Genomic DNA, 144,179 nt, shown 5'->3' with positions numbered 1-144,179 from the left:
CCACCCTTACATTTTTGTCATGGCAGCATCTCTGTGCTATGTGTATAGCAACAATAGAGAAATGGGGACGCCAACAATCTCAAGCTGACAAAGAATTACTGAAGTTTTTACTTTTCTGCAGAAAAACTCCTGGCAAACAGAAGGTCCGTTTTCTAGTGTCTGTACAGCCAGCTCCTGTACGGTAATGATTCAGTCTGCCTGAGTTTGTTTTTATAGCCATAACAAATTAATAATGATCACTCCTCCTGGGAAGAGTATGGGAAGCATGAGAATCGAATATGTTATTATTAATTAAAGCACTTTTGAGACTTCAAAGTAATAAATACGTGTTTAATTGTGGTTTGGTTTGTATCTATTTGGGTTTTGTCTAAGAGCTATCACCAAGAGAAAATCTATAAGATTTTTTCTTTTTGTTTCTTTGTTTGTTTTTTTGGTTTTGTTTTTGTTTTTATAAGACAGGGTTTCTCTGTGTAGCCTTGGCTGTCCTGAACTCACTTTGTAGACCAGGCTGGCCTCGAACTCACAGCGATCCGCCTGCCTCTGCCTCCTGAGTGCTGGGATTAAAGGTGTGTGCCACCACACCCAGCAACATTTGTTCTCATAGCCAATATCCTCGTTAATTCACTTCAGCAAGTGTTTCTTGAGAACTTATTTCTGTGCCAGGCATCAGGCCAAGTCTGGGGATCAAACTGGAAGCAAGATGGGTGGCTTTGCTCTCAGGAACATCAGAGTCGAAAACTAGGGGCTTTTCTGAATCTGTCATATGGCCCCAAGCATGAGCACTAAGAGAAATGAATAACCTGGCGTCCTCCTCAGACCCCTTAAATGTGACCTCTCTGGGTGATCTGTGTACATCCGAAGTTGAGAATCTCTGCTCTGGGGTATTGATCTGGTGGCTCTCCAATAAAACCCAACAAGGTTTTGCTTCAAATACAAATGATCTGGAAAAGAGGCAACCCTTCCTTCCCTTTGTTTTCCTTCTGCTCTTGCCAGTACAACTCGACACCATGTTGTTGCTATTTCCCACCACAGTGTTGCTATTTCCTCAGACTTAGAAGATCCTCCCCTGGGAGCTTCCTATGACTCAGCCAGGAAAGGAGACTTGTCAGACTCTGTGCGTTGCAGTAATTGTGATTTTTCACAAGGCCACTCTCCTAAGTTATCTAAGCAGTAACAGCTCCTAGTAGTGGAATGTGGATCCCTGCTGTTAAGGCCAAAGTCTGCCATTTCTAGATAGTATTTGAGCTAGGTGTAAGATGAAGGACTCCATTTCTCATCTGGGTTCCCTCTCAGCCAGATCTAGAGAACCCCAGATATTCTAAAGACCATCACGTAGCCTTTGGGGAGATTACAAGCAGAACTCCTTCCTGATAAGAAACCAGTTCAGTGTGCATCTGGGGATTCCTGGAAACACCCACCCTATGCTAATGAAATGTCTTGGTGTCTTGGCTTTTGACCAGTGACCACTAACCCTACCTGGAGTTCTTCCCCAACCCATAGGATAATTAAGTACTGCTTTCCCCCTCTTATGATAGGGCTGTGTAGTTACACGTAGATGAAGTATCCCTGGTGCCCCTACCCCCATCAAACACATTCACCCTCAAAACCCCTCCCACTGCCCAAGGTTTACAAATCCCTGTTTCACACAAAATAAAGGGACCAGCATCATCTGTTTCATCAAAGATCATCTGAGTCTCGTCATTTATTCTGGGGAAGGACAGGTTCCCCTTCTCCCCAAAGAACTCACTGTTACAGCTGCTCAGAGCTCCCACCACTCACAGGCGTTTCCGCGTGGATTGCTGCCACCATCTTTCTAGCATCTCTCTGCCCTATACAGTGCCTGTCTGTAAGGACCAAGTGGCTGGCTATTTCTGAACCAGCCATTTTGTCCACCCAAACAAAACAGGGCTCCCACCTCTGGCTACCGAGTGACCCAAGTCAGGCCAGGCCCTCCTTGCTGCCTGGCTCAGGTTTCAGAGCTCTGAGCTCCTCTGACCCTGTGTTTCACCCTTTTCCATCCCTGGAGCATGCACTTCCTGTTTTGTGCTCCTGAGCTTCCCAGGAGAGTACCCAACAAAACCCAGGCTCCCGCCAGACCTAGAGCAACAGTAGCACCTCTGGAAGGCTGAGCTGCCTGCAAGTTGTGCATGGAGCTTCATTGAAGCAGCTTTCTGGTTTCTGGGAGGTGTCACGCACTCTAGGGTGAGCCTTTTGGTGATGCAGCTGTCATTGAGTCGTCCATGTTCCTGTAACTGACTTCAGTGAACACTTAGGTTCACTAAGTTAGATTTTGGTGGGATCATTTACTGGGACTTTGTGGGATCAGAAGTCTTTGTTCACATCACACAGAAAAAGCCACACACCAGCCACTATCATAAAAAGACTGTGTTCTGTTGTCACTTGTCTACTGGGTCACAGTGAAGGAAGAGACCATCACCAGAACAAGTACTTGCTTGAAGTTCACCCCATTAACCACAGCTCTCATCTTCAAGGGAATAAGACAGTTTATTCTGAAGCCATTTTGAGTGACCATGGCCTGTGAATTCAGATTTGGGTCCATGTTCCAGCATGGAAGTTTCATGAATATATATATAGTTTTACAGAACAAAGAAAGGCATACATCAAGGCAGTTTTTAAAATATATTGGTGAGTACAGCAGAAAGACACTTATAGAGAGATGGGGAGAGCTTTCTAAGGGACCAAGACTATCTGATGACATTCTTAGCTTTTGGATTGGTAGTCTGCTAAGTTAATAGATAATTGGTGCCAGTGGTCTGCTAAGTTAATAGATTCCAAAATATTTTAATTAATCGCAACTTCCAACACAGAGGTGGGCAAGGAATGACTGTTCCAGAGAACACTAGCCCAAGATAAGGTAACTAGCCTTTAGACCTGCAGCATCCCAGCCTCTCCACAGTACTGATGTTCCAACTAGCCAATCAGTGTCTGGAGACTCAACTCCTTACCGTGAGTTCTTGGTCACACGTCCCAGCAGCGTGTTTCCCAGGATGCTTCCTGCAGTGGCTAAAGCTGGTGTCACAGACGCAGGCTCCCACTAGTGGGCTTTCTTTGAGTTTCCTTTTCTCAAAGTATCTGGCAGAATGGCCAGCCTCCTAGCTGCTGATAAGAAAAAAAATAGACTTTACACTTGAACCAATGTAATAAAACCATCCAGTTGTAGTTTGGCGACTGTTCTCATCTGCCTGGGCTATGATTCATAATGCCATAGACAGGATGGCTTAAAATCATTCTCATGGACTTGGAGGCCAGAAGTCCAAAATCAGCATGTCAAAATCAATCATGTCTTGGGGGTGACCACCTTCTAATTTGTGCCCATAACGGCCTCCTTAGTGTATTCCATGGAGGGACATATATTGGTCTTTTATTACAAGGACACCAGTCCCATTACATTAGAGCCTAACCCTTATGACCTCATTAAACATTATTTCTTTCTAGATACTATTACATTAGATATTAAGACTTCAGTGTGATAATGAAGGTGGGACACACTCCAATCTTTAGCAGTACCTTTCTATGGAAGTTATCTGAAGTCTGAGCTTTTGTACTTCCTGGATTGGATCCAGGGCCTTGACGTCACCAGTTCTACCAAGTAATGAACTTTGCTTCTAATTCTACTAACCCTGTTTTTAAAAAGCACCAAAATATTTGCAGAATAAGGTAGAATCAATATTTAAATCAAAATACTAACAATAGTATGAGCCTTTTTCATGATCTATAATATGATATATTAAATTCTATTTAAAATAATAATCCAATTATTTAAGGCTTTTAAATGTTTTTATCAAACTGTAGGTTTGGGGTTACATCCACCCTTCTTGTAAGCCACAGGGCTAATGTCCTGGCTTTAGGCCTTCCCTTGCTTATACTTACATTCCTAGTTTTTTAAATATAAAGTGAACTAACATGAATGAATATACTAATGTAAGAATCGCTCTCTTCTTAATTACTCCTATCTACCCGAGTATAAATCTGCATAGATGGCCTAACTGACATTTTTTTTTTCTAAAACACTCCTGATTTTCTGTGGGTGTATTTTTTTTATTTATTTACACCTTTAAATCATATTAATTATTTCTAAACCCATCACTTGAGAACATTTTTATCAAACTCCTAAGATTTTTGTCGTATAACACTCGACTTCGGTGAAGGATATGAACATCATCTAACCTACACTCTCTTCCTGCCATGAGGACGTATGCACAGACAGTGTGATATGGCAGCCGGAACTCAACAGTGATACAGTCCACTGTCTTACCCAATTTTTATCATGAACCAAAGTGTCTGTTGTTCAGTTTTATGCAGTTTCAACACAAGAGGGGACTAGTGCCATCACCAGCGTTGACAATTCCATCATCATAAAGATTCTGTGTGCTCATAGTATCATGTAAAATATAATTACATTTTGTGTACAGTGTGGATAAAATTAATTGCAAAGGGGGCCGGAGAGATGGCTCAGTGGTTAAGAGCACCGTCTGCTCCTCCAGAGGTCCTGAGTTCAATTCCCAGCAACCACATGGTGGCTCACAACCATCTATCATGAGATCTGGTGCCCTCTTCTGGTGTGAAGGTGTACATGCAGGCAGAGCACTGTATATGTAATAAATAAATAAATAAATCTTTTTTAAAAAATTAATTGCAGAGGATGTCTTGTCCTACCTTTTTATAACCACACCCACTTTGCACCCCTGGCCTCAGTCTCTAAGCCCTGACATTCACTAATCTGTCTCTTTCTCTACTGTTACCAAACTCTTGATCATCTCAGGAGTTAAAAATGGGATTACACAGTGTGTGTGTGTGTGTGAGGGGTTTTGTGTGTTCATTATTTTAAATTATGAGTGTGTGTGTGTGCGTGCGCACGCGAGCACTTTTGAGTGTGGGTGCTCTTGGAGGCAGGGCAGAGGCACTGGATCCCCTGGAACTCAGTATAGTTCCCTTTGGATGCATCCCGTTCATGTTCCGATATACGTCAATAGTTCATTGCCTGTTACAATGGCTGGGTGGTGGTCCTTGAGATAATGCAGCCAGCGACTCTCATAGGAATAGGATATGGTCATATCACATTTAAGAAACGCTCTCTGCTTCCTTCATGGTCAACAGTTGGGAAGTTAGTAGGAAAAGAAGCAAGAGGAATCGCGGAACTTGAACGAGAAATCCTGAGGGCCTGAACCAAAGCAGACACTGGGGCTATAATCAACTATCTTGTCTCCTTCAGGAAGACAGCGATAGGTGAACAGTGCAAAATACAGACAATCAATAGGGTTCGGAAAGCATTGAGAGGAGGGCAGAGTAACTTATGGGCAGTTATACTAGCCACAGCTCTCAGTCACTGGCCACCATGCTGTTCTCTGAGTCGAGGAATCTATACCCATTGTCTCATTGTCTACCTCAGCACTAACTCCATTGAGTGCTGCGTTTATTGATACATTACAGCTTAAGAAACTGAGGCAAAAGCTAACCTGAGTGCTTTGCTCTGAATTTTCCAGCCACTAACTGGAAAACCCAGATTTTCTGGCTTTCTTCTGGGTCTTTATTGGGCAACCAGACGGTAGATCCCACTTGCTAATCTTTATTCTACATTTTTTAGAAAATGACTTGACCAACAATATGGCAAAATTATTATGTTGCGGTAATAGGCTTAGAAGTTACTTTTCTTGTATACATATCTTATATTCCCCATGTTTCCTTCCATGTGTATATATGGTACCCATAATCTGAAGAAAATTATAGTTTCATTTAAATAATAAAATAATGCCCTCTGAGAAAGCAAGCATAGACTTGGGAGTCTAAATTTATGTATGTTCTTTGGCAAGGAAGAAACTGTCTTCAGCAATCAGGCCTAGGAGTGGGAGCCAAGACCAAGGATATTCCCAGGAAGAGTCTTGGCAGGCAGGAGCCCTGGGTGGATGCTCACCCGAATCTACCTTCCCTCAGCTAGTTCCATTACCTTGAGCTTCTCAGCATCTCGTTGGCTCAAAGGGACCACTGGGTTTTGCCTTGTTGGGTTTTGTTATATTACTGTTATTCTATCAGTAATCATTTCAGGCAGCGAAGTGAAAATTCAGGAAAGCTCATCCTCTGCCAACACCTCATAAAGTGTAGGGATAATAGCATCATGAATATGTATGTCTTGCTATTGTCACTGCTTCATAGAATGACAGTTTGAGCTCAAGCGACTGTAATATTCATTCCCCTCTCACTGCTCAATCCTGCATTTTCTGTTTTAGTTCAAGCCTGAATGTCCTGCCTAGGTCCTCTCACTCGCGAGTTCCACACACCCTGGAGCAGACTTGCTTATGCCTCTATCGTATGGGTGAAATAGCCAACCAGGAACATCTTCCCTGCGCCTGTGCAGCAGAGATACACGTTCTACTTAGTCGTCTGTCTATCCATCAGGAAATCTTCACAGAGTCATACCGCGCATGTACCAGGCATGGGGCCAGCTTAACCAAGGGCAGTGGTCGGAGAGCAGACACATGAACAAGCCTGGCCGTCACTGGACCATGGATGGTGTTGGGGAAGATGATCGTGAGGACGTGCACAATGACACAGACGTGAGGAACCGTGACTGCAGCAGACTATCACAAACTGCTCAGAGTTACCAGCGGAAAGGAACGTGGCATAAGAAGGGAGAGAAGATAATGGTGCTTTGTTAAAAGCTGGTAAATCTGAGCTGTCAGCAAGCCTGTTTGGCGGTTAGGAGTGCAATGCAGTCCAGGTTTATAGAGGCCCAAACTGGAAACGTGGAGGTGGGTGTGTGGAAGAAACAGATTCAGAAAATATGCCTAAGATTAAAAGGGAAGGACATAGAGCACAGTTGTCTTAGTTACTTCTCCATCACCATGACAAAACACCATAACCAAGGCAACTTATGTAAGAAAGCATTTAATCTGGGGGCTCATAGGTACAGATGGGGAGAGTCCATGAGCATCATGGCGGGAAGCACGGCAGCAGGCAGGCAGGCAGGCACGGCTCTGGAGCAACAGCTGAGAGTTTACATCTTGATCCACAAGCTGGAGAGAGAGAGAGAGAGAGAGACAGAGAGACAGAGAGAGAGAGAGAAAGAAAGAGACAGAGACAGAGAAGACAGGGAGTGGCACAGGCTTTTGCAACCTCACAACCTCTCCCCAGTGACACACCTCCAACAAGGCCACACCTCCTAATCCTTCCCAAACAGTTCCACCAACTGGGGCCCCATGCATTCAAATATATGAGCTTTTGGGGGCCGTTCTCATTCAAACTGCAACAATGATTACAGCAGCAGGAGGGCATCTGTTTGGAAGGGTGAGGGGAGAATACTAGGGCATGAGAGAGAGTAAGAACCCAAGAAGAGAAATTTTTATAGATTATTCCAGGAAAATTCAATCCATTTAAAATACAGCATCTCTTCACCCTGGCTCTGTTTCTCTTCAAATATTCAGGTCTTCTTGAGATCACTAAATAAATTTAAGTCGTTTTTCACATATGTCTCTCTTATTTCTTAGGTTAGTACATATGGATCTATGCTTTGGTTTTTTGTTTTTCATTATTTTTAACTTCCCTTGTTCTTACTGCAAATGGGCCCATTTGCCATCTTATTTTCTTATTGAATGTATCAGTTGAGATTCTTTTTATCACAAATAATAGAAAATCCAACTTGAATTGGTATAAACAAATAACAGCATGCATTTGAGTATTTGCCGAAGATGTTGATCTAAGTATTTGATATGTACTAACCTTGAATTAATTTAAATAAAAATAAATAACGTATTGCCTCATATAGGTTAAATATTGGTCATTGTCTGCTTCACATGATATGGGTAAAGCTAGTAGCTCAAAGAAACATCAGCTGGATTCAGATAGTCCTCATCCTTTGACTCCAGAGAGCCTGCTTCAAGCAAAGACTAAAGGATCTTATTAGCTCCATTTGATTTACGCCCATTCCTGAACAATTGTCATTGCTGGGAGGACATGATGCTTTGATTATCTAAGCATATTGAGAACGCCTCCCAAATGCACAGGAAGAGCCAGGGACTAAAGAAATCAGGTTCCTTTGCAAGAAGTAGTAGAAATGAGGGTCAAAGGCCAAACACCAGCTACTGTTCACTTTATTGCTAGGTAACCGCCCCCCCCCACACACACACATCATCATCATCATCATCAACAACAACAACAACAACAACCATACAGCTTAATTACATTTAGTCTACTTTAACTTGGATACTGTGTTGTTTCTGGAGTTTGTAGTCAGAGCTTGGGCCCTGGCAGCCCTTACATGCTAGGTCAGCCATTCACTCTCAGCAGGCCAATGAGAGACAGGTAATAGTGAAAAGTAGTGAATGACGATTTTTAAGATCACTTTATATTCTGATCCCAGCCCTGTCCCTCCTCTCCTCCCGGTCCCACCCTCACACTCCCCTCCCCTCGAGCCCCCTTCTCTGTCTTTCCATGTGGCCACATTTAAAGGAGGGACAAATAAAGAGGTTTGGTGATGTTTCCCCCAAGTATCTTTGAGGTCCTGACATGGGGTTCAGGCTTAAATAGAGGACAATAAGTGAACAGTCCTGGTCAAGATGTAGCGTCCCCCGATTCTACTCCCAGCCAATCAATGAGTCAGCGTTGTCTCAGCTCCAGGATCTCCTGCAAGGTACCCTGACAAGTTGTGAGAACTGTGTGGGGACAAGCTCCCCCTCAGCCTGGCAACAGGCTTCAGCCTTTCCTTCTCCCAGACTGAGGATCCTGGGGAAATTCCACTTTCTTGAGGGTCCATGATCTCAGAGTCTGAGAGCCAAAGGGAAGGACACAAATGTCTCTCCTTAGAATATCTTGGGATGAGACCAGTCATCCCAAATTTCACACTTTCTGTTAATACCATCTCTCTGCTCCTCCCTCCAATTCTGGGCCTGCCTGGTGCCTCACTCTTGGCCAATGGACAAGATCAACTTGACACAGGCAAAGGCTTTGAGCATGTTTTGACTACCCGGATGTTCTTCTGCTTGAACTTGGCCACCACCATGAGAGCAAGCTTGAGTTAGCCTGCTGGAAGACTAAATATCATGTAGGGAAAGCCAAGCTGTGTGTGCCAAAGCTCTCCTAAATCAACCAGGCCCCAGCTGGGCTGTGAGCTACGCACAGATGCTCGAACAAGGCTCGCCAAGATCAGCCACGCCTGGTGCAGAGTGGCAGAGTGTCCAGCCATGGACTCATGAATAATAAGTAGCAGCCATCACCTGTCACTAAGTTTTGGAGTTTATAAAGCATCCATCAGTATCCAAAGGAGACTGATAAAACAATTATCAAAGGTAACTACTCCTAAGATACTCACTGGTTGTTTTGTTGGTTGGGAACAGCATATTCAAATTCACAGAGACCCACCTGCCTCTGTCTCCCTGAGTGCTGAGATTACAGGTGTGTGCCACCATGCCCAGCTAACTAGTTTTCTTTTTTTATTAATTAATTTATTCAGATAACAATTCAACTGTTCTCCCATCACTTGTATCCTCCCATTCCTCCCTCTCTCCCACCCGACCCTATTGCCCTCCCCTAGGTCCATGATTGAGGGGGTTCTCCTTCCCCACTTTATGGTCACAGGCTATCAAGTCTCATCGTGGTAGGCTGCCTATTCTTTCTTTGAGTGCCACCAGGCCTCCACACCCAGGGGAGGTCGTCAAATATGGGGCACCAGAGTTCATGTCAGAGTTAGTCCCCGCTCTCCCCATAACTGCAGAGAATGTCCTGTCCGTTGGCTAGATCAGAATAGGTGTTTACTACTTGGATTGTCCTTGGTTAGTGCAATAGTTTGAGCAGACACCCCCCCCAGGCCCTGATCCACCCGTTACGCTGTTCTTCTTGTAGGTTTCTAAGGTACTCTGGATCCTTCTATCCTTCTATTTCCCCCATCTCCTATGTTTCTCTTACCTAGAGTCTCAGTAGGATGTCCCAATCTCCTGGTAAGTGAGGACTTTCATGGGACATGCCCTTTGGGCTAGTGTCCAATTATAAGTGAGTATATGGGCTGGAGAGATGGCTCAGAGGTGAAGGGCACTGACTGCTCCTCCAGAGGTCCTGGGTTCAATTCCTGGAAACCACATGGTGGCTCACAACCATCTATAATATGACCTAATGTCTGCAGGTATACATGTAGGCACTGTATACATAATAAATAAATAAATAAACATAAATAAATGAATGTTTAAAAAAATAAGTGAGTATATACCATGTGAGTCTTTCTGCTTCTGGGTTAACTCACTCAGTATGATTGTTTCTAATTCCATTTGTCCATAAATTTCTGGATTTCCTCATTTTTAATAGCTGAGTAGTATTCCATAGTGTAAATGTACCACAGTTTCTTTATCCATTCTTCAGCTGAGGAACATTTAGGCTGTTTCCAGGTTCTGGCTATTATGAATAAGGCTTCTATGAACATGGTTGAGCATATGTCCCTGTTGTGTGGTGGGGCATCTTCTGGGTATATTCCAAGGAGTGGAATAGCTGGGTCTTGAGGAAGCCCTATTCCCAGTTTTCTGAGAAAGTGCCAGATAGATTTCCTAAGTGGTTGTACAAGTTTGCATTCCCACCAGCAATTAAGGAGTGTTCCTCTCTCTCCACATCCTTGCTAGCATGTAGTGTCACTTGAATTTTTGGTCTTAGCCATTCTGATGGATGTAAGATGGAATCTCATAGTTGTTTTGATTTGCATTTCTCTGAGTATTTCTTTAAGTGTTTCTCAGCCATTTGATATTCCTCTGTTGAGAATTCTCTGTTTAGTTCTGAGTTCCATTTCTTAATTGGGTTATTTGGTTTGGTGATGTTTAATTTCTTAAGTTCATTATATAGTTTGGATATTAGACCTTTGTCAGATGTAGGGTTGGTGAAGATCTTTTCCCAGTCTCTAGGCTATTGCTTTGTTCTCTTGACAGTGTCTCCTGCCTTACAGAAGCTTCTCAGCCTCATGAGGTCCCATTTGTTAATTGTTGACCTTAAGGCCTGAGCTGTTGGTGTTCTGTTCAGGAAGTTGTCTCCTGTGCCAATGTGTTCCAGGCTCTTCCTCACTTTTTCTTCTAACCGATTTAGAGTGAATTTGTGTTGAGGTCTTCAATCCACTTGGACTTGAGTTTTGTGCATGGTGACAAATATGGGTCTAATTGCATTTTTCTACATGTAGACATCCAATCCTAGAAGAAAAATGAGTTCGCTGGCTCTGCGCTAGGATGAAGGCAGGTGTTCGTCAGCCACCTGAGTCTTACTTGCCCTTGGCTGGGGCTTGGTCAGAAGAATTTGGGTCTTAACTCTCTCATCTTATAAAGTGAATACATTAGCTAATCTCTGTTACCTCCCTCTGCTTCTAAAGCTCTCTAACTCCTTCTGTGAAAGAAGAGCCTTCCAGCCAGGTGCAGAGGCACATGCTTTTAATCCTAGCACTTGGGAGGCAGAGGCAGGCAGAGCTCTGTGAGTTCGAAGCCACCCTGGTCTACAAAGTGAGTCCAGAACAGCCAAGTCTACACAAAGAAACCCTGTCTTGAAAACAGGAAAAAAGCAAAGAAAGAAAGGAGAGCCTTCCCTCAAGCAGAACTGTGGCTGCTGGGGACTCTCATCTGCCCCCCCTCACCAGGGAACTGTCCTGAGGTGGGCCCAATGACTCAACCATCACCATTTCCTCAGAGGGACTGGGGCCCTTCCACTGTCCTGGTTAAAAGAACAATGCTGCTTCTGGAGATGCCTGTCTTCTGTCTTTTATTGCCTCTATCAAACCCATTCTAACAGATAGTATATGGCAGAAATGACAGAGTACCAAGTCCAAAGCAAGGTCTCAAGAGGCCATGCCCACAGTCACTCATTTTTGTAAACTACATACACATGAACAAGCCCAGGGAATCGAGGTAAATATTAAGACCCACACAGCCCCCATCACCTCTATCTGCCCAGTCAGTGTCCAGCCAACCACCACACGTCCTAGGCAAGCCAACTTCCAGCCTACCCACCAGGCCATCACATATTTATGATCAAACCCAGCTAAAATGACCCAAGTCTGGCCCTATTCCACCGAAAACTTGAGCTAGCCGATGCATACTACATAATAATAAATGCTTATTAGTAATCCTCTCCACGTAGGATGACTTGTTATACAATAATTTCTCTCTGATACATCAATGTACCTCCCAATGTCTTCTCTGCCTCCCTTTATTCAACTCAAATGACTTACTATTCCCTGAGTCTCACCATCATATCTCAGTGCCTTGGCTTGCTGTTCCCTCTGCCTACGAGGCTTGTTTCTCTTTCTTATCTTGTGTTTCTACTCATCATTCAAGACCCATCAGCAAACACAATCGTCCATTCATCAGTTATTTATTGAGGAAAGGCACTAAGATGTCAGAATTGAATATGGCCGTCTACACACTCTGCAGATTATTGGTGAGGAAAAGGCGACTAGTTAATGTTTCATTCTCTAAACACTGATTGTTTTATTATTTTCTTTCAAGCTTTTTGAGATGATCTTTCTGTGTAGCCATGGCTTGCCTGGGACTCACTGTAGCCAGGCTGGCTTTGAACTTATACAGATCCACCTGCCCCTGCTTCTCAAGTACTGGGCTTAAAGGCATATACCACCGTGCCTGGCTCATATTACATTTCTTATTTCTCCCTAAGCACTATCTTTCCTCAATTAAAGCATGTCTCAGCATGACTAAAGAATAGTAATAAATCTTAACTTATGAAGAACAGATGAGATTATAAAAGCCAAGCACTACACCTGGTGCTCTTTTTAAAAGCCCAGTGATGTCAGGCCTGTTCAAGCCACAGGACTCTTGCATTATACCAGGGCGCCCTCTGCTGGGTGTATGTGTGTCTTGTCCATAGTATGGGAGAATAATTTCCAGAATGGCTCCTTCCAGGCAAAAGGGTCCATTTCCTTAATCATGGCTGCTCTGGGCCTTTCCCTAGTGCCATAGCCAGGCTCAGTTCCTTTCACAGCTGTCGCTAATGCATATGCTTGTTGCTGTTTAACGAGGAATAAGAGAGAGCTGCTCCAGCTGTCATGAGTTAAGGTGTCAGAGACACAGGCAGCCAGCATCCTGCTGACTACATTGGCCAGCATCCTGCTGACTACACTGGCTTGTCCTTCTGGACAAGCACGCAGCTCTGAGGTCTTCCTTGAGATAGCCTGCAGTGCCCAGAGCACAGTAGCTGGCAAGTGGGGGAGGGGCGGGGGAGAAAGTGGCCAAAGGCCCTCCTGGCAGGGGAAGGACAGGTAGATCAGACCCAGTGTGCACGTGATCAGGACCACCCAGACAAAACCCAAGAATGCCTGTCCCCAAAGGTATGTGCTGACTTTGTCAAGATCTGAATCAACAAAATATTTTTGTTTAGGCTTTATATCTTGTTTAGATCACAATTAATCCCTTCAGAAACAATGAAGGATAACTAGAGATAGTGTAACAGGTTTTTTTGTTTTGTTTTGTTTTGTTTTTAAAGAAGAAGGCCTGCCGTGTTTGAAAGACAGAAAACAACTGCACACAAAGGAGTTTGGTTACACAAATCTGAATGCAGTGTTTCAGCTGATGGCGTAAACAAGTTCAGATTACAGAATAAAACTCTTCCTAAACCATGCTATATGCCATAATTCTTAGTCACATCACTATTACAGTGTTAAAATAGCAAGGGTAAGATATGGAGGTTGCCCTTTTAACAAGTCACTTACAGTTGCTGTGATGGGCTGACTTTCAGGATGATCTTGACTAGGTTTAGAGTCACTAGAAGACACATTTCGAGGCACCACACAGGCTCACCTGAGGAAGGCTCCACCTTTAACGTGAGGGGCACTATCCCATGAGCCAGGACTCCAAACTGAATAAAAAGAAGAAAGCAAGCAGTTGCCTCACCACGCGTCCCTTTCTGCTTCCTGGCTGCGGGCAAAAAAAAATCTGACCAACTAACTCACTTCCTGCTACCAGAATTGAAGCCATTCTCACCGCGACAGCTTTCTTGTCATAATGGACGGCATTTTTGACCTGTGAACCAGAGTAAACCTTTCATTGAGATGCTTTCTGCCAGGTATTTTGTGACAACAATGAGGAAAGTAGCAAGCGCGGTGCTAGGAAATGTCACCGCTCTGATAAACCTGACCGCTGTGTGTAGGCCTTTGGAACCACGTTATGTGAAGAAGATGGAAGGGTTCTCAGTTGCGGGCTAGAGACGCGAGGATGCTGTACGCGGAGCCTAATGGGCCATTCCGGTGAGAGTTAGGAATTTCCGGTGAGAGTTAGGAATTTCCGGTGAGAGTTAGGAAGGCCAGAGTGCCGACAGAAGTCAGCCAGTAGAGACTCAACTCGTGAGGTCCCAGAGGGAAACTGGACTGAGATCATTCATTATTTTATTCATTCGTTTTATTCTTTGGCAAAGAATCTGGCTACATTCTATTTTTGTCATTAAAACAACAACAAAACAAAAAAACAAAAAATAACTTTAATAAGGCTGAATTTTAAGACTATGGACCAATTTCTCTAGTGGAGGAAATTTCAAGACAGCACAGCACTCAAGCTGCAGCGTGGTTTGTTCCCTGTCCTTGCTTCCAGGTTACAGGGGAAAGGATGGAAAGTGTGTAGGGGCGGGGGGGGGGGGAGGAAGGGAAGAAAAGAAAACAACTTTAAAGACTGGAGTGAGAGAAAAATAGATATAACTGTGTACAGACCGTGGGAAGAGTTGCCAGGGGGCAAGATCTAACCAAGCATAAGCCCTAATTTGTGAAAATGCAAATTAACTAGAAGGAAGGGAGTCTGAACTGAGCATGTAGCACAGAGAGAGAGAGAGTCTTTACTAAAAAGTAACCACCTAGGGGAATGCTTTCCCAACTCCAATAGCAAATGCACACACAGGCCACCAAATCTGTGACAGATGGCGGGTGTCACAAGGCCAGACTATATTACAAACTGGCAGCAGACCTTGGCAACAGCACCCACACAGTGCTGGTTTTGCCTGCAGGCAAAGTGTAAGAGTCAGAGATTCACAGAGGCCTGAACTAATGGGAAAGCCTGAATTACAATGAAGGCCTCCTAGGTGCCAGAGATATCCTAGTCAGGTTGACTTTTGCTGCGACGAAACACCATGGCCAAGGCAACCCGGGGAGGAAAGGGTTTATTTGTCATATGCTTCCGCATTGTTCACTGTTCATCACTGAAGGAAGTCAGGACAGGCACTCAAACAGGGCAGGAACCTGGAAGCAGCCGCTGATGCAGAGACCATAGAGGGGTGCTGCTTACTGGTTTGCTCTGCGTGGCTTGCTCAGCCTGCTTTCCTTTAGAACCCAGGACCACCAGTCCAGGAATGGCCCCTTTCACTACAGGCTGGGCCCTCCCCCATCAGTCACTAATAAGAAAATGGCCTCCAGGCTTGCCTACAGCCCAGCATTCTGGAGGCATTTTCTCAGCCAAGGTTCCCTCCTCTGTGTCAAGTTGACATAAAACTAGCCTGCACAGATGTCCACTGAGACTTGAGATCAGTCGTATATGTGGTAGGTAGTAGACACAGAAGGACAGAACTAACCAAGAGTACCGCAGCCCAAATGTTTCATCAGAAATTCAGGATGCTGGAGTGTTTTGAATTACGCGAAATGAATGTGAGGCTGACTGTATAGCCAACGATAGAATGTCATGGATGTGAATGTTTGGGTAAATTGGGTGTGATGGTGCACACCTTTAATCCCAGCACTCAGGAGGCAGAGACAGATGAATTTCTATGAGTTCAAGGCCAGCCTGGTCTACATACCCAGTTCCAGGCTAGCCAAGACTATCTAGTAAGACCCTGCCTCAAAAAATAAGTAAGTGAATAGAATGTTTGGGTGTCCGGTTGACAAGGGGTGAGTTTGTGATGGTTCATTTTCGTTGTGAACTTTGGCTGGTGAGAATCACCTAAAAGACATATCAAGGAGGCAGAGGCGGGGACAGGGACAGTGTTTCCAGGGAGATTTCACCAGAGAGTACCATGTAGTGGTCTTGGATCCCAGGCTGAATAAAACAGGGATCATGAGCTCAGCACAGCCACTCATGCTGCTGGTTCCTGACTGCAGACAAATGTGGCCAGTCACACCCACACTCCTGCCTACCCACCCCACCCCCAGCCAGACTCACTCTCATTGTCACACCTTCCTTGACATGGTCAACTATGCCCTCATACTGTGAGCCAAAATAAGTCTCTTTTTTTTTATTGAGCTTTTGTTACAAGAAAAGTACCTTTCTGCCTAAAAAGAATGCATCATTTCTATATTAGCAGTTACTAATCTATACTGTTGTGAGAAGGGAAATGTGTGTGAGGGTAACCTTGTTTTTTGTTAAAATATTTGGGGGAGGTTGGTTTTGTTTTTACTTAAGAGCATATTCCATGCTGGTGAGATGGTTCAGTAGGTAAAGGTAGTCTGATGACTTGAGTGTGATCTCCAGAACCCACATGGTAGAAAGAAAGCAACACACTCTTACGAGTTGCCACCTGAAAGCCACATATGGCACATGTGTGTGTACACACACACACACACACATACGCACACATATGCACATAGGAAAATATCTAAATACATTTAAAATTTTCAAAATCATATTCAATGAACATTGCTCTGCAAAACTTGAAGTGTTTCATTAGATGCTAGCATTGTGCATGTTTTTTTAGTGCCAAATACAGTATATGAAATTTCAAAACAATAATAAGTCGGGGCCTGTGGTTATGTCATCCTCCTCCTGAGAGCTTCCTTTCACTTTGCTAGGCTGGTGTCGCCCCAGAAATCTCTTACAACCTCCATCTAACAAGAGACATAGATACTTCAATTTTGACCTCAGAGAATTCTGACTTTAACTAAAGTGGGTAAACTTGTCGCAACTTATTTCTTCCTCAGAACTCATAGAACAACCGTAAGACTCGTGAGTTTCCTGTGTTTGTACTTTTCCATCCATTATGTCCTGACTTAGACCACAGGGCAGCCCCAACCCTGAGACTGCACATCAGACACGGATGGTAAAGCTAACCACAAATGCTCTTCTTCTGCCTTTAACTCTTAACCTCCTGGTTCTGCCTTGTGGTAAATCCAAATCCCAGAACTGTGGTAGCAGTATCAGGGGCCTGCAGGCCTCTAAACTCAGAGAACAAAGGCTTTCAAAACCAAACCAATGCAGACCACTGCCCATGGCCCAGACCAGCCTCTGGGTAGAGAGCACCACTGTGGACCAAAGTAGCACTGTTGAAATGCTACCCCAAAAGTGGAGCCTGGTAGCAAAGGCCTATAATCCTAGATACCTGAAGTAGGAGGATCAGGAGTTCAAGACCAACCTGAGTATGCAAGCTCTTGTTTCAAATTACAACAGAAACAGGGGAGTTTTTGTTTTGTTGTACTGTGGCTGTAGTTTAGTGGTAACATGTTTGCCTACGGTATTTTAGGCCCTGGATTCAGTCCTCTGCCCCACAAAAAAGAAATAGTGAATAAATAAATAATACGCTGTCCCATGGCTGCGGACATGGCTGTGTCCCGTGGCTCAGCTGTTAAGAGTGCTTGCTGCTCAGTCATGAGGCCTGGAATTTGGATCCCAGCATCAATGTCAGGTGGCTCATAAACACCTGTCACTCCAGCTGCAAGAAGATCTGAGGCTCTCTTTTGGCTTCCAGAGGCACCTCTACACGCACGCGCGCACGCACACACACACACACACACACACACACACACACACACAAAATCAAGTACTATAAAATCATTTTTAATGGGCTGTCTTTGGAACTGAAGAACAGATGGCAGCTCAGAACTTCATAATTAGGAGCCTTGTAAGACAATTTTCAAAATGGCCAGAAAATAACTAAAATTTACTTACCATATGAAGAACTGGGAAAATCACAGAAACTCTCAGTAGGAGAGACAGTGAGCGACAGCCACCCAGAGATGGTCAGATGTCAACAGTCTTAGGAAGGACTTTAGTGCAGCCCTTCTGACGTGCTCCATGAAGTGAAAACAACACTCTTGGAAGTTGAGCAATGTGCCTGGATGGACAGGAAACAAATAAATGCACTAATAAACATGTTACTAACGCCAAACTTATTTTTTTAAGTATTTTAAAAATTATTTATTTTGTAATAACAAAAAAATTGTAAACTAGAAATAATTCTAGTAAAAATATATGAGATCTTTTTAATAAAAGCAAAATTTTTATTGAAATGCTTTCTTTTTGAGGTTTGGGGTTTTTTAAATTTTTTAGTGCGTAGTTGTTTTTCCTGCATGTATGTGTGAATACTACGTGTGTACAACACCCACAGAGGACAGTTGTGAGTTACCATGTGGGTGAGTGATGGGAATTGAACCCACATCTTCTGGATGAGCGCCAGTGCTCTTAACCACTGCACCAACCCTGCCCACCCTGTTTTGAGACAAGTTCTTACTATGTAATAGTCCTCACTGCCTTATAACTCTCTATGTAAAACAGTCTGGCCTCAAACACAGAGCTCTGAATACGTCTGCATCCTGAGTATAGAGGTTAAAGGCATGCACCACCGTGCTGAGCCCAAAGAGCTTGCGTTAAAAAGAACAGATTAGAAACTCTGGGAGGAAATTCTTGATATTTTGATTATTTTAATTCTCTTATTTAAAATTTTTAATTGTAAACTTCACTTAGAAGAATGAAGGTGCCGAGTCCTTAGGGAATGGTGCATCCTACAGGAGGGACAGCCTAGTGTGTGTGCGCTCTAGAGCTTTATCTTTTAGCAGCAGTTCTGGTTTGACTCTCCTCTAGCCAGAAAAAAGGAAAGACAAGGTCGTTCCTGTTTACCTTGTTTAGTAAGAATGCATCAACATTTTTTTTTTAAATTTTTAAAGCACATATTTTTAAAAATAAGCAAAAGAAACATAAAAAGTTTCTAAAATGCTAAAGTTGTAGTAAAAAGACGAGAACCAGTTTCTTCTCTTTTCTCAACTAGCCCAACACACATATACACGCACACACACGCACACACACGCACACACACACACACACACATACACACACACACACATACACACACCACACACATATACACACACCACACACATACACACATATACACACACATCACACACACACACACACACACACACACACACACACCAGTGTGAGCAGCTCAGGGGCTAATAAACTCTCACAGCTTACACCATATAGAGAGGGTATACTCCATTCTAGTAAACTAAACATTACAGTTAAGTTTTCACTTATCTAGAATCTACTATTGTAGGCTCCGCATATTTATCTTGTATACGTGTTATTTCTACTTTCGTCCATACTCGCTGAGGTTCGTACCATCACCTCCATCTTCAGAAGAGAAAAACTGTAACTCGGAGGCTTTTACTGACTTATTTGGGGTCAGTCACTAAACGACTAGGTCAGGATTAAAGCTCAAGTCAAGACTGCCAAAGCCCGTGCTTTTTCTGCTCCACCTCTGCCTCTCCTGAGGAAGAAGCTATGGAAAGCATCCCTCCCTCTGGCTGCTCTCAGGGAACAGGATACTGTGTTGGCGGAGGATTTTCTAGCCAAGGGTCTTTGAGCCTGTGGTGACTCATGTTTAGATCATGTTCCTTGAGAGTAGGGGAAGGTATTTGTAAGCAGCTGGTTTTAACATCTGAGAGCTGCCAGTACGCTTCTCAGGGGAACCTGCCAGACAGATGGTAGGAACCGCAGAGGTCACGGCAACTGCCTGTTTTCCACACAGCTAAAATGTCAACCCTTGATGAAATTTCCTTTCCACTGCCCAGCCGGGCGTGGTAACACATACTTGTAATTCCAATATATGGGAGGCTGAGGCGTAGTATAATGAGTTCAAGGCCAGCCTGGGCTTTAGCTTAGATCCTATCTTAAAAAAAAAAAAAAAATCTAAGAAATTTAGAATACTTTTGAATCCAGTACCAATGATCTCTCACCTTTTCCCCGTGTGTGTGTGTGTGTGTGTGTGTGTGTGTGTGTGTGTGTGTGTGTGTGTGTGTGTGTGTGTGTGTGTATGTGTGTGTGTGTGTGTGTGTGTGTGTGTGTGTGTATGTGTGTGTGTGAGTGTGTGTGTGTATGTGTGTGTATGTGTGTGTGTGTGTATGTGTGTGTGTGTGTGTGTGTGTGTGTGTGTATGTGTGTGTGTGTGTGTGTGTGTGTGTGTATGTGTGTGTGTGTGTATGTGTGTGTGTGTGTGTGTGTGTGTGTGTGTACAGCAGCTTGTATGGGGGTGTATATATATATATGGGTACATCTATAGCTCATCCCTGTAAGCATGTGTAGGCCAGAGGTTGGTGTTGGGTGGCTTCCTCAGTTGCTCTCCACAGTTTGTTTGTTTGTTTGTTTGTTTGTTTGAGACGGGGGCCTCTCAATGACCCTGAGCTCAGTTTCAGCTAGACGGATGGCCAAGGAACTCTGGGGATCTTGCCTGTTCCCACAGTGCTACAAACACACACCTATTACTCCAACCCCAGCTTGTAGGTGGGATTATAGATGCACAGCGCCATAGCTGGCTTTATGGGGTTGCTGGGGATCCAAACTCAGGTCCTCACCATTGCACTGTCAGTGCTCTTCCCACCGACCTATCCCACATTCCTACCAATATGTTTTTAAAAGATTTGTTCTGTAGCGGGGCGTGGTGGCTCACACCTTTAATCCCAGCACTCAGGAGGCAGAGGCAGGCGGATTGATGTGAGTTCGAGTCCAGCCTGGTCTACAAAGCGAGTACAGGACAGCCAAGGCTACACAGAGAGACCCTGTCTCGAGAGAAAAAAAAAAAGGACTTGTTCTGTAACATTCCTTCATTCTGATACATTAAAAATGTCACCAAATGAACAGAAAAATTTGCTCAGCAGTAAAGAGCACATGCTGCTCTTTGCAGACAAACAGAGTTCAATTCCCAGCACCCATACAACAGTTCACAACTGTCTGTAGCTTTAATCCCAGGAGATTCAATGCCCTCTTCTGTCTCCAGTGGGCACAAGACATGCCTGTGGTGCACATACATACATGAAGGCAAACACTCATACACATAAGATAATATAAATAAATAAAAACAAAGACTTGATGAAACTGCTATTTGGAATAACATGTATCCATGTTCCCAGTTCATGGTCATTCAAATTTGGCTCCAGAATAAATGGCCTCTTATTTAAAGACACACTCCAGGGGATTTGACACCCTTCTTCTGGCCACTGTGGTCACCCCAACACATATGCACACACATGTATAAATAATTAATAAAATAAATTATTTTTTAAACAAGAAAATTCAAATCAAATAAATGGTATTGCTATCCCCTCCCCTATTGTCTCCCCCATAAGAAAATGCTAATCAATTTGCCTTGTCCCAAAACATGTAAGATGCTATGCTGTAATTATTTATAGTTAAAACAATATGGTAATATAGAACTACTAATAATTGTTTAAGATCATTTAATTTTTAAACCACGCATAGTGGCTCACACCTTTAATCCCAGCACTTGGGAGGCAGAGGCAGAAGGATTTCTGACTTCGAGGCCAGCCTGTTCTACAGTGCTAATTCCAGGAGAATCAAGGCTACACAAGGAAATCCTGTGTGTATCATTGAGGGTGTGTGGTTTTGTGGATGTGAGTGCAGTGTCTGCTAAAGCCAGAAAAGGACTTCACATCCCCTGGAGCTGGAGTTAGAGGCAGTTGTGAGCATCCCAGTGTGGGTGATGGGAACCAGCTGTGGTACTCTGCAAAAGCAGTGTGGGTTCCTTCCTAGTGGCTGAGCCATGACTCTAGGCCTGGGACAACTTGTATTTCAGGGCCCAGATTTTTTTTTTTTTTTTTTGATTGACAGCCAGATGGAAAAAAGCTCATAGCTTTTTTTTCAAGTCATCATAACTAGTATTCTAAAGAACATTTGCCAATTTTGAATTGCAAATGAAAAATGAGCCTATCAAAATGTATGTCCGGCTGTCAGGCACTGCACATCTTTCTCCCTGAAGGCCTAATCCTGCAACTCCTCATCAGACGTGATTGTCCCTGTGGCTTAAATAAATAGATCTGAAGAATTAGGCTTGTTTTTCTTTTACGTTGCACTGGAGATAAGAAGGATATCTTTTTGTTTGAAAAACAAATTTTGCCTATTAAATTCAGCCTCCTTTGCAACAATCAGGTAATATTAGAATAAGCATATCTGGGACACTGAAACTATCAGTAAAAGATGAAAAAGGAAGTACTCAACCAAGCACAAAAATTTCTCAGGTGGAAAATGTATTTGTTTCACTGTACATGTCTCTCTCTGCACCAGGATGCACAGTGGCTCAGAGACTAAATCATCTATCATATTAAATGTGAAAGATGTGATCTTTCATAAGTGACATTCAAAATGAACAAGTCCAAAATCACCCTTAAAGTCAATGGCATGCGGTCTAATGCATAATATATCTAAGATTGGCAGTCTCTCACACTGCATGTGGCTCTCTCGTTCCCAAGTCAAGATTTATGGGAACCACCACATGACCAAATCAATTCTCCAAACCCAGCCTCCCACTCTCTCTGTTGCTCTGCATTCTGAATGTGACTCCTGTCATGCAGCTAGCGTGGGACAGAGTGGAAGAAATGGCTTAGGGAAAAGGTCTCTCACTGCCATCTGACTCCAACCATAGGTCCTACCTCTTCCGTATATAGAGAAATCACCCTTACTCCCTTTGATGGTTTTCGTTGTTGTTTGTTTGCTTGCTTGTTTGGTTGGTTGATTGATTTTTTTTTTTTTTACAAGATCTTGTGCATAACGCCGAAAATAACTAGAACTTCTGATACTCTTGCCTCTGCCCCCCTGTACCTAGATTACAGGAGTGTGCAACAACACTTAGTTTATGCAGTGTTGGAGCTAACCCTGGGTTTCACTCATGTAAGGCAAGCACTCTACCACCTGGGCTACATTCCCAGCCTCCACAGAGAAATCTTAAAACTAGAGAGTCTTATTATTCTGGATGAATGGAAGGCTCAACGGGAAGAAAGCAAAGATAAGACAAGCTTTTACAATGATGTTTCTGATGACCACCAAGAAGTCTCTGGATGTCAAAAGGTATGGCGTTATAATGACAAACTGCCCAGGGTCTGGCCGGATGTGGGGTGAGAACTGTTATATGCATCATCACCGCTGACAGCTGACCAGTCGGATCCAGGCCACAGGACTGGCTAGAGCTTGTGGGCACTGCCCCAGAGCACAGCCACATGGTGCAGACCCCATGTGTGCTGCTGAGGAAATGCGTTTTTCATCTTGCTTCTACCATGTGAAAATAACACAGATCTGAATTTTAAAATGATACACTCTAAAGAAAAGGCTGTTCTGTGCTGTTTCTTTCCTCTCACATCTAATCTGGCTGCCAAGAGAAAAGGTTGGGGGTCAGGGCCCTTGGGTGGCTCACAGGAGCAGTGACCAGGATTCACACCACGGCATGCCAGTACCTTCCTCAAACCTTGTAACAGTGGGATGCAAAGAGAAACAAAGTGCAGAGGTCGGTCGGAGGGAGAATAGTGTGGGACAATCTATTGATGCCTAATGTTTCCAAAGCTTTTAAAACTTGAATGTTCTCTTAAAATGTGTCAGAATGTGCTGTTTCATGGAGGCTAACACATTACACAACCTTAGGGAAAAAACATTAGCTTTTGGCAGGTAGTTCTCGGTTGCTCTCATACCCACTGCTCTCTTTGCAGCGTACTAAATAAACCTGTTTTCTTAAAACAAAACAAAAACAGAATTAAAACACTAGCATTTTTACTATGTGTGCGGTATATGCACAGGAGAGTGAGCACACACCTCCGCCAGCATATATGTGGAAGCCAGAGGTCAATGTAATATGTTTTCCTTGGCTTCTCTCCACCTTTTTTGAAACAGTCTCTCACTAAACCAGGAGCTCACCACTTCAATTATGGACTGGTGGACCTGTGAGCCTCTGGGATCTGCCTCCATCTCCCAGACACTGGGGTTACAGGTTCCTATATGATGCTCAACTTTTACATGAGTGCTGGGGACCAGAACTCAGGTCCTCACATGCATTGAGCCAGCTCTCCAGCCCACATTTCACTAATTGTATCTATAGACACAGTCGTAATCCTCCGGCACAATGGTACAAACTCATTTGAGCTAGAAATGCTATGAGTGGGCGTTGGCATCTGGAGGGCACCTATTGGAATTTCTAGGCACTTGAATCAATTGACAAAGATTTGTATGGAGGTGAGAGAAAGGCCCTTCCAAGGGTCAAAAGTAAGGCTGGAGAAAGGTCAAAGGCTGAGTGTTGCCAAGCCAGGAGATCTGTGAAGTTTTTTAGGTCATCTGCATAGCACTCTCCTTTCCCCATATTTGCATATCTCTCTTGCTTTCTGTCACGTAGTCCTGGTTGGCGATCGATTCTCTTTCTCTGCCTCTGGTTTCTTCCCTATGGTGATTGTAATGCCACTCTCTGCCCTACTTCCCTTCCACAGCACCAGTAAGCCTCTGTGGGACTCAGTAGGAAACAAGCTGGAGGACGCAAAGCGAGGTGGGAAAGACAAGAGTGTAAATTTGTAGTTCGAGGGGACAGGATTACAATATTCTGTGGTCCCTCGGACAAAGAGGTAAGGCACAAACTTCTCAGACCAGCTGGTGCTTAAGTCCAGGATAATAATTTAAAATCGCAAGTCCTAAGGGCTGGTGGGCCAGGATGCTGCAGATAATGGTCCTCCAACCTTAGCGAATAGAAGCATTAGTCACGAAGCTATTTCATGATGGAAGTGGCAACCCAGAAGCCAGGCTCCGAGAGCCCCTCCAGTCTGTCTCGGTTGGATTCAGTAGTCCGCAACTGAGCAAGGAGTCCAGATGTGGTCGTTCAAGTGGCCCTTGTATTTGTGAGAACTGTTAAACTCTTCAGGGCAAAGGAAACTGAGACTCGCCTCTTTCCTCTGTTTAAAGAAACCGTCATCTTCTGCAAAGTGTTCCATTATCTTCGTTCCTAAAATAGCACTGAGGCGGGCACAGCGGCGGGACCAACACCCGCTGTGTGGCTTTTCCTGGGGAGACGAAAACAGTGTCTAATCACCACGGACCAAAGAAACGACCCCACCAAATCCAGCCTGGTGGAGCAACGAGTTTACGGGGGCTACTTCCAGAAGCATGGTGACTCAAAACAGTTGTATGGGGTCTGGGGGTTAGACAGAATCCCTGGTGGGCAGGGAGGGAAAGGGGCCATGACTGTCACACAGACACTGGACTTCCAGGACGACTGGCTTCTACGTCCCCGAAAAGCCCAGCAGTTAAAGATCATGTGGGCTTTTTCTCCAGCCAGTGGAAGCTGATGGATTGGCTGGGAGGCAGAGGCAGGCGGATTGATGCGAGTTCGAGGCCAGTCTGGTCTAAAAAGCGAGTCCAGGACAGCCAAGGATACACAGAGAAACCGTGTCTAAAAAAAAAAAAAAGACAACTTCACAAACTCCAATCCTGGAGACGAGACTGGACTTCCGGTTTCCCAGGCGCCCCCTCTACTAGCGGACGGTCTTTTCCTTTGTGTGTCTGTTGGATGTGTTTTTTTCTCGCCCTCAAGGAAGGCCTTTCTTCAACTGCTGGTTCTATCTGCTCCTGTTATGCTGTGTTCAAGATTTCTCCCCCTACTACCTGTCAAACTGGAGACTTTTCATCCTGCCTTTTAATTTTTTAATTGGCAGAGAGAACAAGCCCTATCAGGATGCCTAAATGGCAACAGCTACATCATCAAAAAATTAAAATAAAAATATAAATAAAATCCCCATCCTGTCGGGCGTGGAGGCACAGGCCTTTAATCCCAGCACTCAGGAGGCAGAGGCAAGTGGATCGTTGTGAGTTCGAGGCCAGCCTGGTCTACAAAGTGAGTGCAAGACAGCCAAGGCTACACAGAGAAACCCTGTCACCAAAAGCCAAAACCAAAACCAAACAAAAAAACAAAAAAACAAAAAGAGAAGAAAAGAAAAAAAGTCCCCATCCCAGAGTATATGACAATGACCAGAGCCACACCACTGGATTCCTTCCCCCGCCCCTAGTCAACCTTCCACAACCTATAACACATAGCACCCACCCAAGACCACACTGTGCAACTGGGGGATTTCAAATATGGGTCTGGTACACCCACTCCCTTCGAGGCAGGAGTGTTAACAGCTTCCTTACTACAGACCTGGCTGTTACTATGCCAGTATATTTCATTGTGATGACCATGGTTTTCCATAGTGTTACTACCTAGGGGTCTGCCTCCCGGGCACCCGGATTACAAGCATATCATCCCCAGCCCTAGCTTTTTAACGTAGCTTCTGGGGACTGAAGTCAGGTCTTCATGTAAGAAATGCTAGCTCTTTGCCACCTGTGCTTTCTTTCCAGCCCTCCTTCTGTGTTTATAGCTAAGGAAATTAAGGCCCACGGAAGTCAAGGGTGCCTGTAAGCAAGCCAAATGCAGGCTGTGAATCCAGAGACATTGCTTCTTCCAGACCACTGTTTTTAACAATCTAATGAGTAGGAGTTGAGAATTGCCATGTGACAGATCCCTGCAGGTGTGTGCCCCAGCCAACGCTGGGGGTGGAGCTGTCATCTTCACCTAATCCCTACCGCTAATGCTGGAAATGGTTGGTCAGCCATCCCTGTCCTCACTTACCATCTACTACCCAGTGGAAGGAAAAGGTGCTTCTGGAACTCTTGTTTCTCAGGCAGCAGAAATTTGCTTAAGCTGCACATGCTATATATAGCCGAGCTGTACAGCAAATAAGGTATTGGCCTGGAGGTTGCATTCATATATACCAAACCTCTGGCACTAGCAGACCACAGTAAAGAAAACCACCTTAAACTCAATCATTTGCCTGATGGTGTGAGAGGCAGCCTTGATGGTTTCTGTACCCTCCTTGGCTCCCTGGCCCTTGTGACCGTACCCAAAAAGAATTCTCAAGAGACACACAGAGCACTACATGGAAGATAAGAGTTTATTGTATAGTAACAGAATTCTCGAGAGTTGATGTGAACAGGGGCCAAAGGGACTGTTGTGGAGGAAAACGCCCTTATCCTGTGAGCCTGGACAGTGCCCAGAGGGACCATTGTCTGCGCCCATATTTTTAGGTAGCTTTTATACTATTTCTGGAAGTTTCTCAAACAGCTTGTGGGGGCAGATGCCAGGGGAGGGGGGCGGAGGGTTCCGTCCAGGTGCTTGACAGGCCCATCTGGACTAAACTCTTAAGGAAAGGGTACAGTAGTGTATCTTTGTTCTTTATGAAAGCCTCCTAGCCGAGAGGAATCTTACGATCATCTGGGCAGTTTAGAATGGCATGTCTGCACCCAGGACTAGAAGTCAGACGCAAACCCAGTCTTTTAACCAGTTAGCTCCTCATTTTACAAGCCTCTGGTTTCCAGAAGGAGTCCATCTCCAATAACTGTTGATCTCTGCTACTATCTCATTGCCTGGTATCCATGATTGGAAAGAGATGTGGCTACCTGGTCTCAGAACTGCGTAGAACTAAATGTATTTTTATGTTCTGTCTCTTAGGGCTAAGTGTGTGTCTTTTCTGAGCACCCATCTTCTTGATTTTAAAATAACAATGAAGATAATTGTTTTATTGACTCTGGGCACCCAGTGTTGCCTACCTGTGTGATTCTGAGGCTCAAGTGAGATGCACCCCTGAACCCAGAGACCATCCTGCACAGCATAGTGTCTCAATAAATAATAAATAAATAAATTAATTAATTAATACTATTTCTAACTATAAAACAAGCTGGGTGTAGTAATCCCAGCACCTGGGAATCTAAGGCAGGGGATTGTTTGAATCCAATCTGAGCTCTATAGTGAGACCCTGTCTTTTTTTTTTTTTTTAATAAGAACTAAAATTCAAGTAAAAAGGAACAAACATTTCACACCATAAAAATGATTAAATGGAATAGAATCCATGAGCCTTTATGCCTCTGTGAATAGATGCATAAAGTTTGACCCAAACTACACATGGTTTTGAAGAATGAAAATTTCTCTTTGTTGGTAGATGAACTTTGAAATATGCTCAACACATTGGGCTTTGATTAGTAATTCATAAACATTGTCAACTTGTTCAAGGTGGTGGTAGAGATAGATCAAAAGAAGGGAGCATCATGAATATTTCACGAAGGAGCTAACGGCCTTTGAAAGGTTTGTTTTAACTCTATAAAGTTTTATTAAAAGTCTAGTTTGCTCATTCATGTAGTGGAACTTTTAGAAGAAGATTGGTTTCTTTTTCCATGCCTTAAAAAAACTGGGGGATGGGGGAGGGAGTTGATGAACACAGGCCATGCATTTAGTCACAGAAATGGTATCTGTCTGTTCCAAAGCTTTACTATCTGCCCAGGCAGTCATAATGTCTTTAACAGATACTTAGCCAATGATGATGACGGACCACCAGAAACTAAAATTAAGCACTGGAGGGTGTCTGCAGAGAGAAGTGCTCACAGGAAAGATACAAACAAACCAACACAATGTGATAAGTGTTGTGAGAATGCGGGCAGGAGGCCCAGGGAGGAGGGAATTATCAGGGGACCGTTTCCAAGAGACAGTAACACTTAATGGCATTCTTAGCAAGTGAGCAGGAGTTAGCCAGGAAAAAAGATGGGACATTCAAACAGTATGATGGCTCTGCAAGGTCATGGCAGGAGACAGAGGGTGTACTTGAAAGTACAAATAGCAAGAAGTGGTTACAAATGACAGCAGATAGGGCAGGCAACAAAAAGATAGACTATGGGTGGCCATAGATTGACTAAGAGAGGCCTTCTGTACAAAATGATGGTGCTGGTGGTGGTGGTGGTGGTGGTGGTGGTGGTGATGATGATGGTGGTGGTGGTGGTGATGATGGTGGTGGTGGTGATGGTGGTGATGGTGGTGGTGGTGGTGATGATGGTGGTAGTGGTGGTGGTGGTGGTGGTGATGATGATGGTGGTGGTGGTGGTGGTGGTGGTGATGATGATGGTGGTGATGGTGGTGGTAGTGGTGGTGGTGGTGGTGATGGTGGTGATTCTGAAACAAAACAAAACAAAAAGATCCAATGCCTAAAATAGTTCTTAACATCAGAAAAAAAAAAAAAGAGCAGAAGTAGCTGACTTTTGTCACTGACTACTTTATGGGGTCCCCTAGGCACTCAGGACAGGATTCTGGGTAGAGATAAACACACCTCCCAGCTCAGGAAGGCTTTAAGGCTGCCACACAGGTGTGGCACAGACCATGTACTCAAGTAGCCCGAGGAGTTGTGTTCCAGTGAAGGGAGTAGGAACTGACAGGAAACACTGGGTTTTTAAAAATAGACTGTCTCCTTGAGCTGCCTTCCAGACTGGGAACCCTAAGTACAGTAAGAAAACCATGCAAACACTGCTGTCATATGGCCATTTCAGGAACTCTGTAGTCTGTATGAGTGAAGTAAAACAAGAAACATGTTTGTGTCAGAGTATCTTGGGGTCTTCTTAGAGTCATGGGCTGGGATCTGAATACTTTCTGGAGGCAACTATACCAAGGGCCCCCTGAGAGGAGTTGGGAGCCAGAGATAGTGCTGAAATTGTCAGACATGAGTACAAGTATGTGTCTTGTTTCGTTTGAGGCAGAAAATATGTATAACCTGGGATGGCCTTAAATTCCTCCTGCCTCAGTTTCCCTGGTCCTGGGATTCCAGGTGTGTCTTAATTAAGGTTTCTATTGCTTCAGTGAAACACCATTGACCAACAGTAGCATTGGGGGTGGGGAGGTGGAGTGCTATATCACTCACTCAGAGTTCCACATAACAGCTCATCATCAAAAACAGCGAGGGCAGGAACTCAAGTGAAGCCGGAACCTGGAGGCAGGAGCTCATTCAGAAGCCATAGAGGGGTGCTGCTTACTGGCTTGCTCCTCGTGATTTGCTTGGCCTGCTTTTTTATAGAACCCAGGATCACCAGAGATAGCACCACCCACAATGGGCTAAGCCCTTCCATATCAACCACTAATTAAGAAAATGCCCTACAGGCTTGCAGCCTTATGGAGGCATTCTCTTAATTGAGGTTCCCTCAGATGACTTTAGCTTGTGTCAAGTTGACATAAAACTATCCCGCATAAGGTGTGTGCCATTATCCCCAGCTTGGGTATTTATTTCTTTTTTTACTTAATTAATCTATTCAGATTACATCTCAATTGTTATCCCATCCCTTGTATCCTCCCATTCCTCCCTCCCTCCCTCCCTCCCACTTTCACCCTATTCCCCTCTCCTATGGGGTATTTATTTCAATGTAAGGGAATACACTGGTGTAATGGTTAATCTTGGCTGTCAACTTGATTGGGTCTGGAATCAGCTAAAAGACACACCTCTGGGTGGGTCTGTAAGGATAGTTCCTGGGAGGATAAACTGAGGGGAAAGACAAGTGGGCTCTGTTTTCCAGAGGTGGCCCAGATAGGAAGATGAATGAGGGGAAAGCCACGCTGAGTTTGCCTGCCTACCTTGGCTCCTTGCTGATGAGCACATCTACTCTGCTGCTGCCACTACTGTTGTCACTCTTTGCTGACACCAGATCCCAGCTTTATCAGTCTTCTAACCCACCAAACTGGGATGGTGAATGAATGGGTGAACCAAAAAGTATCTGAATGAGTGAATGAATCAATTAATGAATGGGTGAACTAAAAAGAAAGACACTAGAATGAGCTCAGGGCCTATGGGCTGACCTTTATAGTCACATCTAGAAACCAACTCTCTCCATTCTAGAGGAGGCCAAGCATCATGTTTGGGATATCCAATCCCATTTTGAGGACCTGGGACCAACACTGGAGGCAGCAAAATATACTATCATGATTCAGAGTGCCCAGGGGCACTTTTAAGTAAGGTTGGAATTGAAGTAAGCAATCTGATGACTGAGACTCCCACATGTGAAAGATACTAGATGTCATTCCACAAGATCCAACTGAGCTTGTTAGTGGATGCCCCTGTCCCTGGGAAGGTGATCCATGATGTGTCCTGAGACATTGGTCCAGTACATTTAGGAGTCTCCCCATATGTTCCACATGTTGGAAGTTAGGGACAGAAAAGGAGTGAGGATCAGTAAGTAAAGAGAAGTCATATAGAGGTTTGCAATGTTACTTTTCTCTAATTAAGCCAATATTTCAGAATGCTGAAGAATCTGAAGACTTGAAACATCATCAACTGGTTACAAAATCTACACTAATGCTGTCACCAGCTGAGATTAAGGTGATACTGTTATCTCAATCTTATATCTAATGCCCAAGCTTCAATTCCCATGGCTGTTCATGGTGTGATACATGCATAGAACCTTGGACAGGAAGAGCGTGCAGTGGAGTCACCAAGGGTTTCCTGTTGTAAGTGTGGCACCAGGACCCAGGCTTCAGGAAATGTCTAAGTGTATGTGTGTCTCTCCATGTGTCCATTCCTCCCCATCCCACCACCCACATACCTCCCCAAACGGTCACAAACATGAGTAGAGCCTCAGAGGTGGTCTTTAAGTAACGGACCTTCTGTTAACCATCCACCAAGGGTTCTCTGGACCTCTGAGAGTGTGTACCACGCAATAAGTCACTAAGAATGTACATCCACATGTGTGACCCAAGCCCAAAATTAGAGCCAGGACACCAGGGGCCATGTTTTGTTGGGAATCTCTCAAAATGCGCTCTCTCAAAGTATATCAGTTGTGAGTGCCTCTGCACATAAGATTTGTCTGGAGTACCACAGGCCAATCTGAGCAGCAATGGTTGGCTCTCAACTCTCAACTCTGGCTGTAGTCCGAGGCCACTCTGAGGAAGCTGTGGTTCTTGTTCGGACTGTGTTTGTTGTTTCACTCGGGTGCTTAGGCTCCACCACTGAGATTTCTATTTAATCAGTCTGGAAGGAATGCATGGGTCCATAGCTTGAAAAAATCTTCCCCCTGTTGTATTGACTTTCTTTGAATGCAGACAGGGCTGTGAAGCATGGAGCTGTGTGGGAAGTGTTGCCATGATAGATCAGATTCGTAGCCAGGAATGCCTTCGTGGGTGGGTGGGGCGTCATGAAATGGGAGGCTTACCGACTCCTTTTCCTGTGATTACAACAAAACTGGCACAAATGACAGATGTGGTCCGTCTAGCATGGGATGTGTTGGCAACATGCTCTCTTTGTCTTGTGAGCACACATGCAAATGTGTGCTTCCCGTTTTCCCCTTCTTGAAATTGTCCCTGTGTCTAGCTCTTATTTGCATAAGGACAAAATGACCAGATTGGAATATGCTATTCATAGGGGCATGATTCGAGCTCTAGTTTTACCCAGGGATTAACTATTCTAAATATGTACATGCAGACAGACATAGTAATGAGAGTAGAATATGTATTTCTTGTTCTTTTCGTGTGTATGTGTGTGTGTGCATGCATATGCATATATGTATGCTTGTTCATGTGATTGAATGTGCTTTGTACATCTGTGCATGTTTGTAAGTTTGTGTACAGGTTTGGGTGTGTATACTTGCGTGTGTATATGCACATCTGTGCGCGTGTGTGTCAAGGTCAGAGATAAGGGTTTTACTGACTGGATCACGCCCTGAGCCCACTTCTTGTGAAAGCTATGGATAAAATACAAGACTTCCAGGGAACTCTGTGTGTTAGTGGAGGATGCTCTGGGCTCTGGCCCAAGATTTCCAGCAGGATGGAGCTATTCTCCCTTTGGCCATAGGATTATCAAAAGAAAGGGTTGAGAAGCAATGGAGTTATTTCAACCGTGGAACTCTGACTTGACTTTCTTTCAGTTCCTAAGCAGCTGGAGCATCTTGGCTAATCACAAACGCTAAAAATAATATGCTATTTGTCACTTTGGTCCCAGCCAAGGGTCACAGAGAAGCTAAAATAAATTCTACAAGCCGTTTTCATGATTGGCTTAACTTTATTCACAGGAGAGCTCAAGGGACTGGCAAAGACTTTTTCCTACATTTCTTCCGAAGAGTTGAATTAGTTTGATGGCAGACAGAGTGAGTTGGGGGGGGGGGCTGTTGACACAGACCAAGAACTTGTTGTTACTCTGCATCTTCAAAATCCAGTTTAACTTTTAACCTGGTGGCTTGAATAGTGCATTTGCTAAGGAACACACCTAAGGCTCTCTGGCTGGCAAGCTTTTGGCAGCCCGCACGGGCAGCATCTTTAGCAAACACACAAAGGACCTAGTGCTGCGGTGTGTCAGGCATTGTGAGTGTGGGTCAGAGATGCTTGCAGGAGCCAAGAACGGCATCCCACTGTGACAGCGGCAGTGCAAGCTCAGGGCCCACGGCAGTCACTCCCAGGAGAGCGGCATGGCCCCTCAGTATTGGTAGGATCTCACAAGGAGCCACATAAGCAGAACTGTGATAAGGACGACTGTGAAGTTGAGAAACAGCTCCTGGGTAGACCGCTCCATCTTCAGAAGGCTCTGGGTGAGAACTCCAGGCGGGCTTCTGAGAGCACAGCAAGGACCTCAGGTCTGTCTTCTCTTCCTAACAGCGTAAGAGAGACAGCGTGAGAGAAGAGTGACCGTTCCGAGGAGATGTTCACTCTCCCTTCAAAGGGAACAGAAGTCATGGAAGAGGAGAGTGTTTGTGCTGCCTTACCCAACCCTTCCTCTCAAATGTATCATTGAAATCTTAATCCCCAATACCTAAGAATGTGACTGGGTTTAGAGACAGGTCTTCCAAGAGGTAAGTAAGTTAATATGAGGTCGCTGGCACAGGTAGCTTCAGCATCCACCTGAAACAAACCTAGAGACACCTGGGAGGAAAGGCTTTGTGGTGGTTTGACTATGCATGGCCCCAGTAGCATCATGCGTTTGAATGCTTGGCCCATAGGGAGTGGCACTATTAGGAAGTGTGGCCTTGTTGGAGGAAGTGTGTCATGTGTCGCTGTGTCGGCAGGCTTTGAGGGCTCCTGTGCTCAAGCTCTGTCCAGTGTGATACACTGTGGCTCAAGATGTAGAACTCACAGCTCCCTCTCCAGAACCATGTCTGCCTGAGAGCTGCCCTACTTCCCAGCATGATGAACATGGACTAAACCTCTGAAACTGTAAGCCAGCCCCAGTGAAATGTTTTTCTTTATAAAAGTTGCTGTGGTCGTAGTGTCTCTTCACAGCAATAAAACCCTAAGACAGACCTCAACTGAGTAATAATTCCTCCCACATTGGGAGGCTCACCACTGCCTCTAACTCTAGTTCTGGTGGGATCTGACACCTTTGGCCTCCTTGGGCATCCACACTCATGTACACATACCCACACACAAACACATGCACATAATTAAAAATAATAAAAATAAAGATTAAATAATAATAAAATAAATATTTGGAAAAAAACCAGCAAGGTAGTTGAGCAAGCCCCAGGAAATAAATTAGCACTGAGTGTTCATGGTTTCTGTTTCAGTTTCTACCTCCAGGTTGCTGCCCTGAGTTACTGCTGTGGCTTTACTACATGAGGGAACATAGCTGTAAGCTAAACATAAGCCCTCTGTCTTGCATTGCTTTGCATCGGTATTTTACCACAGAAAGAGAAGCAAACTAGATCAGCTACTATAGTGAGTCAAACAATTCAATTTGACTGGGGTTTTCAGAAGAGGAGGTCAGGACACCGACATTATAGAGGGAAAACATTGTAGAAACACAGAAATGACGTCACTTGCAGGCCAAGGAGAAAAGCTTTAAAGGAACCAGCCTTGCTGACACCCTGGACTCTGACATCTGACCTCAGATTTTTTTTTAATTTTTACTTTTTTTACATATACATTTATATTATTACACATATATACAACAGATTACTTATAACAAGAAGAGCCATGATACAAATGGATATTATATAAATGTTACATTCTTAGTGTTTGGGCTATTTGTATTTGACAGCCTTGAGGAAAATGTCTTTCCTATTTTGGTGCATCTAAATTTCTGAATGTAAATCAATCCTGACCTTAGATTTTATTTGAAGGTAAGGTGCTATTCCTCTCTGAGGCTTGATCCTGACAGCTTACCTTGAAATTTCTGGACTTACCATCCTCCACAATGACATGAACCAATTTCTCAAACACACACACACACACACACACACACACACACACACACAGAGAGAGAGAGAGAGAGAGAGAGAGAGAGAGATCACTTCGTTTCTCTGAAGAGTATGGATGAATACAGACATCCTAGTTTCTCTTTCTGGAGTCATGCAAGAACCAATACTTTTAACCTGCATTAATTGCATTGTTCTGGGTTAAAAATAAAATAATACATTTTTCTTTCCTCATACTCTGAAGTCTATACACATATGTTAGCTTTGCTATTTGGAATATCTACAAGCAGGGACATCGAAACAGAAAAATATATATAATTTAGTATTTTTTTTCCTTTGGATCACATTTAGGGGTAGGATAACATCATCTTTCAGATTTAAAGCTGCCTTAGGTCTTCATCCAACCCTGGTGAAAGCATAAAGTAGCTGCAACAGCTGCATGGCTTCGTACAAGCCTACACTGGCACAAAGCCTGCAGAGGTCGACCAGAAGTCCCTCGCACAACAGGCACTCAGTCCAGAGAACAAGTGTTAACCTCATGAGCATTTCTGTTTCAACAAGGGCTTGTGCCAGTTATTTTTAGTCAAGCTCAGGATGTGCTTAGATTGTAAACATTTCAGACAGCAGAGATGGTATCATCAGTGTGCATACAGATTGCACACGTAGGAAAGCATACTCCAAGAACGCAGGCAATGCTGTCAATCAGATTGCTAATTTTGGTATAGTGAAATTGACTGCTGATTTATACAATCAAAATACAAATTAAACCTTCCATATTTTAAATAATATAAGTAAATACTATTGTCTTATGGCAAATTTCTAGCATGGAAGGTAAAGGTTTAGGTGGAAAGAATACTGGTTAGCAAAAGATCAAAGTTTGAGGGATCGAAGCTTGAAGCAACTTTTGCCCTGACTGAATTAACTGTAACTGTTGTATTTGTTGTATCATCAAAGGATCAAATTATTAATTTCAAAGATACCAGCAGAATAATCCATTTTTGTTATGTGATTGTTAGTATAATATACAATATAATAACATATCAGATTATGCCAGTGAACAAATTATAGAATCTCATTTTAAAGTATAGCCAACGGCGATTTCCTTATGTTTCATTTCCTTTTCATTCTTAATTCTTATTACATGTGTTTTTGGCAGTTAAAAATAAAGTATTACCTTTTTCTCTCTGCACGTCTATATGCACATGCTAACTTTGCTATTTGGGAATATCTGTAAGCAGGGATGTCGAAACATGTATTTGGTGCAGGGGACACATGTGTGTCACAGCACACATGCAGAGGTCAGAGAACAACTTTAAGGAGTTGCTTCTCTCTTTCAGCCTAGGGGACCTGGAGATTGAGCTCAGGTTATCAAGCTGGGCAGCAAGTGCTTTTGTCTGTTGAACCATGCTGCCTGACCCTTCTCTTTTCATCCTTATCCCTCCTTTAGCCCTTAACATGATATAAGCTATCAGTTACTAGTGAAAGCCTTTACAGACAGTTGCCTGGGCTAGAACTAAGCAGAACAAAATGAGTGGGTAAACAAAGGAGAGCAGACCGGTCATGAGTGCCCAGCCGAGCCGAGGAGACGGGGAATGGGAGCCTGTTGGATGACGTGTTTACAGCAAAGGAACCCTGAATACAGATTGGCAAGAACTGGTCACCAACAGTAGAATGCGTGTGAATTGTCATATTCACACTCGTTTGAATGCTGTGGAGTAAAGGAAATACATGACCTACTCTAGCTTTACGGAGCAAGATGGATGGATCTCACGCCATAACTGTGGGATGGAAGGAGGATTTACAAGAGCAGCAGAGAATGTGACTCCATTTACACAAAGTCAAGAACAGGGAACTTAATCGTTTGCTTAGGACTTCAAGCTCCTCCCCTGGGTAGAGAAGGCAGAAGAGAAATGATCTGGAATAGAGTTCTGGGATGCTGCCAATCACCTATTCCTTGGTAAGTGATCTTTATACTTTTGTGTCTCATAATTAGTGTTTTAGCTACTTTTGCACTCTTCACATTTTTTTCCAGCCTCTCTGGAATGACAGGCTGAGCACCACACTTCTCTTTCCTGCGGACCTACTCTTGGCCATTTCTTGTGCTTTGATGAAACCTTAAGTATTTGTTGTTTTGTGTATTTTTAAATGAATAAAACACCAATCTGATGATTTCTCAGTGGGTGCAGCTCTATGCAGGCACATGACAACTGAAGTCTGGGATCTTATGCACACACACATCCACACCCTTTGGGGAAAATGAGGGAAGTTAGGCAGCTGCTCATCGCCATGCTCTACTTCTCTGCTATGAGCCCACACAAGAGCTTCGAGTTCCTTTTTTGCCTTCTCTATGAGCCAAAATGGTTGTCCTGTGCATGAGCCAAAACCTTACAAACCGGTACCAAAGCATACAGGAAATTTTACATTGGTATTTTTCTGGCATGTAGAAAAAAATATAAAACTAGGAAAAGAGAAAATACATATCAAATAAAAACAGGAATTAATATTCACTTTATAGCTGAAAAAAAGGCCCTATATTATAATTACCTGTTCTGTTTGGACATATAGATATTAGTTAAAATTTTTATTTGAAAAATTGCACACAGAGAGACACAGACAGAGAGACAGAGACAGGGAGAATGCTAAGCACAATCTTGCTTTTACCTGAAGAGGGGCAAGGACACACCCAGGCTGCCGTAGACTCCCTTTTGCTCTCTCCAACTCCTGCTGTCTCCCGGGCTGTCTGAGCTCCTGGATTCTGGGCAGGGCCTAAAAGTAGTCAGAGGGAGGTGACAATCACTGTGATGTCACTGGTGAAGCATCTCAAAGGGACCAGATCCAAAGGTTCCAGCCTATTTGTGTTCAGGGGGACATGGAAATATGATGACTAAGGCTTTGCTCCTTTGGCTGACAACTTGAATTAACAACACAGGGACGCGAAAACTCTTGTTCCCAGTTAACTTTTGGTACAATTTTGTGGGGTCTGAAGCCGTCTTTTACCACTTTATAATTGTCTCTACCACATATTCAGAACATCACAAAGCAAGAGCAGCAGACGAGTTTTTAACAAATTGCTACACATAGCTGCCTTCACCACTTGACACATGAACCTACAGACACAGGATTTTGTTTTATTACCCATATCATTGGCTGTTTAAAATGTGAAGACTCCTCTACCTTGCACCCACACTCCCCTACCAAGTTCCATAATCTCATAAATTCTCCTTCACAACTGACTTTTGTCCTAGCAATAGACATTGTCCCCCACTCCTACCCCATCACCTGCTGCACATAACTTCCACCAAAGCACAGCAAACTCACATGTTCAGCCGGTTTCTTCAGCTTGTATCTGCGTCGGTAAAACTAGTCTAGCAGTAAAACAGACAGCAAAACTCAGTCATTTGGCTAAATGGAGATTAAAAGTAGACCTGGTCGCCGGGCGGTAGTGGCTCACGCCTTTAATCCCAGCACTTGGGGGGCAGAGGCAAGCGGATTGCTGTGAGTTCGAGGCCAGCCTGGTCTACAAAGCGAGTCTAGGACAGTCAAGGCTACACAGAGAGACCCTGTCTTGAAAAAAACAACAAAAAATAGTTGACCTGGTCAAAACCAGAGGGAATGTGAGTTATAGACTAGATAGAAATATCAAGAATATATCCTTTTTTTTTTTTCTTTGTATTTTATGCATATGAATATTTTGCCTGTGTGTAAGTGTGTGCACCATATGTGTGCAGTGGCCTGGGAGGCTAGAAGAGGGCAACATCCTGTTCCAGACAATTGTGAGCCACCATGTGGGTATTGGGATTTGAACCCTAGACCAATGGTAAAACATTCAGTGCTCTTAACCACTGAGCCATCCCACCGGTCCATAGAATGACACCATTTTCAACAACAAACACTGGCTCAAATCAGAAAAGGATGAGTATGTAACAATCAAACGTTGGTAGCCTTTAAGATCTCCAAATGGATTTGAAAGCCATCAATTGAGGAATTTACATTGACTTCATTAATTATACTGCTCAGTAAATGCTGTCTTTAAAAATAATAAGATATATCTCCCCTATAGTCTCCAGTTATGGCCAATAAAAATAAGGCATTCCCAGAAGGCAGGAACAACCACAAGTCTCTGCACAGTTGCATTCATGGTCCAGCCTTTCTCACCATCCCTATCTCCCAGAGGCACTAGTAAAAGAAGGATTTTCCATTCCATTTCTTCATTTCCACATAAGCCCATCGAAGGGCAACCTAATTACAACATTCTGTCACCACTTGTCTTGTAAAACGATAGCTTGCTGAAGTGACAGATAGAGAATATTAATTATAGCACAATCGAGCGCTGGCTGTTATCTGTTGCCATCTGGCAAATTCTGTAACTGTAGTCAGATTTCTGTCTTTTGCTTCCCTCTAAGCTCTTGCCAGATTGTTTCAAATGCTAGGGAATGTTTTCCTGGTCACCAAGCCACAGCTGCCCTCTTTCTACCCACTCAAAATTATTATTTGTCCACTGGAAAAAGTAGCACTTTCAGTGTAACATATCTGAAAACATAGATGTATAAAGAATTTTGATTCCCCCTAACATGAGCCTGATCGTGGGTTAAGGTGCTTGCTGCCAAGCTTGGCAACCCGAGTTTAATCCCCAGGACCCACATGGTGGAAGGAGAGAACCAACTCCCACATGTTCATACACATAGTCACACATATTTTTAAGTGAATAAATAAATATAATTTTTAAGAAAAAATTGCCATTAATGTCAGTATAGGTAAAACCAATCAACCCTATGCTATAAACCTTCTTTCATGATACTGTCTCTTTCCTTTTTATGACTTATTGGCCTTTCTTGCATATCAACTTCTTAGTCGAGATGCTGTGTTAACTGTCCTTAGTAGGACATAACTAAGCAGTCTTTGACATCATTTCTATGCCTACTGATCTACAATTTAGTCAAGGGACAGAAATGTCGTGAAAGCACTATTTACCTAGATGGTGGCACATTGAAGCCAGTGTTAGTATTTACCCACCGCGCCGCCATAGCCACAGGCATGTTCAGGAATAAAATATCACATCCCTTGGGATTCAGTGCTGAGCTTTTGTGCCCGGTTATCTGTTAAGTTAGCTGGCTTTTGTTTACTTTTCACTTCCATCTGTTTTAATGCAAACTGAAGAAATGCATCAGCTTTGCAGCGAGCAAGACCGTTGTTTGACGAGGAGGTGCACCGAGGCCTTGGCGAATGGTAACTGCAGGTTGCAGTGGTGGGCGCCTCCATCGTGCACCTCTCTCGCCATCACCTTTTCATCTCCAGCTGCGCCTGAAGCTGTCAAGGGAGACAGGAGCAGTCTTGCATGACTCTCTCTCCCTAGGAAATGAAGACAAGGCCAGCAGAAACGGAAACCCACTTCTCAAAGCTCCCTCCAAGGCTCTGTTGCCACAGTCGTCTGGTAAGACCTACTCGTTGGGCGCAGGAAAGCCTAACCACAGGTCATGAAGATGACTTAATGAGCACTTTCAGGGTCTACGTGGGACTGCCAATTCTTTTTTTTTTTTTTTTAATTTATTCATATTACATCTCGATTGTTAGCCCTTCCCCTGTTTCCTCCCATTCTTCCCTCCCTCCCACTTCTCCCCTTCTCCCCTCCCCTGTGTCTGTGATTGAGGGAGACCTCCTCCCCTGTATATGCTCTTAGAATATCAAGTCTCTTCTTGGTAACTTGCTATCCTTCCTCTGAGTGCCACCAGGTTTCCCCATCCAGGGGACATGGTCAGAAAAGGGGCACCAGAGTTCATGTGAGAGTCAGATCTCACTCTCCACTCAACTGTGGAAAATATCCTGTTCGTCGGCTAGGTCTTGGTAAGGGTTCGAAGCTTACTGCCTATATTCTCCTTGGCTGGTGCCTTAGTTTGAGAAGGACCCCAGGATCCAGATCTGCCTGTCATAAAGTTCTTCTTGTAGGTTTCCAGGACCCTGTGGGTCCTACTATTTCCCCATTCTTCCATGCTACTCTCGTCTAAAGGGACTGCCAATTCTAACACACAAGCTAAGCCTCTTGGGGGAAACCACCATAACAAGGGATTGTGCAGCGAAGCTGAAAGCATGGGGAGAGAAAGGTCACAAGAACCCATGTCCATGGTCTGAGCTTTCCACTTATTCAGTAACATTAGCAAAACTACCCTCAGGGCCGAGAAGATGTCTCAGCACATCAGGGTACTTGCTGACAAACCTAATGACCTATTTAATCCCCAAGAACCAACTCACAAGTTGTCCTCTGACCTCCACATGCATGCCATTGTACTTGCATAAATAGATAGATAAATAAATGTAATAAAAATATTGATAATCCCCCTTTTAAATGTTTATGCATTCAGAACCCACTTGATATGTTGTATAAAATCACCTGCTTTGTTCCAGGCACTACTAAGACTTAATGCTATGCTGCCGTGGGTGACACGGAGCACAGAGCTGCCTGTCTGAATGAAGGGAGGGGCTTCATAGTTGAAAAACAATCAATCCGGGACAAGACACTCTTCTCTCTGGCACTAGGGCAAAACTTCTCCTTTTACTTGTGGCCATCAGAGAACAGGCTGACCATCGTTTACTGTATGTGAGGGTTAGTATGGATTGCCGACTGGCCTGTATTTGAAATCACCTAGGAAATACAGCACTGGGGGTGTCTGTAAATATGTTCTGAGAAAGATTTGACTATGGAGGGAAGAGCCACCCAGAGTGAAGGTGGCACCATTCCACGGGCTGGAGTCCCAGAGTTAATAAAAAGGAAGATGCCACGTGAGCATTGGTCTTTCCACTTCCTGATGATGGAATCAATGTGACCAAGTGACTCCCAACTACCACACTTCCCTTATCGTGATGAATCCTATTCTCAAACTGTAATTCCCAAAACATACCCTTGCTTCGTTAAGTGGTGTTTGCCAAGAATTTTGTCCAAGCAATGAGGAAAGTCACCATGACAGTGTAAAAACCGCACACTTCACCTTTCTAACTGGGGCCTGGCAGAGTGGCTCCCACAAGAAGGATGGCAAGAGAAAAGGGGGGGGGGCATCATTCTAGTATCAATGAGGTGGTGGCTCATCAGCATTCACAAGCGCACTTATGGTGCAGGATCCAGGAAGCACGCTCTGGAGTTCTCACAGAAACCTGAACATCTGTCACGAAGGAAATGGAGACTCCAGATGTGTGCCCTCGTACAGGCTCCATGGAGCCATCTGGGGAAACCACCGCAGCAGCAAAGGAGGAGGAGGAAGAGGAAGAGGACATGATGGTGGTGATGGAGGAGGAGGAAGAGGAGGAATGTCTCATGTCATATCTATCTGTGTTTGTTTAGAAAATATAATGAAGAAAATGGGTCATCAAACAAGCTCTAGGCTTTGGTAACCTGTGCCCCTGCTACCCTATTAACAATCTATAGACATGATCAGTGTGGTAGTGTACGCCTTTAAATCCCAACACTTGGAAGGCAGAGGCAGGTGGGTCTCTAAGAGTTCAAAGATAGCTCGGTGTACCAAAAGAGTGCCAGGACAGTGAGGATTACCAACTGAGACCCTGTCTCCAAAAAAAAAAAAAAAATCTGCCAATAGTCAACGTGAGTGATGACTAATTGCTGAGTGTCGAATGATGACTACAACAAAAGAGAAAAAAAACTGTAAAAACAAAGTCTTACTGTAGAAGCAAGAATAACACCACGCTGCTTGTCATCTGAGTTTCAGCAGGAGTAGCTTCCCTCCCTTCTCTCTCGTCATCCACGTGCTCCTTGCCAAACCCAACATGACTCCAGGGACTTGGACCCAACTTGGGCAATAAGGAAGTTGAAGAATGACAGATAGATGGACAGATGGACAGAAAGCTAGGAGAGGATGGACTAGGTTCTCTGCAGCACCCTGGACACTCAGCATTCTCATTATATAGAGTTGAACAGAGAGGCAGGGTTCCTGCATACAGCTGAACAGGAAGGTGGCCTTATTACATAAAGATAAAGGATAAGACAGGGTTTGTGGTGTACAGCTTGGTCAAGGAGACAGGCTCAGCTAATCTTGTCAGGAACGATCTCTGTAGAGGAACAGTCATCCTTGGGAGCGATGAGGAATGATGGTGGGCACCTTCTGCACACACTGTCACCACCTGAAGGGAAGGCTCTGACGTTCCCCTCTGGGTTTGAGGCTGGGTCCTCGGCATAGTGATGCCTGTGTCAGCAGCACACATCCGCTCTGGACCTCACACACGCAGGTTTCCTCCACTCCCTACAGCCAGCTCCTCAGATACAGTTGCTGTCAGGGAAGAACAGGGAAGGTGCCCTACAAAGAGCAGGTAGTCAAGAAAGGGCCATTCCGACAACCAAATTATGGAGTCATAAGTGTTCATCAACAGATGAACAGAGAAGGAAGATTAGTACATTGCACGATGGAAGCCGATGCAGCCTTTAAAAAGGCCCAGGGAACCCTACGATTTGTGATAGCACGGATAAAACCAGAGAGCATTGTGCTAAATGAAGTAAGCTGAGCAGAGAGAAACACGAATGTGTTTTTGTGTCCTTGCTTATGTGTGGAACCCCAGCCAACCCCCCACCACACAAGTCAACCCATAAAGCAGAGCAGAATAGTGACTACAGAGACTTCAGAGTCGGGGAAACGGCAGCTAGAGGGTACACAAGGAGGAAGTGGTGCTTTTACTGCGAGTGTTTGAGATCTGCTGTATAGCATTATGGCTACAGTACAGGTGTGCTATACAAAACTGCTATGAGTGTAGTAGGGTCTTCTGGAGAAATAGAACCAATTATATACAGATATGATACATCATTTCACACAGATAGACATTAGAGATAGATAGATAGATAGATAGATAGGTAGATAGATAGATAGATAGATGATAGATAGACAGACAGACAGACAGATAAGACAGGCAGGCAGACAGTACAAAGACCTGAATCGGCTTATGCTGACTGCCTAGAAGCTCCTCAGGAAGTCGATGATGATGAGTTCACCTGAGAAGGCTCAAGAATGTGGAGTCCACTGATTGAAGGTGAGAGCCACAGCGATACCCACACACAGGAAGAACAGAAGCTGCACGTGTGTGCTGGTTTCCTTGTCCTCTGCGGTTTTTTTAACCAGGCTCCCAACCCACTAGTCTGTACCACTCACCTTTAAAGCAGGTCTTCCCCACCCCTGTCACTATCCACTCATCAGTCCTCTTTGACACACCCTCCACAGACACACCCATAGGTCGGCCTCACCAATCCCAGACATCTCTCTGCCCAGTCAAAGCAGCAACCAAAACCAACCATCACAAAGAGATTTTAATTGTTCTTACTACAAAAAGCACTTTTTTGAGTTGGGTATAGTGGTACACACCTTTAATCATACACTTGGGAGGCAGATGCACGCACTGAGTTCAAAGCCAGCCTGGTCTTCTACAGTGCAAGTTCCAAGACAGCCAGGGCTACACAAAGAAACTGCCTTGAAAAGCAGGAGGTGGGGGGGGGGGGGAGTACATTTCAAGTGATGGATATGTTTGTTAGCTTGGTATAATTATTCTACCGTGGAGCATCAATTTTGTAACCTGTAACCACATGCAATTATAAATTGTCAGTGTACAATAAAACTTTACAAATTAAGGAGAGAAAAGTACACAGTGAGGCATGGTGGCATACCTGTAATCCCAGCATTAGTGGTGCTGAGGGAGGAAAATCTGGAGTTCTAGCTTTACCTCTGTTACATCGTGGTTTTTAAGGCAATCTAGAGTATGTATAATCCTGTCTCAAAATCAAGACAAGAGAGAAAGAGGAGAGTGGGGGGAGGTGGGAGGAAAAGAGGAAGGGGCGGTGCTGGATGAAGAAAGATATCTGAGAAACATCTCCAGAATGCTTTATCCTTCAACAGCATAACTGACTTGGAGAGACAGCCCCTGTCTGTGTGTGTGTGTGTGTCATCTCTCGGACCTCAGCGTATCCACGAGGCCAGCAATGTAATGTCTCTCCATGGATGTGTCTTGGCCCCCAGAAGAAGCAGTAACACTAACCAATAGTCACCTGAAATTCACACAAGTTCAAGAGCAGCAGCCAGCCACCGGGAGAGGCCAGAGCTAAGAAAGAGACAACAGCAACACTCGCTCCTGAGTGCATGTGAACTGTGCCCTGCAGGTTCCGGAACTAGGGAGAACATTCTCGGGGATGAGCTCTTGCGTAAGAGGTGGAAGCATAAGCCATGAAACGTGTGAGTCCTCTCTTTAATAGTGTGAGTTGGTGGGGTTACACCACTCAACAGCATTTGACTTAGAGCCAACCACATTTCTTTTCCCTAGAACAAGCATAGCTGTGCTCTATAAGATTCTGTAAACAAATGGCTTTCTCTCAGCACACTGAATAACCTATTTGGGGTACGAAGCAGCCAAAATGTGTTTACTATTAAGCAATACCACCTGCCCTCCACACTCCCCTGTATTTCAGATCACTTTGTTATTTTTCTGATGGAAAAATAAGAATTCAGCGGTGCTTTGGTGTGCTGTTATTGGACAGTTCTAGGAGGTTAGATCCAGGCACGTCTACTGGAAACACCCTGTTCTTTATTGAGTTTGATCCACAAAATTTTATGGACTCCCTTCTGAGAACCTGTCAGTTGGGATGACACAATTGCAGCTTCCACAAGGATAATGGGGGTCAGACAGAATTGCTCGTTATTCCTGTGGAAGGGTTCAGTTGGCTTGAGCCTTCAGCTGTGAAGGCAGAGAGAACACTCATAGCGAGTCATGAAAATCTCTGCTCCCTGAAGGTAAGGAGAAACCAAAGTGTCCTGTTGCCGAGCTGCAGAAGAAGGCTCGCTGGATGCAAGCTACAGGCCACATTTCCTTTTGGCTTAGGGGTAGGCCATCCCAGAGAGTAACAGGGCACATGCTCAACAGGCCAGTAAGTAACTTAGCCTACATGTCTACAGTAAGAGCAAACGCGGAGTGGCTACCAGCTGCTAATATTATAAGAAATTGTGGGGTTTGTCCCAGGAAGTTAGGTCAGGCACACTCTAGCTTACATTTATTTCACTGATTCTTGCTTCCATGTGCCATTGTCAAACAGAACCCACCAGTAAATGAACACACGCAAGCACCCATGCGCGCCACTAATCACATCTGTTCTTTCAGGGGAGCTCACCATCCGTGCTAACAAACATCAAAACGGCTACTGCTATCTTCCTCTTTTCCTAGTCTGTTTCTCGTTTGCTAGGTGTTACATTCTGCAGGCGTGTGAAACAGTCTTCAGCCCTCTACCTCTCTCACCAAAGACCAGTGTGCACATCCCACTGAACCTTCTGTGGACAGATATATGTGTCAAACGCCTCCTTCATTAGCTTTGGGTATAGCCTATGCCTACAAAGCGCCCTTCCTCTGGCAGCACCTATGCCGTGTCCCACGGCTTTGCAACACTGGAGTTTTCTAAGTGAATGTTAGTTCTGGACACAGAAGGGGGTTGAAATGGAAATACCCCTCTCTGCATTGCTGCACCCTGTGGAGCGGATTAGTCAGGCTCAATAGATAACCTTCAATAGAGGCATGAGACAGTTTATGGGAGTTGGTTGCCATGACTCTAGAGACCAAGATGTTATCTTACAATAGAGAACTAGGAAAGCTGGAGGTGTGACTCGGTCAAAATCTGAAGGCCTGAGAACCAAAGAAACCAATGGCATTGGCCTCGGAGTCAAAAGGTCTGAGAATTAGAACATCCAAACTGTCCCTGTCCCACTGTCCCATTCAACTCAGGCCCCAGTGGACTGAACAATAACCCTATGCACTGATGAGGTCAATCTTCTTACTCAGTTCACTACTCAGAGATGAGTCTGTGCCAGAAGTATCATCACAGACACGCCCACAAGCTCTCCAGCTTGACACACAGCCCCTCCTAAGGACTAACTAAGGGATGCTACCTTGCCTCCGTTCCAGGGTCTGTCCAGACATGCATTCCTAAGGAAGTGCAACAGGGAATATGCAGCAGGCCCGTTTCCTTCTCTCAGGATAAGCTCTCGTTCAGGAGGTGCCTTCACTGCCAAAGCTAATCGGCTTCCCCAGGGCTTATTCTGTTAGTGCCTGAGACTGCACACCAGACTCAAGCTGAGACCCCATCACACCAGCATTCTTGCACAATCGGCGAAGCCCATCGTGTGTCCTGCCAGGGAACTTTGAACTGGGGTCTAGGTAGAAATAGACTCTCTGTCTTTCAGATGCAAAGCATCCTGTTTCTTACGTCTTTGGTTTCTCGTAGCTTTCGGATGAGGTTCAAACACTTCCAAGAGGATATCCTACAATAACCCTCTACTAGCCTCGTTGCCTCCTCTCCAGCATCATCAACTTGCGGTTTCTCAGACTTTGTTTTCATGTTTGATGCCGCTCTCCTTGGTGAGAACATCCTCCTGTTTGCTCAACCGCTCCCAGGCTGGTATGATGACTAACAAGAACACTTGATTTCAGGTGTCCCATTCCCTGATCACTGGGGCCAGGATGGACAGTCCTCTGTGGTCTCTGCAGCTCTGAAGACCACTGCGGTAACCATAGAGTTAGCACTGATATCCCTGACACCACACCTTGTTATAGAGGGACTGTGTCTCTCACCCTGCAGATTAGCCATGTAGCACTCAGTGTATAGTAAATGACCTGTAAGTTCACTATATAAATACATATATGAAACAAATTGATAAGCAACTGTTCAACTCTAGGAGAGTTTAGTTATATAGAAAAATATTATGTATGTGTGGTATATGCCTAAAATCCTAGCCTCAGCTACATAGCGATTTTGAGGGTAGTTTGGAATACAGGAAACCCTATTGCAAAAAGAAAAAAAAGAAAAAGAAAAAAAAATTTAAGTAAGGGGTAGGGATTAAAATAAAAAAGGAAATGTTCCAATCGTTCATCACTTGAAGTCCAGAAATAATGGTAGTGTTTACAAGAGCTATAGTAACTTGGATGACTCAGGGTGTCTTGATCTAAGAAGAGTATATTCTAGGCGTCCCACCACTCACCATCCCTGACAGCTGTTTGTCAGGTTGGCACATACTATGCCTGGCTGTCTCTGCTACTGAAGTTGAGCAGCAACGCATGTAGATCTTCTTTGTTTGAAAACGAAGAAGTTATGAACAGAGTGTTTTTTAAAAAAAAAAACATAATTAAAATATTCTTAGCACACACAATTAGCAAGCTAATGTTTCATTGTATTGCTCTGTGTTTTTTTTTTTTTTTTTTTTTTTAATAAAAGTTAAAATATTCTAGCTAAAGCAGGGGTCCCATGGAGCAACCACATTCGGTTCTAGGCTCCTTCCTACATCACTACATATGAGCTTAGTTTACAAGCCAAGTTCCAACAATAACCCTTTGAAACCTCCATCCAGGCTAGAGCAGCCTGATAAGTAGGCTTCCCTTTTTTCTTCTCTGAAAGTTATAAAATAAATACTAACTGTGTTTTATGCTTGGTTTTGGCTTGTTTGTTTGTTTTCGTTTTGCACAATTGGACCATTAAACTACAAGGGACTTATGGAAGTGTGCCAGAAGAGTTTTTATTATATTGTGTTATTTCATACGTATGAGTATTTTGCCTGCATGTATGTGTGTGCACCACACGTGTGCCTGGTGCCTGTGGAGTTCACAAGAGGGCATGGGCTCCCCTGGGAGTGGAGTTACAGATGACTGTGAGACATGATGTGGGTGCTTTTTACCACTGAGCCGTCTCTCCAGGCTCAGGAGAATTTTTAAAGATTTAGTTACTTATTTACTTTCTCACTCACTCGCTTACTTGCTTGCTTACTGTGTGTGTGTGTGTGTGTGTGTGTGTGTGTGTGTGTGTGTGTGTGCGTGTGTGTGTGTGTGTGTGTACATGCACATGCCCACAGAGGCTAGAAGGGGCTGTTAAATGCCCTGGAACTGGAGTTATGGGTGGTCGTGAGCTTCCATGTGAGTGCTGGGAACAGAACCCAGGTCCTCTATGAGAATATCAACTACTCTTAATCACTGAGCAATCTTCCTAACCTTCTAGTTCAATAGTTTAAGTAGATTTACATTTTATTAAATTTCATAGCATCATTAGACTGAGATGGGTGCGAATAAGGAGTCACAGACCTCAGTAACAATCTCTTGATATCAATCAACACATGAAGCATCTTCCACCTGCTAAAATTTCATCGACAATAGGACATCATGAAATCTATCTGAACTTCACAAAGACCTAGGCGAGGCTTGATACAACTTGATTATGGTGGAATCCAAAATGGATCGTTCAATGGGAACACAGACAAATATCCCACTGGTATTAAAATGGCCGGGCAGCTGACTACTGGCTTTGTAAGACTTATCAGGAAGTCCCACTGGTTTCAGAATCTTTAGCAGCCTCTGTCCTCGTTTAGAATTTGGCAGGTAGCAAGCATGAGATATTCTAATTCCACCTACAGATAAACCATCTCTACCCATGCGGCTTCTTCCATAAATCACTTCCCTTCTTCAAATTCTTAATTTTTTTTTTTCACTAAGGGTTTTACTCATGGAAGCTCAGCTGTATGGACTCAGGGTCAGATGTATTAAAGGTGGACAAATGTACCCACATCCATTTATTCACTTCAAGCGTGACGGTCTCCCTGCACAGACCTCTGAGCCTGCTGCCCCAATGTGAATCTTGGCTCTGTATGTCCACCTATTGTGTATACTCTATTTTTTCATAGAAACCTTTTCTCTTATACTATGCATCATGCACAGACTATTTATTCACAGAATTGTGCACCAAAACCAAGTTCTGTGTGGTCGATTCAAGGGATTTCAAGAGTAATTTGTCTCTACTCAAATTTTATTTGCACTTTCACTCTCCAAATTAGCCCTGACACATGGTCCCTATTACAATAAGCTGTTCTGATGATATTTCAGCACCTAAGCTTAGACAAATTACAGCTGTACTAAATCCCTGAGCCTGTCAGAGACTCTTGAGGAGTCACAGGACCCTAGAGAGATGCTAGAATGGTGGGTAGCGGGAGAAGGTCTCAACTTTCTAGTTCCATCCATTTGCCTGTAAATTCCATGTTGTCATTTTTTTTTCCTAACAGCCAAGTCATTCTCCATTGTGTAAATGTACCACATTTTCTTTATATATTCTTTGATTCCGAGACATCTAGGTTGTTTCCATTTTCTGACTATTATGAATAGAGCCTCAAAGAATACAGTTGAGCAAGTGTCCTTGTGATAGAATGGAGCACCCTTTAGGTATATAGCTGGATCTTGAGGTAGATGGAATGCCAGTGCTCTGAAGGATGGCCATATTGATTTCCATAGTAGCTGGTATGAGTTTGCATTCCCACCAGCAACAGAGAAGTGTTCCTCAGCTCCGCATTCTCAGCAGCATGAGCTGTCACTTATATTGCTGATGTCAGCCACTCTGACAGGTGTAAGACGGAATCTCAAGGTAGCTTTGATTTGCATTTCCCTGTTGGCTAAGGATGTTGAACATTTCTTTAAGTGTTTCTCAGCCATTTCAGATTCCTTTAATGAGGATTCTCTATTTAGGTCTGCATCCAATTTTTAAAATTTAAATAATTTATTCAGATTACATCTCGATTGTTATCCCTTCTCTTGTATCTTCCCGTTCCCTCTCCCTCCCTCTTTCACCCTTTACCCTCCCCTAGGCCTGTGACGGAAAGGGATCTCCTCCCCCATCATATGATGACAGCCTATCATGTCTCATCTGGGTAGTCAGTTTTCCCTTCCTCTGAGTGCCACCAGGTCTCCCCACCAAGGGGTAGAGGTCAAATAGGGGGCACCAGAGTTCATGTCCGAGTCAGTCCCTGCTCTCCACACAACTGTGGAGAATGCACTGTCCATTGCCTAGATCTGAACAGCGTGTCTAGGTTTACTGCATGCATTGTCCTTGGTTGATACAGTATTTTGCTACACCCCATTGTTAAAAAAAATTAGATTGTCATGTTGATTATGTAGCTTCTTGAGTTCTTTATATATTTAGAATATTAGCTCTCTATCAGATGTGGAGTTGGTGAAAATCTTTTCCCATTCATAGGCTGCTGTTCTGTCCTATTGGCAGTGTCCTTTGCCTTACAGAAACTTTTCGGTTTTATGAGGTCTCACTTATTAATTGTTGATCTGAGGGCCTATGCTATTGGTGTTCTGTTTAGGAAGTCATCTCCGGTGCCAATGCATTCAAGGCTGTCCCCACTTTCTCTTCGAGACAGGGTGTCTCTATGTAGCCTTGGCTGTCCTGGACTTGCTTTGTATACCAGGCTGGCCTCGAACTCACAGTGATCCACCTGCCTCTCCCTCCCAAATGCTGGGATTATAGGCGCGCCACCACTGCCCAGTCTTAGCTGTGATGAACTGTACCAGAGGCATGCTTGCCTTAGTCTCACTCTTAGAAGAGAGAACCCCATTTGGTTAAAAAGTTTGTGTGGAAAGCTGAGCAGTGGTGGCACACACCTTTAATTCCACTGCTCAGGAGACAGAATCAGGTGGATCTCTGTGAGTTCGGGGCCAGCCAGGTATACAGAGTGAGTTCCAGGACGGCCAGGGCTCCACAGAGAAACCTTGTCTCAAAACAAAACAAAACGCTTGTGTGGCCATAGCTTCCACTGTAATTGGAGTCTGCTGCACCCAAATTGCCTATGGAGATGTACTCTGCTAGTTAAGAAATATATGTGACACCAAGGCCATGGTTCAGTCTCTGATAACTGCATCAAATATTCATGAAAGGAAGCTCTGGCTTTTGTCAGCAAGAAACCTTTCTCTGTAATGAGTTGAGGCACAAGTGTCTTTGAAAAGAGTTTCTCTAGCATCTTCAATAATTAGTGGAGTTGAGAATTTTTCAGCCTTTGAAGAGGGGTGCTAAATTTCCATCCCTGTCTGTTATTCTTTGTAACTCAAGTTTTTCCCCCTCACGGTCCTGACTTTTTAGGGTCTATAACATCAGTAGGATGTGTATATGTGTACATATACATGTGTGTATCCTCCCATTTTGTATAATAAGTTGAATAATACACAATAAAGTATATAAAAGGAAAGTAACGGATTGCTTACAAAAGGGGGAATTAGTTTAGATTTGTCTCTTGGGAAAATATCTTTAATAAGAGACAACACTGTATATGCAAATCCAAACCGAATGACCCACTCACAAGTTGGAGGTGAGCCTTGACTACGTGTGCCTTTGTCTCACAAATAAGTAAATAAAAATGGATTCATGTCACAAAAAGAATTATGTAAGAAGCAAGAAGTGAACCGTTCAAAAAGGTGACCGCTGGAGGACAGACCAGAGTGCTGTGCTCCTGGTGTTTGTTGTAAAGATATTAGTCTCTCTAAAATAGTACGCCTACACTACAAAGATTAAAACCAGGCTAGCTTCAAACTCCAAATGCAGCTGAGGATGACCTTGAGCTCTTAGCCCTTCTGCACCTCCCAAGTGCAGGGATTAAAAGTGTGCTCCGCCGTACAAATAAGCAAATAATTTTTTTTTAATTTATCCACTTTATATCCTGGTCGTAGCCCCCACCCCTCCTCTCACCCTCCCTGTATCTCTCCCTCATCCCCCCTCCCTTATTTCTCAGAAAAGGAGAGCCCCACCTTCCCATCCACCCCAACTCATCAAGTCTCATCAAGACTGAGCCTGTCCTCTTCCTCTGTGGCCTGGCAAGGCAGTCCAGCCAGGAGGGAAGTGACCAATGAGCTGGTAACAGAGTCCACGTCAGAGACAGCCTCTGCTCCCCTTAGTAGAGGACTCCCACGAAGCCTGAGCTGCCCGTCTGCTACATCTGTGTAGGGGACCTAAGTCCATCCATGCATGGTCCTTGGTTGGTGCTCCAGTCTCAGCAAGCCCCTCTGGGACTTGGCAAATAAATATCTTTCATTTAGAAAAACGTGAGCCCATCCCTCTCCTCTCCTCTCCTCTCCTCTCCCTCTGACTCTTGCCCATATTATAAACTATATGGCAGTCCTGCCTCCAGTCAACTGGAGCAAAGGGCGTAAATGTAATCAGTGTCTCTGAGTCAGGAAAATAGCAGAACCTAGGCACGCATACACATGATCCGTTCTTTGCATAGACCACCTACAAATCAGTCAAAAAAATTTACTGCAAGGAGAAGTTCATGTGTCATGGTAAAAAGCACCCTTTAAGAATTTATCTCCTACCTTTTTGTAACCTTGTGTTTCTTCCTACTGCGCTATCCCCATAGACACTCTAAGCAAGGGTGGGGGTTGCTTTATAAGGCTTCCTTTGCCTTGCGTTCCACTTTTTTATTTTTCTCTTGCCTTGCCCTTTCTTTCCCCTTGGCAGGTGCAGCATTACTGTCCGACCCACACAAGGCTGTTCAGCCAAAGGGAGTCTTCACTCAAACGGAAGCTTGAGACAGATGGTGAGGTCCCAGCCTGCACCCTAGCCTGGTGGCTTACGTTTCCACAGAGATCCCCACGACAGCTGTGTTCCTTTGATCAAAACACTGAGAAACACAAGCCCTCGCATCTTCCTTGGGACAGAAACAGGCAGGATCAAGTGGAGGCCTGTTAGCTACCCCACAGGGCTACCTAAGCAGCCCAAGAGCTGCTGAGGTGTGGGGTGGCAGAGGACGGTGTGAGAGACGGGCACTTCTTCGGGGGGAGAGCACACACAGAGTATGCTCAGTGCCTGCAGCCATGCGGGTGCATAATAGGGCCCAAAAAATATGTATGGCGTCCCCGGGTGTGGTAGCACACACCTTTGATTCCAGCACTCGGGAGGCAGAGGCTGGCAGATCACTGTGAGTTCAAGGCCAGCCTGGTCTACAAAGTGAGCCCAGGACAGCCAGGGCTACACAGAGAAACCATGTTTCAACAATCAAAAACAAAACAAAACAAATATGTATGGAGCCAATGATTGAACAACTATGCAACTTCTCTGACATGTACTTGACCTTCAGTGTTCTCTCTCTCTCTCCCTGCCTCCCCCCTGCCCCTTTATTTGTGTGTGTGTGTGTGTGTGTGTGTGTGTGTGTATGTGTGTGTGTGTGTGTGTGTGTGTGTGTAGGTGACTGTGAAGGCCAGGAGACGTCACTGGGATCCCGTAGAGCTGGAGCTACAGTCAGTTGCAAACCACCTGATGTGGATGCTGGAAAACAGATCTGGGTCCTCTGGGTCCTCTGCAAGCGCAGGGAGCATTAATAAATGGGCCGTGTCTCCTGCCTCTGCTTCTCATTCATCTCCTCTTGACCCTTCCTTGACCCACCCAAACCCTCTTCTCCAAACATCTGAGCATTGACAGATTTCTATCCATGTGTTTTATGTATATATGTATATGAGTGCTCTGTCCTCATGCGTATCAGAAGAGGGAACCAGATCCCATGTTGTTGCTGAGAACTGAACTCAGGACCTCTGGAAAATCAGCCAGTGCTCCTAACCATGAGCCATCTCTCCAGCCTGACAGACTTCTTATAAATAACCACTGTGGTCACTTGGTTACACTCCTTGCTATATTTAAGACTTAATTCTCTAAGAGTGGAGGCTGATTCTTTTTTTAATTAAATTTATTTATTTGTTTGTTTGTTTATACAGTATTCTCCACGCATGTATGCTTGCATGCCAGAAGAGGGCACCAGATCTCATTAAAGATGGTTGTGAGCCACCATGTGGGTGCTGGGAATTGAACTCAAGAAACAGACAGTGCTCTTAACCTCTGAGCCATCTCTCCAGCCCTGGAGGCTTATCCCTATTTATCTATGTACCCTGGTATAGTAGTAGTACGGTTCCGTTTGTTTTGTTTTGTTTTTAAGTAACCAATCATTCATTTAGTCATTCATTCAACAGGATTAAGTATCTACTATGTTCCCAGAACAGGACTGGGCTTTGGGAATAAAGCAGTTAATAAAACCTGAGTCTTCACTACCTCCACGTTCACATTCTGCGGTGGATTGCAAACAGTTAAAATGACTGTGGTGTGTGAAATGACAGAGATGAGGTCACTGTGGGAGCACGTGAAAGTGACTCATTGGGAAATCCCTGTAAGGAAGCTTCAAGTTTCTAGAATAGAGGAGTCTCCCTGCAAAAGCAAAGATCTCTAAAGAATGAACAAAAGTTGAGAAGGAAGTTTAAAAGGGTATGCCCCACAGGGACCAAGTTTGAAGAATAGAAAAAGGGAGGAATGAAGCAAAGAGGAAAGAAAAAAAAAAACCTAAAGGATGAAAGGAAGGAGAGAGTGGTCTAAGCAAAGAAAAAGGGGAGGAAACCACCTGCTCTTGGTAGCCTAGCCATACTTCCTGTTCCAGGAGATGACTATATCATTGCTACAGGCCACCTGATGGTCTGTTTATTTAGAAGCTCTTTTTTTTTTAAATAGATTTTATTTATTTTCATTTTACATGTATGAGTGTTTGCCTGCATGTACGTATGTGCACCATATACATACAGTACCCATGGAGGCCAGAAGAGGGCATCAGATACCCCGGAACTGGAGTTACAGGCAACTGGGTGCTGGAAATTGAACCCTGGTCCTCTGGTAGAGAAGCCACTGGCCTTAACTGACAAGCCGTCTCTCCAGCCCCTGGAAGATCTGGCTTTTACCTTCAGTTAACGGTTCACAGATTACCGCTGAGCTGAAAGGGGTCTGTAACACCAAGGTCAAGTCCTCTTACTCTGCAAATACCAAACTACACAAGTTAGGGTCCTGCTCTTCTTCTAGCTGCCATCTTGCCAAACATTCTCGTCCCCGTCCAATTGGTGCTCAACAGCCCCATAAAGCAGCCTCATTTTATTTTAACAGATCATGACACTGACGTTCTGATGGAATTAGCAGCTGACAGAGCAGGAGCCAGCCAGGCCCTCTGGTGACTCCCAGTGCCCAGTCTGTCACACCCTAGCTATCTACTGAAGTCACTTCAGCAGGAACGGAGCCCACAGAAGATGACTCCTCTTCCAAAATTTCTTCCAGAAAGCAAGATCACTCGGATACCCGATAGGGTCTGGCCCACTGCTGACTACCCACAGCCCAATTACAAAAGCATTTGTGCTGAGTGACTCATTTGCCAGGAGCCTGGGGGACACTGGAAAGATGAGGGTTTGCCTAGCCTTCATTTGATATTGGGTTATAGGTCAACTCTGGTACAAACTTTAAGAAAGAAATGTTAGTTTTAGCTGTACAAAAGTGTAAACTGCTTATACATTTTCGGTATAAAAGCAGAACTCTATCACCAGAGCTAAATGATAAGCCGTAACCTGGGCTTGATGGCATGGCTTGCAGTTCCGGGGATTTACATGGCTTGAGGTGGGTGGATTTCATCTTGAAGACATTCTTCAGCTTTGAGTGAAGTCAAGGCCAACACAGGCATTTTACTGAGACGTTGTCACCAAATAAAACAGTTTAAAAAGGGATGGAGGTGTAGCTCAGTGGTAGAGCTTGTCTTCCACTAAGGTACCGCCCACATGTCACCTTACAACTCCCTGTAACTCTAGTTCTGGGGCATCTCACGCCCTCTTCTGGCCTCCATAGGTACTGCATGCGCATGGTGCACATACATACATGCAGGCAAACAATCATTCACATAAAATAAAAATAAATAGCATCTATTTTTTAAAATGAGCTTTCAAATAAACAGGCTATCAAGTGGCCTCTAGCAATGAGGAGAGCCTTAGATTCAAACATTACTAAAGTACAAAAAAGATAAACCACAGACTGGGGAAAAAATAGTAACAATATTTCTTAAAAATGAAGAAAAACAAAACAAAACAAAACCCAGTCAGTGTTCAAGGAATTAGGAAGTCAAGAAGAACACTGAAAACCCAGTCAAAAAAACAGGCAACAGATATAAACAGGCAGTCCACAAACAACAAACTGTAATGGCCAAAAGACACATGAAAATGATCATTGTTAATTGGTATGCATAATAAAGCAATGAGACAACCTTTCAGCTAACCAGATTTATTGACACTTAAAAGCCTAACAGTTGAAGTATTGGTGGGCCATTAAAGGCCTTCACTTTGCAGGGCAATCAGACACTATCTAGTAAAGCTTTGGCAAGGATTCCACTCCTTCATATATAGTATGTACATAAAGGAACTCACATACGTGTAGAACGGTGTGTAGCAGGAGAGTCACTAAAGTATTACTTGCCATCAAAACAAAAACCACAAGAGCTCATAGTTTGAATGTTATTACTCTATGTTACCATTTCTATAAGTTAAAAAATAGTTATAACTCAGTGTGGTAGCACATGCCTATAATCCTAGCACTCAAGAGGAAAAGGCAGAAGCAAGATGAGTTACTAGCCAGCCAGGACTATATAGCGAGACTCTATTTTAAAAGAAAACTACAAGATGTTAATACTCATATGAAGCAAACACAAAAAAAGCATAGGGCTAAATGTAAAGTAAATTCATGATCATGGTTACCACCAGGAAAAGAATAGGAGAAACATAAGGACTTTACATCTGTAAGGCTCTTTCTCCTTAATTCCCTCCCCGCCCCTCCACCCCGCTCAAATATTAATTAAAGGCTCTGAAATGTTTTACTTCTTGCTTCTGAAGCAAATAATAATAAAAACAAAAATAAATAAGTTTATAAGTAAATAAATGTTTCAGCGACCAATACGTTAATGAATGAAGGTAGCCCCTCTGGCTGGAATAATACGGTGTTCAGACAAAGGTTACTGAATCATATTCAAATGACTAACGGAGTCTTGCTAAGAGTCAGATAGAGGACTAAACAGAATGGCTACTTAACATACGCCTTCTGAAAATAGCATTTGATGAGTCAGAGGAACACTGTTCCCCTGGACACTTTTGTTTTGACCACAGTGTCAGAGCTCAGTATTTGAGGGAACTGGAGTAAGCCCATTGGAACACAGCCCTCTTTAGAAGCATGCACATTGTAAACACCATCCTGAGAGGAACCCCTTATGTGTTCCGCCATGACGGAGGAATGTTAGAATAAAATATTGCAGCAGGCAAAAAGTATTCTTTCTATCTGTGAACACTTGTGGCTTAAGGTCACTAGTGGCTGCTTCCCGAGTCAAATCCTGTGAGGGGACAGTCGCCAACTGATAATGAAAAACTGTTGTTTTACTATCCAGCTCCCATGTGAAAAGACTGGATTTCCTAGGATCGGGTCTCAGAAGGAGGCAAGATGTCCCGAGCACCACATTTCAGCTAAAGCCTGGAGGCCTGAGCTTTACAGATTGTTGAGTTCATTTCAACAAAGTGCTTAGATGCCTGGGAAAGCTGTCACACGGCTTCTCAGCATGCCATGCAACTTTTAATGATCCATTTATATAACCTCTGCCTGCCGGGTGTAAAACAAGCCTGGGCCCTGTGGATTTGCAGAGATGTGTTAATGAGGCTTTGTTTTGCTTTGTTCTGATTTAGACGTGGAGTTGCTGTTAAGCATAATCTTAATTCTTAGCACAGCACCTTGCTCAGTCCACAAACATCTCTCCCATTATTATCTCCATTTCCCCCTTTTTTCTTCCAAAATCACCATATGTAACATATTTCCTAATATTACGTGTGTCTCTAGAAATTCATGATGTTTACACCTTTAATATAATTTTGATCCATCTCTTACGTTTATCACTTCAACCCCACCTATGAGGTGTGTCTATTCCTGCGTGAATACCTTTTTGGAGGTCCCGTGGCATTCTTCATCTATCGTGTGTTAATTACCAATCCCCTTATGCAATTTTTATTGCTGTTGTTGATGGAAAACTATTTTTCTGTATAATTTGCAAGTTTGCTCTTACTGGCTGGGCAAGGAGTACTGTGTGTTCTTGGAAGCTGACCCTGAGCCCAGACATCTCACTGAACGTTTTAATTTGTCCTAATAGGTAAGCATGCTGAGAAGGCCAAGTGGTGTCTTTATTGCTACTTTTTATACCGTTTCTGGTTTTTTTGTTTTAGCACTGGCCACAACCTACATTATGCAGGATGCCCAGAAAGACTGCTAGGAATCCAAACATCCACCCTTGGGGGACCATTTGTTACAGTTTGAAAACTGTATGGTGGGGGCTGGGCATGCGTGGGGAGGGTCAAAGGACAACTCACAGCCATCAGTTTTCTCCTTCTACTACATGGTCCTTGGTATCAAACTCAGGTTGTTAGCGTTGGCAGAAAGTCCCTTCACCTGCCAAACCATCTCATAAGCCCCGTGAGGGATCCGCTGCATAGACTATGGTGGAGCCACACAGTGGCTAACATACAGCCATAAATGGAAAGGATGCAGACCCCCATTTTTATTTTTGCTGTGGAATACTCCCGGGACGTATCGTCGAGTTTTTTTTTTTTAAAGGTTAAATCATAAAATAATTATTTCTTTTTGTTTGTTCTGTGCAACAGGTGCCTTACTCTGTAGCCCTGGCTGGCCTGACACTCACTATGTAGACCAATCTAGCTTAAAACACAGAGATCTCTCTGCTTCTGCCTCCTGACTGCTGAGATCAAAGGCCTGTGCCGCCATGCCCAGAAAATGAATGCTTCTTAACAGCTCATAAGGTTTCATTGCTGTTCTTTAAAGTATAAATCACTAAAGTTCTGTTTTTCAATATAGAAGTGGTGCCTGGAGATCTCTCTGAGCTCACGTACTGTTGGCTCCTCACAAGGAGAAAAAAAACAAAAAACAAAAAACAAATCCACAATTGTCCAATTAAAGCAAGTTGTTTTTCGGGGCACACTGGGAACTAGCCAGCTGGCTGTCTCATCCTGATTCGGGATTTGAGAGAGCAACCCCTGCTGGCCTCTTGAGGTCCTTTTATAGGAGGGATAAGGTGTTCAGAGGGCGAGAGAGCTGGCTGTTATACACTGTCAGGAAGATGCAATGAAAGGAAGGGACAGGGGTAAGGGTACGCACAGTGTGGATGGGGCTGTAAGCTTAGATTTAAAAACATGTTTTTTTTGGAGGAGGAGGGTCTGGGGGGAGAGATTGGCAACTGAGAGGAAGGAGGGAAAAGGGAGGGAAGCTGCTGCTGAGATGTAATATGGGAGACTAGATAGATACATACATACATGGATACATACATAAATACAGAGATGATAGGTGTATAGATACATAAATATATGGATGATATATACATACATACATACATGATAAATACATACATGCATACATACATACATGGATACATACATAAATACAGACATGATAGATACATACATAGATGATAGGTAGATAGATAGATGCCATGTTTTGCATTCTAAATCAGATCTAAGAAATGGGAGCTTACTCTTAATTATAAATATATTGCAAGGATTTAACACAGGACCAACGGGAACTTATTCTTTATATTTTTTTATTTATTTTATTTTATTTGGTTTTCGGTTCTTGGAGACAGGGTTTCTCTGTGTAGCCTTGGCTGTCCTGGACTCACTTTGTAGATCAGGCTGGCCTTGAATTCGAAGAGATCTGCCTGCCTCTGCTGGGATTGCCCATTTACTCTTTAACTACAAACAGAAACTTTAACCCGAACAGGACAAACAAGAACTTATTCTTAACTGTCGTATCTGCGAACAAAACCCCTAAGCTGCAAGTCACATATTTTCCTGTTTTGGTCTCCCACTAACAAAACAGAGGTGGAGAAATGCCCAGGCAGTGGGCTTTGACCAAGACGACAGGGCCAGTCAGCAGCTGAAATGAAGGGCCCGGTTTCCTCTCGCTTTCTCCCTTATAGGTTCACTACAAACAGCAAGCTGTGTATATGGGGCTTTTGGTTGCTTGCAGCCCAGTTTTGAGAGAATATGGCACCTCTGAAAAATAATACAAATTTAAGATGAATGCTCTTTCTCCCATTGTTAAAATTCCAGGGCTTCTTTGTCCTGTGTGGCGATGCAGGATTAGGGTGGAAAGTCTTCACTAAAAATGAGCGATTTCATCTAACCCAGAGGAAGGCTGAGCTTTCCTCTTTGAACCCTTGCTTGCCATCTGGAGTGTAAGGTCCCGCTCTCTAGAGGGCTCAAAATCTCACTGCAAGCCCCGCCCACAGAGTGCCGGCACCACAAGAAGCCCTGAGTCTTGCCGACCTTCTGCGGAGCAGGAATCCTCAAAGGGCAGGAATCAGACCCGGTTGTGTGAGAGGAGAGGCATCAAAAATGTCAGCCCACCTCCTCTGTGTCTTCTGTCAGTATCAGGGAACAAGGAAGAGGTAGCAAGCAGCTTCTTTCTCCCCAAAGAGCACAATTTCGCAGCTTCGTATGTTTCGCAGTTTCCAACCGGATATGGAAACAAAAGTGAATCTGATCTTAACAAATCTTTCTGTCTTGGGAGAGAGCGATAGAGACCAATTTGGGGGACTCTGGCGCCGCTTAGGAAATACAGCCCTAATGACACATTAACATGTGTGTGTTATTTATCAGGACGGTAATGGCACGTTTCTGCTGAACAACCTCCTGGGAGGCTTTCGTTTATTTTCAAAAAAATTTTTGTCTCAACGCTGCCACCAAGTGTTCAGTGTCCTCACTTCTCAGACCTCATCTTAACTGTTGAAAGTAAAACTGCCTAACCCTTGGAGAGAAAAGAGCAAACTTCTCTGCCTTGGGGAAATTACTAAAGTGTTGTTTTTTTGTTTTTTGTTTTTAAGTTGGGGCAGTGGAGAGATAAGTTACAAAGCAGCTTGTACTTTTGGGTCCATACACATGGACTGAGGATTGAGTTTACGTGTGTGTGCCAACTTTTTCATATGTGTGCATGCATTAAAAAAAAAAAAAAACCTGACACCAGGCTTGGGATATGATTCAGAAGTAGAGCACTTGAGATGATTGATTGATAGATAGATAGATAGATAGATAGATAGATAGATAGATAGATAGATATTGAGAAACATTCTCCAAATAAATGGTGGCTGATGGGATTTGGTCATATTTTGTTACTTCCTTGTTTTATCTACCAGCTTGCAAGAGTGTATTGGCAAAAAAAAAAAAAAGTGTATTGACCACAGATAGTGTATTCATTCTCTAAGGGAAAACACTACCCCAAACCTGGCGGCTTCTAACAGCCTAACCTCATTAACCACAGTTTGGGCAGTCACCAGTTGGAAACCATTCTCATTGGACTTACATGGCCTCTCCCAGTTCAAAACCAGCAAGAACCACCTGAGCCTTCTCCACTGGGGTTTCACCTATTTGGGGTGATGGTCGTAAAGGATCACACGCCATGACATTAGGTTGTTTCCATATGTCAACAGAAAGTGTTTAGAAGGGAAGTTGCTGTCCGGAGTACCCAGTTCTTCTCCAGCATGGAAAAGATTCCGATTCCGTCGTCTGCTTGGTGGTGGGCTCCGAGCCCTGTGGGGGGAAGATCAGATCCCGTATAGCGCTACACTGTACGCTGTTCACCATCAGGCTAGGTCCACGTGCAGCCGACCACATGGCCCATTGTGCTCAGCTTCTCTTACACAGGTTACAATGTCTTCCCCCCCCCCTCCCGCCCCCCGTTGGCGGAAATTTCCGAGTAAAAAATAGTGGGAAGGACAAGATAGATGCTGAAGGGCCGAGTGGAACAAGGAAAATTAAGAGAATACGGGTTCAAATAGGTGACGATAGCATTAGGGGAAATCCCAGAGGCTTGGGGTACAGGCCAGTGAAAGAGCACTGATCCAATATGGGTATGCCCCTCAGAACAAAGGGGAAAAGCCACTGGGAAAGCATGTAATCAATACCTCAGGCAACATACAATCGGCTTCCACATCCAGGAAAGAGTCCCCTGTCCATTCCCAAGAACAATTCCTACCCTGACTCTGATTTCTATTCCCGTAGAACTCCGTGTAAATGGACTAGGGATTCTTTCACACAGAGTGCTTTTGAGATTTATTTATAATCTATGTGAATCAGTAATGCATTTCATTTTATTATTGAGTAACAGTCCATGTACAAATTTGTCTTCATTTATTCATCCATTTTCTTGTTGATGGACTCCAGAGTTGCTTCTAGCGTGTTGCTGTTACTGTTAAACAATTCTTGCTAACAAAAGGCCACTGTACCAACAACCACCATCATCTGCCCAGGCCAAGGAGATTGTGTCCCGCCTTTAGCTCAGTATTACGTAACGGCTGTCTGAAGTCTGATTCTTACGAGGAAAACCCGGCTTGGTTTGGTTTAGTTTTGCTGCGGTAGAAACAAGGAACACCTGCGTGCTAAGCAAGTGTTCTAGCATGCTAAGCAAGTGTTCTAGCATGCTAAGCAAGTGTGCTAGCATGCTAAGCGAGTGTTCTAGCATGCTAAGCAGGTGTTCTACCATTGAGCTGCGTCCTCAGGTCCAGGAACAAAATATTAGAACCAGAGTTTGGCCTATGAGAATGTAGGGAGATAGAGGAATACAGTAAGGGTGGAGGGAAGTAGTTGTGCGTCATACCTTTCGTGCCTTCAGTAAACGTTGTGCGTGTGACAGGGAGTCACTTCCCTGTTTGGAGGATGTGGTGACATAGGAAGGGAGGGAGAAAGGAGAGGAGGAGTCCAGGTGTGCTTGGTTCTAGGCTGTGAATTGTAATCAAAACAAAGATAGTAAGTAACCACGGGTCCTTCAGGTACATAGACTCTCTGTCTCTGTCTCTCTGTCTCTGTCTCTCGGTCTCTGTCTCTCTCTGTCTCTGTCTCTCTGTCTCTCTGTCTCTGTCTCTGTCTCTCTGTCTCTGTCTCTCTGTCTCTCTGTCTCTGTCTCTCTGTCTCTGTCTCTCCGTCTCTGTCTCTCTGTCTCTCTCTGTCTCTCTGTCTCTCTGTCTCTGTCTATCTGTCTCTCTCTGTCTCTCTGTCTCTGTCTCTCTGTCTCTCTGTCTCTGTCTCTCTGTCTCTCTGTCTGTCTCTCTCTCTGTCTCTCTGTCTCTGTCTCTCTGTCTCTGTCTCTCTGTCTCTCTCTGTCTCTCTGTCTCTCTCTGTCTCTGTGTGTGTGTGTGTGTGTGTGTGTGTGTGTGTGTGTGTGTCTGTGCATTGTACTGGGAACCAAGCCCAGGGCTTTGTGTATGATAAGTGAGTGTTCTACTCCTGGGCTTCATCCCCAATAGATTCTTCAGGCAATGGAAAGAATTAGCTGGGGAATCTTTCTGTCAGTGTCAAAGCCCTTACTACTGGCTGGACCATGGCTTGGAGGAAGAAATTGGTCATGCTGAGACAGGACACATAAAACAAGAAGACAATAAAACAGAGCATCATGGGTGTTAGAAATAAATATACATATATATTGCAAAAAAGACTAATATTTCCACTGAGCCAAAAATTGAAATTACACTCTTGGCAGGAAATGTTATTGCTATGGCAATAAAGAATAATTATTAATTTTCACCAAAGAAGAGATTCCTGACATCATGCTTTTAAAGAGAAATTATGTTTTTCAAATTTGATAGTTTGGTTCTTGAGTGTAAGTGAGTCCGATAATATAATAAAATGACCTTATAGGTAATAAACTTGTAGAGTTGTCTTTTCTTTCTCCTTTTCAGTATGCAAGGCACCAGACAGCTGCCCTAAATAAACTGAAAACATATCCCCTTTGGAATACGTTCACTTAAAGATATTAAAAACTATCTCACACCAGATCTTGATGTGGTCACACTTAAGCCCCTTGGGAATATCTCTTCTGAAAATGTGAGTTATCTTTATAACACTCAAAATATAAGACTGAAATCCTACAGCAGACTAGAGAGCTTAGCATGGAGGGGAGTGAGGGTTGTTCTCCATTTAAGAATTGAATATTTTATAATTGCTTGACTGTGCTGCAAAAATCAGGACCCCTGGGCAGCAGATGACATTAGCAAGTCTGGGCAGTGGACCCTCAAATCGTTCCTTGCTGTCAGAGGCTAGCTGACACCTTAAGAGATAAAGTCTAAAACATGGACAAATTAAAAGGTTAAGCTGGGAATGGTGGTGCACAACTATAATCCCAGAATTCCAGAGGATGAAATAGGAAAATCACAAGATCAAGGCCAGCCTAGGCTACATAACAAGACCCTATCTGGGGTGGGGTTGGGGATTGTGCACTAAATATCAGGGTCTACAGAATACCCAGGCAGGCTTCATTGGGTTTAAATCATTCACTCTCTAGCAAGGGACTAGAGAAATCTGAGCAGGTATGTAGTTGCTCAGGTCTCAGTCCAGAAAGTAACAGTGTCCTCTGTGAGATGCTGGAAGGCTTTGAGGCAGAGGTTAGACAAAAGCCCTCTTGAGTTTATAGAGGGTTCAGGGGGAAATGAGTCTCCTATGGAGACTCTTTACTCATAAAGCCCATGAGCACTAATTCGTTAGTAAAATAAACACAATAGAAATGTGCCTCTGCTTTACAGAGTAGTTTATATTTAACACTCTGGGCTCCTTTTATTTTTGGATCAGTCTCCTTTGCTGTTGATACCAAAACAACTGGTTATCTCAAGATAACAAAGGAAGTGGCAAGATTGTGAGACTTGAAATAACGGAGGTGTGACAAATAACAGAATGTGAGGACAAATCAGGAAGCTGAGCTGCCACACACAGAGCACAGTGGCCCCACATAGTCCCAGAGGAGCAGTGCCTGGAGCCCTGCTGGGCACTTACTTACCCTTCACTTTCTCAGGCCAGGAAATTGGCTGTAACAAATTGTCTCTTACCCCAGACTCACCAGCAGGGGCCAGAGTCAGGATACACAGTTCATATTTCAGATCATAAGACGGACTTTTCCCCCTAAATGTGGGAGAGAAATTAGGGTATGCCTTATGGTCCGGTTGTTGTTTTTCTTGTTTTTGTTTTGTTTTGTTTTACTGCTCTAAAAACTGGGTGTGAAAAAAAAAACTGGGTGTGTCTTATGGTCAGGTGCATCTTATGGTCCGAAAAATATGGTAGTCTCTAGACTGAGCTTTGCCCTCCCAGGGCCAGAGAACCAGAAGAGGTCTCTAGTCAAGCCTTGAAATCAGTCTGTGAACTCCAACTCGCTCCTTTATTTTAAACCTTCCCATAAAGAACTCACAGGATTTAATACAGTAGCACGTAAGTGATTATGCCTGCATGGCATTTTCAATAGTTGCCAAGGTTTGTGAGAAGCAGCCCAAATCCAAAGCTCAGAGCTCTGTGTGCATGTATGTGCAGTGTGCATGTGTGTGCTCAAGTGTGTTCATGTGGGGCGAATGCACAGGCATGTGTGTGCATAAACCAGAGATTGGTGCCCAGTGTCTTCCTCCACTGCTGTCTACTTTCTTTACTGAAGCAGAGTCTCTCACTGAGCCTGGAGCTAGCCAGATAGCCAGCTGGTCTTGGGGATCCCCCATCTCCACCGCTCTGGGTCCCTGAGTTACAAATGGACCATCTTTCTCATACAGTTTTTGCATGCGTGCCAGGGGTCCAAACTCACACTTCCCAGGAAGCACTTTACCCAGGCCCCAAACTCAGAGTTTGTTTTTCAGGTTCCTGTTTCTCAGGTTCCTGAGGATGAAGATGGCACTTTAGCAGGTTCATGGACTACTAAGCCCAGCACTCTCACACAGTTGTGTGTGGACAGTACTTAACTAAAATGCAGCAAGCATAGTGCTCAAGCCTAAATTCCCTACTTTCTAACAAGACTTCTGTGTATCAGGATAAGGACTTTTTTTTTTTTTCCTGGTGGCACTGAGACTCAAAGCCAGGGCCTTCCACATGCTAGGCAAGTGTTCTACCACTGAACTGAGCCTCATATTATTTGGTTGGTTGGTTGATTGGTTGGCTGGCTGGTTGGCTGGTTGGCTGGTTGGCTGGTTGGCTGGTTGGTTGGTTGGCTGGTTGGTTGGTTGGTTGGTTGGTTGGTTGATTGGTTGGTTGGTTGGTTGGCTGGTTGGTTGGCTGGTTGGTTGGCTGGTTGGTTGGTTGGCTGATTGGTTGGTTGGCTGGTTGGTTGGTTGGTTGGCTGGTTGGTTGGTTGGTTGGTTGTGGTTTTTTTGTTTGTTTGTTTGATGTTTTGTTTTGTTGAGACAGGGTTTTTCTGTGTAGCCCTGACTGTCCTGGAACTCACTCTGTAGATCAGGCTGGCCTGAACTCAGAGATCCACCCACTTCTGCCTCCTGAATGCTAGGATTAAAGGCATGTGCCACCACCACTAAACAATGACTTTTTTTTTTTTTTAATGTTACAAAACAAAACCAATCCGTCACAATCTGGTCATCCTTTTGCTATCTGGCCACATTGCTGGTTTTACTATTTCAACAATGATAGACAATGCAAGAGTTATAACTTTGCTGCGTCAGTACATCACAGTGGATAACAATACAGGCCCAGGACTAAGGAGAGGAAGGTCTAGACTTAATAGGGTTGTTTGACTTCTTTAAGCAAAAGGATACATAGAAATGCCTCTTACTGCTCCCCATCCAAGTTCATGGTAGAGCTCACATTCTATACCCCCTATTAAATTTGGACTGCATGGGGACTTGAGAGATGGCTCAGAGGTTAAGAGCACTGACTGCTCTTCCAGAGGTCCTGAGTTCAATTCCCAGCAACCACATGGTGGCTCACAATCATCTGTAATGAGATCTGGAGCCCTTTTCTGGCCTACAGGTGTACATGCAGACAGAACACTGTATACATAATAATAAATATATATTGGACTGCACATTTGATTTCCTTTGGCTAGTGAAAAGTAAAATAAAGCAAGACTTGTCAGTCTTGGGTAGTATTTCAGAACCAGGATGGAGTTTTCGTGGTTGGCCTGTGTTCCAGAGAGAGGATAACTTAAAGCAGGCTCACAACGGGAAGACAGCATGGCCAACATGGCAGCACAGTCTGTAACATTTTAAAGATATTTGGTATTGTTTGCTAGGGTAGTGGAACCTAATCCAGATGACTGAGACAGCCCCAACTTCCTCAGTTGGCAATGCAGATGTAATTTAATATGCTTAAGATATTGTAAAATTGGCCAGGCAGTGGTGGCACATGCCTTTAATCCCAGCACTTGGGAGGCAGAGACAGGCGGATCTCTGTGAGTTCAAGGCCATCCTGGTCTACAGAGCGAGTTTCAGGACAGCTAGAGCTGTTACACAGAGAAACCCTGTCTCGAAAAAACAAAAAAAAAGTAAAATTTAAATTATATATATGTATAAAGACTTAGTACACTGCCAGACACATGTGACTTCTGCAACAATAAAAGCCACTAGAGGGCTGGGCTATAACTCAGTAGACTGCCTTGTATTCATGAAGTCCAGACCTAAATTTCCAGCACCTTATAAAACCAGGTATGGTGGCCCCCAGTGGCTCATGGTAATAATCCTAGCACTTGGAAAATGGAGACAGGATCAAGGTAATTCTCAGGAGCACAGCAAGTTCAAGGTCAGCCAAGATGCATGAGACCTCATATTTCTAAAAATTGCAAAAAACCCATCTCAGCCCATTCAACTTTTTTTTTTTTTTTTTTTTTGTAAGACAAGATCTGTGTTGTCAACTTGACAGAGTCTAGAATTGTCTGGGAGCCTCTGGGTTGAGATGGGGGAAAAAATCTACCAGCTGTGGTGGCACCACCTTTTGGCTGGGACTTCGGTCTATAGAAATGCAGAACAGGAGCTGGGGACCAGCATCCACCCCCGACCCCCCATCCCCGACTCCTCACCCACCCCACCCCCATCTGCTTTCTGACAGGATGTGATGTGACAGCTGCTTCATGCTCCTACCACGGTGACTTCGCTGCCATGGTCATGAGCCAGGTGTGACAATGAATCCTTTTCCCCCATAAATTGCTTTTATCATGGTATTGTATCTAGCAACATGAAAAGAAACCAAGATAAAGTCTTACTATTCATCCATCCCAAGCTTGTGTCCGTCACACTCTCATCACTTGTGCCTCCGCCTCCCTAGCGCTGGGCTTACGTGTGTTCACCACCACACGCAGATTTCACTGGGTTTTAATGAAAGAATAAATCTCCTACCGTTTCACCTGTAAAAATGTTTTCTTCTACTTAGGTTCATGGGTTCCCATGGTCATTTTCACCAGCATATATCAACACCGGTGGTCATAGTTTCCCCTCTATTTGATTGAGCATTTCTCAAAAGCATGTCTTCACTCTAATAATAAGAAATAGAACCTACTAATCTAGGCTTTGGTTCCCCCCCGTCCCAAACTAGAATAGCAAGTGTCCCCTCACTGAGTAGCTTCTAAAGATCTTTCTTCTGCCCTATCTTAGCTGACGTCAAGACTGAGCCTTCTTGGGAGAGATAAATGTGAGCGTACTGGGTGCCATCATCAGGCAAAGTCAGGCAATGTTCTGAATACTGAATTGCCCTTTGCTTTCCTAAGTCATAGAATTATTACTATGTAGCCGGATGAAACCCGGTCTCTCACAAGTCGAGGACCTGACACAACAGAGGAAAACCATGTGAGCCCACAAATATAGTGCTTATGTCGAGTCTGTTTTCTTGAAGCTTTAATCTGCTGCTGTTACATATTAAAAGAGCTCGCTTCAAGTTTCCTCACAACTTTTGGTATAGGCTGAGGCATGTCTCAGTCCATCCCTGCTGCCATACCAAAAAATATCCAGGACTGCGTGGTTTCAAACAACAGAAGTTGATTTTTCCACAGTTGCAGGAACTGAGCATCTGTAGATTGGGTGTCCAATGACAGCCTGTTTTCCTGCTGTTTAAATGGCCAGTTCCTCACTATTTCTCACCAGGCATAAGGAGGAAGGCAACTCTCTGAAGCCTCTTTTATAATGGCACTAGTCCCTCTGCCCTCAAGACCTAAAGGCCTCCCAATACCCTCCCTTCAAACACCACCACATCAGGGATTGGGTTTCAAACATCCCACCTGCCATAGACACCATCTCTGCCCACAATCCTCTTAGAATTATAATTGGGAGGATAATGAGTTGCTAATTAGGTGAATTAACAATGCAAGGCAGAAGGTAGACCGCCAGGTGAGCATTTTCACAGAATGCCCATTTTCCTAAACTATAATAAAATGCATCAAACTTTTGAAAGCCCTGTAGAGCCACAGCCTAGAATAATGCCCCATCTTAATCGCTCCGGATTCAAGCCTCAGTGCTGAAAAAAGTTAAAGTGTGTGTATTATAATATATACATATATATTTGTATACGTGCATACCTGCGTGCACATGTGCACGCGTGCGCACACACACATACCTTGAAGGTATATGAAGTAGGCATAGAAAAGCACAGTCACCCAGCAAGCAAAATTAACACCCAAGGTCAGAAAAGGTGAGATTTCACAAGGAAACTCTCCACGCTAGCTCTGCACATCTGTAAGTCACATCTTGTATGAGCTCTGGCCTCTTCACCAGGCAAACAGAGAGCAGTGACAGGTGACTGGGCGAAAAGCATTTGGAAACATCCAAACGTGTGTTGGTGGCCAGTTAGACATAATAAATGTTCAAACGGTCTTTTATCTGTCTCCATTCCCACCACCCTTTTAATCTATATTTCCATCTCCATAATTACCTGTGCTTTGAATTAAGATTGTTAGGAGAGAGCATTGTTCAAGCCAAGGAATAAACTACATGGTAAAGATCTTCACGCTGGGGGCCAAAGCCTTATGGTGTTAAACCATACAGGTCAAGACCGAGAAGGATGGGTAATATTTTGCTGTTTGGACAAGGCTTTATCCTCTGGTGTACCATTTAAATACATGCTCAAGCTTCTGAAAACACCCTCTATGTGACTTCCGGAGAGCTGTGTGCTCAGCATTACCTAAGTTCCTCATAAACCTCTTGCTTTTTTAATCAGCTAAGTGGCTCTCTGCTGAATTTCTCCCATTTATTGATATATTGTGAGGGCTGAGGCTATGCCCAGAAACTAAGTAATTCAGCGTAGAGGAGACGGAACATCACCATAATTATGATAGAGAACAGAATCGTGCCTGGGCATACAGAAGACCTTAAGGAGACAGATGTTTACATTATAGCTTCCTTAAATGGCAGACTCTGGTACCGCAGAGGAAATGACACTCTCACAACAGGCTTTTCCCCAGAAACCTTCCTGTAGCTCTCATGAGGTGGCTGGCTCAGCATCTCCTCAGGATAAGATCTTCCCTTATAGCTTACTGACTGGGACCTTGATGCTAAAGGGTTTAAAAACCCGGATTCCACTTGCATCTTAGCCTTCAATCTCCCTGTGAGTGAAATGTGTCTCAGCTCTTCCAGGAGCCCAACTCTATAACTGTTTACTGTGAACAATCCCTGCTGAGGGCAGTCCTGATAACATGTTCTTTAAAACAATCACCAGCAGGTTAAGGTAGTGTGCAAAAGTTGGTGTCTTGAGAGAATGTCGTGTATTGTATGAATGTAGCCCATGTCAGTAATAAATCTGATGACTTATAGCTTAGGCAGGAAATGGGAGATGGAACATCTCGGAGGGAGAGAGGATTCTGGGAAAGAGCCAGGCACAAGAGATTCAGCCAGCAAGGTATGAGGTGGACAGATGCGTGGCACCTGAGGCAAGGTAACCAGCCACATGGCAGGATGTAGATTAGTAAACTGGGTTATTTAAATTATAAGCTAGAGCCGGGCGTGGTGGCGCACACCTTTAATCCCAGCACTTGGGAGGCAGAGGCAGGCGGATCGCTGTGAGTTCGAGGCCAGCCTGGTCTACAAAGTGAGTCCAGGATGGCCAAGGCTACACAGAGAAACCCTGTCTCAAAAAACCAAAAAAACCAAAAAACAAAAACAAAAAAACAAAAAAATAAAAAATAAAATAAAATAAATTATAAGCTAGTCAGAGAAGAGCCTAGCTATATGACCTAGGTATCTGTAAATAAGTATCTTTAGTCTCATGAGTCATTATTTCAGGAGCTTAGGGACTGGAGGAAAAAAACCCACCCACAACACAAGTGGAGCTCTGTGAGTTAATAGACAGCCCTGTCTAAAACAAAACCAAAACCCATCAGGCTAGTGAGATGGCTCAGTGGGTAAAGTGTAAGCATGGGGAACTGTGCTCGAATTTGAAGCTCCCACATAAAAGTTGGGGGGATCATGATCATCTGTAACCTCAGGTCTGGGAGGCAGGAACAGGCACATCCATCCTGGGGCTGACTGGCCAGCAAATCTATCTGAAACAGTGTTAAGAGAGAGAGAGCCTGCTTCAAAAAATAACGTAGAGAGTGATACAGTTAGACACCTGATGTCAACCTCTGGCCTCTATTCACAAGAAGGCATACACAGGCAAACAGATTTGCACATAAATACATACTTACATTCATACATATCTCTCTCTCTAGCCCCCCTCTCTGCACCCCCTCTCCCTCCCTCCTCCTTCCCTCTCTCTCTATTCCTCACTCTCCCACAAAGAAATAATTTATTTTAAAATACCCTTTAACAAACAATTACGGAAGCAATTGCTTGCTATCACAGGTAGTCCTGGAGCCAAAACAATTGGCAAAGTGACACCTTTTGGAAACCCCACTGATTAAAGATATATCAAATGGATGTCTGACACCCTGATATTGGGCGGGGGGGGGGGGGGGGGAGGTGGCGGGGAAGGGGAGGAATGTTACCTGCCCACCCAAATACACGAATAACAATGGCATCAGCAAAGTTGTTTCTCTAGTGTTGCCACAATCTAGTTGCACAGTTTGTCCACACGTGGGAGCTAGTGAGCATCTCCTTCATATTGTTCACTAGGTGTTGGGGTTTGGATGGGTCTGCAGCTGGTGGTAGAGTTTTGGGAGGTTCTAGAACCCTTGGGATTGTGGTCTGCCTAGCATTGATGGGAGGTTAAAAAGCAAAAAGCCATTGAAACGTTAGTTTAAATAGTTTGTGGAGAATAAGAGACTATTTCATTCAGATATGTTTACCACTCACTGGGGTCATTCAAACATATAAACAGTTGGCTGCTACCAAGGACTGTGTGCCCACTCAGTCTCAGTGCAGCTCCCAAGCAGGTATGTCTTGCCTTGCCTCAAAGGACACCTGCTTCAGAAAAGCTGCCTATGAAGAAAGCTGTGAAAGTACCAAGCTATTTAATATCTACAAGGGATAGCATCATGCTGCATAGCTGCAGTCTCAAGAGGCTGAGACAGGAGGATCGGAAGTTCAAAATCAGCCTGGACCACACAGTAAGACAGTCTCACAAAAAAAAGGAGCTGAGAAGATGGCTCAATGGGTAAGGCGCTTGCTGCACAAGCCAAGTGTGAAGAGTTGAGTTTAAATCCCCGGGACCTGCTTAGAGCCAGGCAGTGCAATGGAATACTGTGACCCCAGTATTAACTGAGAGGAGACTGAAGGCCTTTCCAGAAGCTTGTGGATCAGTTAGCCTGGTGTGTGCTTCAGGGGACAGCAAAGAGACTCTGCCTCAAACAAGGTAGAATCTAAGAACTGACACCTGAGGCTGCCCCTCCGACCACCATCTGAGAACTATGGCACATGCATGCCCACATCCAAACACATGTGAATGCATACATACACACATCACATATATGCGTGCACACATACATAAAGATTAAAACAAGATCCAAACATACAGCTAGAGCTCGGCAAGAGAAATGGGCTAATCTCAAACAAACACACACAGTGTGATTCTATTTCCATGAGTTTAAAGTCTTTTTTTTTTTTTTTTTTTTTTTTTTTTTTTTTGGCTTAAAGCTTTTAATAACATTGAACACTTACCCCAAATTTCTTTATTATACAAAATATTTTACATAGAGTTTTCTGAAGGTGGCTGACATTATGATGAGGCAACATGTTGACACTGTACTAAGGAATTGTCAGAAGCCTTGGAGCATTGTAAACCAGCAGGAAAAAGGAAGACTCTGTCCTCTTACAGTCAGGACTCCAGGACTCCAGGACTCTGGGAAATTATTAGCACTGTTTATGCATTTTAATGATAATACATTTTCCAACCAGGGATAGGAACCAATCTCTCCAGTTATGATCTTGCTGTGAGAACTGGCAGCAGGTTCACTTTCTAAACTGTGGCTTAGTGAGATGAGGACAACGGGGAACGAATATTGCTGCGCAACATGAGCGGATTTACCTGGAGCGCTCTCAGAGTGTGGTGTGGGGCTGTCCGTGAGGGGTGCCCACCTGCTGTAACAGCCGTTGAGAGCAGTTTGCTCTGGCACTCAGAACTCAGGAGCAAGAGGGCATAGAGACCAAAGAACACAGCTGGGTGAGGAGTCCTGGATCTCTGCACTCATCCACTGCTCTCAAGGCAGTCACTTTTTTTTTTTTTTTTTTTTAAACTTAAGAGTTCTCAACTGCTGCCCCACCCATTTACTATCACATGCCATCAGGGACCATGTGTCCTGGGTGTCTAAATTCCATAAGGCCCGTGGATGGTGACTGCCCCAGCAGTACAAAACCCTGAAGCTTCCAAAAGAGGAATCTTATTGCACAACCATCCCAGACTGTCCCAACTCCTAACTACCTAAACAGTCCTAAGGCCAGGCCCTTCCCTTCCTACCTGTGTCACTAAAACCCCAGAAAGGGGCCTTGCATGCGTCTCTCTGACACTGACAGGGACTGGCACTAAACCGACAGAAACACTACCCTTGGGCTCTGCTCTATTTTAGTATTTCTAGTTTGGAACCATTGGCCAGTGTTCCCTTCTAAAATCTAAGCACGGATGTAATCCAGTGCCGTGGGTGTTCACTGTGAGGCTGATGTCTCCCCAGATACACCCGTGGCAGTGGCGGGCTCCTCTCTCTCCTGGTGACACCCCGGAGTCTGTGGCTTGGCCAGCTACAAGCCTGCAGAGTGGGTCTCTGAGACACTGCTCTCCTCCAGTTTCAGTGCCAGGTTGTCTATCCCGATGCTGGTGACAGGGGGCACGCTGCTTTCCGCTGGCTCCGCCGTGCGTGTCGGCGTGGAGCAGTACAAGATGAAGCCGACCATGATGATGGTAAAGGACAGGATGTAGAGCCCTGAAAACTGGGAGGAGAAAGCCGGCAGTTTAGTTACACTCCCGCACGCAAGCAAGGTGCTGTGGCCTGTCGCGAACTGTTCTTTGAGATCTACCTTCTCTGTCTCTTTCCGAAGGTTGTCAAAGGAGATGGCAGCAGCCCATCCCTCTCCTATACACTGGTAAATGCTGGGCTCAGACAATAGTACCTGTCTTGACAAGTTAACTGGACCCTTGGGTTTGTTTGTTTGTTTGTTGGTTTGTTTGTTTGTGACAGGGTCTCATGTAACTCAGGCAGATCTCAAACTCACTGAGTGGTCAAGGCTGACTTTGAATGTCGGACCCTCTTATTTCTGCCTCCCCAGTGTTGGGATTACAGACGTGGGCCGCCACAGCTGGTTCATACATGCTAGGCCAATATACTACCAGCTGAGCTACATCCTGGGGTCTTTGGGAAAAATCGCTTTGTCTTTCTCCATGGTGACCCATTTACTGGATCTCATCCAAAAAACAGTCTCATGAAATAGAATAATTAATTGACCAATATGCATACCAGGAGAGAGCCGGGCTTATGGTAGTTATCCAACACAAGACCATGTGTTTAGGGTCTTCTCAGCCTACACTATTCCACTGAATTTCATCTTGCTAAATTTAATCAACTGTGGCATCTCTGTGGGTAAGTCGTCCATTAAAAGTAATAATAATAATAATAATAACAGTAATAATAATAATATCTCTCAAAAGCTTAGCAAATTCAGATTTCCAGAGCTAAACAGAGTCAGGACATTATTTCTTAGGCGTCTGAAGTGGGGTGACCAGAGCAAGGACAGTATAGGGAACAGTTCCCATAGGAGGCATCTGCTGTCCCTCTCCAGAAGGACCCATATGCCAATGGAAGCATCTCAGGGACGGAGGGAGTGTCTGCTCCCTAATCTGCTCACTCTTTCTTTCTCCCTCATGTTTATTTTATGTGTATGTGTGTTTTGCCTGCATGTATGCAGGGCCTGCATGTATTAAGGGTCTGCATAGGCCAGAAAAAGGCTTTGAATCCCCTGGAAACGGAGGTACAGATGGTTGGGGGCCACCATGGGTGATGGGAATTGAATCTGAGGCCTTTGTGCAAGCGTCAATGCTCTTAACTGCAGAATAATCTCTCCAACCCCGTTAACTCTTTTTAAGGCTGAAAATGACCACCCAGAGCAGAACGGCCGAGACAAGAACATGAGTCCGTTGGGCAGCGTGGACTCCACAAATGGCACCCTGCCGTACCCCAAAAGTCAAAGTCGACTACCCTGAATCATTTCAATCTTTGCTCTCTTTCAAATTAAGGATCCTTCAAAAGTTCAAGTTTAAACCAGTGCAATTGGCCCCTGTTCATTTGTGGTTGGTTTCTTTGTTTGTTTGTTTGTTTGTTTTCTCAGTTTCAGTTATGCACAGTCTATAAGGATAGGCCCACAGCAGTAACATACTGCTTGGTTTGGTTTGGGGTACTGTTGCTGTTTTGAGACACGTTTTCATGTGCTTTAGGCTGTCTCTAAACTCACTAAGTGCCCGGGCTATAGGCATGAAACATCACATCCTTCTTAAGGACCAGAACAGCCTCCCCCAGGCAGGGCAGCCTTCCCTGGATTAGGTGATGACATAACCCCAATGACAGCCTGGCCTGGGAGCAAACGCCTGCAATCCCGGCAGGGGACATGAGAGTTCAAGGCCATCCTGGACTACATAGAAAGACCCTGTATCAAGATTAAATAAATACATAAAGCATGAACTAGAGAGCCGGCTTGGTGGCCAAGAATTTGGCTCCCAGCACTGTGTCAGACATCTTACAACCACCCGTAACTCCAGCTCCAGGGGACACAACATCTTTTTTTCTGACCTCCTCAGGAACCCACACATCTGGTGGGTACACAAATGAATGGACACACACATGCACACACACACACACACGAAAACACATAAATACACACAAGAGAAGTTTACGATGAAATAAAATAACAAACCAATGATAACGTCAAGCTAAAGAGCTGGCTAACGTTCTTAGTGAGCTTTCAAATCTTATTTCTAGCGTTTAGCATGGTGTCTATCACATCGCTGGTGTCTAATATTGGTGATGGAACAACTGCCTCAGGCACCGTCAGAGGAAGTTAAAGCTATTTATTTAATGTGCTCCCTACTTTCTTCCCCTTTGAGACTGCACCCCATTATGCTACTCAAGTTGTTCTGGGCCTCCTGGATTTGGGGGATCCTCCGGCCTCAGTCTCCCAGGTAGCTGAACCCATAGCTTAGGCCAGTGCTGTTGCACCCAGCTTAGTAAACTCTAAAAACCAGAGTTATGAAAGCCATTCCTGCTTTCTAGAAAGTGTTCATGTGACCAGTGGGAAAACCTATATAGTTTGTTTAAAATAGGTCCTGTTTGCTTTAGTCATTTCCCAGTGTTGTGAGAACCTAACTTCTAACTCTTATGTCCCTTTTTTTTTTTTTTTTTTGTAGTTTTGTTTTGTTTTTTTTGTTGTTGTTGTTTTGTTTTGTTTTGTTTTGCTTTGTTTTTTTGAGACAGGCTTGCTCTGTGTAGCCTTGTCTGTCCTGGACTCACTTTGTAGACCAGGCTGGCCTCAAACTCACATCAATCCATCTGTCTCTGCCTCCTGAGTGCTGGGGTTAAAGGCGTGCGCCACCACCGCCCAGCTTATGTCACTTCTTTGAAGTAGAGAGACTGAGTGAAGATGGCAGGTCTCCCAAACAGGGCTCTTAGCCTTTCCCCATTTTCAACCCTATCCTTTGTGTTTAGACCTGCATGAGAAGCTTCTATAGACCCCTTTATCCAACCTATATTAGGTCAGGATCAATACTAGAGATGCGGAGTATTTAAGAGCAGAAACAGATAAACTTTAAAAGGGGACTTTAAGCCTCTTTTACAAGTGTTGGCTTGGAAAAAAAATCTGAGGCAAAGTTATTTTAGGGACTACAGCTTTTAAAACTAGTTGGTGGCTTATAAGAGTCTGCCTTCAGAAACCACACCCAGGAAACCGGGGAGATGGCTTGCGGGTAAGGGGGCTTGCTGTGCAGACACAGGGGTTTAAGTTCGGATACCCAGTACCCACATAAAACCTAGGTGTGACTACTAAGTCTGTAATTCCGGCATTGTGGGGCCAGTGAAGATCCCAGGGGCCCCATGTTCTGTGAGAGACTCTGTCTCAAGGAAATGAGGCACATAGCATATGTCCTCTTCTGGCCTCTGCGCACGCACACCTGCACAAACTACATCTAAAACTCTGAAGACCGTGGTAGAGCTGTCCTTTGCTCTCTGAGTCTTTCAATGACCTTTGGCCAAAACAATAAAATATGATATGAAAAGAACTGGAAGGGTAGTCACGCAATAGCTTTCTCCCATTCTGGGAATAGCAGCATGCTGTCACATGCCCAACAGCAGGACACATTAAAAACCCTTCTTCATGTTCATGATAGGAGCAGATGATGAGAAAGCATTTAAGATCTTAGGCTGAAATACTCAAGGTTTATCAAATAAAGTATGTGTTATGATTCAAAATATAATAGGTACTGACAAGTGTACCTCAAACTGGAAGGTTTTATTCCTTTACTTTTATCTTAGTGTAGAAAAGAAGAAAAAAAAAAAAAAAAAAGGAAAAGTGGGGCCAGGATGAAAGCTCAGCAGGTAAAGGCACTGCAAGGTCAGATCCTAACAACCCAGCCCCACATGAGGGCAGGAGACAATTGATTCTTGAAAGTTATTTCCTGACATCTTCAGATATGCCAAGTTACATATGTGCACACACACAATAAATAAATGAAAGGTAATAATAGTCTTTAAATATAGAGGGAGGAAACAGGTGAGGGAGGTCACAGATGGCCCTCCTCTAGTTTGGGCTCCCAGTACAGAGCACCCCAGATCCCTAGAAGGCCAGGTGCTGCCTCAGTACCAGATTAATGCTGTGATGCTATGTATTTTAATGCTAATTACTGGCTCCCAAGATCTGGTCACTTGCCCTGATGTACATTTCCTCACCAGTATTTACACCAGTCTTTGTTGTGTAAACCTTGCTCTGCCTAATTTACAGTTGATTGGGTTAATAAAGTTGCTGAAGCCTGTAACTGGGCAGAAGCGAAGTAGGTGGAGCTCAGGTTCCCAGGCTTGGGGTCTCACAGGGAGCAAGACGCCAGGAGGAGAGGAAGCAAAGGATGTGGCAAGAGGAGAGGAAGGCAGAGAGAAGGAAGTCACCATGGGGCAGTGTGGACCATGAGCATGTGGCCATTGGGGCTGACCTGATAGAACAGAAGCAGCCCAGGCAGGCAAGTAACATGGGCTGTGTAGCTGGGGAAAAAAATAACTCAGAGGGTTGATACCTGCCCAATTACTGTGCTTTAAAGCTTTTATAACTCCAAGAGATCTCTGTCTTGATTATCTGGGAACTAGCTGGTGTAGAAAAGCCCACCAGTGTCTAATATCCATTCACAACACCAAACAGCAGCTCCCTCCCTTAGAAGAAATGTGGCTGCCCCTGGGACATGTGTAAGCATCTCTTATAGCCAGTGCTCTCAGCTATACATCAAAGAGGAAACTTGCTGTATTTTATCACTTTGAAAAGATTTAAAAGGAGCCAGGTGGTGGTGGTGCACACCTTTAATCCCAGCACTTGGGAGGCAGAGACAAGCGGATCGCTGTGAGTTCGAGGCCGGCCTGGTTTACAGAATGAGTCCAGGACAGTCAAGGCTACACAGAGAGACCTTGTCTCGAAAAACCAAAAAATAAAAATAAAAATAAATTTAAAAAAAGAAAAGGCTTAGAAGGAGAATTCTTCTTCAGACCAGCTTCTAAGCTGTTAGCAGCAACAAAATAAATGAAGCCTGCCCAGTGAGATTATTGTTAAGAAAACAAGAACATTTTAGTTTTAGATCCAGGGTCTTAAAGAAACTCATTTTAGATAGACATGATGATGCACACCTTCACCAGTACTCAGAAAGCAGAGGCAGGCCAATCTCTGTGAGTCATAGGCCAGCCTGGTCTACAGAGCTAATTCCAGGACAGCCAGGGCTACACAGAGAAACCATGTCTCAAAAAACAAAAAAAGAAAGAGAGAGAGAAAGAATGAACAAACCTTATTTTTGAGTTGGGGGTATATCTCAACTGGGGAGTGCTTGCCCATGGCCCACCTCTCCAACAATGCAGAAGCCAAGCATAAGAAAACGGAAGTTGAAGGTTATCCTCAGCTGCACAGTGAGTCTCAGGCTAGCCTGAGATACCTAAGACTCTGTCTCAAATAAATAAGTAAATTTGTTTTAATCCTTAAAATGTTTCCTTATTTGAACATGGTCTGTTTTCTTACCTTATACTCGAATAGGAAAAGTCCAAAGAAAAAGCTGTAGAGGTCAGCTGTCAGGATGCCCAAGTTGACTGAGGTGGCACTGGTGACTTTAATCACCAATGGCATGAAGCTGTACAGGCAAAACATACAGAGGGCAAATGCCACAAACAGCAAGGCTGTGAAGAAATGGAATAGCTCAAGTGACGAAGAGAAATCAGGAGACAAGGTGCTTAGAGTTTGAATCCCACTGAAAACTTCCTGACCTTCTGACAAACTCCCTGCAAAGCTTCTCTTTAACCGTCAATGTTCTAAAACACACACACACACACACACACACACACACAGAGAGAGAGAGAAAGAGAGAGAGAAACGCAAAGCTTTCTGGAAAATAGTAATCATAAAATAACACATTGTGAAGATCCAGCAGGGAGCTGGATGATCCACAGGGCTGTGACCAAGGCAACAGCTGTATCATCCTGCATTATCCACCCTCCCGAGACAAAAGGATGGCCAGGTCAGTATCACATGTCAAAAAAATAAAGTTCCTCATTGGCCCTTGGCTGCTTTTATTTGATTTGTTGGTTAGATGTCGTATGTATGACTAGATTCACAATAAAGTATTTTTAGGACATCAAAGATGGGCATTAGATCCACTATATTTAATTCAGCCCATTGCCGGGCATGGTGGCGCATGCCTTTAATCCCAGCGCTCGGGAGGCAGAGGCAAGCACATCCTATGCTTAGTACATTCTCTCTCTCTCTCTCTCTCTCTCTCTCTCTCTCTCTCTCTCTCTCTCTCTCTCTTTCTCTCTCTCTTTCTCTCTCTCTCGGGACATCTAAGATATTTAATTTCCCTGCATTATGTAATCATAGCATTCAATCTTCGGCAACATTTATGTACTATTTAGCGACTTCCTGACCATGATCAAGGTTCAAATCTTCCCCAACTATCCTAACACCTTCTGTTTTATTCCCAGAAATGCCCAAGGACATCAAAGGAGTGGAGCAACAGTGGGCAGCAGTTGATTACACAACCATCCTTTGCTTGAGATGAATGCTTCACAAATTACATGAAGCCCATGATAACCTTTAAAAGGTGAAGGAACGAAGATGTCAATATGTTTACTTGATAGCTATGGTGAAAGGGTCAGTCTTGGTTTTATTCGGAATTCCTAGGAAAGAAAAGCTAATCCTTCAGACAAAGATTAAGAATTAATCATAACAGAGACTAACCCACCAATTCTCAGAGCAAACCGTCATCACTGGTACGGATTCCCAAAGATATGAAAATATGACTAAAATGAGGTATTAATTTCTTGGTGTGCATTTTTGTCAGTTAAAGGACAGACTGTTGACTTAAAAAGTCATCGTTTAAAGTACATACCGATTTTCCAGTCCCACTGGATCCTGGCAATGCCCTTATACTCCACAATCAATCTAAAACCAAAACAAGAAGCTGTGTAAAGGTCCACATCTTACTTTATAGAAAGCTTAGAAGCTGTAATTTGGCTAAGGGAAAGAGTTATGTTGAGTTTTAATTTTTTTCCTTAGAATATGAAAACGTCTGCTGGATGGTGGTGCACGCCTTTAATCCCAGCACTTGGGAGGCAGAGGCAGGCAGACCCGAGATCGAGACCAACCTGGTCTACAGAGTGAGTTCCAGGACAGTGGAGGGCACACAGTGAGACTCTGTCTCAGAAAAGAAAAAAAAGAATATAAAAATATCCAGACAGGCATGTGGCTCACACTTGTAATCCCAGCACTCAGGAGGCTGAGGCAGGAGGATTGCCATGAACCTGGGCAGTACAGTGACTGCTTAAGTTACAGTGTAAGACCTTGTCTCAAAAACCAAACAAGTTAAGAAAAAAGAATCTTTTATTAGATTTTTATCAAGTTATTGATTTCAAATGTGATTTGGTGTTAAACAAATATTAGTGTTAGAGAAAGTAATCATCTATCAAATGTTTTCTTATTGTTTTTAGATTTTTGTTTTTATTATATGTGTATGAGTGCTTAGCCTGCATGTATGTCTCTATACCATGTGTGCACTGGAGCCCTTGGTTGGGTCCCCTGGAAATGGAATTACAATGGCTCTGAGCCTTTATATTGGTGCTGAGAACCAGTGCCCCTGAGTCCTCTGGCAAAGCAACATGATATCTTAACCGCTGAGCCATTTCTCTAGCCCCTACTTACTGATTTAAATAAATAAATAAATAAATAAATAAATAAATAAGTAAAGCCGGGCATGGTGGCACACACCTTTAATCTCAGCACTCGGGAGGCAGAGGCAGGCAGATCGCATGAGTTCAAGACCATCCTGGTCTACAAAGTGAGTCTAGGACAGCCAAGACCACACAAAGAAACCCTGTCTCAAAAAACCAAAATATGAAAAAAATAAAAATAAAATAAAAAATAAGTTTGCATGTTAAGTAATGGGTTTCATTTTGCAATTTATTGTGTGTGTGTGTGTGTGTGTGTGTGTGTGTGTGTGTGTGTGTGTGTGTGTGTGTGTGTTTGGAGGGGAGAGGAAAACTTGCAGGAGTTCCTTCTCTCTACCATGTGGGTCCCAGGGATTGAACTCAAGCCATCATCAAGCTTGGCAGCAGGCACCCTCACCTACTGAGGCATTTTGCTGGCTATTTATTTTGACATATTCACATATATGTCATTATACTTTGCTATAAGTCACTCCCCCTCCCTAACTGTGCAGCCCTCTGCCCCCTACTCCCATATTTGTTTTTGTCTTTATGAAAAATTTTAGATTCTTACAGCTGTATGCCACTGATAATCGTTCCAAATAGGCCCACCATTCCTAAAAACTCCCGCCTGCTCAGCTTCTTCACAATGTATTCTTCACATACATTGGACACGGCATACAGGGAAGCCCCAAGAAGGACCAAGATGTCACCAATCAGAACATCACTCCCTGCAGGGCAGTAAGACACAAAAAGAAATGTGTTGTCAGCAGGCAAACCAGGAGTTACCAAACTCTGTTCATTTGAATCAAACTTTATTTAATCCTAGTTTCTATAAGTTTAAAGGCTCTTGTCCTTACTGTCGGGCACAACAACTGCTGTGATTTTCACATTTTTACCCCCTGGGAGTCCAACAGACTGAAAGATGGTACTGGACGCCATCGTGAAAGAAAGCCATTTACAGAGATGACAAGCCCATGAACTGTAGGAAAGGAAAACACTAAAAGAAACAGTGTATTGTTTAGAACTATAGGGAGGAATGCTTGGCAAAAGAAGTGAGTTTATCTTGATCCAAGGAGATCCTAAAGTCACCTTGGAGATTCAGACCTGGTTTAGCATCAATATTGTCAGTTGAAATATTCCAGCGAGGTGGTAGTGGCATATTTCAACCCCAATAGCAGAGTTAAGCAAATCTCTGAGTTTGAGGTCAGCCCAGTCTACAGAATGAGTTTCAGGGCAGCCAGGGATATACAAAAAAGGCCTGTCCCAAAAAAACAAAAACAAAAACAGAAAAAGAAAAAAAGGAACACACCAAAGCACTCAAATCAACAGACTCATTAAAAAGAGGTTTCCAGCCAAGTCTCTTTTTTGATATAAATGAAGGAAGCAGTTCTGAGTGTGGGGGCACAGGGGGCTGTCCCCCAGCAATCAGGGTGGGGCAGGGCTGAGGAGGGAGGATTTTGAGTTTTTTAATTCAAGGAAAGAAGGAAAGGAAAGATGGAGCAGGGAGGGAGGGAGGAGAGGGGTTAGAATGAAAGGAAGGGAGGGAGGGAGGGAGGAAGGAAGGAAGGAAGGAGACAGAGAGAAGAAAGGATGAAAAATGGAGGGAGAAAAAGAAAGAGCGTAGGAATTGACATAAAGGAGGAGAAAAAAAAGAGAGCTAGCTCAAAAATATAAGGTTTTGGAGTAACTAATCCAAAAACGTTTTAAGGAAAAGATTATTTCTACAAATATATTTAAAATAAAATTCTAAACATGCTTAAGTGGGAAAATGCAGTTAAACAGAAAAAAAAAAAAAAAATCACCAAACCAAATGTTTAGAAGCAAAGTGCTAGAGGAAATGCAGAGCGCTGAGAAAGAACACCAACACACCTCACTGGGGAGGGGCACCCCAGCAAGTGAGCACACACTTGCTCACAGCACGGCCTCTCTTGCTCACCTTCGGCAGAGTCCCTCCATCGCCCACTCTCTCTGCCAGTGTGCCCTTGCCAAACTCCCCTGAAAACATGAGCAAATACACTTCCATGGCCGAGCAAATGACACGGTCTCACCTGAACTGTCTTCTCTCCCCGCTAATATGTCTGCACCAACCATGGTCCCTACACCCAGCAGACAGACAAACACGGCGATGAAGTGGATCACTTTGTATCTTGCCCGGAGGATGAACCAGGAGAGAGCCATCAACACAGGAATCCCAAAGCAGTCCAAGAGCTGCATGGGAAGAAAAACCGAGCAGAGCCAAACATCTCAGCAGCTTGAAACAAAAAAGCATGATTGAGCTGTGACAGGAGGAAGCGCTCGTGGAACATTTATTGTCTCTGGCCCTGCACACGAGCGATGTGCCTGGGTTAACTCATGTAATCCTCATGGGAACCGTGTGACATTGGGACTGCAAGCCCCTTTTAGATGTGCACATAAAACTCCAAAGTCTAAACAGAGATTAGTTGCCCCAAATCATATGGTTAAAAGTCAGACTGGGTTGTAGCTCAGTTGGTAGAGTGCTTGCCTAGCAGGACATGCCCTGAGTTTGATCTCTAATACTGTATAAAATCAGTGCTTTAGAGGTAGCCGCAGGATGATTAGGAGTTCAAGGTCACCTTTGACTTTTATAGCAAATTCTAGACCAGCCTGGGGTACATGATATCTGCCTCAAAACAAACAAACAAAGAGCCTCGAGGGCTGAATTTATTCATCCTACCCAGGAGCCTCTGAATTACCCTCTGTGTTTATCTTCAAATTCAGGAAGCCGAGTCTCCTTCCAGGACATCCATTTACACTGTCAACAGATATTTATTAAGCATGTCCAATGTCCAAGACTCTGTAAGAGGGTTTGGCTATTCAACTCAGTGACAGAGCACTTGCCTGGCAAGCACAGAGCCATGGCGGGGTACATCATAAAAGGAACTGAGAATATAAATTTGAACAAGATAGGAGCCCTATCCTGGGAAGCACACATTAGATTAGACAGACATGAAATTACACATCACAAAGTCCAACATTTAATTGTAACTGAGCACAGTACTACCAAGTGCAGGTTACCATAAAGGAACAGACACCATCTCCCAGATACAGAGTTCCGGTCTACCACATGAGGCAGATGCTTGCTCCCTCCTCATCATTAGCGTATGTTCCTCCATCGTTGTGGGTCCATAGGATAATTGCTATGCCCCTCATACTGCCCATCTGATCAAGTGGGGACCAAGAGTACTCAAAGTATAGCAAATCCAAAATCCCTGGCAGTATAAGAAAGGATAGAGAATTCACTCGGTTCTTACTTTGACTTCGTTTGTGTGTGAATTCAAGGATAAAATACATTGGAAAAAAATTAATTTGGAGGTGGGCACGGGTGGATGCGTCGGCCAGAAGATGGTCTTGGCTCTCCTGGGGCTGGAGCTGCAGGCAACTGTGAGCCACCTGACATGAATGCTGGAAACAACTCCAATTAGTCGCGAGGACAGCAAGCATTCTTAACCACCAAGCCATCTCTGCAAGCCCTGAAGGATAACTCTTGATGCATGAAATAAATGCACCAGGAATAAAAATGTAAACGTGTACCATACACTAATTCTACTTCTGAAACTTCCACTTCACTGCTCACTCTGTGGTGTCTTAAGTTTGTTTCTGAAACTTCCACTTCACTGCTCACTCCGTGGTGTCTTAAGTTTGTTACTGCTTTTCTCCGTGCCTGTCATGGACAAGTCAGAGCCTTAAGCCTCCAGCAGTCTGAAGGATCCCAGCTACTGAAGTTTATTGCTTGTTTCCATGGCAGTGCCATCACTGGATGTCAGCATACCACGTGTACCCATGGGCCCTGCCATACCGTTTACTCTTTAGTCTCCTGAGTGTTTTCTTGAGCCTTCCTGAACAACCAACCATTAAGCAGTATCCAGGAAGACACCAGTGGAATCTACCCATGATGGCTTAGCAGGGTCTAAGCTGTACTTCTTACATAATAAAAATAAGATAGGAAAAGCCCACTCTAAACACTATTGCAGAAGACATCTTATCAAAAAGTATGTCTTCATATCGAATGTAAATTTTATCTACCTTTAAGAACGCCGGATGGGGCATGACAAGGATGGGGTGCTTATGTTGGGGGAAGAACTAGAGAGGCTTCAGCCCCAACTCTGTTACTGAGTAATCTCCAGCCAGCCAGGCTCTGAGCCAAAAGGCAAAATGCTGGGCCCAGATCCAGTGATGTCGGGTCCCACCCACTCTCTGAAATGCCGCTGCTTTTTGTTCTCTTGGAGGCGGTGGTCCTTTTCTTTTTTGATAAGTTCGGTTCACACACACACACACACACACACACACACACACACACACACACACACACACACACACATTAAAACATTTAAAACATTGGAAAAGGAGGATTAGGGTGAGGAGAGTGTTTGCCAAGCAAGCATAAAGCCTTGGCTTCAATCCACAGCTAGTGCTGCAGAAAACAAATGTGGCGGCGGATTACCTATAATCACAGCACTTGGGAGGTGGAGGCAGGAAGAGAGAAGTTCAGGGTCATCCTCAGCTACAACGGAGACCAGCCTGGAATACATAAGACACTGTCTTTTTTTTTTTTTTTAAGCTATAGGCCTGGCCTGGCGTGGTGGTGCATGCCTTTAATCCCATCACTTGGGAGGCAGAGGTAGGTGGATCACTGTGAGTTTGAGGCCAGCCTGGTCTACAAAAAGCTATAGAAACCAGGCACAGTGGCTCACTTGGGGTGGGGGTTGGGTACAGTTTGTAAATTCAGGACATAGTGAGGACCAAGCTATTCAGGGATACACAGCAAGACCTTTTCTTGAGAAACAAAAGAGTTACAAAATCGTGAAACTCCGAAGTCTAAACCTGACAGGGGTGCATCTTCCCACTCTCACCTCCACTTATGGAACAGTTGGTTGTTAAGTCAAGGCAAGTCGGGCACATGACAAGTCTCATCGTCTGCTAACACTAAGACGAGCGGACTCAGTCTTTCTCAGCACAGGACAAAGTTGAGAAGTACTGCTATGAAGGAATATTTTTCTTTCAATCCAGCAAGAATAAACCCAACAGTTGACTGGAGAGATGGCTCAGTGCGTGAAGGTGCTCGCTGGGCAAGCGTGGAGGCCCAAGTTCAATCCCCGGAACTCATGGAAAGATGGGTGGAAAGGGCTGACTCCACAGAGTTGTCACCTGACCTCCACACAAGTACCATGGTGTACTCATACACATCACCATCATCATCACCATCACCATCATCATCACCATCATCATCATCACCATCATCATCACCATCATCATCACCATCATCATCACCATCATCATCATCACCATCACCATCATCATCACCATCATCATCACCATCATCACCATCACCATCACCATCATCATCACCATCATCATCACCATCATCATCATCATCATCATCATCTTTTAAAGTAAATTCACAAAGAAATAGGAACAAGAGTTTCACCATTGTTGCCACCTCCCCTGGTGCATCTAGCAGGCTCCATAAGTGCAGTCCTACGTCCCACACAGCTTACAAACCTCCACCCTTGCAGTACAGAGCCACACTCACTTCTGTGTTTAAGTAAAAACCACATCAGATCTTCTGTCAGCATCATGACAGCAAGTGCAAGCTAAATATTTACGTTTGTTTTGCTCTGAACTGTTTAAATCTGCTATAGTGTGAGAAGCCTCAAAAGCGATTAATGTGTGTACATTTTCAGTGATTTCAGAAAATATGACTCAGCAGAGCATATGCTGTACAGGAAAACACCTATCATCCACCTGTGTGCAGGGCTTCTTCAAATGCACAGCTGTCCAATAAAAACAGATGAACATATATGGGTACATGGTCTCCTCTAGGAAGCATAAAACCCCCAAATGTCTAGAGTCTCTCTTACCTGGACACTGGTCAGAGTCGTGTACTGGTACGCTCTGACAATCAGATAATTGGCTTCCACATCAGCAAGCCCCAAGAGGGTGTACTTCCACCACTTTCTTCTCAAGATCTCTAGAAGGTTATTGCTGCCTGATTGAAAGAAACCTTGGTGAGTACCCATTACTCATGACATGACCACACATCAGTCTGTAGACCAGGATGTCAAAACAGGGGTCTGTTGTGTATTTCAAACGTGGCCTGTCCTAACTTCAGTGACCCAGAGGCCAGACCTCTGTGCCATCACCACCAGGTTTGTCTGATACGAAAATGAAGACTATGCAAGGAGACCACCAGGAAGAGAGAGAGCGGGACAGAAGCCATGGACAGGAAGAGAGAGAGCGGGACAGAAGCCATGGACAGGAAGAGAGAGAGCGGGACAGAAGCCATGGAACATAAATGCAGTAGTCAGGACTCGGGTGTGATTCAGGTGGTAGAGTGACACCTTGCATGCAGGGTCCTAGGTTCCATCCCCAGAACCACATGAAACCAGCGCAGTGGTACACAGCTATAATCGGGGAGGTGGGGAGGGGAGGGCCAGCAGTTCAAGGTCATCCTTGGCTACCTAGGGAATTTAAGGCCAGCCTGGGATGCATAAGGCCCTGCCTCAAGCAATAATAATAAACAATGTGTCCATCTGTGAACATGACTAAAGCCATTTCTGGCAAGCCACAGACTGGAAAAGAAACTGTTTTGACAAACTAATTGGTTACTGAGCCCCCTAGCATGAGTTTCTTTGAAAAAAAAAAAACCCAGCAAGGTCATTGTTTAGAATATGATGGACATTCAAGTGAAATTCAAGCCAGTGATAAGCTTAAGAAAAGCCTTAGTACCACACTCACCACAGTTCTGTTGCTTTAAATTAAATAGGATTTACTCATCTTTGGATTCACAAGAGATGGCACATATGTTGGGGAAGCTTTGTGCTAATTTATAAAGACATAACGGGGCATGGTGATACAAGCCTTTAATCCCAGCACACAGTAGGTAGAAGAGGGTGGGTCTCTATGAGTTCAAAGCCAGCTTGGTCTACGCAAAGGAGCTCCAAACCAGCCAGAGTGCATAGTTAAGACCCTGTCTCAGAAAACAGAAATGAAAGGGAAGGAAGGAAGGAAGGAGAAAGGAAGGAAGGGAGGGAGAAACTGACTTCCTGAAGGCCAGGACAATCAAAGGAAAGCAGAGTCCAGAGTTATCATGAGTATGCTAGTTCCGCCCACCCCCAAAGTCTTGCCCTAGAGATCTTGCCAACTACGGTACCCTGATGCATTTCTCCATTCTCACAAACAGCGTCTATTTCCTACAGTGATAACAGTGTTAATAGGCAGCTCTGGCGGCTATAATCCCACCTACACAGGAAGCTGAGGCAAGAAAGTTAAAAGTTCAAGAACAACTTGCTAAGTTGTTCACAACAACTCTGTGAAGTTTTACACAGGGCTAGAGAGATGGCTCAGTGTTTAGCGCTTGCTGTACAATCACGGGGATAAGAGGACGAGAAATGAGGGAGGGGTGTGAAGGTTGGAGCGGGAGGAGAGGAGGGAGGGGCCTGCCATCAGGCTGCAAAGGGAATTAAAAAAAAAAGAAAAGGAGATCTCAGCACCTATGGAAGAAGAAGCCAGCATTCTGCACACGTGCCTGTAACCTCAACTCCACGGCAGGTGAAGTCAAGGGGATCTCTGGGGCTTGAAAATACAGTTCAGGGAAAGCTCCTGACTCAAAAGCAGGAGAGTATTGGGAGAGAACACCCGATGCTTTCTTCTAGCCTCTGTGCATCCCCCAATACACATGCATATGTGGGCTCACATGGACATAGACACACATGTAATAAATAAATGAATCTTAGAAGATAAAGAGAGGTTTGGAAACAACACTAAATGCAATCCCTAGTACCACACAAAAGAAAAAGAGAAGAAAGGATTATTTATTAATCTTGCCACATTGGAACAACACTGATTCCCTTAAGGGAATAAGCATAGTATTCATTTTAAATGATAGAAATGGAGGTATTGAACCTTCTTAGTCAGTTTAGGTTGCATGTGCGTGCACACACACACACACACACACACACACACACACCCCACATACACATGCAAAAAGGGTTTAGAAAGAAAGATAGAATGAATGAATGAATGCCACAGAAATGTATGGGCCGGATGACCTCACACTTGACATACCAGACTGAAATGCCAGCATCACTGTGTAAACCAGGAAGAGCAAGCAGTAGTTAATGAAACTCTGGAGCATGGGCGTGTTCACTTGGTACTTTTCTGCCAAGTACTGGCTGGTGATGGCCGTACCACATATGCACAAGGACAGCATCTGGCCCAGAGCGATGGTCTTCAAAATAGCCCTAGAAAATAAAGAAAGAACTCAGATTCACGTGGAAGAACCTGTAACTCTCTCTCTCTCTCTCTCTCTCTCTCTCTCTCTCTCTCTCTCTCTCTCGCACACATTTTTTTTTTGCTATAAACACAGTATGAGTTATTGTAGAAATATGAATTATTCCATTTTATTCTGTAACTATTTTAAATAACTATTCCCTATTTCTTCATGCACGTGTGTAGGATGTGCATGTGTGATGTGTCTGTATGTATGTGTGTGTTTGTACATTCCTCTGAGGAGGTCTGAGGACAACCTCTGTGTTCATCTTTCTGTTTCAGTTCTGTGAGAAAGGGTTGTTTTATTGTTTCACCACTGTGCACTCTCCCAGCCTGCAAGCATCAGAGATTCCCCTGTCTCCAGCCCCCACCTCACTTCAGAGTCTGGGATGACAGATGTCTATGACCAGCTTTGTATGGGTTCTGGAAATCTGAACTCATGTTTTTACACTTGCATAACAAGCACTTTCCCCACTGAGCCCCTAAGTTATTCATTTAATTTAGAGGCATAGCGCGTGTGACCCAAGCTAGGTTTGTACTTGTCATGCAGTGGATAATGACTTTGAACTCATGATCTTCCTGCCTCCACCTTCCTAGGGCCATAGTCATGTACTACCATATCCAGTCTATGACATGCTAGAGACTGAACCCAGAGCTGCATCCACCCTAGGCAAGCATGCTACCTCCTTAAACACATCTCAACCCTCTTGATCTCATCTTATTGCTTATTTCATAAAAAGAGAAGTTGAGTCAATATAGTTTGAAAGATTATATTTTTATTTTCTCATACCCCCATTTCCAAGACTTACTCTTCCATGCATTGGTCATGCATTAAAAGATTATTTTGTGCCAGGCATGGTGGCACACGCCTTTAATCCCAGCACTCGGGAGGCAAAGGCAGGCGGATCGCTGTGAGTTCAAGGCCAGCCTGGTCTACAAAGCAAGTCCAGGACAGCCAAGGCTACACAGAGAAACCCTGTCTTGAAAAACCAAAAAAAAAAAAAAAAAGGGGGGGGGGGGCTGGAGAGATGGCTCAGAGGTTAAGAGCACTGCCTGCTCTTCCAAAGGTCCTGAGTTCAATTCCCAGCAACCACATGGTGGCTCACGACCATCTATAGTAAGATCTGGTGCCCTCTTCTGGCGTGCAGGCAGAACATGGTATGCTTAATAAATAAATCTTAAAAAAGAAAAACAAAACAAACAAACAAAAAAGATTATTTTGTTTACTTTATTCTCCATGTGCTACTGGTGTAGGGTGGGAGTGCTGTTTACTTTATTCTCCATGTGCTACTGGTGTAGGGTGGGAGTGCTGTTTACTTTATTCTCCATGTGCTACTGGTGTAGGGTGGGAGTGCGTACATGTACTCCTACACATGCACCCTGAGAAGGGGAAGGGAGAGAGAGTCTAAATAAATGTAAAAAAATAAAAATCTAAAAAAATTAAGTAGTTAAAAAAATAAAAGGCAATGCTAGCAAAATGGCTCATCGTGCTAAAGATGCTTGCTACCAAGCCTGCTGACTTGAGTTCAGTTCTCAGACCCCACATGGTAGAAGGGGAAAACAGAGCCCTGAAAGCTGTCCTCTGATCTGCACACACACATCAGGACCATCGTGCCCCTCCCCCCTACACACACACAATAAAGAAATAAATATTTTAAATAGAAGGAAGCTGAAGCAGGGGGATCACAAGTTCAAAGACAGTTTAAGCTACAAGGTGAGTTCCAAGGTCAGCCTTCCTACATAGTGAGACCCTGTCTAAATAAATGAATAAATAAAAAGGGAGGGAAAGTGGGGAAAGAGTTTGGGAAGCAAGCACCAGTTGAGGACAGAGTGTGTGTTTTTTAAAGAGTCAAGAAAACTTAAATTTGTTTGCAAGGCAAGTAAAAGAGAGCAAGAATAAAACTTAAGATTGACAAGGAAGTTGGGAAGCAGAGGCAGGTGGATTGCTGTGAGTTTGAGGCCAGCCTGGTCTACAAAGTGAGTCCAGGATAGCCAAGGCTACACAGAGAGACCCTATCTCAAAAAAAAAAAAAAAAAAAAAAAAGATTGACAAGGAAGAAATTTAAGAGACACAGAAAGTGGTTCTTAAAAGGGTCTAGATAAGGAACCAGGCCTGAGCACACTGAAATGTTTACTTGAAATGCCCTCTAAATCAATATTTTTCTGAGGGTCAAGGGAGCAGAATTTGATAAGGGTTTCACTCTGTAGCCCTGGCTGTCACTCTGTAGACCATGCTAGCCTGGATCCCAGAGATCTGCTTGCCTCTGCCTCCCAAGTGCTGAGATAAAGGCACATGCCACAACACATGGCTTAAACCAATACTTCTTAAACTTAGAAGAAATCATTGACATAAAATTTGAATTCATTATTGAATGAAGCTGAGCGTCAACCTAACATGCAGTCTTCCACCCTGGCTGCACACTAAGATTAACAGGAGAGCAGCTTCAAGGAGCAAATCCCAGGTGTATTCCATAGCAGTCAAAACAAACAATCAAGCAGCACACTAATACCAAAGGCTTACATGTTTTTAAAAAACTGCAACCATAGACATACTGTAAAAATATGGAAGGATTTTTAAATATTTTATTACAGTGTGTGTGTGTGTGTGTGTGTGTGTGTGTGTGTGTGTGTGTGTGTTGCACATGCGCACTCAAACACCTGTCAGGGGTCAGAGAGTAATTTGCAGGAATCTAGTCTCTCCTACCACGTGGGTCTTGAAAACTGAACTCAAGTCACTCAGTTTGGCAGCAAGTACCCTTATCCAAATGAGCCCTCTCACCAGCCCTTAAGATTCTTTTTTTTTTTTTTTAAATATTGACTGTTGGGTTCTGTGGGTGTGGCCCAGTAGTGCAGTGTTGGGGAGACTCTGGTTTGGGAGGCAATAACCCTTTTGTAACTGATCTCCTGAGACACCTCTTCTCTCCCCCATCCCCCAAACCCAGGCTCCATACTGCAGCAGTCAGTCCCTTCCTAAATCCTGATCTAATGGAACTAGCTCCTGTCTAAAGCCTTAAGTGGCTCTCCTCTGCCCTCACATGAGAGCCCAACTTAAAACTGTCTGATAAGGCCAGCACTGTCTGACCTGTCTCTGCGCCTGGCTCCAGTTAAATCTGGAAGTGTTCTCTTCCATAGCTTAGTTAATTGTCAGTTTGCCATTTTTGTTTTTTCCCTTCTGTCCCCGCCACCCCCACGAGAAAGGGCTCATGTATCCCAGGCAGGCCTCAAACACACAACACCACAGGTTGCCCAGGAGTTTCTGATCCTCTAGCCTCTGTTCCCAGCACCAAGATTACAAGCAAGCTGCATTTTATGCAGATCTGGGGATAGAACTCAGGGATTCGGGAATGTTAAGCAAGCATTCTAGCAACCGAGCCACATCCCCAGCCTCAACTGCTGAAATGTCCTACAGGACATTTGGCCTACTGTGTGTCTGCGGGGCATTGGTACTCAGCCTCTAGTGAGCTTGACATCTGCAGCAGGTCCTCAGTTCTGGGGAAATCTCTAAATGTACTAACCTTGCCTTCCAGCTTCTGTGGTTCTGCTTCTGGCTAACTGCTCTTGTTAACTGAAGTATGTCAACCCAGGCCGTGGTTTTGTGCTCAAAAGCTCACCCTGGGAGAGGCTCGGGGGCTATACTGCAATCCTGAACACCCAGTATAGTTGCTGGCAGGCTAATAAAGACTTTCTATTGGCTTAAAGCCATGTCTGAGCAGTCTTCTCTGATGAATACCCCACAAGATATGACTGCTTCCAGGCATTTTTACCTCCACAGGCCAGGGCCTGAGCAAGACCCAAGGGAACCGCTCTCCTCTCTCCCTCTCCCCTTCCCCATCCCCCTCTCCTCCTCCCTCTATCCCCTCCCCCTCTTTCTCAGGAGCTTGGCTCAGTGAGGGACCATGGCTTGCACTGGCTGGGGCTGAGCAGACACTCCCCAGACAAAAGCAACTGTGGCAGCATCAGTTGAAACTCAAATCCCCTTAAGTCTTACTGTCCCTCCTCAGTACCAACCAAGCGAGATCATCCCATAAGCTAATGTCTTCTCAAATCTGCATCTTCTCTTCGCTCTTTCTGGCCTTTCTTTACCACTCTCCACCCTCCTCCACCACCAGGGTTCTATAACACAGCTTATATTAGAAGACCTTTCCTTAGAAGTCCTACCCAAGTCTGGCCTCTCTCCTCCCACCACGCCCCTTCCTTGAGCAAAACCAGCAAGTTGGTATTCACAGTGGAAAGCACAGAAAATCCAACCAAGCCCTGAGAAGCTAACCAAACCGGGACTGTGGTCCACATCCCATAATGAACTTGAAAGCAATGACAAATGTAAACTAAGTGGGACTAAGGAATGTGGAGAAATTGAACCCTGTTCACAAATGGGCAGAATCCCTCCAGCCAACTCATTTTTGTAGTCTACAACAGCAATTAATTAATTAAGCAAATTATCCTCCGAACCATGAAATATACCTGAGAGAGAAAGAGAGAGAGAGAGAGAGAGAGAGAGAGAGAGAGAGAGAGAGAGAGAGAGAGAGAGAGAGAGAGATCTCCAGACTGAATGTGGATACTTAAAGTTATAGCAATGCACTTTTCCTGGCTCCAAACCCTAATGACATCTCTAATGGAAGTTGGGGGAGGCAGGCTGGAAGGAGGTGGTGGTTTAAGAAATCCACACTGAAGGCTCAGAGCAGCCTCAGGCCCTGCATGCGTACCTGCCTTGTACCAAAGGGGCTGCAGATAAATTCTGAGCAGACCAACTCCACACTATACAAAACACTCCCCGGCTAAGGGAGGTTTCTGGAAACAATACGCATCCCACTGTGAACTATATCCTGTCAGTCTTTTCGAACAGAACCTCCACTGAAGTGAACTTCAAAGAGCCGGATGTCCCTAGGCTACAAGGTGGACTTCCCAGGTTCTCGCTGTGGGAGCAGGGGCAGGAGCTCCTGTGGGCAGTGGGCAGGATGTGAGGGCAGGAAGTAGGCTGACTCTATTACTCCTCGCCACGTTACTGCTTGCATAGTTCTATGAATTTCAGAACTTAGAAGATGAAAGAAGGAAGGGCACTTTCTTTCCCCATCTTCTTTCTTCCAGAACAATGCAAAGCACCTAACTCAGCAGCTCTTCTACTCCAAAACACCAAAATGTAGTTGTGCATTGCTTACAAATAAAATTATATTGTCTCTCATTCACTCAGTAAGAATTTAAAGTTTTTTAACATATATTAACTGCACATAACACTGGGTTTCATAATATATTTCTATATTTATCCCTGTTACCCTCTTAACCGCTTCCTCCTCCTAATTAGTCACCTCTTTCATGCTCGTGTGTGTGTATGTGTGTGTGTGTGTGTGTGTGTGTGTGTGTGTGTGTGTGTGTGTGTGAAAACTTAATTAGGGTTAATTACAGGAGTATAGACAACTTGCCAGTGGCTATACCACTAATGAAACATTTCTCTCTTCCCTATCTACAGTTCCCTAAGGAAGGGCAGGCTTTGGAGTGCCTTCCCACTTCCGCGCTATGCTGTTGAGAGGCCCAGTCATGTTCAGGCCTTGTGCAGTTAACCATGGCTGCAGGGAGTTCAAGAGTGTAAGAGGCACGTTATGCCTGGAACACAACATCCCACAGCACTTTGCCCCTTCCTCCAGCTATTAACATTCCCTCTGCCTCACTCAGGACATTTGTCAATCAACTCTGGATGTTATTATGTACCAAGTCCAAAGATTCTAGATTTTTTTTTTTTTTTTTTTTTTTTTTTTTTTGCATTATACATATTTTCCAGTCTAGACTCTTGGCTGAAGGCCCTCAACTGTAGTCTCCAAGAGCAGGACGCTGTAGCCTTTGTGTTCAGCACAATGTCTGCTCCATGGGAGGGGCTGAAGGACTGCTCGTCATTGTTGAATATCCCTAAGCATATGTCTCTGTGAAAGTCTAAACCAATCACCAAGGGCCAGGAGTTCCCAAAGGAAGAGAAGATGGGCTACTTCCTGAGAAACCTCAAGGGAAATTCTAGAAAGGCCACCACTTGGCTTTGTGCCTAATTCAAACACAAATTTCACACAGTATGCTAGGAGACGGCTACGCTGACTACCACCATTGTCTCTAGCTCTTCTTTAGTGGAGCTTCAATTTGGGCCAGATGTCTTTTACTTAGATGTATATTTCAAAATCATCAGAGGCTAAAAAAATAAATGAGAGTATAGCCAAACACTCAGCTTATACCAACTTAATCAGATCCTAGGGAGGTAGACTCTAAACATCTGTGGGTTTTATTTAAGCATCTCCTAGTATCAGATGCAATGAGAAAGGCAACTCCTCAGTTATTCTCTCCTTTGCGTTTGATTTTTTTAAAAAAAGAGATCCAAATGAATGATAAAACACATCACTTGACTGTGATCCAGGCTGCCCCCTTCTTGATGTCACCATAAATACGTGGTGCTGGGTTGCTAGTTGTCAACTGAAGGCAAAGTTTTAGGATTAAAATCTGAAAGATATCTATGGAGTGTAGTTTCTTTGGGAAGATTCAAAATCCTATCTTTCCTTCCACCTGTAAACACCTCATGGTGAACAATAGCTTTCTGTATATCTACAGGAACAAGGGCCTGAAGAGAAACGTTCACATACGCACACACCACCCAGTTCCGTTTCTAGAACATTTTAGTTATATTATAAAGAAGCTCAATCAATCCAAGTAGATTTTCTCTACACAGCATGATGGTCGATCTTTATTGCCAATACAAATGAATTTAGGATTATCGTGAAAACACACCTTTGGGTGTGTATCTGAGGGTTTTCCAGAAGAGTTTAACGGAAGAAGGAAGATTCACTCTGAATGCGGACAGCACCATCTCACAGACTGAATGAAAGGGAGCCGGTGAGCAGAAAGCCAGTGTTCACGGCTCTGCTTCCTAACTCTAGACCCCATGTGACCAGCGGCCTCTGGCTCTTGCCACCATGCCTGTCCTGCTCTGACACCCTCAAACTGTGCACCAAGGGAACTTCCTTGGGGGGTTCTCGTCAGGTGTTTCATTACAGTAACAAGAGAAGTAACCAACACAAAACACTGAACAGTAACCCAGGTGGCTGTTTTATTTCCATGAAAGCTCAGCTGCGGTGTTGATAAGTGCAGCCCTAGCCTGGTACTCCTTGATTTTTAATGGGATATAAACCACCTAAGACTTTTAAAATTGCCAGAGCCCTGAGAATTCAATATTTCAAAGGAGTTAAATGCTAAGGTCCACTGAAAAGAACAAAGGATGTTGGGAAAATGGCTAATTTCAGAACTTGGGTAGGAAATTAGCAAAGCAAGTCTGGGCCATCTTTTTGGTTTTTCAAATTATTATTTGAATTTGTAATAAAGGAGGTATTGTGTTGTAGTTAAATTACCAATATTATCTGTATTCTGTATTAGCAGTATGCCCGGCTAGCGATTATCTGGGCCAAATCTCCATCCGTGCCTGCCATATGTTTCTCTTCCATCTAACCCATGGCGGCCTTCTTCTTTCTCCTTTCAGTACCCTCTCCTCAGGTCGCTTTTCTTCTCCCTCTTCCCAGAATTCCTATATATCTTGCTCTCTCTTTAAGCCTGGGAACCTTAGCCACACCTCTATCTCCTCTGTCCTGCACAGGTGGGATGGCTTTTTATTAATCAAAAGGTTTGCAGGGGGGTGGGGGGACACGTCCCAGCACTTGGGAGGCAGAGGCAGGTGGATCTCCGTGAGTCCGAGGCCAGACGGGACTACAGAGTGAGTTCCAGGAGAGCCAGAGCTGTTATACAGAGAAACCCTGTCTCAAAAAAACAAAACCAAACAAACAAACAAAAGGTGGGTCACAGAGACAGGCAAGCAGTAATTAGCATCAAAATACATTAGACCATCCCCCAACAGTATTGAGGGATGGAGAGGAGACACTTGAGTCAGAACTCAAGACAGTGGGGAGAGAAACATTAAATTAAACCAACACGTGGAGGAGTTGGACAGAGCCCATCTTTAAACATCAAATCAAGAAATCTGGGGGAAAGCAAAGGATTAGAGAGAGAACTAGACACCTATCTAGTCTGTCCTCCTCCGGGGTGGGGAGTGACCCTGCTCCTGGGCCAGCAGGACAGAGCCGCAGGCGCTCCCATCCCCTCCTGAAGGAGGCCTGAGCGAAACAGATGGGTCACAGAAGTGAAGGGGTGTTCCAAAGAAAGGAGGGGCGCATCAGGGACCACGATACTGACTCGCCTCTAGCTAGAGGTGGGCAGGGAGGAGACACAGCTCAAATACTGAGCAGCCCGGAAAAAGAATATGTCGAGAAACAGGAAGAGAGATTCTTGCCAGCTGGAGATAGGGTGACCTTGTCCCAGATCCACACCTGCTCCCCTTCGGAAAGGTTCATGGGCACTGAACACGGTGGTGAGAAGGAAAAAAAAAAAAAAAGCCAAAGGGAAAAGCATCAACAACAAACGAGAAGTGAAAGCCCCGCCCCCCCAACGGTATCACCGAATGGCTGGAAACCGCCACCCACCCCACCCCCTTGCTCTCTAGAGCTGGTTGTTGGCCCTGATGGCGGGCGGAGTCTTCTATATGGGATCCTGGGGCTCCTGGTTCCCTTGAGAATAAAGCCAGACAACCTTCTCCAGGCTGATGCCAGCTTCACACACTGGGCACTCTTGCTGGTTTGGCCGTGACTTGTGAACACTGAACCAACAATGCAGGTGGCCACACACGCTGACCACAACTTTCTGAGTGGTCTCCTGACATATATTATAATTGAAGGTCGCTCCCTCCCCACCCTACTTGCGGTTAGGCTCTTGGGGGTGGGGGATGGCATCCTCTTCCTCTACTGCTGCCATGGCCGGTTCTGCTTTGCCCCCATGTACTCCTCAGTATCCCCAGACACATACACACATATACACTCATGTCTGGGCCATCTTATCAGAGCAAAACACAGGCGATCTGGGAAGCAGCTGACAGAACAAAAACATCTAGTTATAGTAAGGATGCCACAGTGGGCCAAAACACATATAGGTACAAGACAGATGCTTCAGTGGGTCGAGCCTCATATAGGTAAAGGAAGGATGCTTCACTTAGCTGAGACATAAATTCTTTAAGTGGGGGCTTAACAGCAGCAGCACCTTTTAAAGGGACACTCCTTGGCCCTGGAAAGACTTATTACATAAAAACTAGTAAATGAGAGGAACTGGAGAGATGGCTCAGAGGTTAAGAGCACTGGCTGCTCTTCCAGAGGTCCTGAGTTCAATTCCCAGCAACCACATGGTGACCCACAACCATCTATAATGTGATCTGATGCCCTCTTCTGGTACAGGTGTACACGCAGGCAGAACGTTGTATACATAATAATAAATATTTTTTTTTTAAATAGTAAACTAGAGAAAGCAAGAAATATCACCCTGCCTTTTCTATCCAAATGATGTACCCATGAGATGACCAAAGGGTTGGTGAAAGAAAGTTTGTAGAAACTCTGGAAAATTAATGAAGATGAAATAACATAGACCCAATCACTTGGTTGGAGGCCCCTTTGAGGAGCCACACACATCTCTCTGGTGTGTCTTTCTTCCCAAACACCTGTCTTTCTCTTCCTTCTTGTGCTTAAAAATGCCTCTTCTTAAACTCCACCTCTGCTTCTCATTGACTCGTCCTAAAACTATTTTCTGCCACAAAGTCAAGAGTCGGGGTTCATAAAAGATAAGAAAATCTCAGCCAAGAGGTTTTTCCACCCCACCGCCCCTGACTGCAAGAGTAGAAGAAACGACTCATGAAGTAGAGCTTTATTCTGTGACTCTGGACCTGCCACGTGACTCCAGATCTTCTCTTTCTTATAGTGGTTTTACAGGCTAGCTGCTAGGAATCTGAACCCTGGTCTTCCTGCTTGCACAGCAATGATTAAGCTGAGCCACCTCTTCAGCCCCCCACTCCCACCCCTACCCCAGTGACTTGTGTTACGCTCTTCAATGACATCGGATAGCAATGGTTTTAGGACCCAGAGGGATCTTAACAATATGTCGCTCTGAAAACAAAGGCAAATGGAGATAGAGCCCCCCCCCCACCTTGACCTCGTGGTATTGACCACACAGCAGTGGAGGACAGAGATTACAGGAAGTGTGGTGAGTGTGCTCAAAGAAGTGGGTAGCTAGAATGGGATTTTATGGAAGACTTTGGGAATAGTATTTCACAGACTCAAAGAATAAAAAGTTATTTAGGCCAAAAGAAGAGCTATGGGGGGATGGGGAGGTAGGTCAGACGATGTCACATAGGTCAGGGCATAAGAATCCGGAGCTCAATCCCCAAAAGACATATAAAAAGTTGGGCATGGTGACACACATTTGAAATCCCAACCAAGGACGGCAAAGGCAAGCCGATCCCTGGGGCTGGCCTTGCTGAATCAGTGAGCCCCAGGTCAAAGTGAGAGACAGTCGTTCAAAGAGATGGATAAGGGCCAGAGATGGCTTAGTGTTTAAGGGTACTTGTTGGGCTGGGTAGTGGCGACACAAGCCTTTCTTTAATCCCAGCACTCAGGAGGCAGAGGCAGTTGGATCTTTGTGAGTTTGAGGCCAACCTGGTCTACAGAGTGAGTTCCAGGACAGCCAGGGCTACACAGAGAGATCCTATCTCGGAAAAACACAAAACAAAAAAGAACCTTGAACTGGAAGCACTGTCGTGGATTATTATCCAGGAAGGCCCAGCAAGGAAGAAGCTTCCTCAACTCTAGTCAGACATTATAGAGGGATTTTAATTCAGAAATAGGGCTACTCTGGCTGGAACACAAACATACCTTAGTACACATCTTTAATCCAAAACAATGAAGGTAAAGTTAGTTTCTAGAAGAAGCTGCCATGTTTGGAAGTGATATCTCATTGAGGGGCGGACAAAGTGACAAATCAGAGAAAGAGTTGGCACATAGGATATGCCCAACTTTCACAAGGAGAGAGAGGAAAGGAAGCTACCTGAGAGAACGGCACAGGGAGAGGAAGGAGGCAGCTTTACCTGGAGAGTTTTACAGAGACAGACTGAAGACAGAACAAGCTAGACACAGGTGTAGACAGAATGAACAGGCAGAAGATTAGAACAGATTGCTAGATGAGGCCAAGCAGAGTAATTCATTCAGAGGCTGAGAGAAGCCAGTTTGAATCAGTCAGCTTGGAGAGGCGTTTGAGCCAGAACAGCTGAGTTGAATTAGCCAGCCAGGGTTCAGAAAGAGCTAGAAAGGGTGAGCTTACCCAGCAGTAAGTCTCAGAGGCTCAAAATATTCTAGGTAGACTGTATGGAGGCTAGAAGCATTCTAGGCCTAGATCAGCAGACAGAGGAAGTAAGCCTGGGAGATGACAATTATATCAGCCAAATAAAGGATACTTTTATAAGACAGACAACTATAGAAGGATCAGAGACTCTGGCTTTGAAGATGAGAAGGATAAGGAGACAAGAAACGCTGATGACATCCAGAAGCTGGAAACAAAGGACTTGATTCCCAACTAGAGCTTCTGTGAAAGGACACAGCTTTACCAATACTAATCTTGGCCCAGTGAGACTTCCATCAGTTGGCCTTCTGAGCCACTGAACTGAAAGATAATCAAGTAGTGTTGGTTTGCCCATTAAACTTAGTGCAGATGAAATAACAGAGACATGATGGCTTTATACGCCATAACTTGAAAGCATGGCTATAGGCTAGGCATGATGGCACATGCCTTTAATGCTAGCACTTGAGAGGCGGAGGCAAGTAATTTGCTTGGATAGCAGCAGATTAACTAACAGACAAAACCAGCTATCCATGAGCTACTTCGAAACAGTAGCTCATACTGTTAGAGTCATACTGTTAGAATTGCTGTCATTCTTCTTAGTAAATTTGCTTAGGAGAAAGATAATCAGATCAAATAAAGAGGCTATTAAATAGCTGCAGGCAAAGTCAATCAGGAGCCACTTTGGATTAAAACAGTCACTGCTTGGGGTGGGGGGGGAAAGGGGGGAGGGACAGAATAAAAGCCAGGCCCTCAAGCTAGAAACAATAAAATAGTTTTACACAAACAAAATCAAACTTGTAACTCTGGTGATTTCTTCTTACACAGTAAGTTCTGTGTGTGCCTTAGGTAGTCAAAAATATAGAAGGCAAGTTAGTATTTTCTCTGCCACATGGTGGACACACCAGCCACCATACAGAATTCCCACATATATTAACTTGCTGGATTTTCATATAACAGGAAGAATAGATATTATCTTTGCAAAGCTTATGTCATCTAACCAAGTCCATATGTCAGGTCAAAATAGGAACACTAGACAAGGCCAATGATGTTGGGGCCAGCTGACTCTTTTCTATTCTACAGGGCTCAGTCAATGAAATAATGGAGAAGTAAGAAGTAAGAAAAGAGATGGGGGCTGGCAAGATGATTTTTGGGGGGAAAGGCATTTGCTGCTAAGCCCTGAAATCCATCTCCGGGACCTACATGGTTGAAGGAGAAAACTGACTATCTTGGCTTGTCCTCTGGCTTTCACACACGCACTGTGGCACTCACGAGTGTGCGCGCACACACACACACACACATGTGTACGCACACGCACACACACTTAATTACTAAAGAGAAAAATAAAAAGGAAGAATGCCCAGTACCAGCAATGTCAACCTACAAATTCCTACTTCATTCTGGCTATAAAACTTGCAATCCTGTTTTCTACGTGGTGACGTCATACATACTGCATTCGTTTTACAGGGTCTAGAAATGCAGACATTGACGTGGGCATTCTGACTGGTCTCCCCCGCCCCATGTCCACAGTCCCATTAAACATCAAGTGACAACAGAATGGTAAGGATTATGACCTCTGCAACTGACTGAGTGCATACCACACAGCACTAGTCTAAGAATTTCATAGCTTCGTTTTTGACCCCACAACCTACTGACGAAGGCGCTGTTACTGCTCCTACTTATTGATAAAGATGCAGGGATGTGAAGTGACACTGAAAAAGTACTGCCTCTGTCTTTAAGGACCCAAAAAGGAAAATTAACAATAAGCTTCATACTCTAACTGATGTGAGGTGACATAATGAAAATACCCATGGGCCAGCTATGACGTTAAACACCCCCGTGCATCAACAAATGCTTACAAAACTATTGCAAGCTAGAGACTACGGGGCAGTTGCACTCAGACGAGAGACTGAGTTTCAGCTGTTCTGAGAAACAATATGCCTAAGCCAGAATTAAGTCTGCTTTCCTATCCCTTGATAATTATAATAAAAGGTGACATTGAGGATTATGGTGCCTCACAAAGGCCAGCTGTTAGGAATTGCCTCACATCTCTAACAACAGGCTTTGATGGATAACCACTGAGGACATGTTTGACAGACAGTTTACCTCATGATGTTTTGGTAGAAAATAAGGGAGAAGATATTTTTTTAAAATATCGATCCTGAAAAGATGGTGGGGAGCTGCACAGGATTAATCTGGGGTGACGTCCTCACTGCTGTTTCAATCCTGACCTGCAAGAGTTTCCAGCTCAGAGACAATCCTCAAGGCTGCCTCTGCCCACCACCTGCCAGAACCGAAGGCAGAAAAACCCTGTTCTTAGTAGGCAGCCAGGAGGCCACCGCCCATAAAAGTGTAGTTCTTAATGCTGCCTGCCAGGCAAGGCTTAATAAAAAATTTTGAAAGGTTACTTTTTTCTTTATTGCTTCCTTCTCTCTCTCTCTCTCTCTCTCTCTCTCTCTCTCTCTCTCTCTCTCTCTCTCTCTCTCCTTTTCTTTTTAAGACAAGGATTCTCTGTGTAGCCTTGGTTGTTCTGGACTCACTTTGTAGACCATGCTGTCCTCAAACTCACAGAGATCTGCCTACCTGCTTCTGCCTCCCAAGTGCTGAGGTTGTAGGCATGAGCCACCTCTCCCGGAAAAAGATTCCTTTTTTTTTTTTTTTTTCAACATCTAATTTGGCCTGCTTGTAGATTAATAAAACAAAAGTCATTTTTTTCCCCCTCCAATTGTGTGGTGTGGTTTACACTGTAGAATGCAGTCTTCAAATAAAGTTAGAAGCAAGACGCCCACAGCAAAGGTGGGGCAGCCAGCAGGAGCCCTAGTGTGGTTTGGCTCCCACCATCTCTACGGCCTCACTGTGGTTTGGCAACAGGGCCATCCTTGACTCTGCAAAGCAGTCCATCCTTTCTCCCATGCCAGGGGGAGATGGATTTCCCTATGAGCTCTCCTACCACACTCATCAAATGCCAGCCAGGCGTCTGAGGACAGCAAAAGTGAGAACCAAACCCCAGAGCTCCCCGGGGACATGGTCCAGTGGAGGAACTGGGAGGGGTTGGGGAGAGTTCCTGTGAGTCACTGGGTCCTTTCCAGCCTTTCAACACCCACCAGCTTCAAACTAGCCGAACTCAGCTCACATTCCTCCTTTCAGTCAGGGTTAGCTGGCACTGGCTGCAGCCAGCCCACTCCCCCTCAGTGCTCTCAAACTTTTTAAGAGACCTATTACCAGACAGGAAGGAAAAGAGCATCAATGGAAAGCTGAGGCATGAGTGTGTACACACACACACACACACACACACACACACACACACAAGTTTTTCAGTCACGAAACCTCAACAACACACAGAATACATCATGTCAGGGCTAAAAAACACTGCACAACCATGATGACCGGAGTTGGGACTCCATTACACACAACATAGCAAGCCAGGCATCCTGCAAGTGCCTGTAACTCCAGCTCCAAGGCTTCTTTGGTCCTGTGCACGCACACGCGCACGCACGCGCACGCGCACACACACACACCCCACATGCATGTGCATATATGTTCACAGACAACATGCATTAATAAAATAAAGATGTAAGTGCATAAGCTACAGCAGCCAGCTTAGTATAAGATTGTGATTAGAAGCTAAATAAGTATATTGTCCAAAAAATAAGAAAAGCACCACACTCTACAGATGTAGAGATCCAGACAGAAACTAAACACAGCCAGAATCCACCTCATAAGCCAGGCACAGTCTCACTCCTGTAATCCCAGTCTTTGGCAGGAGAATTGCTGTGATCTTGTAGCTAACCTGGCCTACATATCAAATTCCAGGCTACCCTGGGCTAAAAAGTGAGGCCCTTTTTATTTTACTTTTTTAATTATTTGTTTATTTTTATTTTATGTGCATTGGTGTTTTGCCTGCATGTATGTATGTCTGTGTGAGGGTTACAGATCTTGGAGTTAGACAGTTGTGAGCTGCCATGTGGGTGCTAGGAACTGAACATAGGTCCTCTGGAAGAGCTCCCAACTGCTGAGCCATCTCTCCACCCAGAGACCCTTTTTCTTTTATTCTCAAATAAAAAGAGTCAGTCTGAGGAAATGGTTCAGGCAGCTTGATAAAGTGTTTTACCTTGCAAACGTGAGTTCAAGCCTCAAAAACCATATTAAAACAAAACAAAGCGAAAAATAACCTAAGGCCAGATACAGTGGCTCATGCTGGTGCTGGGGAGGTGGAAAATGGGCAGATCCCAGGGCTCCATGCCCACCAGTCCAGCCTACTTACTGGATTCCAAGCCTCCAGATGCACTCTTATGTGTATGCACAGCAGACAGACAGACAGACAGACAGACAGACACACACACACACACACACACACACACACACACACACTCGAATCTCATTAGTAATCAAATATATGTGAATTAAGAGACTTATATTTCTTGGCTGCTGAAAATGCCAAGTCTGCCAATGTCAAGTGTTAGAAAGACTTCATCCCACAAGCTGTCTCACCTGTGGCTGGTAGCATGGAACTCAGTACAAGTTTGGAAAGCAGTTTGATACTGTTTTATAAAGTTCAAGTCACACAGCCTGCAAACCAGCAACTTCTTTCCTACATGAGTGTATGCAAAGCTAGGGAGCTTTTACCATGTGATCAGCAGGAAATACTTGGTTTGTTCCACAGCACTGGAGATCAAACTCAGGACCTGGTGCATACTAGGCTAGGATCTGCCACTAAGCTATACTTTCCTATAGGGACATGCAGAAGAGTATTCCTAGAAGTCCTACTCACAAGAACAAAAACCCCAGAAAATCCGCCCCCCCCAAAAAAAAACTACTGACAGAGTGAATGCAAGAATGAGCTAATGAAGCCGGGTGTGGTGGCGCCTGCCTTTAATCCCAACACTCAGGAGGCAGAGGCAGGAGAATCACTGTGAGTTTGAGGCCAGCCTGGTCTACAAAGCAAGTCTAGGACAGCCAAGGCTACACAGAGAAACCCTGTCTTGAAAAAACAAAAACAAAAAAACAAAAACCAGACAAACCAAGAATGAGCCAATGAAAGAATAAAGTGTGGCATATTCAAAGGAAAGAGTATTATTTGGAGTAATTGTGACTATTATATGGTATCATAGAACAACATGCATTCAGTTTAACAATGTGACACAGCAGATCTCAACTTATTGCACACAGCACAATATGCTTTTTTGAGGTAAAACAGTTTAGTAAGGGCTGCAGAGATTGCTCAGCAGTTAAAAGTGCAGAAACTCCAGCTCCAGGGAATCTGACCTGCCTTTCTGACCTCTGAGAGGGACGGAGGGAAGGTTTTGGTTTTTTGAGACAGGGTTTCTCTGTGTAGCCTTGGCTGTCCTGGACTCACTTTGTACACCAGGCTGGCCTCGAACTCACAGAGCTCTGCCTGCCTCTGCCTCCCAAGTGCTGGGATTACAGGGGTGCACCACCACTCCCGGCCACTGGGGGCTGTTTTAGAACACTCAGGTTCAGTGCCCAGCACCCACTCAGCGACTTAGTTCCAGGGGATCTGATGCCCTCTCCTGGCCTCCGTGGTGTACAGATTAGTCATTCATGCAAAATACTCACACACATAAAATAAAATAATCTTTTAGGACTATCTCTCAGATATATATACAGGTATTTCCCGTTTTGGTATACACCTGTCAATCCACAACACTGAGGAAGCGTGACAGGAATACGAGGAAGAAGTTCAAGGTCACATTTGGTCCTACACGGAACACAAGGCCATCCTGAAATAACTGAGACCCAGTCTAAAAGAAAGAAAAGCCGGGCATGGTAGGGCACAACTTTAATCCAAGCACTCAGGAGGCAAAGGCAGGAAGATCTCCATAAATCAGATGCCACCCTGAACTACATCTACAGACCAACCGAGGTTACACAGTGAGGCCCTTCTTGCCGAGAGAGATTGAGGAGAGGGGTGGAAGGAAGAGAAAGTCATAAAAATACAAAACTATATGTAAAATGCACATGTACGTTATGTATATGAAAGCAAGCAATGGTGAAAGGAAGGCTCGGTGATGACATCTGTAGTTAGCTGTAGTTAAACAGATAAACAGATGGGGAAAGTGACCACTAGGTGCGCATGAATTCTAGTCCAGGGTTAGTAGAAGATTGATGAAAATGTATTACATCAAAATATTAATAGAACCATTCGTGTGCCAACACTGAGACTGTATTACAGGCCAGGAATTAAAGTTAATCTGCGTTCAACCCTCAAGCCTGTTGCCATGTGGCCTGGGTGGGCAGAGCAAGCCCATGACGACCCCCAGCCCGGTGCTATACAGGCCCAGGCGGACAGGCCACGCCAGAGATGACCCCTTGCCAGGTACCACACAGCATGGGCAGAGCAGGGCACTCCTGAGGTGACCCCAGACACCCAGGGGCCCCAGGAGCAAGGAGGTGGTGGAGAGATGGAGGAGATGGAGGAAAAGGAGGAACAGGAGGATGTGTATGCAATGAAGAGAGACAGAGCTGGAGACTTGAGGGTAGTGAGGAACCGCCTGATGGAGTAGCCGGTGATGCCACCTAAGGCCGTGGTGAGGTCCTGGACCATGCTGCCATGTCAAGGTCTGGGACCTTGCAGCAGCTGTTGCCACCAAGTTCAGACGGATGTCCCAGGTCTGGGCTGCCTAAGGCTCTGTAAACATCTGAGGGCTGTGCAAAGCTGGCCTCACCCCTTGCCTGGACATCTTGAGAGAGCTGGTCCTGCCCTCTTACCAGCTGCACTGCTGTGGCCACCATCACTGCCACTGCCACAGCCACCGCCACCACCACCACCACCGCCACCACCAAGCCACCACTGCTGTTACTGCTGCTGTTGCTGCCACTCCCCCCACCTCTCTCTCTCACACACACACACACACACACACACACACACACACACACACCAACACTGTAGGGCTGGCTCTGGTTGCTGGAGGCCTAAAGATGTGAGCATGGGAGAACTGGCCTCTCCACTTGTCTGCCATGCTCTGGCAGGCAGGAGAGCTGGCCCTGAGGTCATGAGAGTGGGAGAGTTGTCCCAACCCCTCTATGCTACAGCACTCAGGAGAGCAGGCCCTAGGCACATCCTGGACAGCACAATGGAGCTGCCGCTGCTGGCATGAGCTCCGGTGAGCAGGAGAGCAGGAGAGCTGGCCCTAAGGCATTGGGTGAGCTAGCTGGGGCAGTGCTGGAGAGCTCGTCCTGCTGGCATGATGATGGAAGAGCTGCCGGGCTGACCAGCTCAGCTTCCACCCAGGCCCATCGAGGGCTTGGAGTTGGCTCACCCCAACAACTACGCCATCTGCGAATGGCTGGAGCATGTGAAAGGGGTTGGTCCTGCAGATCCAAAGCTTCAGGATCTCCATGACACAGAGCAACAGCAAGATATCAGAGAGGAGTCCAGGTGAGATCCAGTATTGATGATGCAGCAGAAGCCAGAGGCCTAAAACATTTCCAAGTAAAGAAGTGTGGATCAAAGGGTGTACTGTGGGACACACTGACACACTGCAGCTTCCACACTGAGATTATTTTGTTTCTTTTGTGGGGGAGAAGTTGCTGAGCTCTCTTAAATATTCTAGTTTTAGACCTGGGCGGTGATGGTACACACCTTTGATTCCAGTATCCAGAAGGTAGAAACAGGTGGATCTCTGAGTTCAAGGCCAGCCTGGTCTACAGAGTGAGTTCCAAAGGCTACACAGAGAAATCCTGTCTCAGAAAATAATAATAATAACTTTAGTTTTAAGGAAATAAATAAAAAGGAGTTTTAGACTTCCCTGTAGTCTTTCGTAGAAGCTGGCTCAAATTATTAGCATAATATCCAATTTGTCCAATTGTTTTCATTATCGAACAGATTCCTATAACCATTAAAATTAAACATCCCCAAATCTGAGCATCAAGAGCTTCCATACACAAGGAACGGTGGTGCTTGCCCGCAGTCCCAGCACTCAGAAGGTGGGAGCAGGAGGATCACCATCTTTGTCTGCATAGTGAGTTCAAGGCCAGCCCAGACTACAAGATATAATCTCTTTATAATGTATTAAGAATCAAAACCATCTGAGTAGTGGTGGTGCACACCTTTAATCCCAGCACTCAGGAAGCAGAGGCAAGTGGATCTCTGTGAGTTCAAGGCCAGCCTGGTCTACAGAACAAGTTTCAATATAGCTAAGACTATACAGAAGAAACTTTGTGTCAAAAAACAAAAACAAAAACAAAAAAAAAAAAATCAGAACGATTGAAGTATTAGCATATGGCCTATTCCTACTTCACCTTTGAGTAGTTCTAAGGTACAAAGTTGTTTGGTTCCTGGAGGGTTTAATAGTTAGAAACTATAATTTTAAAAGAACACAAGTTTCCAGATATGCTTGGTAAGACAAAAGAAGAAGAAAAAAAAAGTCACATGTGACCATGTGGGAGTGAAAGTTAAGAAGAACTAAGACAAATGATTCACTTAGATGCCCTGGAGTGTACCCCTGGTACTCGGCAGAACAGGTACAGCTCACAGGGGTGGAAGTGGCACCAGGCTGAATGCGTGGAAGTGAGCACCTTCTTGGGTCTTAAATGCAGTGAAGAATTTAAGTGCATCTCCTGGGGCTGGGAGGATGGCTCAGCGGGTAAGAGAACTTGCTGCACAACCCTAAGGGCCAGAGTTCAGACGCTAACATCCATGGAACAAGCAAGGGATCCTAAGCGTTCCTGAAACCCCAGCTCCAAAGGGCACGGAGGCAGGGGGATTATTAGGGTTTGCAGAGTTCCAACCTATCCAAGAAAACTTGAGCCCTGGGCTCAGGGAGAGATTTTTCCTCAAAGGAGAAGGTAGAGAGTGATGGCAGAGGACACCCGACACTCTCCTCTGACCTCTTCATGCACAAAGCACACATATCCTTACACACACGTGCACAGATACACATATACACACTAAATAGATAAATGAACTTTTTTGAAAAAATACTTTTATTTCTTTTCTTTTCTTTTTTGTTTGTTTGTTTGTTTTTGTTTTGTATGAGACAGGGTCTTACTGTGTATCCCTGGCTGTCCTGAAACTTACTATGTAGCCCAAGCTGGCCTTGAGCTCACAGCAATCCTGCTTCAGTCTCTGAGTGGTGGAACTACACTACAAAAGTGTACCATGGTGCCCAGCAAAGAATTTTAAATAAAATTTTTTTTGCCTTGCCAAAATCTCTAAGATTAACAACAAATGGCCCTGCTAAGTAATTATACGGAGTGGGTTACTGTTGCTGTTAATTTAAAAGGTATGGCCTAATAAATGTTTATTATTAGGCTTATAATTATTATGGTGGTATTATTTAACCCACTTTCATAACCAATAAAGACAGAGGCGCCTGCTACATTTTAGACTAGCCTTATCACCTTGGGGCATGACAGCTATTAACTCCTAAGCTACCTTCCATTATCTCCCAGCCTTCATCCCATGCCATCTGCTTCTAATAATTTCTATCTGGACTATCTCCCATTCATAATCCAAAAACACCTACTAAGGTAGTCAATCTGAGCCATTTCTTTCCAAGGGGAGCTTCAGAGTAATTCTCCTCCTCCTTCTTCCTCCGGTCCCATCTGCTTCTCCTTCCCAAGATCCTTCTCTTCCAAAGCCCTCCAACTTTGGCCACACCTACCCCATTCTGCCCTGCCCAGGTTTAAGCCTTTTAATCAGCCAATCAAGAATAGTTTCTTGGGCTGGAGAGATGGCTCAGTGGTTAAGAGCATTGTTTGCTCTTCCAGAGATTCTGAGTTCAATTCCCAGCAACGACATGGTGGCTCACAGCCATCTATAATGAGATCTGGTGCCCTCTTCTGGACTGCAGGCCTAATGCAGGCAAAGCACTGTATATACATAATAAAGAAATAAATCTTTATTTAAAAAAATAATCATTTTAAAAAAAGAATAATTTCTTAGGCATGGTTAAACAGCAATATTTGGAGTACATGACAGTCTGGTCAGTCCACTCATAATCAGAAAGAATCTCTAGGGGCAAGCAATTAACAAATACAAAGCACCAGACCATACTCCAACAATTTACCCTGGAGAGTTGTCCAGTACCAGCCAATTCAATGTTGGAGAATAGCTGTCAAAAGTTATTGGCATGGGCTAACAGAATGGAGAGACCTGCTACACAAGAAGTGCCACTCACTTTGATTTTTTTTTTTTTTTTTTAAAGTAAAGTTCATGTTTAGAAGAAGGAGCTTGAAGCTTTCTGGAAAATCAACCTGTTTAAAATAAGTTCTCTAATGATCCTCAGTAAGTAGCAGGAGGGAAATGGTGGAGCTTTTGCTTCGAGGGATAGGGACAAAGGGTGTGTGTGTGTGTGTGTGTGTGTGTGTGTGTGTGTGTGTGTGTGTGTGTGTGTGTGTGTTCAGTTGTGGTCTCATGAAGCCCTGGTGAGCCAGGATCTGGCAGGTGCTGGGTGACTTGAAACTCATGATCTTCCTCTCCAAATGAAAAAGCTGTGTGCCACCACCCCAGTTTAGGAAGAGCTGAGGAATTGAACCCAGGTCCTTCGGTGTGTTAGGCCGGTGCTTTGCACACTGATCTACAGGCCCCATGTGTGACTTTCTCATGAGCTTACTAAAACATTTATGGAAGCGTTTCCAGAGACCACAACCCATACCATGCGCCCGTGCAGCCGACTTCCAAACATCTCTGAAAGCTGCCCTGCAGAAAAAGCCTGCTTTTCCTTCAGTCCTGGCCATCACATCTTATTTACCACATCTAACACAAGAGGGAGAAGCCACACGTGGGTAAACAATGGTTCCCCAGGAGATGGGTTAGAGAGTGGGTATGCGGTACCTCCCGGCAAGTTACTCCTAAGGGAAACCCCACAGGCCCCTCTCCCACCACCACACCAGATAACACAGGCAACTGCTTTTGCTCTTGGTTACCCACTAGAACTAAATGGTAAGACCTCATCACAAAACACTCTGGTTGCAAGACATAGAGAAATCAAGCTGGAACTGACCTGAGATTATTCTTTGATGACCAGCTCTCATGGTGGCAGGGGATGGGTGCTATGTAGACCATAGAGGCGTAGGGGAAGGGGGCAGGGAGAAAAGGCACCAATGGTATCCATTCAGTCAACCCTCTATGATACAATACCTACCTGCAAGGCAAGAAGCGTCCAGTGATGTAACCGTGGCATGAACAGTAAAGGGGCAAACAACTGCTTTAGACTGAATTTCAGGTCAGCTCCATGGGAAAGAATTTATGTCTAGTACTATAAGCCTAGTCAAGCCCATAGCTCGGGGGTAGGGAATCATAAGCCCCAGGAGGAACTTACTTCTGTCGTTTTGCTAAACAATGCAATTGTCAAGCTGCCCTCTAAATAGTTATTCTTTTTTTTTTTTTTTTTTTTTTTTTTTTTTTTGGTTTTTCGAGACAGGGTTTCTCTGTGTAGCCTTGGCCATCCTGGACTCACTGTGTAGACCAGGCTGACCTCGAACTCACAGAGATCCACCTGCCTCTGCCTCCCGAGTGCTGGGATTAAAGGCGTGCACCACCACGCCCGGCTTAAATATTTATTCTTATACCGATTGATTAGTGGTGCCCGCAACCTTGACCAGAGAAGCTTCTCTCTGCAGTGGTCAGCAGTTAATTCAGAGGCTCATAACTAGTCAAAGTGCTGTGAATACATGTTTATTGAGTAGTTAGCCCCCACATGGGACGTCTATATCTATCCCACCCCATCCTTCAGGCTCAGGGAGCATCTTGGGAAAGGGATGGGAAACTATAGGAACTGGAGGATGGGAAAGAGTGTGTGGAATGCTGCCTTTGGGACATGTCTATGACCACTGCACCCTTGAACTCAACACATCTATAGTTACCTGCATGAGATCAAGTCAACAAGATTCGTCAGCATTCCAACAGGCAGACTACCTGGACTCAGACAGTCATTAATAGCAAAAGCAGAGAGGACACAAGGGAGGAAGGGAGGAGCAAGGAGTTTCTGGAGGGGAGTTGGTGGTGCATATAATTAAGATGCATTATTTACACATATGCAACTGCCAAAGATAACAAGTAAAGATATCCTTTTTTTTTTTTTTAAATAGGTTTTTACTGTTCCCATGGATCTGTCCTATTTCCAAAATGAGAAGAACTGCTACCGTTTTGGATTTATGCCAAGGGCAAAGTACTACAGGGGCTTCCAAAAAGAACTACAGCTTCTACCCTAAGGCACTCTCCCGGGCTAGTGGTAGTTACCATCAAGCTCAGGTGGAGAAGAGGAGCATCCAACCAAGATGTGCGTGAGGACAGGCTGAAAAAGAGGCACGGATTCCCACCTTAGTACCGTCCACAAAACCCTAAGCCTCTTCCACAAGAAGAGGGTAGATAGTGAAAGCATTGAGGAGAGACCCAAAGGACAAAGGATGGCATCCATAGGGAAGCACAGGTGTGTCTCTGTCTCTAAACTGACCATCATTCTGGTTGATAATCCAGGAGCAGGAAGTGAGCAGGTGACATTGGCCCTTGTACTTCGTGTGGAGATGCTTAGGCGCTCATAAAGAGACAAATGCCACGTGAGCTTAGTCCATCACTACAAGGCATCTAGAGAAGTCAGATTCATAGACAAAATAGACTAGGGTTGATGATATGGCTCAGCAGGTAAAGGCACTTACTGCCAAGCCTTATGACCTGAGTTTAATACTCAGAATCCACACAGCAGAAGAAGAGAATGACTCCTATAAGTTATCCTCTGACTTCTATTCACCTTCAGCATAAGCATACCCACACACATACACAGATAGATGATAGATACATACATACACACATACACACATACATACATAGGTTCATAGATAGATACAAAGATAGATGATAGATAGATAGATAGATAGATAGATAGATAGATAGATATTTTTAGAAGAAAGAGGAAAGAGAAGCAAGGAAAAAGAAAGGAAGTAATAAAGACTAGGGGCTGCCAGGGCCAGGCAGGCAGGGGATAGATTTTGTTTGGAATTCTGCAAGTGGACAGTGGTGAAGGCTGCAAGGCCTGCCCTTGGTATCTGTGAACAGCACACATAGAAGTGGCTATAAAGGGAAGTTTCAGACTATGTATGTTTTTAGCATAATTTTTAAAACACTGAAATTAAATATTATGTACAGGTAAAAAAAAAAAAAAGGAAGAGAGAGATGGAGGAGGGAGGGCGTGGGGAGCTGGACCTGCAGTTTGTGAGATCTGTCAGGTGGCTATCCAGCAGCCCTCACTCAGCCTTGTGTTAGCTGCAGGTTTCTTCAAACACAGTTGCAGACTAGATGCTGCTACCCTCCCCAGATTCTTGTGTTAGGATCTCATCCTCAAGATGGCACCATTGGAGGCTTAGCTTTGGGGGTGCTTAGGTCATGAGTGTGTGTGCCAGCTAGTTTTTGTCAACTTGGCATAAACCTGAGTCACCAAACAAGATGAAATATGGAATTTCAGCTGAGGGTCTGCCTCCATCAGACAGACCTACAGGAAAGTGGATGGGGCATTTTCTTGATTAACGATTGATACGAGGAGGCCAAATTGCTGGGCATGGTGCCACCCCTGGGCAGGTGGTCCTGAGTTGTTCAAGAAAGCCAGCTGACTGAGCCACGGGAAGCAAAGCAGTAAATAGTGTTCATCTGTGGCCTCTCCTTCGGCTCCTACCTTGGGTCCTTTCCCTGGCTCCCCTCTATAACAGCCTGTGGCTTATGAGATGAAATAAACCCTTTCCTTCCCAAGTTGCTTTTGGTCACAGTGTTTATCACAATAGGTAAAGTAACTAGGACAGAGTTCATCTTTACGACTGAGGTTGATGCACAAAAGAGGCCCCAGATTGCTCTCTCACCCCTCCTGCTATGTACAAGCACCGTGAGAAGATGACTATCCATAAGGCAGTAAATATGCCTACACCGTACACCAAATCTGCAAGAGCCTCAGTCTCAGACATCCCACTTTTCAGAGCTACAAGGAACGAACTCCTGTGTGTTTCCAAGCCACCCATCCTGGAGGACTGCTGTTAATAATTTGAGCATCCCGCATAAAATTCCAAGCATACAAATGGCAACAGCAATGTATCTGTGGATGCCAGAGACCAGTTAAGAAACTCTTCATTTGTTCCCCAGGGCAACCTGTGAGGGACCTCCAGGGACTCCCAAGAGACCTCTTAGTTTGCACATCAGCGGGGCAGATGAAGGGCAGAATCCTAAAGCCTCGGCTTTCGATTTTGCTAGGGTGAGGACTCAGAACTAGCAAAGCAGGTTTCACTTTAGAATCAGTCATGACTCTCTGCCCACTCGCCAACTATGGGATCCAGCCAAGTTACTCGTCTGAGCTGTCAAATGAGAAAGCAAACTGTGTAGGCATGTCTGTCATGGGGACAGTGGAATATAAACAAGGAGTTCTCGTTTGACGATGCTACCCTTTTGTTTTTTTTGACATCTCTCTGATTCCTGTGTAAGTGAGGTGACTGACTGAGAGGGCGAATGAGACCGTGGATGGAAGTCACAAGAGTCCAGATGAGAGAATGATAAAGGCTTCAACTGCAGTAGTGGCTGTAAGGAACTGGAGAGAAGAGGGGCTGTAGGAATATTCTAGAAGTGTTGTCAAGATGAGAAATAGGCTGGTAGCCATCTTCTCTGCTTTCAAATAAGCCTGGAAAAAGGAGCAAAGAGAAGCAGGACGAACCCAAAGGTTGTCTACAACTATTCTGGGGAGAGATCCTGAGTAGTGTGGCCAGAGGCCAGTGGAGGGCCTGTTGGAAGAGAGCTTTTAAATTCTACTCTCTCCTCAACTCCTTTACCACACAGAGACAATCACTGCATGTGCTGAGAAAGTGATGAAACCGGTCAAAAAGGAGCAAAGCGCTCGACTGTGCACTATAACCCAGGGTCCTAGGGTTCCCCACACCCCCTCTCAAGTCCCCTCTGTCTAATGTCACTGGGCCATTGGTTTTCCTTCAGAACTCAAGACAAAAACAAAAGACCCCTCAGCACAGAGCTATGATCTGAGGGTGGACATGGGAAGTTACTGGGCACCATGGAGCCCAAACATCTGAGGAGTTAAAAAACAAACATCTGACAACGTCGGGAGATACTTTTGATTGCCATACTGGGTGTGAGTTAAGGGGTGAGGGTCCTGTGCTGGCATCTGGCATCTATTGGGCAGAGGCCAGGGGGCACAGCTGCCCCCAATGAGGAATTATTCAAAGTGCTTATAATAAACTATATTATAACAGTCGACAAAACTTGACACTGCTTCTGACTCCCACATCTCGTAGAAGCAGATAGTAATTAAATTGCACAACAGAAATGGTATTAGGAGAGTGTACAGAAACAGGTAGGACAAAGGGTTGCCCAGGTCCCCACAGCACAAAGTCTATTAATGTTTTCATTTCATATAATGTCCTTAAAGAATGCCATACAGCAACACACTTCGTGGTGCTAGGAAGGTGGATTAGCAACTTAAAGTACTGGCTGCTCTTCCAGAAGACATGGGTTCGGTCCTTAGGACCCACACAGCGGCTCACAGCTGTCTGTAACTCCAGCCCTAGGGGGAGCCAATGCCCTCATCTGACCTCCTCGGGCACCAAGCAGGCCAGTGCTAAACAGGCATTCATCTAGACAAAACATCCACCACAAACCAATGCACCACTGGTGAGTGGTGAAGACAAGTGTTCCTGTACACTCATACTAACAAGGAGTGCACTTATAGACTGACGGACTGCTGCTGGTCACCCTTCCTCCAGCCCGTGCCCTCCTCACACCAACTGCCTTGCAGTCCTTTAAGCAGAGCACTCTCTTATCGCTTCCAAACCTTGCTACCTCTTTCTCACCTGTGGGGACAAAACTTCCAGTTTCTCAGCTGTCCCTCACCCTGGCAGGCCTGACCTCTCTTCCTCCTCTGTACCAACCGTGAACTTTGGAAGGCAGCTCTGTTCGCTACTTTAGCCCAACAGCACCGTGGGACTTTGTACTTATCATAACTGGCACTTATCATAATTTCTTACTATAAATTGATTATGAGCCCTCTTGAAAGCAGGAAGTAAGTTATACCTACTGCCCCACTCAGAAAGATTAGTTTAGGGCCACCGCAGATATTTAAGGTACATTGAATGAAAAACAAAACAAAGGAAAACTTGACTAGCATCGTGTTACAAAAAAAATTAAAAAAAAAAAAAAAAAAAAAAAAAAAAAAATATATATATATATATATATATATATATATATATATAATAAAAAGCTATGCCCTCAACAGCTTGTCATCTATTTGCTAAGAGAAAAGATAAACTCATGAGATAATAAAGTTTTCTGCTAGAGATAGAAAGTTGACAGTCATAAGGAATATTCATTTTGAAATGTATGAATGAATTCAGGTCTCTATGGCAGAATGTAAAGAATCTGATGGTATATGAATAACGAGCATATGTGCCCTCTGGCCCTTCTAGAAATCCATGACTTTTGTTACACTATATCACTCGCCTTGAGAGCAACAGAAGTGCGCGGTAAGAGGCCCGGAGTGCTTCAGACAGTAAGTGCTCACTGAACGTGTGGAATAACCTGAGACTCCCCACCCCACCCCCTCGTTTGTTTTTGGATGTGGTATCACTGCAGCTGGCCTTGAATGCCCAGCACGCCTCTGAAGTTTCCATCCCACCTCCTGAGTGATGGGGTTACTGTCATGCTCCTCCACAATCAACCTAGTAACCTAGTACTCACAACCTCAAAGAAAAAAATGTCAGTACCCTAAGGGAGGCAGCTATGTCAAGAGTTGGGGGTCACCCAGAATATACACTTCACATAGGGAAAACAATCTGCCGCAGGCCCCTAACTTTTCCTGGTATTTGGAATCCATTTATCAAAAGAGGTTTTCTTGTTTCTTTTGGTGAATGGAGCAAGGGGTTAAAAAAAAAAAAGGCGGGAGACTCTATGAAACTACCACCTATTTCTCTGTATCCTACAAAGGCCCTGAGTTCAATTCCCAGAAACCACATGGTGGCTCACAACCATCTATAATGAGATCTGGTGCCCTTTTGTGGCGTGCAGGCGTACATGCAGGCAAGAACACTAGATGCATAATAAATAAAACTTTTTTTTTTTAAAGTAGGTATTGCCGTTGCCTTCCTATTAACATCATTTATTGTTAACACAACAATGAAAATACATAAGCAGTGTGTGAGAATTGGGCTGAAAATTATCTAAGAGGCCAGTATACATAAAGTCACTGTGTAGGCATGGACTAATTATTGGCAATAATAAACAATACTATCAGACTTTTTTTTTTTTAAAGTAGGAAAAGAACTTTATCACCTCTCAACTACTCGTTCATTGCTTCCTGTACTGAGGCTTAAGCAGAATGCACAGGTGATGTTAAGCAAGGCCATCCGTGGGTACGTAAGCTGCCCACAAACCGCCATCACGCGAAGAAGAAAGGCAAAGGCCCTCAGGGAGCAGCGAACCAAACCTCACCAAGAGACAGAACAAATCTGATTCTAAGACGCAACCTGAAAACACCATGAAGAGAAAGACGATGTTATCTCTCGGTACGCCTTGCTGAGCTGTCTGCTATGTTATCTACTCCAGCCTTAGGGTCACTGGCATCTCCCCAGTTACCACATGTTCCCATTACCAAGGAATGAGGAGAGCTGACGGTGGCAACTAACCTGTGCAGGGCCCTGAAATGGGCCATGCTGTGCAGCCAACCAATGGTTCTTCTCAGAGCCCTGCAGGGTAATCAGGTTGGGGGGGAGGGTGGTGTAGAACATTATTAATTTTTTTTTGCAGCTATTTATTTATTTGTGTGTCCCTGTATGTGTGTTATGTGTGGGCATGCAGGCCACAGTACATGCATAAAGATCAAGGGACAATTTGGGGGAATTGGTTCTCCTTTCGTCATGTAGAGGTTATGGGTAATGAACTCAGGTAATCAGCCTTGGTGGCTGGGGCTTTTAACCACTGAGCTCTCTTACCTTCCCACTTATCACTTTTTTTTTTTCCTACTGTTGGGACTTGAACCCATGGTCTGACTCGTTCAGAGCATGAACTTGCTCCCTAGGCTGTAGCACTGCAACAATCCTCACAGTGCAAATAGCATACACTTGTCCACTAAGATCTGAATTCACACTCTGTGCCCTTGATAATGCCACTGTAATGTCTCCCTCCTAATCAATTACTGCCAGATTATTGGGACATTACGCAGCTGGTGGACAGTGGGCAATTTGGGGCCAATTTGCCCCTTTTTATCATGCGCATCTATTTAAAACTATGCTTATTTATGACAAAAAATGCATGTATATACATTTATTGATCAGCTCTGAAGGTGGGATGTCTTTTCAAGGGCATAGCTTTCAAAATCTTTCAACTGAAATGGATGGATAGTGGCACATGCCTGTAATCCTGGCACTCTCAAAATCCCCAGGTGAATCGCTTAGCCCTGTGTTTCCCTACATGGAAAGTGGGTCTAACAATAGCGCCATATCCTAAAGTGAGGGAGATGCAGTGCTATTGTCCACATACGTGGCTAAGCACAGTGCCTGGCACAGAGTGAATGCTCGGCAAATGGATTTCGTTATTAGGATGTTAGCATCTATGTGTCTCTAGCACGCAAATCATCCAGTGACCACAGAAAGCTTTCCCCAGAGTCTCTGCCAACTCTTTGAGAACATCTATCTCTACCTACAGCTCAACACAGCACAGTGACAACAGCCACCTGCTTCCCTTGGAACATAGCTCCGGAGGTGGCCATGTCGCCTCATTCAGGCGCCAAAACTGGGCAGACGCGGTCTCCGGTTCGCAGTAGCACAAAACTTAACCCAGCGTTCTCACTTGAGTGAACTCCAGTTGGGGACGATCACCAGGCCGGGTGAGCACGGATCTCGATCTGAAGGAATGCGGGCACCGAGCCAGGAAGGGCAGCACTTCCACCTGCCAAGAGCCAGGCTGGGCAGCCCTCCACCACTGCATCCACGGTGACTCCCACCCTGTCCACGGGCGGGAATGGGGGGGCTAGAGGACCCATCTCACAATGCCAATCGGATGAATTCCCCGCGCGTAACCTCTGAAAAGCATCGTCGCGGTTTCTAAGGGTGAATAGGGAGGATGGGGAGCACCCAGGTGAAACGCGACCTCCTGGGTGCCTAGGCTCCCCGCTCCGCACACACGTGCGCGCGGATCGCCCGCGGGTCCTACCTTGGTCCCGCCACCCAGGCCCGCCCCGCGCTCTGGACTCACCAGGTGAAGAGTTTGGCTCGGATCCTGCTCAGTAGGCTGCCGATAGTGCCTACTGCGCCCTGCGCTTGGGGCTCGGTGACCCCCGCTCTCGCCGGCGACTCGGCCTCCATGGGGTCCCTCCAAGCTTCGCTTGCCCGGAACCCCGAGAAGTGCCCAGGCCCGGAAGACAGGAGGCGGCGCTCGCTCGCGTCCTGGTGCTCCTCCGCCCGGCTTGTGCGACAAATCATTAACTGTCAAGCCCTTATAAGCCAGACAATGCTTTTGCAAATCACCACCTGGCACCTCTGGGAAGCTGGAGGAGAAAGGGGCAGGTTTTGTTTTCTCAGCTAGAGTCAGTGCTGGGTAGGACACAATGTAAATTTAAGAGATTAAGGGGTTGGGCTTCTCCGCCCCCACCCCACCGCGGTGTGGGTGGAGTTGATTTGGTTAGTTTGTTTGACCTAAAGTCTCATACCGTAGCCTGGGACTATGCTGGAATTCGCTGTGTAGCTGAAGCTAACCTCGAACTCCCAAGCAGTCCTCCTGCCTCAGCTTCCAGAGGGCTGGGATTTACTGGCCGGCGCTACCACGCCCAGCGCATTTCAGGATTTTATAGTCCCTTGTTTGAAAGCAGCAAACTGGGTAATCCGATAAGAGATTATTTTGGCTAGTTCCCAGGATGTCCTCCAGGCAGCGATGAACTTTGCTAACTGGAAGGACCCACTGACCCCGCCCCTGTGTTCGGGTCCCCCTCCCTCTCCCTGAAAGAACAGAAGAAAAGCTACATTTTCTTTCTTTCTTTCTTTTTCTTTTCTCTCTCGAGACAGAGTTTCTCTGTGTAGCCTTGGCTGTCCTGGACTCGCTTTGTAGATCAGGCTGGCCTCGAATTCACAGTGATCCTCCTGCCTCTGCCTCCCGAGTGCTGAGATTAAAGGCATGGACCACCATGCCCAACTGAAAAGCTACAACAAAGATTTGGGAAAGGAGCCTTTGTGGCCCCCCTGGTGTGTTGCATTGCCTTGTCACCCTCAGCGCTGTCCTGGCCTTCTGAAGCTTGGGTGGACCCAGAAGAACAAGAGGGAATAAAAAAGTGGGGTGGGAAAGTTCCTGCCTCTTACTGACGGAGTAAGTCTGTAGCGCTGATTAAGCATGTTTTCCCCCTGAAAGAGACCAAAAATAAAAATAAAAAAAATTGGAAACTATCCCCTTCTCCTCAACCCTATGCCCAACCCCCTTACTTAGTGGATCGGTGGTTCTTTAGAAGACACTAAGAAAAACCAGGTTTTAAACCAGCTGGTGTCTCATGCCTTTAGTCACAACTCCTAGGAAGCAGAATAGGAGGGAAGCCTTGAGTTCGAGGCTAGCCTAGAATAGTGTGAGGAGTAGGTCACTGAGATCCAGCTTCGAAAAAACAAAGTGGGGGTAGGGGTGTGTGGCTCAGTCCACAGAGGTGCCCTATGCCAAGCCTGGGTTCAGTTCCTGGAATCCACAGGGTAGATGAGAGAGCCGATCCCTGCCAAATTGAACTCCATGTTCAGGCAATGGCATGCGATCAATCAGGTCAATGTAAAAAAATAAATAAAAATAAAAATTATATTTAAAAAAGGGAATAGGTTTTGACAAATATAGCTAAGCAAGACCTTAGCTTTACCAACTACAAGCGATGTGCTGTTTAAATGTAATTATTTTCTGTTTGTTTTTACCTTTTTGAGACAAAAATCTCGCTCCATAGGCCACGATGGCCCAAAACTCAACTATGTAGCCCGGTTGGCCTCCCGTTTAGGGTAGTTCCCCTGATTCAGCCTCCCAACCATCTCAGCATGCACCATCGCGCCCAACTGAAATGGTTGTTGGGACTTCTTCGAGTTCTATTTATTTATTTTGGGTTTGTTTTTTGTTTGTTTGTTTGTTTTGAGATGGAGTCTCTCTAAATAGCCTTGGCTGTCCTAGAACTCACTCTGTAGACCAGGCTGGCCTCAAACTCAGAGATCTGACTGCCTCTGCCTCTCAAGTACTGGGATAAGAGGCATGTGCCACCACTGTCCAGCTGTTGTTTTTAATTTATTTAGAAACAGAGTGTCCCTTTGTCACCCAGGCTGGCCTAGGAATCATGATCCTCCTGCCTCATCCTCCCAAGTGCTTTAATTATACAATTATCACCACACCTGGCTTTAGCCCGAGCTGAATTTTTTCTTCTAGCCTCAGGCCTCTGAACTTTCACCATCCCTGAGTCAGCCTTCCAGAAGAGCCTCTCTTAAAAACAGGCCACTTTAGGCTAACACCTTCTCTGTCTAAGGTCAATCAAGCTGCCTTTAGCCAGCTCCCTGGAGTCTCAGGATTGACCCCCCTCCCCAACCTCCCTGTTGAAGTAGCTTTTATAATGATTCACCCTAAAATGTCTCCCAGTTATTAGACTTGTTTGTTTTATGTGTTATTATCAAGAAAGGTATGAGCTATCTCAGTACACACTCCCTTAAAATAAGGTCAGACAGGCATCTCTTGATAGCAAAGCAGGCACTTAGAATTAACTAACCTTGCCTGGGGCTTCCAGATTCAATCTGCCACACCACAATCTGCTCCCTCCCCAAAAAGGTGAGGGAGTGGTAAGCAGAGGAGAAATTTTTTAAATTTATAGAAAAGAAAAAAATTACCAAAGGGAGAAAAAAAAAACAATACGAGAGAAGGAGAGGGAGAGAGAGAGAGAGAGAGAGAGAGAGAGAGAGAGAGAGAGAGAGAAGAGAACAAGGCAGAAAGTTTGCCTAAATTTAAGGACAGTCTGTGTTACGTGTTGAGTTCCAAGCCACTGTGGCCCACAGAGAGACTCTATCCTTAAAACGTGAAACAAGCAACAGCCAGCACTATATCATATAGTCCCTTAGTGTGCACTCAGATTAAAAGTTCAGATGCAGCCGGTCCATGGTGGCACATGCCTTTTGTCCCAGTGCTCAGGAGGCAGAGACAGGCAGATCTTGTGAGTTGTAGTCTATCCTACAGTCTTAGAAGAAATTCAACTGTGGTGAGTTCCAGGACAGCCAGAGCTACATAGTGAGGGCCCTGCCACAAAACAAAAACAGAGGACCTGAGTTCAATTTCCAGCACCCGCAAGTCAATTCACAACCACCAGTCACTCACGTAGTACACACAGACACACGTGCAGACAAAACACCTACACACATAAAATAAGATAGGCCTTTAAAAAAAAAAAAAAAGGCAGATGTCGACTGGATGATGTCCCCAGCCCCTGAATACGAGCTGAATCTGCAGAACGCTGGTGGTTGTCTTACATAGCAAAGGGGACTTTGTAGCTGGGATGAAGGGGACTGCATCTGGGATGGGGAAACAATCCTAGATTATCCAGTGGGCTCATAAGGGAAGTGTCCTCACAGAGGGAAGCAGGGGGAGAGGAAAGCATGTATGCAAGCCTTCCATACAGATCACTACTACAGGTTCAGAGCCTCCAGGAGAGACAGCCTTGACAACTTCAGGCTGGGTTGTACCAAGGTAACACTGATCTTGAACCTCTGGCCTCCAGAACTTTGAAGGAATAAATAAACTTGCCCTCCTCCTTCAAGCCACAAATCGGTGACAGCAGCCAAGGCTACTTTGCAAAGACCAGGAAGCGCTGGTCGGGTGAAACAAGCAGCCGCAACAGTGATTCACTAATGAAAGCCACCAACACGATAATTAAGTATCTTTGTATCTGCATATGCACTGCACACACACACACAGTTACACTTGCTTCTGTTTGAATGAACCAGAAGAATGAGGCAGCTCTCATCATTTCAGCACTTGGAAGACTGAGTTGCCTCCCACCCACCAGTCTGGGTCCAACCTGTCCATCGTAGGGAGCCTCCAGCTGAAAAGGAAAACAGAACAAAAGCTGAAGCCACCAAGCCTTTAATCCTGCACTTGTATAGCCTGGCCTGCTAGTGAATTCCAGGTCAACCAAAGCTACTCAGTGAGAAGGAGGGGGCTGAATTGTGGAAGAGCAAATGCCAGACAATGGATATTGGTTAAATTATGGGTGTAATCAAGAATGGGGGTTAGGAGAATAAGTGAAGAGAGATTGACCTTACCTGTCTTCATCTTGTGGGCATATTACTAATTTTGAAATCTGAAAACATTCAGCTAGGGCTGGAGAGACGGCTCAGCAGTTAAGAGCACTGGCTGTTCTTCCAGAGGTCCTGAATTCCATTCCCAGCAACCACATGGTGGCTCACACCATCTATAATGAGATCTGGTGCCCTCTTCTGGCATACAGATGTACATGCAGATAGAATACTTATATACATAAAATAAAATCTTTTTTTTTTTCTTTTTTTTCTTTTTTTTTTCTTTTTTTAAAGGGGAAAAGAAAAGAAAAAGAAAACATTCAACTAAAGATTTTGGGGGAGGCACAGTAGTTTGAGACAGGTTTTCTCTGTGTAGCCTTTGCTGTCCTAGATTCACTTTGTAGACCAGGCTGGCCTTGAACTCACAGAGATTCACTTGCCTCTGAATCCTGAGCACTGGGACTAAAGGCTCACCACAGCCAGCTTTAAAGCAACATAACACTCCACAGGGAAAATGAGGCCAGGAAATACAGCCAGTACATGTGACCGTACAGCTATATTGCATGCGTTCTCTGCACACAGGGTCTCCCCGCCTCCCCCAGAAAGTAGCACTTCCTAGCTTTGTTCCACAATGACCTCATCCCTGCCTGAGCAGTATTGATCAGCCTGCATTATTTTGGTATCAGGATTAAAATATATTGAGTTGATCTACGGGCACAAATCCACAAGGTTTTCTGTTTGTTTGTTTGTTTGTTTGTCAAAGGAAATTTACTGGGTCAGGGGAATAGATGTTGGAGATTTTTTTTTCATATAATAAACTCAGTTATTAGATTAAAAAAACCTACCACCTACTAAACACCTTCCATGTACCTAGTATTGTCCATTATGCATATCAAATCAACCCAAATCCCTGTGGTTTCAAACAATCACTTTATTATGTCTTGTGGTTTCTGTGGGTCAGGAGTTTGGAGCTGTCTCTTACTTTCTCAGCTAGAGGTAGCTGGAGGCAGAAGTCGGAGGCTAGGAAAGAACATCTAGTGCCTAAGCAACAGCCTCTCCATCTGTTTTAGTTAGGGGCTCTCTGGGTGACCTCTCTTTGTAGATTAATTTGGACCTCCTCACAGCCTGGTGACTTCAAGGCACTTGGTGCTTGGCAGCGGTCCCCTCAGCCCTGGCATGTGCCAGTGAAATGAAAGCATGTGATCATCGCATTCTAACAAAAGACCAGATCTTCTCTTTAAATCAGATTTTTGTTGTTGTTTGTTTGTTTGTTTGTTTGTCTTGTTTTGTTTTTTCAAGACAAGGTTTCTCTGTATAGTCCTGGATGTCCTGGACTCACTTTGCAGATCAGACTGGCCTCGAACTCACAGAGATTCTCCTGCCTCTGCCTCCCAGAGTGTTTGTTGTTGTTGCAATGCTGGGATTGAGCCCAAGACCTTGAGACAGCACTCCTCAACTAAGCTACATGTCACCACCCTCTTTATTTTTTCTTTTGAGTCCGGGTCTCACTAAGTATCCGAGGCTGGCCTTTTTTCTATAGCAGTTTCTGAAAGGAAAAAGAGGCCACCAGGACCAAGTTCTCAGCACAGAGGAGATTGATTTGCCCCAGAGGGACAGAGGGCAGGGATAAGGGACAAAGGAGACAGAGGACGAGGGAAGGAAGAAGGGAACAAGGTAGAGAGAGGAGGTGTATTTGTCCCAAAGGAGGGGGACAGAGGACTGACAGCCTCTGCATAGAGACTAGACAGACATGGCCCATGGGAACTGGCAGTTTATAACGTATAAGGGAAGACCCTGTCTTAGGATGAGGTGTTTAATTTTAATTGAGCATGTTAATTGGGTGAGCCAAAAGTGGCTTTCGATTGCTGGACTTTAATACTTTGATAGGTGACCTTGGTAGTCAGCCCCAGGAGGAGGAAGCAGCCAAGTTAGCCAATAGACCTTGGTGGCTAGCTTTAGGGATGTAATCGTATGGTTTTTAGCAAGGCAGGGCAATGAGAGAGAAGGACAAGGCCTGCTGCAGTTGGGCCCGCCCTGCCTGTCCTGCCCGCGCTGCCTGCCCTGCCCGCACTGCCTGCCTGCCCGCACTCCCTGCCCTGCCCGCGCTGCCTGCCCTGCCCACGCCTGCCTACCGTGCCCACAGTGCCTGCCTGCGCGCGTGCCCACCCTGCCTGCCCAGCCTGCCGTGCCGGCCATGCTGGAGCTGGCCAGAGTCCTTCCATTTCACCTAATTGAATTCTCTCCAAGAGGGAAAGGGAACTCAGAAGGTAAACAAAATGTCACATGTCTGGGAAAGGGGGACTTTGAAAGATTTTTTTTTTCCTGAAGGTTCACTCCAGGCTTTGTAAGATGAGTAAACACTGCTGGGGAAGGGCGACTCCCTGACAGAGCTAGCCAAGAGGAGATCTCCTGAAACCTTTTGAGCTAAATGGGAGGCTGTGTAGAGAGCTCTGAGGTTGCTGCCTTTCTGCGTCTTCACTTGCTTGGGTTTTTCAGTAGCACAGCTGCTTTTGAGTCACCTCTGTTCCTGTAACTAACCCCTGGGAATGAATGGGCTGTGTCTGCAAAGGCTGATTGACTGCATAACATCATGTGGAGAGTAAATCGGTGAATCAGTGACGTGGAGAGGTTGGAATGTTTGCAGATCCACAACCTAATTCCGAGTTTATCTTGGGCCAGCTTAAGTCCTCCTGGGTAGCCATTTCTTTCCCATCTTGCGTCAGACCTAACATCCTGTGACTAACCCAGTGTCCCGAGAACCCTCACACTTCCATAAACACACAGGATAACCCTGAGAGCCAGTGGGAGATGATGACCTCTGGGTTAAGCTGAGAAAGTCCACCCAAAGCTGCATAGAAAGAAACCTGTTTCAAAACAGTTCCCTAGAGAGGTGTGCAAGTTTTCAGGAGAAAGAAAGGGTAAGAAGACTTCCGAAAGGGAGGAACTGTTCAAAGATAAACCACCATCTAATACTCCAGGCAACTTGATGTATAATAATTACGGATATTCAACTTGCAAGTATTTGGGAAAAACAGGGAGATCCGACCATAGATAATACAGTCCCTTTATACAACATTGCTGTTCCAAGTTAGTATTTTCCACCCAAAACTAGAATCTCTTGGCAACCAAAAGAAAAAGTCATGAATGGGCAACGTATTTTAATAGGAATTTAGAAGCATTAAGAAGAAATGATAACTGGGTGTTGTTGGCACATGCTTTTAATCCCAGCACTTGGGAGGCAGAGGCAGGCGAACTCTGTGAGTTCGAGGCCAGCCTGGTCTACACAGGCGAGTCCAGGACAGCCAAGTCTACACAGAAAAACCCTGTCTTGAAAAAAAAAAAACAAAAAAAACCCAAAAAAACAAAAAGAAGAAGAAGAAATGATAAAATTGATAGCTTACAGAAAATACAAGGGTTTTGGAAACTATCAGAATTAAAGACAGCCACTGAAGGACAAGAGGTTAATTTTTTAAATCCATAAATTATGTTCTCACTAAAGATAACTTAACTCCTCTCAGGCCCCTTGCCTTGCCTCCTCCATCAGAAAAAATCCACTCCCCCCACCCCACTTTGTCACTTTTCCGTTCTGCCTTTTCCTCTATTTCCAAGGGGAGCAAAATTCTATATACTAAAAGAAAAAAAAAATGTATGACTCCTTTTAAGGTAAAACTCTGCGGGGGTGAGGTGCGGGGGTGGGGGGTGGGACTCAGATACTGTTTATACTCCCTGGACTAAATGTGAGATAAAGTCTTTGGTTATGGAGTTCCCGTGACCTGTATTAAAGCCCCCTGAGTTCTGCTAAAGAATTTCAGATCACCCTACTGACGTGTGCACCTGAGTTTTCTGACCAGTTGATTCCATTATTAGCTTCAGGAAGCAAGGTGAGGAACAGTTTCACTTGGCAGAATGGAGAAACCACCTTAAGGCCTTTAATAAGATGCTGATGACTTAAATAAGTAAGTAAGTAAGTAAGTAAGTAAATAAATAAATAAATAAATAAATAGATAGATAGATAACCCTTCCAGGAATTAGGGAGCTGCCTCTGCTGTAGTACCAAAATTATCTCCACAGAGTAATGACTGGTCCAAACTACAGCAATGCAAGGTAAGGCCAGGGGAAACTGTGTCTGAGAATTCATGTCAGATTTTTAAAAAAACGAAACAAAACAAAAACATTTAAACAACACTGAGGAATTCCCCTGAGAACTTCGAGGTTCACAAGTTAAATTCCACATCTCTGTAAGGCAAGAAGAAGATATAGTTAGTTTCATCAAACAATAATCCAGCACGGGCCTCACTTCCCACAGAGGCCCTTTTTAACTTTATCAGACCAGCTTTAATATCCACGTGTGTGTGTGTGTGTATGTGTGTGTGTGTATCTGTGTATATGTATATATATATTGGAAAAAGACATCCCTAGCCAAGCTATGCGCTTAGAGGTAAAACAGTTAAGCTTCCAGGCAGAGACACTAAATCCTTCCTTCTTGAAAACAGTTGCAGAGTGCAGAGTCAACTGCAGCTTCTGTGCAAAGTTTGGCCATTTCACAAGGGATTGTGTGAAACTGAAGTGGGTGCTCTCCCAAAAAGCGCAGCCTTGAAAGAAAGAACGGAGACCTTGAAAGAAAAAACTAGGCTGCAATAGGGCTTCTCTGGGGAAACCCAGAATGTTTCTTTTTCTCCTTACTAAAACTTTAGAGAAAAAAAAAAATAGAGATAATTACTAACCAAGGGAAACAAAGGCACCGGTGGATACTGGGCACTGTGTGTGTGTTAAATCTTATGATGCTTAATTACTTCCTCACAATAAAATAGAATTCAAATAGTGGGAGTTTCTAACTACCCATAGCAGCCTTTAAGACAAATTCTATAAGATTCTAATTGGGAGAAACTGTAGGGCACCACATTTTTTTCTTAATTTTATTTTATGCATATGGATGTATGTAAGTCTGCCTGCATGTAAGTCTGTGTATGCAGACTGCATGCATGCAATACCAACGAAAGCCAGAAGAGGGTGTCAGGTCCCCTGGAACAGTGCTTACAGATGGTGTAAGCTGTACTGAGAATTAATTGCTCTGGAAGTGCAATTGGTGCTCTTAACCTCAAGCCATCTATCCAGCCTGTTGCTTATTTTCCACTGGTGAATTGTGCCAGTGTTCACTCATTATAATGACTTTTTAAAATCACAAAATGCTCCTATCTTAAACTTAGGTAACACTAAGAACCTCTAGCCTCCACGGCCGTTGTCTCCATGCCACTCGTGAAGAAGTCAGAAGGCCCCACAAAAGGACACCGACAACCTCTTTCCGAACGTGCCAGGGAAATCATGGGCAAAGTCCCCAACAGGCAATAGACAATTAAGATCAGCTGCTCTGGGGCTGGAGAGATGGCTCAGAGGTTAAGAACACTGGTTGTTCTTCCAAAAGTCCTGAGTTCAATTCCCAGCTAACCATCTATAATGTGATCTGATGCCCTCTTCTGGCCTGCAGGTGGACATGCAGGCAGAGCACTGTATACATAATGAAAAAATATTTTTTTTTTTTTAAAAATCGGCTGCTCCAAATGAGATGACCATAGATAAAAGCGGAACGTTGCCTAATATAAAAACAATACCTTTTGAGGCAAGTAGTCTTACTGGGAATCAAGCCCATCAAAGAATACCCAGAATGAGTCCTATAATCCCCACGCCAGTCCTTGCAACACCTCAACATCACCCATTAAAAAAGTCAAACGGAAAAAGCTGCAGATTTGTGCAGGGTCTCCAGGCCATAAATGAGCTAGTAATCCTCAGCAGCCAGTGGCACCTAATTCCCACACTGCTGGGCGGCATTCCTCTATATACACCCTGTTTTCCAACACTGCAGTGCCCACCGCCAGCCCTTAGCATCCCTGGTGCAGCAAACAGCCGGTTTTTCTTTCCTTCACTCAAGGGGAATGGCAGTATACAGATACACCGGAAGTCCCAGCCATTTTTCTCAAAGTCCTAAATTTGATTTACAAGATGTACAATTCTTTTTATAAGTCTGCTTTAATACAGCAGGTGGGTGACCTACTGTTGTGTTCTCTCTCCCATGATCTTATTACAGCAACCAGCCAAGAAGAGCCAGAAAGTATCAAAAGACACAAATCCATCTTTGCAAGCAGAAGGTCAAATGTCTTTGCCGTATGGTAATCCACCAAAGTTGCTCAAAATTCCTAACCATATTTGTACTCTAAGTAGTTTTCCTACCCCCAAAACAAACAAACAAACAAACAACTAAGAGGAGGTTTAGGATTAACTAGCTATTATTGAAAGTGAATTCTAAACTATTCCTTAATTTGCTAGTCACTATATAAAGAACTTAAACAGAACCAACCAGATACAAAATACCTCAGCCTAGGGGAAGAGGCAGCAATTAAGACCCAAAGACAGGCTGGGCAGTGATGGCGCATGCCTTTAATCCCAGCACTGGGGAGGCAGAGGCAGGCGGATTGCTGTAAATTCGAGGCCAGCCTAGTCTACAAAGTGAGTCCAGGACAGTCAAGGCTACACAGAGAAACCCTATCTCAAAAAACCGAACACCCCCCCCCCCCCCGCCGCCGCCTCCGCAAAAAAAAACCCAAAGACAGCTTTAGAGCAGGCCCAACTAAACTATAATCCTATCTTCTTCCTGCTCTGTTCACTCATGAAAAGGAAATGCTTTGGGTATGAGAAACAAGGGGAAAGACACAGAACCCTGAGGTACTCCAGTCAGCAATTGGATCCAGCAGTTACAGGACACTGCCCTATTTGGGTGTCGGCTGCCGCCCTGAAACCCCCAGGCTCTCCTCTCACCCACTTGTGCACCTCATTCTGTGGAACTTCTGCTAATTCCCCATCGTGGCCAGCACTCCTCAGCAAATAGCCTGACCACCTAGGAGACACGTCTGCTCTCATCGTCAGTGTTTCCCCTGTGCGACTCCCTCAGTCCTGCTGTTTCGCCCCCTTTACCGTGTGAACTAGAAGAGGCCAAACACGACTGTACTCAAATAAGCCATAAACTTCTTTTGTCAGTTCTTCCTCACTAGACGAACAAAGACATTTTCCTGCAGGATACGCAGTTCCCTCCACTCTTGACATGACCTAGAGTGCTCAACTGCCTGGGATCCCATCTGCTCAGAGGGCTGAATGTTTAGCCTCACCCAGAGGGTGCCACTTAGCCAAAAACAAAAGAGCCGCCGTTTATACGGACAATCGTTATGCATCTGGAGTGGTACATGACTGTGGCATTCTGTGGTGGCAAAAGTAGATTTATGACTTCCTTTGGCCAACGTGTCTGAAATAGTCAACAAATCTCAGAATCACTAGCTGCTATTTATATGGCCTTTGGTTCCTGCTGGCAGGTCAGGTGAGAAAACCTCATTAAAACTATATATGTGCATTTATACACTGACTTACAAGCATTATAGGTTTTTCTTTTGTTTTGTTTTTTAGATGAATAATGTGATTCCTTGTGCTTTTCAGCCATCCATATTGTCATTTTACCTCCCTCCCTCCTTCACCTGTCTTCATCTTCTTCCTCCATCTCCTCCCCCTTCTCTAAGGAGCCCCCCCTTTCCCATCAGATAACTTACATCCTACCATTCCCCTTTTCCCACCTTCTGTATTTATCTCCCTCTCCCTCCCCAAGGAGCCCCACCTTTACTCATTTCCCTGATCAGATCCTTGTGCCCTGCTATCCCCCTCTCTCTTGTCCTCAATGCCTCTATCCCAGGAATGGCCCCATGTACTTTCCCGGTTGCTATAGTAACTACAGGTGATGTGCTCACATCCGAAGGTTAGGAGCCAGGAGCCTCCAATGAGGGAGGACATGTGGCGTTTGTCTTTCTGGGTCTCAACTACCTCAATCAATATGATCTTTCCTAGTTTTTGTTTGTTTGGTTGGTTGGTTGTTTGGTTGTTTGGTTGGCTCCCTTTCTAGACTGAATAGATGTGTGTGTTGTCCATCCCCCCAAAATAGTCTGTCACAGCACAGCCTTGAAATTGGATGTTTTTGCCTCAGCCTTGAACAGAGCTGAAAGATACCTATGTTTAGCCAACTGAATTTTAGCAAACATGCTAAGAATATGTTCGGAAGCCAAGCATGACTGCTCATGCCTGCAACCCTCTGCAGTCAGGGTGCAGAGGCAGGAGGATCCAGAAAGTATGTGGCCAGCCTCGTCTGCAGAGTGGGTTCTATGAATTCATGGTCTTCAGAGACCCCATTGCAGGAAACGAACAAGCACGGAAACAACAATGAAAGAACATGTGGGCTGGAGAGATGGCTCAGAGGTTAAGAGCACTGACTGCTCATCCAAAGGACCCAGGTTCAATTCCCAGCACCCACATGGTGGCTCACAACTGTCTGTACTCCAAGATCTGACACTTTCACACCAATGCACATAGATTAAAATTAAATAAAATATTTTTAAAAAGAAAGAAAGAACATGTAGTGCAGGAAGGACAGTCCTTCAATAAATGGTTTGTAAGATATCTGGATGGAGATTGAAATTAGACCCTTGTCTCTAATCAGGTGCAAAAATCAACTCAGAAATACCTTAAAGACTTAAGTGTAAAATCTGAAAATAAGAAACTTATTTTCTTATTTTATTTCTAATTATAAGAAAAGCATAATAGGAGAAATATCAGAACAATGAAATAAGATGGAAAATGTTTTACAAAACTTCAAGGCCAGCCTGGTCCACAAAGCAAGTCCAACACAGCCAAGGCTACACAGAGAGACCCTGTCTCAAAAAAAAAAAAAAAAAAAAAAAAAAAAAAAGAGAGAGAGAGAGAGAGACTTTAAGAGCAGAAGAAACTAGAAGTATGCAAATGAGGTTACAGCAAACTAAAAAGTTTCTGCCAAAAACACAAGAGAAAATCAACAGGGTCCAGAGGCAGCCCACGAGATGGAAGAGAATGGCCGCAAAGCAGACATCTGACAACCAGAGTACATAATGCGTTCCAGAGGCTCAAGAGCCAAGAAACCAAGTAATTCCATTTAGAAGTTGGCAGTGGATCGAAATAGGCATTTTTCAAGAGGGTACATCAAACTGGAACAAGTGCATGAGAATGACCAACACTGCTAATCATCAGGGAAGTGCAAAGAGAAGCCTCAGTAAGATGCGCCTCACGATCTCCCAATAGTAGAATAGCTACGACTGAGAGGTCTAAAGACAACAACTGCCAGGGAGGGTGTAGAGACAAGGGAGATCCTGCACACCCTGGAGGGGACTGTGAAAAAGCACAACACACAAAGAATATCAGAGAGGTTCCTCCAAAGTTAAAGAGCTCTATTAAATGACCCAGTGACCCTATTACAGGAACTAGTCAGAAGAAATGCAATCAGCATGTCAAAGAGACCGTCATACATAACAGCCAGGCAATGGAAACAATCTACGTGTCCATCAGTTGATGGATGGACAGAGGAGATGGGGTGCATATACACAATCAAATTCTATTCTAGAACAAAATGAAGTTCTGTTATTTGCCGCAACATACTTGGAGACAAGTATGTTACGTGAAGTAAGCCAGACACGGAATGACAGGCTCATGTCACCTCACTCCCCTCTGAATTCAAGAGTTGATCACTAGAGGTCAAGAATGCTATAGGTTTCCAAAGACCAGGTAAAGTAGTGATGAGAAAGAAATGGGGGCACATTCTAAGTACGTTTAAAAGTATAATTTGTCAGGACCAGGAAATTCTGATGTGCTTTTACGCAAAGAATGACTACAGGTAAGAACAACTTTATACAAGTCTAAAACTAGAAGAGCGTGAGGGCAACGGAAGAGTGCTTGCCTAGCACGCCCGAGCCACTGTGTGCAACCTCCAGCACTACACAAACAATAATGATAAAAATGAGTGGGTAAGAGCTAGATGAATGCATTTTGAATGTTTCGCCATAAAGAAATAATTGTTTCACCTGATTTAAACGTCACGCAGTGTACACATGTTAGTCACCTCTCATCTCTGTTACACATATCTGACAGAAGCAGTCTACAGGAAGAAATTCTGTTGGCCCCTGGGTGACGATGAGATGCAGTCAATTCTGGTAAAAAGGCATTACCATAGGAGCCATAAACTTCTAGTGATCAACTCTTGACTTCAGAGGGGAGTGAGGCTGTGTGGAGCCTGCCATTCTGTGTCTGGCTTATTTCACAGAACATAATTGCCTCTAGGTGTATCCATGTTGTTACACATAAGAGAACTTTTCTTCAGTGATTGTGTACGGGCACCCCATCTCCTCTATCCAGCCGTGGCTGGTCACGTGGTGTCCACGGTCAGGGAGCATGGAGAGATGAGTGCTGGAACTCAGATCATCTCCTCCTTTCTCCACTTTTTATTAAGTCCAAGACCCCAGCCAAGTTGGGTCTCCCCTCAGTGACACCTCATAAATGTGTCTTCTAGATTATTCCAAATCCAGTCAGGTTGACAGTGAAGATGAACCTTTACTATCTGTATCAAGACATCTTATGGTGTACCATTAATATGCCTGATCTTTATCTTTTGTATCAGTTAATAAATTAATAACAAAATAAAAGTAAAAGACCACTTAGACTTTTAATCTAGGACCAAGGTATTATAAAAAGTTGGTTTTTTTTTTATTAATGAGAACTTTTAAAATATCTACATCTAATGCTATATTAAAGACCTCTTTTTCAATGCCTTATTTTGGAAGTCTGATTTGTAACATCCTATAAAATGCATATATTGCAAGTACCACTGAGGCTTCCAGAGATAAACAGCTCTTTTATTCTAGATGAGTTTCCTTATCCTAACTCCTTTAGGGTTCTAAGAATCCTTGTCGATGCCAACCTTTCTTCGATTTGAGTGCCCAAAATATACAGGGCACCAAACAACTGGAAATGTCAGAATTGTTTGTCACTCGGCAGAGTCAATCAATAGCCCTCTGTGCTTAGATGACAACTCTAGGGATCTCACACTGTTACAATCAGCTTAGTACAAAATGATCAAACCTCCGTTAACCAGATATTGGTTCCGTGTAAACATAGTGCACTCTCCGATTCCAGATGTGATCTGTGATGTTCAAGCCATGAATTCAAGGCACTTTTGCTTAATTCTCTCCTCTACAAACATTTTTAGAATACTTACTATACTAAGAGTTCCATGCCATGTGACAAAAAGGACAGAAAAATGAAGCATATTTATTTCATCCTTCAATTATTTACAGTTTAACACACACACACACACACACACACACACACACACACACAGTGTGTATAGGACCAAATGATCGCCTGTCTGACGGTTGGTGGTACATGCCTTTACTCCTAGCACATGGGTGGTGGATTTGCCAGGCAGGCAGATCTCTGAGTTTGAGGACAGCCTGGTTACAGAGCGAGTGAGTGAGTGAGTGAGTGAGTGAGTGAGTTCCAGGACGGCCAGGACTACACAGAGAAACCCCATCTCGAAAAGCAAGCAAGCAAACAAACAAACCCCAAAACAGAAACAATCAAAAGACCAAACGATCTTGCTATTTAAAGAGGGAAGACACTAGAAAATGAATTTCCTCTCATTAGTCGTCACTGTCACCCAGCCCCACTTCACCCCTTCTTGTTCTCCATAGTTCTGAAAGGCTTCTCTTCACCTCTTCCCCAGATGTGGGCTGAACACCTCTCCCTAAGGGCATACAACTTTTGAAATAAACAGACACAGACAAAATAGTAACCAAAAAATAAAGTCTAATGACGCACATGTAAGAGGGTGCTGTGGTGACGCTTAATACTTTACATGTTAAGCTAAAAACGTAATAAAACAATCTATTGGGGCCTGGGGAGATGGCTCAGAGCTTAAGAGCACTGCTTGATCTTCCAAAGGTCCTGAGTTCAATTCCCAGCACCCACATGGTGGCTCACGACCATCTATCTATAATGAGATCCAATTCCCTCTTCTGGTGTGCATTAAGACAGAGCACTCATATACATAAAATATACAAATAAATCTTTAAGACAAAGAACAATAAAAAAAAATCATTGCTTACATTTTGTTCTTATAAAGTCTTCATTGCTCGTTGATTAACTGAAGTTATCCATGACAACTTACATAAGTAATTTTTAAAATTTTCTGTAATAGGCCCCAGACCGCCATGTTAAAGGCACCAAGGCACCACTTTGACCTTAGAGCCCAGCATGTAGACCCCCAAAACCTGTCAAAATACCATGCTAGTCCATAGTCCCGGCAAAGTCCCCAAATGTTTTTTTTTTTTTTTTTGCTTCTGTAGCTAACAGAAGTATGTCTACCCAGATGTGGCTTTTGTACATAAGAGGCCAGGAATAGTAAAGTTTGTAGCTACAGATTTAAGGAGATTCCCCATGCAGCCTGCCGGCTGGTGAATAAAGACTTTCTGATCATTTTAAGAGTCTATGTGTGCGTGCCCGCTTGTAATCCCAGCACTCAAGGAGGAAGAGTTTGAGGCCAGCCAGGACTACAAAGTGAGTCCAGAACAGCTAAAGTTACACAAAGAAACCCTGTCTTGGAAAAGAAAAAGAAAAAAAAAGTGTTTTGAAGGATTTACCTCGCAACGGTTTATTTATTTTTATTTTATGTGTATGGGTGTTTTCCCTGCATGTGTGTCTGTGTACTGCATGCATGCAGTGCCTGCACAGGCCAGGAGGGGGCATCAGATACTCTGCAACTGGAGTTACACAGGGTTGTTAGCAACCATGTGGTGCTGGGAATTGAATCCTAGGTCTTCTGAAAGTGCCCTTAACCAGGGAGCCATCTCTCCATTCCCACGTGGATAATTTTACAGGACACATAAGCTCTCTCTTCTACTGTACGCTTTCTTCTGGAAAGATGCTTGAGGGCTGGAGATGGATCTAGAAGTTAAGAATATACTGCTTTTAGCGCCGGGCGTGGTGGTGCACGCCCTTAATCCCAGCACTCGGGAGGCAGAGGCAGGCAGATCGCTGTGAGTTCGAGGCCAGCCTGGTCTACAAAGCGAGTCCAGGACAGCCAAGGCTACACAGAGAAACCCTGTCTCAAAAAACAAAATACCATAACGCTCTTGCAGAGGAGTCAAGTTTGGGCCCCAGCACCCATGTCCAGTGGGCTCACAAATGCCTAGAACTCAAACTCCATAGGATTGGATGCCCTCTTCTGGCCTTTGCTGGTAAACACATATACACATAATTAGAAATATAATTTTTAAGAGAACATTTATTCCACCAGATACTTACAGGCTTTTTAAAAAATCATACTTCAATCATTAAACAATGCAGTGTCCAAGCAGACATCCCACTGAACTATTGCTTCCACATTTAAAATGTCACCCTAGGAGCTGGAGATGTCTCCGCGCTTAGGAGCAATTGTTAATCTTGGTTTGGGTCCCAGCACTAACATGGCATCTTTTTTTTTTTTTTTTTTTTCCGAGACAGGGTTTCTCTGTGTAGCCTTGGCTGTCCTGGATTCACTTTCTGGACCAGGCTGGCCTCGAAGTTACAGAGATCCGCCTGCCTCTGCCTCCCAGGCGCTGAGATTGGAGGCGTAGGCCACCACCGCCTGGCTAACATGGCGTCTTAAAACCACCCATGACTCCAGTTTCCAGAGCTCCTACACCCTCGTCTGGCCTCCAAGGGCACTAGGCACACATGTAGCGCACTTATTAAGAACATGCAGGGGTAATGCTCATACAATTGAAACATTTTAATTAAAAACAACAACAACAACAACTTACTGTGGCTAGTACTTAAATACTTGAATACAGTGTTTGCCTCTTTCACATTTGTGACAAGTCCAAGCTGCCATTCTGTTTGGGGGGCATTTCCTGGTATGGTGGCTTAAATGAGACTGGCCTCCACATATGTTTGAATACTTGGTCCCCAGTCGGTGGAAATGTTTGTGAAGGAGTAGGAGGTGTGGCCTGGTGTGTCACTGCTGGCAGAGGAGGGGTGCGGGGGGGGGGGGGGGGTGAGGTTTCAAAAGGCTCACGCCAGGCCCAGTGTTCCCTCTCTGCCTTCTGTTTGCAGATCAGGATCTGAGGCCTCAGCTGTTCTTTTTTTTTTTTTTTTTTTTTTTTTTTGGTTTTTCCCCCGACAGGGTTTCTCTGTGTTGCCTTGGCCATCCTGGACTCACTTTGTAGACCAGGCTGGCCTTGAACTCACAGCGATCCGCCTGCCTCTGCCTCCCGAGTGCTGGGATTAAAGGCGTGCGCCACCACGCCCGGCTATCCTCAGCTGTTCTTTACATCGTGCCTTCGGCCTGCCTTTATGGACGCTAACCCTCCGAAATCATGAACAGAGAGGCCTAAATGCTTTCTCTTGTAAGTTGCCTTGGTCATGGTGTTATCAGAGCAATAGAAAAGCGAGTGATGCCTGGTGGGCTAGAAGCGCATCAGAAAGGGGATTATAGAGCACTTCGGCCGTGGCAGCTCCCTTCTACACCAATGCTTAACTAAACGCTATTCAAGAATAAAGTACAGAAAGCAAAGTAGATGCAGTGCTCACGTGTGAAGTCTTTCTTAAAACTGTTTAAATTAGCCGGGCGTGGTGGCACACACCTTTAATCCCAGCACTTGGGAGGCAGGGCAGGTGGATCGCTATGAGTTCGAGGCCAGCCTGGTCTACAAAGCAAGTCTAGGACAGCCAAGGCTACACAGAGAAACCCTGTCTCGGAAAAAACAAAAACATTGTTTAAATTATTTTTAAAGTACAGATGAGAAAGGAAACAGTTTGCATGCATGTAGTATGTAATATTCAAATCTGGACCACTAAGAACATCTGCTAGCAGTGTCCTCTAGGCATTAAATGACACCACCATTTTTTTTTTTTTTTTGAGATGTATTCTTTCTTTCTTCCCAGGTATTCAAAGAATGCAACAGACATTATTTTAACTTTTTAAAGATCTCAAAAATAGATTAGGCTACTACCATTTTCTCCCACAAATTCAAAGAATTTATGTTCCAATAATAGAATCAAACTAGGACATCCTTCTCGGGCTAGAAGGATGACTCGGTGGGCTAGAGTGCTTGCCAGACTACCACAAAGACCAGAGTTCAAATCCTAGTGCCTTCAAAGTAAGCTGTGTGTGGACCTGGGCCAGAGTGTAACTCCAACACGGCGAGAAGAAGGCAGTGACAGGAAGATTGCTGGGACTTTCTGGCTATCAGCCTAGCCAAAGGAACCACACAAAAGCCCAGTTGCCCATGCAAGGACTCCAGAATCCAGTCCTCTCCTCTGGGTTGTGTTGTTGGCCACAGAATTGAGGGGCCTCATAGGCTGCTGCCGTTGTTTGTTTGTTTATTTGTTTTTGAGACAGGGTTTCTCTGTCCTGGATTTGCTTTGTAGACCACGCTATCCTCGCTTTCACAGAGATCTGCCTGTCTCTGCCTCCCAGAGTGCTGGAATTACAGGTGTGCACCATCACCACCTGGCAAGGCTGCTGCCCTTGCAGTGATTAGAAAGAGGCCAACAGAGCCATGATGCAAGCTTTTGCCTCTTCTTCCAGTGATCATTCTAGACCTGTACTGTACCATTAACAGGAGATTTGCATTCCATACATTACTAATGGAGGTGACATCTGCCGTGTGGCTTCCAATGCATGATGGTATTGCACAGCAAAAGCCATGCAAGGCCAGTGGGATGCCTGGCCCAGAAGCCTGAATGAATTATAAACTGCTTAGCGTTGCTGAAGTTGAGGGAACTTCTGTGACAATATGGAAAAGGTTCTTGACTTCTTTACACTCCATTGTTGTGATAAAAATACAATGAATTCAGGTCTGGAACCCAGGAACCCAGAGACTGGTTGCTGCCCACTTTTAAGCCGGGCCTTCCCATACCAATAAAGCAGTCACAGCAATTCCACAGATGGCCCCTTATTGAGAGTCAGCCCATCGCTCTTTAATAGTCTCAAGTGATTCTAGACTGTGTCAAGTTAACAACTGGAACTAAGCATAGCCATAACATTTGAAGAGCTGCCATTGGTAGGTGCAGCAGATGCAGGATTTGAAGGGCCTGGGCATTTGGTGGTTACGTGTGAAGAGGAATTCTGAAGAGATGTGTTAAAAAGGGAGGGTTGGGCAGAAGCCCGCCCAGGGGGGCAGAAACAACCGACCCACACCTCTCACTGCTTGAGAGATGGGAGTGACAGAGGAGCAGAGTGGTGCAAATTCTGTGGAGAGAGATGGAACTGGTGATGTGCATTGGAGGGCCTTATCTGGGTCTGTGGCCCTGCTGCAACCAGGAGCCCTGTCTGTGCTCTGTGCTGACACCAGAAACCATGTGAAAGCCCATGAGCCATGCTCTCTCTGATTGTAAAAAACAAATGAGCTACTTTGGCAGAATGACTGAAGATGAACAGCTGAGAAAGAGGGACATGGAAGACTTCTGTGACAACCCCTACCCCCACCCCAATCTCCCCTCCAAAGTAGTAACAGCTAAACAGGAATCCATCAAAGAGAATCTTTTTTAAAATATTTTGTTCATTTATTTTATGTATGAGTGCTCTATCCGCACATATACCTGTATACCAGAAGAGGGCATAAGATTCCAGTACAGATGGTTGTGATGCACCATGTGGGGAAGAGAACTCTTAAAAACTTTGATAGGGCTGGAGAGATGGCTCAGAGGTTAAGAGCACTATCCACTCTTCCAGAGGTCCTGAGTTCAATTCCCAGCAACCACATGGTGGCTCCCAACTATCTGTAATGTACATGCAGATAGAGCATTGTATACATAATATAAATAAATAAATCTTTGCCAGGCTGTGGTGGCACATGCCTTTAATCTCAGCACTCAGAAGGCAGAGGCAGGTGGATCACTGTGAGTTCAAGGCCAGCCTAGTCTACAAAGTTAGTCCAGGACAGCCAAGGCTACAAAGAGAAACCCTGTCTCAAAAAACAAAACAAAACAAAACTTTGATAGGATGCAGAAGTGTAGCTCTCCACAATAGATGGCTTCCAGGGGGCATGAGACAGGAAAGACTCAGCTCTATTTAAGGGGCAGGCCACTGAGAGTTTAAACACACTCCAGTGAGTATATAGAGAACACTAATTGGACTTTTGGTTTGGGGGATAGGGGGAGGATACAAGGGTGGGGGCTGGACAGGGAAGGACTGGGAAGGGAAGGCAATAAGGGTTATAATGTGAAATCCCCAAAGAATCAATAAAAATATTAACTTGGGGGGGGGGTCAAAGAAAGAGAAGATTGGATATAGATTAGACAGTCCCGTGTCAGTCATGTCTGAGACTTTTGAGTGACATCAGAGGACCAAAGCCCAAGTCGTTTTCTGATTGTTTAGGAGTGTGGTCAAACTTTGGACACTCTAGTCTTCAAGAAATAACTGTTGTGTTTTGTTAAACCTAGAGACACCAAAAGTGCTCTGCCATCTACTGCCACACCGTTGACACCCTGTGAGCCCCCTTATGAACTGCTTCTGCTGGTGCCTTCCAAACTTTATGAACTCCTCCCAGCCCCCGGTCTAGTCATTTTAAAACTTCCAAAGACCCAGCACTCGGGAGGCAGAGGCAGGCAGATCATTGGGAGTTTGAGACCATCCTGGTGTACAAAGCAAGTCCAGAACAGCCAAGGCTACACAGAGAAACCCTATCTCAAAAAAACAAAACAAAACAAAAAACTTCCAAAGACAACACACAACAGAGACAAAGATTTCTTGCACCACACATTAGCCAAATGTGAACAACATTCTGCATTCCCTTGTTTTGTTTGTTTTCTTATTCTTTATCCCTGATGTGAACTTAATGCCCACACTAAAACTCTGGCAACCACAGGTGCAACAGAAAACGTCGCCATCATCTCTCTCTGAGAGCTGCACACAAAGAGGGCATTTCACCTGCTCAGCCTTTCAGTTGAGACTGAGGTAAAACAGCAGAACCTGTTAATAATGACTGAGAAAGAAGGACGGTCAGCACTAAGATGTAAAATGCAGAACTCTGAGCCCAGCACTCAGGAAGCAGAAGCAGGCAGACCCCTGTGAGTTTGAGGCTAGCTACATGGAGAAACCCTGTCTTGAGAAACAAACAACAACAAAGCAGAACTTAGAGAGTCCCAGGGGAGCATTCCATCATGGCAGAGGAGGCATGGCGGCAGCAACAGGAGGCTGGCTGGCACATGCATCTCTAACCAAGAAGCAGAGGGAGGAGAATCTCAGTGTTTTACTATAGCAGGGGCTTCTCTCAGCGGCAGCTTCTCTGCGTTTCCTCCAGGAAAGCGTGCGTGCGTGCGTGCGTGCGTGCGTGCGTGCGTGCGTGCGTGCGTGCAACCACAGAAGCTAGGAGAAAGGATAAAGTAAATGTTACTCCAGTGCTTTTAAACTTGAGCCTCCAGATCCAATAAATAAACAGACATTTTGTTGTTGTAAGTCACTTAATTTGTGAAACACTGCTATAGCAGACCTAGAAAAATGACTATATTGCAAGCTCAAGGAGGCATGAAAGAAATTTCTGAGGGCACTAGAAATGACTTGTGTCCTGTCCACTTGCTTCATGTCTAATTCTAAAAGTTAAATTAAAAGGAAAATAAAAATATGTAAACATAAAACTTAACTCTGGAGAAATAGAAAAAAAAATAATTTTTAGTGTCCTCATCTTGATTTTGGAGCTTTGGTTTCATATGAGATCCATATATAATAGTCTTACTTTTCCAGACGTTCTCTAAAATGCCCAATGTGGAAATCCCCACAGTGAAAGAAGAGGAGGAGGAGGAGGGAGAATAGCAATCATACCAAAAATGTATGGGAAATCTACCATTTAACTCTGACCTCTGGAGAGGAGGAATGCTTACTAGGAGGAGCTGGGAGGGGGAGTGAGCACTAAGCCATATGTTGGCACATGAGTGAACCACACAGGCCCATCCACAGTGGATCGCTATCCTCAGTAGCCCAGATATTTTAAAAAATAATTTACTTAGTTTTATTTTATGTGCATTCACGTTTTTGCCTGTATGTATGTCTGTGTGACAGTGTCAAATTACCTGGAGCTGGATTTCAGACAGTTACAAGCTGCCACGTATGTGCTGGGAGTTGAACCCAGGTCCTCTATAAAAGCAGACAGTGGGCTTAACCACTAAGCCATCTCTCCAGCCTCTGGGGATCTTTACCGCCGTGAAATACAGTGTTTCTCTCCCATTCTTTTGTGGATTTTCTGCTTGTTTACTGACACAAAGTTTCAGTCTGTAGCCTAGGCTGCTCTGGAAGTCACAGAAGTTCTCTTGCCTCAGCCTCCTATGTGTTGAAAATTTACCTTTCTGGGTTATTTTATTTTTACCAGCCTCAGAGTAGCATCTTGGTCCCC

At 44.5% G+C, this 144,179-nt stretch overlaps 2 protein-coding genes and 1 pseudogene across 2 annotated transcripts; all 3 read right to left on the bottom strand.

The window, feature by feature from the left end:
* Nucleotides 1-33,146: 33,146 nt before the first annotated feature.
* Nucleotides 33,147-37,651, bottom strand: Sln (sarcolipin). Its single transcript, XM_051156462.1, has 2 exons — nucleotides 37,608-37,651; nucleotides 33,147-33,404 (listed from the first exon to the last, which is right to left on the bottom strand). Exon 2 carries the CDS (start codon nucleotides 33,326-33,328, stop codon nucleotides 33,233-33,235), a length of 96 nt encoding a protein of 31 aa, XP_051012419.1. The 5' UTR covers nucleotides 33,329-33,404; nucleotides 37,608-37,651; the 3' UTR covers nucleotides 33,147-33,232.
* A 36,338-nt stretch (nucleotides 37,652-73,989) lies between these two features.
* On the bottom strand, nucleotides 73,990-121,152 carry Slc35f2 (solute carrier family 35 member F2). Its single transcript, XM_051156473.1, has 8 exons — nucleotides 120,887-121,152; nucleotides 90,265-90,440; nucleotides 88,059-88,186; nucleotides 84,228-84,387; nucleotides 82,751-82,907; nucleotides 81,366-81,418; nucleotides 80,003-80,157; nucleotides 73,990-74,686 (listed from the first exon to the last, which is right to left on the bottom strand). The coding sequence occupies exons 1-8, from the start codon at nucleotides 121,111-121,113 to the stop codon at nucleotides 74,498-74,500; spliced, it is 1,245 nt and encodes a 414-aa protein (XP_051012430.1). The 5' UTR covers nucleotides 121,114-121,152; the 3' UTR covers nucleotides 73,990-74,497.
* LOC127198697 (E3 ubiquitin-protein ligase RNF5-like) lies at nucleotides 98,686-99,294 on the bottom strand (annotated as a pseudogene).
* Nucleotides 121,153-144,179: the final 23,027 nt, after the last annotated feature.

The sequence above is a fragment of the Acomys russatus genome, chromosome 14 (assembly GCF_903995435.1).
Source record: "Acomys russatus chromosome 14, mAcoRus1.1, whole genome shotgun sequence".
Classification (NCBI taxonomy): domain Eukaryota; kingdom Metazoa; phylum Chordata; class Mammalia; order Rodentia; family Muridae; genus Acomys; species Acomys russatus.
The sequence above is the reverse complement of the archived record's forward strand: the minus strand, read 5'-3'. Positions and strand labels throughout refer to the sequence as shown.

Excerpts from the sequence above, each read along its gene's own strand:
- Sln (XM_051156462.1), bottom strand. The coding sequence starts at position 33,328 with ATGGAGCGGTCTACCCAGGAGCTGTTTCTCAACTTCACAGTCGTCCTT.
- Slc35f2 (XM_051156473.1), bottom strand. The coding sequence starts at position 121,113 with ATGATTTGTCGCACAAGCCGGGCGGAGGAGCACCAGGACGCGAGCGAG. Across the intron at positions 88,187-90,264 it reads GATGCTGGCATTTCAGTCTG|GCAGCAATAACCTTCTAGAG; the intron begins GTATGTCAAGTG and ends TCTTTCAATCAG. Across the intron at positions 81,419-82,750 it reads ATTATCAGTGGCATACAGCT|ATTGATTGTGGAGTATAAGG; the intron begins GTAAGAATCTAA and ends TTTTGGTTTTAG.